Source organism: Amphiura filiformis, chromosome 10 (genome assembly GCF_039555335.1).
Source record: "Amphiura filiformis chromosome 10, Afil_fr2py, whole genome shotgun sequence".
In the NCBI taxonomy this organism is placed as follows: domain Eukaryota; kingdom Metazoa; phylum Echinodermata; class Ophiuroidea; order Amphilepidida; family Amphiuridae; genus Amphiura; species Amphiura filiformis.
In genome coordinates this window covers 63,392,173-63,536,351 of record NC_092637.1, presented here as the reverse complement: position 1 = coordinate 63,536,351, position 144,179 = coordinate 63,392,173, and the positions used below count along the sequence as shown (strand labels likewise).

Here is a 144,179-nt window from a genome sequence, read left to right as displayed (position 1 = left end):
AGAGCATGTCAAAAACAGTGAGGGCGCTGTTTAGCGGCTCCTACCGGGAAAACGAGGTGGAAGACTACCCATACATTGAAACATATGTTAAACTTTCATCGATTTGCAATCGACTGGTTATCATTAAATTTCTCAGAAAGCGCCGAAAAGGCTTCAAAACGAGCAAACAAAACTGGTGTTTTTACACGCATTTCAATGGGAAGATTATTTAGTGGTGTGCGCCCTGGTCATGGTGCTGTTTAAGCGCCTATATCTCGAAAATTAATCACAAAACTACCCGTACATTGAAACATATATTAAATTTTCATCGATTTGCAATCGATTGGTAGTATTTTTATAGTCAATTTGTTGCCGAAAAGGCCTAAAATCGCGCACGGAAAAGGTGTGTTTTCACGTGTGTTTCAATGGGACGCTGTATTGGTGGTGTGCGCCCTGACTGTGCGTAGCCAGTGGCACAGTCCGTCGTATAAACAGTCTCCTACCCAGATGTACACTTCATCGCCGTACATCCTATGATATGGACGTCTATTACAAAATTGACGCTATTTGCGTGAGCAACATTGCTGTGTTAAAGAGATTGTGCATGTACAATTATCCTGAGATAAACATGTTATCCCGGATAACATAATTATCTCGGGATAATTATCCGGGATAATCTGATTATCCCGGGATAACATGATTATCTCGGATAATTATCCCGGATAACCTGATTATCCTGAGATAACATGATTATCTCGGATAATTATCCCGGGATAATCTGACTATCCCTGGATAACATGATTATCTCGGGATAATTATCCCGGGATAAACTGATTATCCCGGGATAACCTGATTATCTCGGGATAATTATCCCGAGATAACCTGATTATCCCGGGATAACCTGATCATCTCAGGATAATTATCCTGAGATAACCTGATTATCCTGGATAACCTGATTCGCACTACTATGCTTCCGTAGAATTTGTTATTTTTGTTTTGAAAATTTTATTTTTTTTATTTTATTTTTTTTTTTTTGAAAATTTTTGTTTGTCTTGAATTTTTTTTTTTTGAAAATTTTTTTTGTAATTTTTTTGGGGGTCTATTTCTAATTTTTTTTTTTTTTTTTTTTTTTTTTTTTTTTAATTTTTTTTTAATTTTTTTTTTTTTTTTTTTTTTTTTTTTTTGGAATTTTTTTTTTTTTTTCTTTTTGATTTTTTTTTTTTTTTTTGGCATCGATGGGACACCGTACGTTTGAGAGTGTGGATCTCCTGATAACTTCAACAAAAACATCCGCTTACTGACAGTTTACCGTCCACATCGCTCAAATGTTAATCCAATATCAATGAAGCAATTCTTCAGTGACTTTTCCTTACTACTGGAGGACTTATCTGTGTATCCAGGAAAGTTCGCTGTCGTCGGTGACTTTAACATCCACGTTGACGATTTAAATGATACTGATGCTTCTACTATGCTTAACATTTTGGCGTCAACGGATCTTGTGCAACACGTTAAAGAAAGCACTCACAAGCATGGTCATACGCTTGACCTAATTATTTCGCGACAGTGCGATGATTTAGTCAGTGATCCTATTACCGTGATTCGTGGTCTTAGATCTGACCATTATGCTGTCTGCTGTGCCATAAATGTTTCAAGACCTCAGCTTAGTAAACTTGTCATTAGATCTCGTAAGCTTCGCGATATTAACAGAGATGATATGCAAAATGATATCAAATCATCTTGTTTGTTTGATGATGCTGAAGATCGTGATCCTTCTACTCTTGTTAAGAAGTATAACTCCGTGCTGCGTGTAGCATTAGATAAACATGCTCCTGAGTGTGAGCGAGAAATATCCCTCCGTCCTCACGCGCCTTGGTACGACGAAAGTCTCCGTGGGTCAAAAAGAGAGAAACGTCGTCTGGAGAGGAAATGGATCAAGTCTGGTCTTACTATCGATAAAGACATGTTCCATTCCTTCTGCTCTGACTATCGCACTTCGCTTGAGTCTGCAAAAAGAGTTTACTACAACACCAAGCTCACGAGTTGCAATCAGCGTGAACTTTTCCGCACTGTTGACAAACTCGCCACTGCCAGGGTTCGAATTCGTTTAAAAATTTTGTGTAGCAGTTTTTGGCTAATTCATCATAATCAGGATACTTCCATATACTAAAGCACTATAACAAGTGCTATACAAATGCAAAATTGGGTAGCAGTTACTTCAAAATGTGGAGCAAACTGCTATGCGATACAGCCAAATTCAAACCCTGGCCACTGCTAAGCCAGCCAAAATGCTACCAGATTCTTGCTCTCTAGAGTCTAGACGATCTCACAACGCAATTCCAAGATTTCTTTGATTCCAAGGTGGACAACATTCGCTCGCAGCTTGTCAGCACTGATCCTGGAACATTGTCTGTCGATATATCTGATTCCTGCAAAACTGAGCTTGTAAAGTTTTGTAAGGTTACTGATGACGAAGTTCGCAAGATCATCATGCAGTCTTCAAAAACATCTTGCGCCCTTGATCCCATTCCGACATGGCTACTTGCAGAGATGCTTGATTCGCTCTTACCTGCCATCACCGAAATTATAAATGAGTCGTTCTCTCGTGACGAAATCCCTGCTGAGCTGAAATCTGCGCTGATCTCGCCTCTGATCAAAAAGCCTACGCTAGATCGGAACGTGTTGACGAACTATCGTCCAATATCCAACTTGCCTTTTTTGCATAAGATCTTGGAACGCGCTGCTGTTTTTCAACTTCAACAATATCTATCTGACAATGACTTGCACGCAAAAGCTCAATCTGCGTATCGACAGTTCCACAGCAACGAGACAGCTCTTATCCGGGTCACAAATGACATCCTCCGTGCCGTAGATCAACATAGTGAAGTCATCTTGGTGCTGTTGGATCTGTCGGCGGCTTTTGATACGATAGATCATCATGCACTCCTTCGTCGTTTACAGAATCGCTTCGGTATCTGTGGCCTGGCACTGAAGTGGCTTCAATCCTACTTTCATGAGCGTCGACAGTCAGTTCTGATTGATGGCACCCAATCTAACCCCAGACCCGTGACGCGTGGCGCACCACAAGGATCGGTGTTTGGCCCTCTTGCATTTACAATGTACATATCACCTATAGAGGAAATTGTCAACGCCCATAACCTTCAATGCATGATCTATGCTGACGACACACAAGTATATATCACCTTTAATCCTTGTGAATCGGACACTGTCATACCCATCGTCGAACGCTGTGTTAAGGATGTTAAGTGCTGGATGGTGAAAAACATGCTCATGCTAAATGACAGCAAAACTGAGATTCTTCACCTCAATTCTCGTTTTGTTCCGTCTGCACCGATTTCATCTCTTCATATTGGCGACGTCGACGTTTCAACATCATCTTCTGCACGGAACCTCGGCGTTGTTATCGACACCAACATGACCATGTCTAAGCATGTCAACAGCATTTGCAAGAGTGCGTCGTTCGCGTTGTACAAAATTGGAAGATTGCGGAGCTTTCTCGATCAGCCATCCACTGAGAAGTTGCTACACGCATTCATCACATCGCGGTTAGATAATTGTTATACGGTCTTCCCATTTCAGAAGTTGATAAATTACAGAGGATTCAAAACGCTGCGGCCTGGTTGGTTACTCGAGTAAAAGGTCGATGTCACATGAAACCTGTGTTGCGCCAACTCCACTGGCTGCCTGTCAAGAAGAGAATCATATTCAAAATTCTTCTCATTACCTTCAAGGCTATTCATGGGTTAGCACCTGATTACATCAAGGAAATCATTGTCATTCGAAAGCCAACTCGCCTTCTTCGCTCATCATCTGAATTGCTTCTGCAGCCTCCGCCAACTATCGCGCTCAAGACTGCTTCATACGGTTATCGCTCATTCTCTTCAGCCGCACCATCTCTTTGGAATCAACTACCATCATTCATTCGCAGTTCGCAATCTGTCGACCAATTCAAGACCAGCTTGAAAACCCATCTGTTCACGCTTCCTGATTAATGTATATTATTCCATGATATCATTTATTTTGTTATTATATTGTGTTGAATTGACCCTGCCCATTTTTCCATCATAGGGAGTAAGTTGCTGTTGCATTTACTGAGAGTGATGGTGCTGGTAACCTCTCCTCTCCAGGGTCTCACCGGTGCCGGTCACTTACTTTTGTTCCGTCGTGCAATTTTAACCCAGCTCAAATTGTTAGGAGTAGGTTGCTGTTGCGCCTACTAACCATTTCCATCCTAGGGAGCAAGTTGCTGTTGCACCTGCTGAGAGTGAATGTGCTGGTAACCTCTCCTCTCCTGGGTCGCCAATTTTTAATTCTTGTTATTATTGTGCCGGTCACAGATCACTTTGTTTTTGCTCTTTTATATTGTATAATCTGCATTTACTGTATGTTGTTTGCTGATATATTATAAAATTATTTTATAAGAAAATGTGCCTTGTTATGACTTGGTTGGGTTATGCAGATCTCCGTTTCTTTTGTTTTGTTCTGTGCCTGAGTCCGTTTAGGGCCGGTTGCGGAGCGCTGCATGATCTGATTCTTGGAATCATTTTTGCTTTTGAATGTCATTTTTAGCATGTTTAAAATAATAATTTTCCGTTGCTTTAGTTCACTGTGTTTGACATGCATTATTTGTTTTGGTTCTTTAATGCCTCTTCTTGTATCAGTACTTGATTGGACTTGCATAGTAGCTCAGGGTGGTGGAGTGTTCTGCGTTTTGCCGGTACCTTGCGTCCGCTCTGTTTCCTCCCGGCTTGGTTCCCCACTTTGAGTTGCTGTGTGATTCCAATCTTGTACAACCATGTAATCGTTTACCTTGCAATAGTGTGCATGTGTAATAGTATGTTATGTTATTATGCTTTTAGATCTGTATTATAATATTTATTGTACTTGTTAGCTGATATAATATTTATATTTTTAATTATTGTGCCTTGGATCAAACTCGTATAAAATCTGATGGTTTTGCCATTAAGCCGCTCTGTATTTTTCTCATGGTTGGATTATGCAGTTCTCCGTTTCCCTTTGTTTGTATTCTCTTCTGTGCCCCCGGCTGCGGAGCACTGCATGATCTGACTCTTGGAATCATTTTGTTTTTGATTTGATTCTTGTTATTAACTTATTTAATTTTGTTGTTGTTGACATTATTATTTGTGCTTGATTGGAGTTGCATAGTGACTCAGGGTGGTGGATTGGTCTGCGTTATGCCGGCTCCTTGTTTTGTTTTCTTATCCCGGCTCGGCTCCCCACCTAAGAGTTGCTGTGTGCTTCCAATCTTGTGCAATGTACCCGGTCATTTTCTTGCAATATTGTGTATGTGTAATAGTATGTTTAAGTTAGGCTATATATTGTTTTTAAATTTTTTTTCCTAGGTTTTATGTTTTGTAAAGCGCCCAGAGGCTATTTGCGTTGGGCGCTATATTAAATCTCTCATTATTATTATTATTATTATTATTATTATCTTTTTATGACTTTTGACCTAGAGTTGTTCATGCGACATTTGTACCACCAGCCTATGGTTCATAGTGGTGACGACATTGTAGGGCTACTATGTAATTTACGGAGCAGCAGCATTTTGAAAAGGGAAAGAAAGAAGAAGAATCGGACAGAAAGAGAAGACCTAGCTTAGCTAGGTACATACACAGATATCCTTGGAAGGCTCTGTAAAGATTGTTTACCTATCTTTACCAAACCTGGCAAGGACATACCTATTCTTACTATAATGTATACTTTAAAGTACACATGATGAGGAATGATCAGCCCAATTATTATTTTACATGGCTTTGCATTCCTTTTTTAAACAATTCATACCATTCCATGCATTAAAACACAACACATCCACATCCCCAGTGACTGCCCTGCCCAGAGAAAAAAGGATAGATAGCTGTTGGATCAGAACAGGATTGGTGGATTTTCCATGGTGGGATTAGAGGTATAATGAATGTAAATGGTCTACTACAGTAGACTATTCATGGGTGGTCATATGGCCCCCCCTAGTCAATTATAGTGAAAATTACGTTTTTGGTCATTGTCCGTAAGTGGAAGAACTTTGACCGCAAATGATCACGTGACATTTGTGTCACCACCCAATGGTCCTAGTGCTCAACTATGGTCAACATGGCAAAAAGCATATGGCTACGATGTCCGATTTAAGGTATTTGGTTACATGCCGGAAATGACCCTAAATGACCTTTGACCCCAATTCTGTGTACAACTTTTAGACACTAGCTATAGACGATGCATGTGTGCAAGTGATGTCACGGTGCTATGTAGTATGGGGAAGGGGTAGCATTTTAAGTGAAAAACACGTTTTGGGCTATAATGACCTTGACATGACATTTGCGCCCGACATTTTCACGTGGCATTTGTGGCACCCCCAATGGTCATGATAGCCAAATTTCGTCAAAATTGACAAATGCATATTGCTACGATGGCTCATTATATGATTGGTAGAAGAAAGAAAGAAAGAAAGAAAGAAAGAAAGAAAGAAAGAAAGAAAGAAAGAAAGAAAGAAAGAAAGAAAGAAAGAAAGAAAGAAAGAAAGAAAGAAAGAAAGAAAGAAAGAAAGAAAGAAAGAAAGAAAGAATCAGAATCTAAGAAAAAAGAGACCCTTAGCCAAATGCCATTTGGCTAAGGTAAAAAAGGTGATAAAGATGATGACGATGATGATGCAGAGATGCCAACATTAACATCCAGAAAATAGAGAGGATTCAAACAAAAAATAGGGAGACTTTCAAAATTACATGCAACTTCAAGGGCACAACATTTGCCAGAAATAGAGAGTGCCAAATTTGGGTGTCAAAATTGATAAAAATGTGTACAATAATAGGGAGCCTCCCTCTAAAATGTATTTGAATACATTGCAATTCATTTACACATCTTTATGCTTCACACAGCCTTGTGACATTTCTATAGTCCTGAGTTTACATGGGGTGTGCCACAAACACACACACACAAATACCCCCACATGACTGTTGTCTGATACATGTAGTTTTTACCTTCAGGAGTTGCATGTAGCTGCTCATGGGTATGAGTCTTTGATGTATTGTGTGTACCATGTGTACGGTTGGTTGATTGGTTGACCTGGGGTGAGTCTTTGGAATGTCAACTGGTAGGGTGGGTGTGTATAGGGAGAGCGGTGTGTGGTGTGGTGTAGTGAGTGACCTTTGACCAATGACCTTCTCTTTTTGCAATGTTATCATCAAAATGACTTAAAATTATGTGGAAACTTTGATATTGTCTTTTTTGCAGCAAATTTGTATTGTAAATTTTCAAATTAGAAACAAAATATAAGATTTTGCTCCATTATTTGGAATGACCCATTTTTTCAAAATTGTATACAAAATGACCCCCTTCTTTCAAAATTTTATACCCAATTACCCTAGCTTTTTCATTTTGTTATAACCAATGACCCATTTTTATACAAATTCCTACTAAGCAATGCCAGAAGGCAGATACATGTCACATTCAAGTTGAATGACCCCCCCCCCCCACCTCCGGTCATGGACTCTGACCGAGTGGGTCTTATTTTTGTTGGACTCGGACTTGGCTCGGACTCGGCACCCCCGGACTTGGACTCGAGTCCGGACTCGGACACAAAAGGACTCGGACTTGGCTCGGACTCGGATACAAATGGACTCGGCTCGGCTCGGACTCGGACAAGCTGGACTCGGGTACAAGACCATTTAAGGTTTGCAAATTGGGATCCCAAAAATGTGGCATGTGCACGGGGAGGGGGGGGAAATTTTGTGGCGGGCCGAGAGGGGGGGGGGCAAGCGATTTTTGGCGAGCCGTTTGGAAATTTAGCCCCCCCGGCTCATAATTATTGCACAGCCCCTTACATTATTTATAAAGCTATATCGATGTAGGCAACATCACCATGGTAGGACCCACCCAAATTAAGCGTGAATTCCGAACTACTCCGCAAGGCGGAAAAAACATTTTTTGTTTGCTGGGTAATGGTCATGATCAAAAGAGAAAGCGAATTACTTACCTTGTGCCTTCACCATTGAAGATCCGCACACCAGGAGCAGCAAGCACAGGGACATGTATACCACCGTCTGCGCCATGATTGGAAGATATTTCTATATGCTTAAGTTACCTATGTATGTGGAAAATAAAACCAAGCGATGGTTAATATCAGGACCTACGTTTTCATAATGATATTAGAGATATTGCGAAATTTACGTGAAACGTGATACGGGAACGGCAATCGCATGTCACACCAGTCGAAAGTAAGTAAGAATGCCCTCTAGAGTGTGAAATCCATTGTGAATTGGTCAACCGGAGAATTGGCCGTGAGCATGGTAAGGCGGTCACGTTGCGGTTGTTAACAAAATAATGATGTTGCAAGATGACAAAAAAAGGCATTACAAAATGCAGAAAAATGTTATGTTTGTCATGGTATGAAGCGATTCAAAGTAGCCAAATTGAACAAGTAGAATCCGATATGTAATAAAATCTATTTTGGGGGTTACAAATTGACCTAGTATAGATGAGAAGAAGTGAATAGATTTAGAAAATTTTCGACGCGAAATCGAACGGGCAGATTTCCTATTCATTTGTGTATGGAGAATGCCGTCCAAAAACACCTTGCGAAATGGAGCTTTAGGCAAGATCGTGTCGTCTTACGACATCACGCGGTATGAATTATCTGATTTTGGACGGGCAATAGCAGTTCATGTAAAGTTATTTACCACCATTGCTATTTCAATGCGTTAAACAGCTGTTCGAGTGTTTTTCTTATGGATACTATCCAGCGAACACCAAAATGTTTTAAGACATGATAAAGCATGATTGTGTTTTTGGTTTTAGTTAAAACATTTTGATAGCATATCAAGGTAGGGTTATAAAAAAAAAGTCATGAAAACGCTTTTTTAAACGTTTTATACTAAAAAAAATTAGGGCCTACAACAACATTTTAAACCAACATTTGAAATGATATAGTAAAATATTATTGGCAAACACTAGGCAAATTAAATTATCTATTTTCATTTAGATTTAAAAAGTAAACAAGGTATTATTTATATGACAATGGGTTTAATTTCTTGCATTTTTCAAATAATATACATAATGGCGACTTCCAAAGCTTTAAGGGCCATCCAACACCAAACTATGTTTAAGGTTATTTAGACAAATAGCATACACGTGTGAACAATAGCCATATAGCCCGCAAAACTCAAATATCGCTATTCTGGACTGAATGCCTGGCGCAATAGATACAGTCAGGAAAGTGGTTTCGATCCGCATCTTCTCTGGTTTGATGTACCCAAGGCGATTGAATGGGTGCTTCCTATCGCTTTAGATATATTTGAATACATGAATACAAAAGCCACCTAAGTCCATGCGAAGTTATTTTGAAAGAAAAACCTGTGTATCATTTTAATTCCTTCAGTTAGATTTACCTGGTCAATATGGTAAGTTTTACGTGCAAATGAGTGGATTAACCTGTATTAGGTATGACGATTAGCATTTCAGGGACTTCGTGGGGTTCATTTTAAATTTTGGACTTAGGTGGTTTTTGAATCATATACAAAGACAACAATGTTAGAATGAGATTACCACTAGTAAGATAATACAAAATAAAGCACACAGGTATGTATAATGTTGATAAGCATATTCTGCCATGTAATATAAACCACACACTTTCCTTTATTAAACCCATTTTTTGTTCAGAAGTCATTATCCAGCAATGAATGTGTTACAAGTGGACTTTTATACATACTGGATTTCAATCAATGTGTTACAAGACTCAAATCATGGAATTGGGTGATTCTTTCATACATGCTATTTTTCACATGCCCAATAGACACAGAGGATGAATTTGAGTTGTTCTTTCATGCATATAACAGGCCTATGTATAGCAACAATTTCCCATGCTTAACTCAATTTGGCCAAAGTATGGACTTAGGTGGCTTTTGTATTCATATATTCATTTGTCTCAGCATAGCGCCACCATGAGCTTATTGCAGTTGTGTATGTAGTCCCCAGCCAGATTGTATGCGGCTATCAAGAGCATACCAGGAACGACGAGCGTTAGGACCGACAAAAACAGGCTCTGTGTGAGACTAGTTTGGATGCGAATGGCACTATGACGTTCCACCGCACAATGTCGTAATACGTAAGCCATATGCCCGGGCCATATGGCGTTAGAAGTGAACGTCTCTTCGCAATCTCTATATTATGTTTAAATGCTTCAAGATTTTTTTTAAGTTAAAAGTTTTTTCCGACCTCTAAAAAGCGATTTATATTAAAGGAAATCCAGATATCCTTGGATTGTCTGGTCTGGTTTATTGAAAATCATTTAGGGACGCACCATTCGATATTATCGAATGTGGATGGGGGGGGAGGGGAGGCTAGGGAGTTTTTGAGACGAATAAAAAATGCCTCACTGATGAGTAAAAAAATGTCTCTATATGGGTATACATTAAAATTGAACAAAAAGACAACTCGTCGCCGAAGGCGGTTAAAAAAGAATTTGACCCCAAAGGCAGCGATTTTTTTTTTTTAAATCCGCAGCCTTCGGCGACAAAAAAAAATCTACCCCGTAATATCATATGGTGCGTCTCTAAACACATAAATTTATTATTATTATTATTATTATCATTATTATGTCTTTTCACTCATTACATAATACAAGTATAATACATGTTATAAAGATATAAATAATAATACAAAATAAACTATATAAATGCACAATACAACAATGAGTGAAGAAAGTACAGTTGATGCCCATTCATGTTATGGGGAGCATTTTACACCACCAGCTTGGGCAAGTAATGACTAATTTAGCGCTGTGAAGCCAAATAAACTTATTATTTCAGTCTTGAAAAAAATGCAGGCAGAGGTGGGAATCGATCTCGGAACCTCCCGGTTACAAAGCACTGTACAAGACCACTAAGCCAACTAAATATCTATGAATGGCCAAGTGGTCCAAAAAACGCGTAAGATTAACATTGAAGGTTACACGTGTAAGATTGCATCTTACACGTGTAAGATTGCATCTTATACGCGTAAGATTGCATCTTATACGTGTAAGAATGAAGCGGGATATTTAAATTGACGAATCACAGAGTAAGAAATTACAAACAACCAATCATCTCACGCGTAACAAACTTCAACCAATAATAAGTAAAGACGTTTTGTGATTTGTAACACCCACGACTTCTTATACGTGTAAGATTTGGATTTTAGCGATGGACGATATGTGATATTATGGGGGCACACCACTAAATAATTGTCCCATTGAAATACACGTGAAAACACAAGAAAGTAAATTCGTTTTTCTACCCTTAGTTCCGAAAATTAGAAAATGTCGTATGGATTTTCTTAAAGTATAAAGTCTGAAATTTGATAAAAAATTATTTTTTTTGTGACCAAGCCAGTCGACCTTTTGAGCTACGGGCACCTGAACAGCGCCCTCACGAATTTCAGCCGACATTTTCGCCTCCTTACCAGTTCCGGCCTTGATATTATTCCGACAGCCTGTCACTAATTCACAATCGATTTGAAACATTTTTGGAACAGATTTTTAATGTTGAGGTCTTACTCTATTCTTTTCATAAAAACAAGCACGATTCACTTAAATTTAGTACCCTCGAGAGGCTCATACATTTCGCTCAGGCGCTATTTTTAACCGGAACTATACAAGGTTACACCAAATGCGGAAGGATTTAGTGGTGTGCCCCCTTATTAGCGGCGTACCGATGATAAGGAGAGCTCGTCACCAAAATCATAAACGAGGCATTTTCTTAATTTGTATGAGTGCTACAATGTCCAATATTTTATGACGAATCTCTGTCAGGAATGTTCCTACTGTTGGTCCGTTGATCCCGTTTTATCTCACTTTTTGGCTACTTTTTCAGTTATCTGGGTCAATTAATACTCATATCAATTTCAAGAGGTGATGGTAAAATAATCACGTTTGCGAAAACTACTGCGGTGCAGATCGATATCGAGGCTGAGATTATTCGACACTCGTCGTACCTTTCAAATCGGAATACCGTCCATCCCTAATAGGCAATTCTTACGCGTATAAGAAATGCTATGGTGAGATTTCATTGGTCGAAGATGAATACGCGTAAGATGGTAGGTTGTTTGGGGTTTAAATATGGATTCTTTATATATGATTCGTCAATTTAAGCACCCGCTAGATTCTAAGACGTATAAGATGCGATCTTACACGCATAAGATGGAATCTTACACGTGTAAGATGCCATCTTACACGTGTAAGATGCCATCTTACACGTGTAAGGTTACACGTATAATCTTACACGTTTTTTGGTCCACTTGGCCATTCATAAATATCTGTTGTGAGACGTGTAACATTAATCCTTGATATTGCTTTATGGAACAAATCTCGGAATTAAATCAGTAATAAAAGAAGTAGATTCTTATTTAGGGCTCAAATTGGAGAAAAGGGGAAATATTTGTCCCTGCGCTAAAGAAAATATAAGTTAGAAAATTATCAAATAAATTTAAAATAAAAATTGAGATTTTTAAACAAAATGTTACGGCTCTATTGGAAAAAAAGATTTATATCAAAATAACTTGTCTATTTTATATTTATTTATTTCACGAGGCGGCATTGTCAGGCATTGTCACAGACGAACACTGTATAGGCTAAAAACTCGATCCTCATCACTAGATGCTGTTATAGCTCAGTGGTAGAGCATCAAGACTGGTAATGTCAAGATCGTTGGTGCGATTACTCCTGTCAGCAATGTTTATTTTTGTGATTTTAATGCTACGCTACAATTTGTTCAAATTGTTCTCGTTTATTTATTTATTTATTTATTTTTAAATGTATTAATTACTTACTTAATTTATTTATTTATTTATGTAAATAATTATATATTTATTTTATTTAATCAATCACCCACACCTCTTTGGAAAGAGGAGCTCTTGGTCGATCATTTCATTTATTTATTGTTTGATACGTCTATTGATCGAAATAGAATATCATATAATTATTCATATTCATTGTTTGTTTGTTTGATTGATTGATTGATTGATTGATTCATTGATTGATAAATTAACTGAATGATTGATTTGTTGAGCCGCTGCAAGTGAGTGTGCGAAATGTTAGAGGTGAGTTACTTGAACAAGCCTTTAATAGTTATAATTTAAGAAAATAAATAAATAAAAAAAAATGAAAATAAATAAATAAATAAATAAATAAATAAATAAATAAATAAATAAATAAATCGCTTTCCCCCTCTCAGCCTGCCAAAAATATTGTGACCACCCCCCTGTTGGACATTCAAATTATTGGGATCCCAAATGATAGATCAGGTTTGTAGATACAGGCCTACAGTAAGAACACTTTTTTTTTAAACTAAACAGATATTTTACTCATTATTGACCATGGTAGGCGAAACCGTCAATAGTGGTTAAAGAATTAATTTTTGTTCAAAATAAAATTTCCATATCATAAGCGTTTCCGGGCGCGTACTGTCATCCTCCCTCGGGGGGACTCACGTACAAAATCGTTAGACATGGGTCTACTGAAGAAAAATCCTTAGACATATGTCTCCCTTTTAGATTTTCCGTGCTATGCCGGAAAACTTTTACTATTTTCAAGCTCGAATCCTTAGATATGGGTCCTTACTTTCCTGACAATCCTTAGATATGAGTACCTATTTTTGGTAAAATCATGACCCTTAGAAATGGTTATGGGTTCGGAAGCTCGGGCCGCACATCCCCGTCGAAACAAGATATTCCTGAAAAAAATTGGTGTCAGTTCCAATTTACAATGTAATTATTATTTGAATGTAATGTTAAAGATGGAATTGCATGAGATAGGCAAATGTGGTGACTCATTTGCATATCTTGCGACAAAAATTGCATCGGATCTTACGACTGCCGCTTACCACAACCTCATCAAGTTACATCCCTATACGCCTCATCAGTTCTTCGAAATGGCAAAAAAAAAGTTAAATATGCAAATTAGCTACCTAATTTGCGCCAAAAATTGCATCAAGTCTTAGGGCAGCCACTTACCACCACCCTACCAAGTTACACCCCAATACACCTCACCAGCTCCGAGAAACTACCGCTTACCACAACCTCATCAAGTCAAGTTACATCCCTATACGCCTCACCGGTTCTTCGAAATGGCAAAAAAAAGTTAAATATGCAAATTAGCTACCTAATTTGCATATTTTGCGCCAAAAATTGCATCAAGTCTTAGGGCAGCCACTTACCACCAGAAAATGATCCAATTACGTGAATTAAGTACCAAAGTACCAAATTGGAATAACTCAAAACAATAAGTACCAGTAACTTAATATGAACGTGTTACATCAACTTACATGTTGAGTTACAATAACTCAAGTAATTGGTTCTTTGAACCTTGTTTATTTTTCTAAGTTCCCTGAACTTGAATTCAGAAGTTGGCATTACTTAAAAGTTGACGCAACGACTTACATCAACTTTTTAAGTAATGCCAACATGCCCAACAAAGTTGATTAGTTGACGGAACCTTTTGAGCTTTTTCAGCATTTTTTAAGTTCGGATAACTAACATGAATTTTGTTTTGGCAACTTTTACACTATTTTTGAGTTGTCCAAACTTACTCCTTTTGAATTGCGCCAACAAGGCGAACAAGTCATTTCTATGAGTGTAGACTGGCAGCGAGTCTAAAATTGACCAAGGCCATATTGGCGTAGATCGGGGGGGATGGGTTGATAAATTCCCCAAACATTTTGCAAGGGGATGGTCCAATGTTGACACCTGTACGGTGGATTTCTGACCAAAATATCCTCATATTTGGCCATTTGGCTCCAAAAGTGCAAATTTATCACACTTTCACACCATATTTCATCAGTTTAAAACGTTTCAATATGTCAAAATTTTCCCATTTGCGCATTTGTACCATAAACTTACTGTTGCAAAAGGTGCTGGATTCACTCAGTACTTCAAGAAATTTTCCACCCCCCCCCCCCTGGAAAAAAGAAATCTAAGCCACTTACCAATGACTACGTTGTATCCTTATTATAAGATTGACAGATAATACCATTCATTTTGTCTGAGGTAATATTTCACTCACCTTTAGTTTTTCACCATGCCACAATATGATCAGTCCATGGGATATTTAGGCCAAAATTATCCAAGATGCTGTTTTGGGCGTGGGTGAGAACGTACTGTGCACTACTATACAATAATCATCCAAGTCGTCTAACAATTATCTGTATGCTTCAGTGAGCATGGTGAGTGACCGACAAAACGTCCAGGACAAAGGGGCGAGGACAAGCAAACAATTCGACAAAGCAAAAATTGTTTTTCTACGAAATGGGCTATTCCCTTTGAAATTCACACACCCCCTCTGGAAGATTTTGGAATTCCACCCACAATCATCAGTTTTGGGAATTTCAGATCCAACCGTTTTTCATCTGAAATGCGGGAAAGGTGTGGAAGATTTTGGAATTCCAACCAAACTCAACAGTTTGAGTCGTTCCAGATATAACCATTCACCCAAAATCGCACATGTGGCTGTGTCCGGGGGCTGTGTAGTGAGCGCCCCGCCCCCTATTATTGTCTTCCTATTATAGTGGAACCAATGTTTTCAGCATCCTTACACCTCATCGATGATAAATCTATATAGTATAGAATTGGTTCCATTTTTATGCCCCTATGCTTTCCACAAGAGGTCGAAGGTCAACGGGATAATGTACCTCAAATTGTTCCTCTCATTGCTGGGGATAAAAATGTCACTATTGCACTCTAGGGTGCTTAGTTCAGAAGTTATAGAGTAAAATAATTAGAATAATTAGATCAATGCCAAATCCTCCATCGTGCACAGAAGTCAAATTTTTAAAATGTATCAATTCAATCTTAACTCGGCAAACGATTATAGAAAAATACAGTGGCGGTGGAAGCATTACAATTTACATGTAGTGAGTCGGGTAGACTTATTTAGTCCACTTGCCCATTGTGCATGTCTGGCTATTGCTGAAGTCATAAAGCTCTGATTTGTATTAAAGGAAGGTGACCTGATATATTTGGAAAATCAAATTCTTTAAAACTTACGTATAATATAAAATGTCATCCCTTTCAAGCACTCATGCAAAAAGAACATGTAAATGTTTTTTTGTAAATGTGACTAATTCCTAATGGAATTACCTACATTTAGGGACGCACCATTAGATTATCGGGGGGGGGCATGGGAGTTTGGGTCAGGCAGAATTTGACAGATTTGACAAAGACAGCAAAAAAAAATCGCCGATAATCATGATAATCATATAATATATTGATTTCAAGTGAAAGGGCCTATTTTTCTCATAAACATTATTGTGAATTAGAAGCTCCAACTCAGTATACTTCCGAAAATATTATCAAAAAACTGCCCAATTAGTCTCAAATGTGGTATACCATATTTGAGACTAATTCGGCAGTTTTGTGATGATTTCTTCGGAAATATACCGATATGGAACGCCGACTTTCAATATGTTTATGAGAAAAATAAGAGCTTTCATCTGATACCAAATCAGCATTTTGATGAGGTAAAGTGGGGGATGAGATTGTCAATCAGGTTACCCACCTTTAACGCACAATTGATAGATTTTCACATCTGATCTTTTCAGTCAACAAACTCCCTCTGCTTTTAATAGCTTCTCAAGTTTCAAGTACTCGGACTTTCGCGCTCAATAAACTGGTAGTTTAGTATTGAAGTGAGCCATTATATCAGTGATTATATTATGCCATTAAAATATGTTGCGTTCAAATTTATTATTTCATGTTATTATTAAACACCATATTATTTGCACTTATTTTATGTACAGTTATCTTTGTAAATAGTTTATACGTATCCCATATTGTTTGTATTTAACGCACCGCCGGGTAGGCGTGTGCCACTGTTATCATGGTTATGAAAGTGTATGTTCAAATAAATAAATAAAATTAATTAATTAATATAAGCCTACGTAGGGGCCTATACTTTATTGTTACTGGAGTAATTATATACATTTTTATAACCATTTGCTAGTAGTAGTATTTTGATGTAATACACATCGATATAGTTCAACTGAATGCGTTCATCATAATAAATAACATATTTTTATAATAATCAAATTCGACTATGGCATAAGTCTGGTGGTCGGGGGACGGACACATTTTATTCCGGTTTTTAGGACTTATTTGCACGCGAAAAATTTCAATTTTAGGCTATTTTAACCCCAACTGAAGGTGTGGTTTTCCATTTTATGGGACCAGTGAGCAAGCGCAAAATTGTTTGCAATTTTACCCTATTTTGGCCAAAAAGTTTGACCTTTCGTATTGAAGATATGGTCGAATCCAACGAAAAGTGTACACGGCATGTTCAGGGCCATAACTTAAAAGTATTAATCAATTGGCCTTTATTTTTGTATTGTGTTTATTCGCCTTGATCATACGCTTGGCGCCATATATAATAAGACCCCCTTCTGTGGACAAAAACGACTTTTCTCATTGTCTCATGATCGAGACAACACAGTGGTGGACCCTAGTATAAAGCTAATTATAGTTGCCCTCAAATGAAAGGCCACAAGACGTTACTGACTCCAAGATGGACTTCACAAGTCTGCAATGACGGTTTTAAGCGATTTGTGTGCAATTAAGCAAATTAAAGTCACTTTAGTGCCCTTGTTTCTTACTTCAATCCTCTTTCAACCACTGTGAACCGACATTAAATATACATGATAGGGTCTCAAGTATCAATAAATGCACATAAAGAAAATAATTCATTCAAAGTGCTTTATAAAATGAAGATTTGATTGCGATATCCACCAAAAGTCTAATTCTTACTACAAATACTGAAATGTTACTTACGAATACAGCATAATACATGACATGTGTAATGAAGTGTCCCTACCGATGGAAATTAATTATCAAAACCTTTAAGCAGTACCCCAGGACACTATTATTACCCATATACGGATTCATTCAACAATTATTTATTATGTAAAATTGCTGATTAACTACTTGTATATCAAAATGAAGTGGTCAAAATCTTGCTAAAAGCATCAAAAATTTTTGATCTAAGGTAATAGCATTTATTCATTTGGACGTATCATCTGATAGAGATCTAAAAACTACCATTTTATTAATTCATTACCATAATAGCAAAATTTAAACCTCTAAACTCAATATAGATATTGTTAAATGGCTCATGTTACCTACGAATACCCGGGTTTCTTCACCTTTTCATTGTGTAAAGCGTTAGGTGTATGCGTATAATTCTTTATATTCTTGAAAACATATATCATACTCGTTCTTATACAATGTGTAAATTGATTCATACTCATTTGATAAATAAAATACAGAAACTGACCTAAACTTCATTTTCAAAAATAAACTAGCATAAATTGACTAAGATCATAATGATCGCGTTATAAAAATAAAAACAAATATTTTCTGGTTGAGCTAGCATTTTCCTGACACCCTGTGGTCTACATTACATGAAAAAAGCGTTAATGGGAATATTCCATTTGTTTTAGGTTGATTAGTATTGCGATAGTGAAAGCATCCTAGTGATATTCGTAGGTAACATTGGGTTTTGATATCACATTTACTATCACACGTCCTGGATTTATTTTTCGAGATTAGTAATGGCACTTTTGGTTTCTATAAGGCCAATATGCCATCAATCAATGGGCAAAAGGAAAAAATTGTGGAGACATTTTTATTTCGGACTTTTATTTTTGGCCCGTGGACACTTTTGGTTGGATTCGACCATATACATTTTCCCCCAAAATACCTATATTTTGTTGGTGACCCATTCCATGTCAACTCCAGGGATGTGCACCGCAGCACCTCTTCAATTTTTTTTCTTTTTTCTGTGTGGTGGTAGAAATTGATGAGAAAGTAAAATCCCGAAAATTTGAGCTTCATACTCCATTTCGTTTTCCGTGGCATCAATTTGAAATTTAGGGGGTTAGCGTAAAAATGTGTCGCATGGCGAAAAGACGACGTTTTTTGAAAAGTATGTATCCTGGGGTACTTATTTGTGTAGAATTCAAATCTGGCATCAGAAAACATGTACCTCCTTTACTTTACAAGATATAGGGCCCTCAAAATGCAACTTCGTCCATCCAGTACCAACTTGGGGGGTCAAACTCAAAAAGTAAAAATAATTTTATTGTCCATTTTTTTTGCCAGTCAGAGCCCTTTGGTAGGACAATACTCTTATCCAATATTGAGCCTATTAGAATACTTTTAGCTGAGATATTACCCATGCAAAACCCCAATTGTACATTTTTGTACATTTTGACCCCCCTGAAAACCAATGTCAGACATTTTGCCCCACCATCAACTTCAGGTATGTTGAAGATATGTCCTGGACAACATTTCTGAGAGATATTGGCTTGGGGTCTTGATGGCTTCAACACATCACTTAGGTTTGCCTACTCCATAGAGTTGTACACATTTATGATTTCGCATGTATAATGACTTTATGTACAACTCTATGGAGAATGCAAACCTAACTAATGTGTTGAAGCCATCGAGACCCCAAGCCAATATCTCTCAGAAATGTTGTCCAAGGACACATCCCTGGAGTTGACATGGAATGGGTCTGGTGTTTTGGGGGGGATCCATATCTTCATTTTTTTCAATTGATCGTCGGCTTTTCATCGCTACATATATTTCATCAGGTCTATAAAGTTTACTTCGATGAATTTTTAATCATTTGCCATAAAATGTGTATTACATAGTGAATTTCAAAAAATCAAAATTATTTGATATCAGAAGGACATTCTTCGTATTCAGAATGCAATGCGATATGTCTGATGTGCTCTCATGTGCCACAAAAATACTGTCCAAACGCTCATATCCCATCCCTTAAAAGACATTAACTGATGAAGAAAAAATATCTTGAGTTCCATCGTTGTTATTTGAACATTGCAATACAAGGACTAATGCACGTTACGATAAGCAATTGCGGGGATTATTACATTTTATTGAAATCATTATCATGATTATAGCAGCTTAAGGGCTGGGGTAGCGACGTTGGTCAGGGTAGCCCCTGTCGAAAAGTAAAGATGCCCTACACGCATTATCATGTGTGATAACTGCCATGGGTCAGTACATGTCATGTATACTCTTTTTTTACTAACTTTTATATCTGGTCAGATTTTTGGGGCAAATTAGTGAAAAATCGGTTTTTTGCACATTTTTCATCAAAGAGAAATGTCAGAAACAATCGCTGTTGGACAGTTATTATACATACATACACACAAAATTTCAGTATGGTTTTAGCACCTGCGAGTTTTCCATTTAAATATTACACTCGAATTTGTCTTCCCATTTTGCTGTTTTCTGTCGGTTTTATGTATGTTTTCGCATTAAGAATCGTTTTTCACAATGACATGCTCAAAATTTTGGTCTGACCGTCGGCATTTCTTACAAACATTATGCGCATTACAACCGAATTTTATTCAAGTCACTCTATGTGTATATTTTGGTTGCTACCGAAGTTTGCAAGTGATATAAACACAGTGAGACACATGTAAAAAAGCGAGAAAATTGTTTCTCGTAAATTGGCAGTCTAGATGTTTCGTGAAAAACGTCGGTTTCTGGGGTAATTCTGATATTTATACTCACATTGTTTTTCCTCAGAGTGCCTGCAGTTTAGATATTCCATTTTCTTCTGAAATAGACTATTTTTATAGTCTATTTTGAGTCCAATTCTGGTAGAAAGTCGAGCTAGCTCGTATAATTAATATGGTTTTAAATGGCACGCCATTTTATTTATTCGTCCTTGACCCATGATGACACGTGATCTATTTTGAGGCAGAAAGTAATTCCTTATGACAATTCTACTTCAACTGTGCATAGTAAACCTAATTTTTATTGTTGCTTTTTGCAATATTTGCAAGAATTTAGAAAAAAGACATTTTCAGCCATTTTAAAGCCCAAAAATATAAATATTTATCAGTATCATTACGTACGATCTCAGGTCACGTCCTATTAACGTCCTATTGCGCTTAGCGTGCACAAGTAATATGAATGAGACTACATAGTGGGAATTTCCCCACAGAGGTCAAACATGCGAAGAAAAGTTAGATCACTCAGCTCACATCATGATCATGCACTATTATGGCAATTCTTTCCTACTTTTCTGACTGTTTGCTGCTCAAATTTGTTGTCCAGTTATCCGTGAATGTTAGTCCCTATAATCATTCAATGGAATTATTTTGCCTAGCTATAGCATAATGTTCAAACAAGAATCACAAACGTTGCGATCAAAATTCGGCAGTCTTTATCATAGTTATTATAACATGTATAACCACACCAGAGAAGATGTTATAACCATTAAGACACATCGTTCGTACCCCGGCGCACAAAGACAAGGTCAAAAGGATGCAGAAGAAACAAAAACTTCAACCTGAACCAGGTAATGTTTGATTTTAATATAAAGCATGAAAATGAAGCCAGCTATGAATATGTGTACTATTGGGGCTGTGCTGTGTGCAATATGGGGCGGTGGGATTTTTTTTGGAATACCCTACCTACCACTGCAGATTTTCAATGTCATCTTTATGAACGACCCATACACATACACTGTGAATGTAAAAAGATGGTACCAGGGTATTCTAAAAGATGGCCGGGCGGTGCAATAAATTGTGAGCCCCGATTTCCAAACGGTTGCCAAAAATCGCTTGCCCCCCCCCCCGCCCGCCCGCCAAAATATCTTTGCTCCCCCAACTTTACACATGTCAAATTTTTGGGATCCCAATTTGCAAACCTTAAATGGCCTAGATCATGTTGCGAGTGCAGCGTGCTAGAAAATTTGCATATTAAAAGCGTTTGGTACTTTTTTTTCCTAAGCCTTTTAGAGCGCTTTTATTTTAAAGGCGGCCCGGCATGAACATGTGCCAAAAATCGCTTGCCCCTCCCTCTCAGCTGGCCAAAAATCCTTCCCTTCTTGGCTCAGCAAAATTGCCCCCCCTCGGCCTGCCAACAAATCTTTTCCCTTCCCCTTTGCACATGCCACATTTTGGGTTCCCAATTTGCAAACTTTCTCAGATTTATAATTACATGATTAGCGAGCAGGAAATTGTACATTTTAAACGTTTCTGTAGTGTGTTGCTATTTTAGCATGTGTAATTTAAAGGGTGCTCTGTAAATGTATGCCAAAAATTGTACCTCCCCCCATTCCCAGCCAGCCAAAAATTGCTTGCCCTCTCACCTTTTGGCTCGTTAAAAAATCCCTCCCCAAAAAAAAATATATATATACGGTACCCTCCCCTAGGGCTCATAATTATTGCAAAGCCTCTAAGTGAAACTTATGCATTCCCAGGCTAATAATAATATGATAATGGATTTATGGGGAAGATGTTTATTTTGTCAAGACCGTAACCATGATTCTTTGTGGGGGTGCTGATTGGGGCGGCAATTTTGTGGAAGTAGACTTTCTTCCACAAATTTTGACCAAAAAAGCTTTAAAAATCGCTTGCAAATTATTACATTTTGGGGCTTTTTGTATACTTTTGCAAATTGGGGGGGGGCTGCCCCACCCGCACTCCAGTCTAGCATAAAATTGGGCTCTGATAGCTTCATTAGTTTATGATAGAGAACACTAAAATATCAAAACGGTAGGTGGTAAGTGCAGTCATTTTTACTCTGCGTTTCATGGTTTCAACACAGGAGAACTTTTGTGTTTATGTCAGAAATTTAGCAAAATATTGTGAGAATTATTTTACTTGATCTTTTCGAGCAAATGTTGCCTATTTCGAGAAATTCAAAATATTTTGGTTCACTTTTCTCGCTGTAATCAGCATTTCCCACAGATTGAGCAAACTTAGTGGCAAATTGGAGTCATATACCCCTTTGTGCACATTGATTGAAACAAAAAATCACACTCAGCCGAGTTTTTTTTACAGTCGTCAGTCGGTCAGGTTAAGGGGGTACTGCACCCCTGGCCAATTTAGTGCTTATTTTTGCATTTTTCTCAAAAATTATAGCGCATTTGATACAAGTAAGATATGTATATGTTAGGGGCATACAAGGACTACAACTACTGCACTGAAAATTCAGCGACTCAAGGCAAGTAGTTATTGATTTATTGATCAAATAATGGTTTTCCCTCATTTTTGACTGTAACTCCACAACTGTTGTCTGTGCTGAAATAAAATTTCCAGTGCAAGAGTTGCAGTCCTTGCCCCTATAATATACATATTACTTGTCACCAATCAATGCGCTCTAATTTTTGAGAAAATACAAAAAAATAGGCACAAAATTGGGCAGGGGTGTAGTACCCCTTAGACAAACTCACCTATATGTTAATTTCTCGCATCACAAAAATTGCATTTAGGCTAACACATGGAAACCCTTTGTTTGGCAATATAAGCAGTTTGGTCGGGAATTAAAATTTTGAGTTTCATTTTGATAATGCTGGCAATATTTTACACATACACTGAATCGCATTTGTTTTGTATCTCAAATGCAGTTGCTGACATGGACACAAGCAGTGATGAGGATGTACTCCCAAGAAAAAAACATCTACTTGCATATAACGGTTAAGTATTTGTTCAACTGAACAGCCACAGCAGCACTCCAAAGATGTGCTGTCACATATTTGCATTGTCTGCAACAAAGTGAAATACCCTGCCACAAAGGAAGCAGATTGAGATGCCAAGGGGCTCTGACATCTTGTACTTTCATAAGACAGAAATTGACGAAAGCCGTAGATGACAAATCATAGCAAAGACTGAAGGTGCATGCAGCAGCTTACAGGACCGGACAAACTGTGTTGTGCTAGTGGTTTGAAGTATCATGCAACATGCTACAGGGATTTTATCCCATATTAATTACCAACTCAACTTCAACTCCCAGGAATAATGTACATGTAGAGTATACTTTGTAGATACAGCAATCCAGCTGTTTATGTTTGTGAATTCATGTGTTCAAGAGAAAGTCATAAGAGCCTCAAAGACTCAAAAGTTGAATAAACTGTTCAGTAGAGCAGGTAAAAGAGACAGACAGAGAAGATATTTCTTCTTATAAAACAACAATAAAGGCTGCAGCAGACATTTTCAGTTCACAGCTATGCTGTGTAAAACCACATCAGCACAACTGAAGTGAAATGGTGTATATGACACTTTGTTGATGACTGGCTTTATGATGAGTGTCAATAGTTAAGGAATTGCAGATTCTAAGTGAGACAATTCAGTGTTCTTCAAGTGATGTAAACAGACTCGGAGACATTAATTATGTATTATATTTATAGGAAGTTTATTGACATTTGACACACTGCTTTGGATAACCATGAACACATTTCAATTTTGATACTTGGAAGTGTATGATTACAGACATCAAATAAATGTCAGGGCCGTCTATTCTTCTATTATTCACCCCCCCCCCCCACACACACACACCAGGGGAGGAAATAATTTTACCCCTTTGAGGAAGAATTTGGTTTTTTCAAAGAAAAAAAAGCTAGTTTCAAGGAAGATTAAAATAAAATGAATTATTATGTTATGGAGATGGGCTATGTAATTGGATTGGCTGGCAGTGACCGCTCTACAGGGTATGCAAATTATCAAGTGTCATTTAGGAAAGAATTATAATGGGTTTATATCATTTTATACATGTAGCAGTCTGTGGCTTTTACCCATCCCCATCAACAAAAATAATGATTTTGTAGGAAAACCAGGGAATGCTTAAAACAGGACAGTTGGTCAGTAATTTGTCCTCGCCTGGGCAATAGTGATCACTTATAATAATAATAAAGAGCCTACATATACCCCATTGTGGCCTGCAGGGGCATGTACACCATCCGCAATAATAAAAACATGTAAAAAGGGTAGTATTCCGCAGGTACTGAGGCATGTTACATGGGTAGTACGCACAAGGTGCTACAAAATTACGGTTGCATTTGACAAATTTCAATTTGCATAATCAATTAGGGCCACTAATTAGAAAAGTTGATTAGGGTCCTAATTATTTTTATGCAAATTATGGAAATTTGCCAAATACATCCATAGGTTTGTTGCATTTTATGTGCATAGCCCATGTACCAAGTTTCAGTACTACCATACCTCTTATAATTGTATCTGAAAACTTTACTTTGCATAATTCATGCATATATAATGAAAAAATTACCTGACAACACTTCATGCCAAAAATAAAGAAAATTATAAAAAGAAAGTTGTTGCCAATTTGTTGGTTTTGTACCATTTTGACAGACCATATCTTGAGAACCGAATGTCCGATTAAAATCAAAATTTCAGTTTTGTAATCAGGAGAGCATGGACTTTTAAATTAGAAAAAAAATCTATATAATAGTGTTACCTTAGTTAAAACGTATTGAATAAACGTTTTAAGAACATTTTGTGTTTGCTGGGAACACATTGCCCAGAGGTTTTTTTTAAAAGATGTGTCTCAATTTCACTTAATTGTTGACCAAAGTGAGAGTGGTGGACCAAATATTTTCTCCTCCATTTTTTCCCTAGTAAATACTTCTTATTACCACTGACTCGTGCCCCCACCTGCCCCCCCCACTAGCTATGGCTATATAATAACATGGTTCATTGAACTTCATTCTCATATTTGAAGGGTATATTTTTGTTGTCTATCGCTACAAGATGAAAATAATTCTCAGGTATATCAAATCATTTTTAAATGAACATGTACGTTTTCAAGATTTTGTACACATTACACTTTGCACTTACAATTTCAAACGTCCAACTTTAAGAGAGTACTTCACCCCTGCCAAATTTTGTTGCCTATTTTTGCATTTTTACATTAAAAATTATAGCGCGATGGGGACAAGTAAGATATGTATATTATAGGGGCAAGGACTACAACTAATGCACTGGAAATTTTATTTCAGCACCGACAACAGTTGTGGATTTACAGTCAAAAATGAGGGAAAACCAATATTTGATCAATAAATCAATAACTATTTTCCTTGAGTTGCTGAATTTGCAGTGCAGTAGTTGTAGTCCTTGCCCCTATAATATACATATCTTACTTGTCACCAATGCACTATAATTTGTAAGAAAAAAAATGCAAAAATAGGCACAAAATTGGGCAGGGTGTAATACCCCTTAAGGTTGGTCTGAAACCTGGAATTATGGAAACTTTCGGCCTCTAAATTGTTGGTCTAAAGTATATAAAAGTATACATATTTAGAATGGCAAAGACTTGATAAGTTCATCTGTGAGGTCAAATGTGGGCCAAAATGCCATTTTTCGCCCAAAATCCCAAAAATAACAGTTTTTGGCCCACTTCTTTTTCGTAAATAGTAACAAAAAATTCTTGGGCCAAAATTTTGTTTTAAATTATTAATATTTAAAAACTTGAATTCAAAAAAATAACAAAATGGGTCCTAGATATTTTTAAATTTTTATGGCGCTGGATAGTACATTACCCGGGAGATTACCCCACTGATCTCTAACCAATGTCTGTGGTTCACATACATGGATAGGCCTCCCAAAAAGCATTTTTTCAGAAAGAAAAGTTCTGGTAGATTTTTGTTTTGCTATTAAAACCAGCTACATGTGTGTATGACCTATAATATAATAATAAAGGAATCATGGGTTTTCATTTGTGTAGTTTCATTTTTTTTTTCGCCTCCAAAGGCTAGATATTTTTTTTTTCAATTTTAATGTATACTTTTATACAAAGTTGGTTGGGGGAATTTTTTTAAAACTCATCAGTGAGGCAAAATTGTTTTTTTTTCATCTCACTAGCGGGTGAAGTTTTTTTTTTTTCGTCTCACTAGTGGGCTAAGTTTTTTTTTCAAAAACTCCCATGCCCCCTGGAAATCTAATGGTGCGCCCTTACCAACATCGTAACCTTGATATCGCCTTCTTGACTGATCTGTATTCAGGGAATGCTGAATTCCATTACCCCTCAGTGACTCAAGAATGTAGGCCTACTATTTTCCTTCTACCTTCAGTCTTGGAAAATAGTAGACATATACTCTCCAGATCACCTTGGGGTAATAATTTGCACACTTTCTATCATGAGCAGCCAATATTCCCACCATCCACTTGGTCATTGGGCTATTCCAGTTGAAATCCACACTACCCCTGTGGAAGATTTAGCCAAAGTCTTCCACAGATGGAGTATGAGTTTTCGAATAGAATAGACAGTTGGGTAACTTCCATTTGAAATACTCACTCCATCTATGGAAGATATAGACCACTTGACATGTGACGTCATTACCCGGCAGTATGCGCACGCATTATGGCACTTTCCATTGTTCTTTGCCCTGCATTGTGCGTGCACATCGTAGTTTGCTCAGGGCGTGTGTATTTTAAATCTCCCACCACATTTCATATGGTACAAGAAAGCCATTGAACTGTGAAGCGGTTCGTTCGAGCAAATCGAAAGACCAATCCCTCGCCTTTGTTGATAAACATTGATGTCAAGTGGTCTATAGGTAAAGCCATAATGCAGGGTGTGTATGGGTTTCAAAATAATTAACCCTGACCAATTACATTTGAAAAACATACTCCCCCTGTGGAAGGATTGTAACTGGAATAGCCCAATATGAAGATATGACCTTAATCTCCCAGGGAGTGTGAATTTCAATTGTGGTTACCTGAATGGGTGACTCCACTTGAAATCTACATCACCTGTGTCAAAGATTAAGGTCATGTATTCCATAGGGGTGTATGGATTTCAACTGGAATAGCCCATTTGGTGTATAACAATGTGTTTGAATAATAACAATGAAAAACACACTTTATCACAAGTTTGTACTTAATCATTAATATCTTTTATTTGCTAAATAAAGTTATCTCCATTTGTAATAAATGTGTTTGTTGAATATAAATTACTGACATCATTTGCCACTTGTATTGTATTACTAGTATATCATACTGTTATAACATGACAGAGTGCCAAATAACAACTTACTAAATATATAACTATAAAGCGTCCCCATTTGTTGAATTGCTTCCGCGGGAGTGTTTCAGTTAATCGCTTCAATTCGAGATCAAGTTTTTATATTGTTTTATCATGTCAACAGACTCACCACAGGACTAGCGTAGATACCCGCCCCCAACTCAACACAAAAGTTGACAACCATGAGAGTTACCAAATCTTTCAAAGGTCCCCTTTGCAATGATTTTTCATCAAATTACCCCTTTTTCATGCAAAATCGAGGACGAAATATGGCCAAAAACAACCCCTTTTTTTTTTTTTAAATGACTAGAATTTCAAACATCCGCTTTCAATGATTAGAATTTCAAACACCCCTTATCAATGACACTAAATATTGACATAAAATTTCTGGATTTTCTCAATTACTTTTTATCAAAATATCGCGGACAGTGCAAATTAAATACCCCTATTATGCTAATTTCACTGTCAAATTTCAAGAAATTTTGCCAATTTCAAGGTCCTTGCTACTGGTAAAAAAATAACCCCTTTTCCACGCAATTTGGTAACTCTCATGGTTGTCAACTTTTGTGTTGAGTTGGGGGGCCGGGTGTAGATCTCGAAACAATATGAATTTAATACACCCTTGATGCCATTTTCCAAAAAAATGCTATGTCTCGGAGCTTGCAAACATTTCAAAATCCAATGATTTCAGTTCATATGCACTACAAGTTGCCATATTTGGCTGAGAAATAGCACTATTAATCTAGGCTATGGAGCCATTTCAACAACACCTTGCATTCAGTGGGAAAAGGTCATTGAACTTTCAAACTTGATCATAACCCATTTAAGGGGGTACTACACCTCTGTGGTAAATTGTGACTATTTTTGCATTTTTCTCAAAAATTAATAACATATACTGGTAACAAAAGTTATGTATATTATTGGGGCAAGGAATCCAATTACTATACTGAAATTTCAGTGAATCAAGACAAGCGGTTCAGTAAATATGATAGGAAATGAGGTACATCCTAGCGGTACATGTACCTCATTTTCTATCACAAGTATCAAACCGCTTGTCTTGTGTAAGCACCCAAAGAGCTATTTGGTTGAATACAATACTTGCACTTAAAAATTATGAATGATTAGAGTTTTGCCTTTTCACAAAGAAACAAACAACTGAAAAATGCCCATTACGGGCAAAACCTAGGTGGTACTACACCCTTTGATAAATTTGCGATTATTTTTGCATTTTTCTCTATAAGTAATAACACATTGGTAACAATTAAAAGTTATGTATATTATAGGGGCAGGAATCCAGTTACTACACTGTAATTTAAGTGACTCAAGACAAGCGGTATGTTATTGATGATAAGAAAAGAGGTACCGCTAGAATGTACCTCATTTCTTTATATAATGAACCACTTGTCTTCAATCACTGAAATGTCATTGAAGTATTATACATAACTTTTGTTACCAGAGTGTAGTAATTTTTTAAGAAAAATGCAAAATTAGTCACAAAATTTATCAAGGGGCGTAGTACCATACCACCTTAAAGCCTTCAATTTATAATGTACATCAAGGTTTAGGTGTAAGTAACATTAAAGGAGGCTGGTCAAATTTCATCGCATGATATTTCTACCATGGATGAATGATCTTGAAGTTAATACTACTGCCTCTACCTCTTGGGACAGAATATTCCTTTGTTGCTACATCATAACACAAAAATACTTTTTTTATCTTGAGACGACATTCTAGAAACAGTTTTTTTAATTTTTTTGATATCGGCCTTATTAACAAAAAAAAAATAACTTAATAAATTTCACATATGCCAATATGCACAAAATGATGCATAAAATCAGAGTCTCCGGCAATCATAGCATTGTGCCTTTTATGTTAGAAAAATAATTATGAAGCATGAATCGCATGGTTTATTTAAAACAAACTCATATTGACTATAAAAAACGAATAAAAACAGTCGGCTCTCAACACGCGATATTCAAAATTCCTGCGCTGAATCTGTCTAAGTGCAATGACATAATGGTTATTTGTACCAGTACTCAATTGTCATTACACTCGACAATTTCAGCGCCCAGGAATTTTGAATGTCGCCGCTGAGAGACGGTGTTTTTTAATCGCTTTATAGTCACGATGAGTTTGTTTTAAATAAAACCATGTGATTCGTGCTTGATAGTTATTTTTTTACATATAAGGCATAATGTTGTGATTGCCAGAGACTTCCTTTAAAGATACTACAATGTAGGCCTAGTTCACCTGTCAATCAAACTCAGAAACAGTTTGTTTGTATACATTTTTTCTTGATGATTGAAATTTCTAACCCATCGGGAAACAGCATGCCCTATGGTTAGTTTTTACCTTTAAACATACAAACTCTCTAAAAAGTTAGGTCTTAGTAATAGGAAACTAATGCTAGAAAACAATTCCAAGAAAAGTTGCCCTTTTCCTTCCTAAAGTTCATTGGCCATTGTCTCTGATTGTGTGCTTTTAAAGTTAAACATATCACAGGCCGTGGTGAGGATTGACATGATCGTCAGATGCAAAATAGTTCACTCATTTCTGACTATCATTATGAATGCATGTTTTTGAAGCTCCTAAAAAATTGGTTAATGCAAACCATGCAATACAAACAAAATGCCCTTTTAATATGATACATGCAGAGAGCAGCATGCACTTTGCTCAGTGTGCTACACTATATATGCAGTATGCTCTGTGTGATACAAAAATACACAATTACTTTACTATCAACAATAGCATTGACATAACTACACAAAAGATACAGAAAAGGGATATACAGGGTGTAACAAAAAAGTTTACCATCAACTTTTGCTTGTAAAGTTGACCAGGTGCATATAGCCAGGATATGTGGCTGCTAAGGGGCTGTTATTTTCTTCGGGCAGGGAGGTCACCTATGTTTCAGATGGACATTTTATTTTTAAAAAGACCATATATATACAATACATAAAAAATATTTCAGTATAGCCCCTCACGAAAACTAGTGCATTGCATTTGTGCTTGCTCAATTAGCATTTTGTGCAAATTTTAGTACACAATTTGTTACCGTTTTTTTTTATGGACCTTTTCATTTTACATGTAAAGTCTATGGAGATTAATATTAGAGAAGGCTGTTAATTATGGATGCTATAGCCTCATTTTAGGCTATTTTAAGAACTTACAAGTTCATAAAAAATGGCAACAAATTGTGTAATAAAATAGAAAATGCCACTTGAGCAAGTCCAATTAAAAATACGTCTGGAGTGGGGCTATAGCTAAAACAAAAAATGTCCTACACCTTAGGCCAAGTAAAAAAATAAACATATTTCACGTCCAGGTTTTTGAAAAAAAGGAGGAAGAGGGGCCTTTTTATTTTGTATTTTTTATCGCAAAATCAGTGTAAATACCCATAATTAGAGCTGTTTTAGCGTATACAATAATGCCTGGAAAAAGGAGGAGGCCTCTTTTTATTTGTTGTTCTGAGAGATAGGCCCCTCTAACTATCACAAAACCTTTAGACTATAGAAAGCATCTCTACTTCCTAGACATATTTTTTGAAAAGTTGTAACTGAATTTCAAAAAATAAAAATATAATTGAAGAAACCTCAAAAAAGGAAGCGGAGGGGACGTGAAACATGTTTATTTTTTTTATTTGGCCTTAGTGGTTATGAAACAAAGGTGAGGGGTCATGAATATGTCAGTGAGCAGAGTCGATTTTTATGAACCCCTTCCATCGTGGGCTGAAAATTTTGTGACCCCCTATCTTTGGCGGAATATTTTGATGACCGCCCTTTTGTACGCATACCAGAGACAAATTTCCAAAAAAGTTAAGAAATGTGTGTTTGATGGAAAGGTGTGCACAGTACAGAAACATTATTTTGTCATTGTAACTAAAGATTGTAAAATTTGTGATGGAAAGTGTAAATGTGCTCGTAGGGCACCCACATTTGTTTTAAGTCACACGCCCTTTCACTCGTTTTCAGAGAAGAACGGCAGCCCTTGCTCAGATTGACGCTAATGCCCTGTTATTCTGTTAATGAGCGACATATACAAGGAGCTTTGTTTGTGCAGACCAATGTCTAAGGCGCGAATCGGCCAATCAAATTATCACGTCTGTAGTTATGTTTGTCAGACGATTGAATCAGCCAATCAGAACCAGTGCCGTAACTACCGGGGGCAGAGGGGGCAACGTGCTCAGGCGCTACCCTTAAGGGGGCACCAAATTGACCAATTCAGCATCGATTCCGCGCCCTCCAAGCGATGAAAGTCAAAATTTTCAGCACAAAATCTATTGAAAGAACATTTTAAGACCGATATTCAACTTCTAGAAACCAAGATTAATTAGTGGTAGGCCTTATTTGTCCAAAATTAGTGCGCGTCCAGCAAGCAAATGTTAAAAAAATTTCCCACGCCTAAGATATTCTGGGGGTGTAGGGGCGCAAATTTTTTTTCTTGCCCCAGGCGCTACCAAACCTAGTTACGCCACTGATCAGAACCCTACTACCGTGTTTACACTGTGCCCACTCTCAAAATGTAAACAAGTGCCATTCTTCTTTGAAGGAAACTGTAGTAATTATAACCTCCTTTTTGGTGTAAAAAATTATGACCCTCACTATTTTTGGTATACAATTTGTATGACCCCTAGTATATTCATGACCCCATTCTGAAGAAAATGACAGCCCCCTAAATGCACAAAAAATTGTCTTTTATGCAAAGGTCATTCAGCACTTTTGAGCCAACCTGAAGCATTCATCCTTGTTCACCTTAACTGATATTGGAGGTCAAGCTTCACCTCGATCAGCTTACTTTTTGCTCACAAATTTGAAGTCAACTTTCACTATATAAAGTGTTCTGTTGGGCCAAGCTTCACCATGCATCCAAAAGGATTTTCATTGTCTCACCATTTATGCGTTCAATTTGTCACCATCATGCATCGGTTCACGATAATAATGCCTGAAAGCGAAAGCCAAGTTTAACCTTAATCATACGAATGCTTTTATTAGTTCAAGCTTCACCCAGAAGTTCATTTTGATAAGTCTAAACTTAATCATCGTAAAGCGGTATCCAAGAAGAAGAAGAAAATAGTGAAGCTTGACGTGGCTTGAGGAGGGTACTGAGTTCCAAGATTCACAATGATGCCCACATTAATGTCTTCTGGATCTTCTTATTGTGGGATAGCAACCCCTGTAAACATGGTAAATGTATTCCTTATTTTTAAGATGCTCGCTTGGCTTCTGTAACAGTATCCACATCAAGTTGTGAAGCAAGTGTGTATGCTGTGGATAGAAAAAAATACGATTATTATTGACATATCTCTGTTGAAATGTTCTCATTCCTAAAACACTATTACAATGTACCAAATCATTGTATATATTATCTTCAATTAATTGTCACCATAATTAGTTCCCTTCACCTAATAAACAAGAAATCAAGGGCTCAGGGACATAACATCTTAACTCAAAATTGCTAGTTTGAGTGCACTGTGTAAATACAAACCATGATGTAGATCTATATGATTTTGTGTACATTAAAATTTTCATATTAAAATCTCATTTTCATCACAACGATACTGTGGCGTATATTGGGGTGCCACCAGTGTTCAAATATGCCTCAAAAGTTACAGGCCAGCCAGGCTTGACCTTTTAAAAAGTTACCGCCAGCCAACTAGATGCCAGTCAGAAAATTTCCGCCAGGCCAAAAAGTTACATGCCAATGGCCGACTGACCGCCATATTTTGTATGTTGGGTGCCACCCCAGTCCCAACCTTTCCCTGGTTCTGGAGTACGGTGCATCTCATGCCCTCTTGTCAAGCAAATTTCTTGTCCCTAGTCTCAAAACATGCCATTGGTCAATATATTACTGCATACCAAATTTAAAATTATTCCAAAATCATAATAGGGGGCTCCGTGATGCTGAAATTGTTGGTCAATGACCATACCCTAATGTTAATGTTAGAAATTATTGCTGCCTTATGCATTTTAGTTCATGCAGTTAGGACTATTAATGAATAAAGATGTTAAAAAAGCATACTTGTCTCAAAATTAAACATAAGGGAGCTATCTACAAAGACCAAGTTTATGTAAACACAAATGGCTGCCTTGTGCTGTCTTTACTGTGTAATTGTGAAATTGCTAAAATATTCATAACTTTCCTATTTGACCTGTTAGGCAGATAATACTAAAGACTTGAGATCACACACTTGCATCTAGACCTTGCTCAATTTGATGAGACAACACACACAGGCCTGATGAGCTCAAGGGTAGCCTTGTTCAAGGCCTTCTAAGATTTCCTCCCTGCTTGAACTATTTTTGGGCTCATGAAGTCAGTGAGGGCCACAGATTACAGCTATTAATGACCGTGCGTATGCTGAAAAATTGAACTTGGGCTCAGTCTACGAACCGCCAAACAGCCTTGTCTCGCCATACAAGCTCGCAGGCACAACCCGAGTTTGATTGTTCAACTTAAAACACATGATTATAAGCAGCCACAGTCTGTGATGGTCATATCATGGACACTGATGGACAGGGTTGTAGCTAGGATATTTTCAGTGCTGGGTGGCATTTGATGAAAATCTTGCATATTTATTTATTTCTTTATTTCTTTATTTATTTATTTATTTATTTATTTCTTATTTAACCTGGGGTGACCAATCAATGCACTGGCATTGTTCTCCCTTGGTTCCCAGGTGGAAATTGTTTGCCAAAATAGACCAAATTCTTAACTAATTCAATAAAATGCTGCAATTTTGGCCTCTGAGTGGTGGGCTCCAATGCTAAAATTGGAGCCGCGTGATAGGCTCCAAAACCGATTGGTGGGCTCTACCGCCCCCCACCGCCCACTGTAGCTACATCCCTGATCATGGACTTGCCAAGCCCAAAAGTTGTGATAGGATTCAAGTGCTGGTCATGAGGGAGGAAACTTAGAGGGCTAGCCAGAGGGCTGAGGTTCTTCAAATCTTGAGATTGGATATCTTCGATTGGCACTCGCAGGAAATCAGAGCTGGGTTTTACTCCATGCTCAACGCTCATTGATATTGAGGGCATTAATGTCATTGAGTGATGCTTTGGTACATGTATGCTTCAGAGTCTCAACATTCTGGGGGAAAGGAAATCAGGACCATATTGTTTATGTGTTAAGATTGTGAGTGATCCAAGGATCATGCACATTGCACAGCTAGATCAGCAAGGGCTGCAGATGGAGTCATTTCTGTAGACACTGATGAGGGTTTCCCAAATCCAGTTCCAATAAGGCATATATGTGTCATGATTATTTACGTCATTCTGCTTCATACTTTGCCTTTCATCTGGCCTAGCATCTACAATGCTCTAGAATTGTAAACTTCTGAGTTTGCTCACCACTACCTATCCACAACTTCACGATATAAACCACCTCTGCTGAGAACTCCCATCTGAAGATTTGAAGAACCTCAGCCTCCATTCTTTTAACATATTGGGTGCTGTGACTGCTGTCTCATCAAATTGAGCAAGGTCTATAAATGTGCAAATGTGCGATCACTCTTCTGTAGTAGTATCAGCCTAACAGGTCAAAGTTGGCACAAAAACAGTAACGTTATGTATTCACAATTACACAGTAAAGACAGCAAATGGCAGCCAATTTTGTTTACATAAACTTGGCCTTGTTATTTTTTGAGTAAGACTGTTATTTTGATCATCTTTTATTCATTGATAGTAGTAAGGACTAAGTTACTAGTACAGCAGTCATTTGTAATGTACACAATGCATGAATAAATAGCTGCCTTATGCATATGGTATGGCTATTGACCCCAAAACGACTTTGGAATCATTTTAAATTTGCAATGGGGACAAGAAATTTGTGTGACATGAGGTGATGGGGGGCACGAGATGTACCCTATTCTGGAGCCACTGATTTTGTTTCTAGATATTTGTGTAACTGCATTTCACAAAATGACCAAGTGATAATTTTGACAAGTTGGTACTTTCACAGCTTTGGGGCACATCCATTTTGTATCCTTGCCCTTGGCGCACAACCCCCTAGCTACACCAGGCAACATGAAAAGAAACATATATACGGGAATAGCTGTTCTTACCAACAATGGCTGGTGTGTGTCATTCATGGTCTTGTTTGATCACATCTAATCCTGTTCTGCCCCACTGTAAAAATCATCCATCAATCTTCTACATAGTTTTGCAAATGTCTTCTCCATATCCAGTGTACTTGGAAACACAAACACTGCCATGCCTGGAGTAAGCTCCACCATCTGGAAGTAGTAAAACAGTTCAGTATAATTATAACACTTACTGGCAAAGTTCATGGAGATTGAATGAAAGTTAAAAATTTGCTCAAATTTATTTAGCTGTCAACGCCACACAAGTAGCCTACAGGTACTGTATTCACCATAATTAGTTCCTTCTCCTAATAACCACCCTTAAAGAAACTTTTGAAAGACAGCTGTACAACTAAATTCATCAAATGTCTAAATAAAAGTATACCTCAGTTCTAAACAGTGGTGGCACTACTAGGGGGCAGGGGGCATTTGCACATAAAAAATAATTTTATTAAAGAACATCCATGGATCACTTTGCAGGGTCTTAGGCAAGATTTGAAGGTTTAGGTGTGTAAATTGAAAAAACTGGGTGTGTAAATTTAAACATTTGTGTACAAAGTATAGGCCATGTGGGCAAAAACTGGACGTGTACAAATTTGGGTGTGTAACATTTGCTGGCTGCCTAAGCCCTACAATCAAAGAAATTAATGTTGGTACACTCGGGCATACTAAATGTAAATCGCCACCCCTCTCCCCAGTTCAATGTTGATGAAAGCACTTTTTCCATTGGGCTCTCCAGTCTCCCCAACATTGATTGAGGGGAATGGGGAGGGAAGAGGAAAGGAGAAGGTATGTACTTCTCATCAAACATAGTTATACTAATTTCACTTAACTCTCAGAGCGGCAATGAAGAGTTCCAACATATTGTCAAGGTGTGATTGTAGCTTGCAAGACTATTTGTGGTACTATTTGTGATTTATCCCTCAGAATGGATAAAATAAAAATCAAATCAAATGCCTTGATCAAACTTCATCCAGCAGGAATATCTCCAATATTCTACATTTCAATTTTTTATTTACGATTTAGCAAAGGAATATACTATAGATAATGCATGATGTATATATCGAATTTGTTATATGATGTATTTTATTGACACGAAATTTGATACAGGTAAAATATGCCCTTCCTGACTGCCATTCTGCCCTTTTTTATGTCCTCTACCAACGGCTAAAATAGTACAAAATATTGCACCAAATGGCGTCATTTGCACCTCAAATTTTTTTAAATCGATAGCTTCACAGGGGGACACCCTCTGGCTCCCCACCCCAGGTGCTAAAGCAGCCATGGAGAGGCACTTTGCTGTTTTCTTTTATTTCATGTGGCACTTCAACATATTTGAGGAAGCCTAATCTACATGATACTTGTTGTGAACGAGCGAGCAGGAAATTGGCAAAGTGTTTCCGTAACTGTTTTCCTTTATAAAGCCATTTTAGAGTGTTTTATTTAAAAGGCGCCTTTACTTGATAACTCTAGCTTCAATTTCAATTTTTTTTGCACACGATATAATACGCATTGGATGCTAGAGTGCATTGCTAAAATGTTTTTTGTTTTGTCTGCGGTGCAATCTTTTGTTATATTTATTCTGTTTAGATGTTGAAATTTGGATGAAAGTTATTTTGATGAGTCAACTACAGTACGGTATCTTTTGAGCAAGATTTGCCTATTTTGAACAGTCTAAAATTTAGCTAAAGTTTAATTTTAGCAACATTTTTGATGCGATTGTCTGTCGTGATCAGCTGTGTAATTTACTATTTTACTTCTGAACTTCCATTGCTTTACACGGTACGTGTCATGCTTCAGCGAATCCGACTAGATTTTGAATGCAATGGTCTCTAGAATGTAGGTATGCTAGGTGAATTCAAATTTGCCATCAAACTGCATCATTTTATATATATCAAATTAAAGCCCTTGAGTAAACAAAGCCAAAACTGAAAACCTTTTTTTCATAGCACTTTCCATAGCAAAGTTACATCTTGTCAAAGATTGACTTTCATCAAACAATGTCAAAAAGATTCAGCTAGCAAAATTCCCCAAAACGGCATTTCGGGGTGTTTCTAGATCTTAGTCTCATTATGATAGCAGCTTTTTTAATGGAACTGCTATCAAAATCCTCTAAAATTCCATGTGCGAGTGACTTATCACCATAAAAAATCATATATTTGGGTCAAGTGAAGTATAGAAAACATATTTATGTAGGTTTCTTTCTTCGGGCACAAGTTTTAAATTTCTATGTAAAAATGCATTGACATTGTCGGCGAATTTGGCTGACTATGGCAAATGTGTTTGCCTGGCATACCTATAGAATGTGAAGCTATCGGTGAACAAATTCTTGGCTATCTCTTCTCGAGCAACTTGGAGCAAGGCACCCATGTGTGCCAAAAATCACTTGCTCCCCCTCGGCTCGGCTTGCCAAAAAATTGCTTGCCCCACCCCTTTCGCTCGATAAAATTTCTTGGCACCCCCCCCCTCCCATTTTACCGCCAGGAATTTTTATAGGGCATTAGGGGGGTGCTTATTTTGTACAAGTGGACTTTTTTCCAGGTGGGGGTGGCAATTTTACATCGCACCCACCCCCACCCCGCAACCCCCCCGGCTCATAATTATTGCACAGCCCCTACGTCAGAAGTAGGTATAGTGCAATAGATAGAACAGTCCCCGGCATGCCCGGGAACAGCCCCGACCGAGAGAATGCTAAATATCTTTATCATGTTTACTTTAAGCTTACCCATGTTGTTTCCCGGGCTAAGTTACTAAACACACGTCACACATATTTTTAGACTGAAGTACTTACTTAATATAGGTGATAGCTGCTAACGACGCCTCTTTCTTTCTCCAGGCATGCCAGGATATCAGTAAAAGTAATATTAGTGGATGAATTATTCACTAGAAAGAATAAGATGACTGGAATTCTTCTTCGCATGTGTGTACATATATATACCAATCCAGCTGATCAGCTGATTCGTTGATTAGTCTCCCACCAGTCGTAAACCAAACTGGTTACGGCATGTATAGCAAGTCAACGCCGCCATAAATCGTTTTAAATTGAAAGAGATGAAATTCCCCTCAAATTCGCATTTTGAAAAGGAAATTTTAACTTTATCTGGCTGACCTGATAGCTTATGATTTTCTTAAACAAAATATGGCAAAAAAAAATTTTTGGAAATTTTTTTTGAGGGGTCTTGGACCACGCCCATTCCACCTCCCTTAAGGCCTTTATTATAGAACCTAATGAATAAACAGAATCAGGGATTATCAGGATTATTACGGTTTATTGCGTTTATTATAGCAGCTTGATCTAGATGAATACATGTAGGCCTAATTATTCGTCCTTCGCATTATAATATTACTCATGAGTTGAGAGATTATAAATAAAGCTGATATTAAGACTATTAAGCAGTATACAGACTTTTTATTGTACGTACAATATTGTATGTACAATATGTACGTTATTTAATCTATTGCCATTCTATTTCCTGTACTGTTTAAGTTCTAACGAATGTTTGATGACGTAAAATCGATAATATATTTCTGCTAGGTATTGTATGTAACATATTATCGATTTTTCGTCATCAAACATTCGTTAGAACTTAAACATTACTGGAAATAGAATGGCAATAGATTAAATAACGTACATATTGTACATACAATATTGTACGTACAATACTCGGAGTCTGAAGCGCGCTTTATGCTAGTCCTAATCACTCAGAACGCTAGTCACCCCCGGGAGTCACCCACTCAAGGTTATCAACTATTTTAAACTGTTGCGATTTGGTAATTCACATCATCTTGCGAATGGTGGTGAGCTTTGGCAAAAGTTGCATTGATCATTTTATAGCGAGCGTGTAGAAGAATTCAAATATCAGAGATATACTTTTGGTATATCCTGTGGTTCTTGAGTTCTGTTGTAAAGAGGGCTGAAACAGCAACACTTTTGTAAAACGTACATAACTCATTAAGAACAATAAATCAAGCAAGTTTTCAAAGTATATGATTTGTAGAATGAACTCTTGCAAAACATCAAAGTGTTATTTTTCAATAATATATTGATGTAGATAATAAAAATTGATTTTTTTTTTGGCTGCTTCGACCAACAATACCTCGTCTACCCTTAAAGGCTGACTCCAGCAATCACAACATTATGCCTTATATGAAAGAAAAATAATTATCAAACACGAATCACGTGGCTTTATTACAAACAAACTCATAGTGACCATAAAACGAATAAAAACATCCATCTCTCAACACGCGATATTCAAAATTGCCGGGCGCTGAAATTGTCGAGTGCAATGACGTCCCAGTAATATAATAAAGGTTGACGACAATTGAGCACAAATAACCATTACGTCATTGAACTTAGACAATTTCGGGGCGGGAATTTTGAATATCGCGTGTTGAGAGCCAACTGTTTTTATTCGTTTTTATGGTCAATATGAGTTTGTTTTGGATAAAACCATGTGATTCGTGCTTGATAATTATTTTTCTAACATATAAGGCATAATGTTATGATTGCCGGAGACTCCCTTTTATAGCGCTATTAGTCTGGTGCCGCTTCGGATGTTTTTGTGTGTTTTCTATAGGCCTATCTCTGCGACCTACCGATTCAGAATCTGGCGGGTGCTACCCTGGCACCAAATGACCCCATAGGGTTATACAGTGGTCAAAAACTGAAAGTATTCAAATATCACTTCAAAGTATGGCAAATTATTCGTCTACGCCCACGGAACACAAATACTGAAACTTGGTACATGGGTAGTTCACATGAAATGCAACAAACCTACGGATGCGTTTGGCAAATTTCCATTTGCATAATTATATAATAGTGGCCCTAATCAACTTGTCTAATTAGTGGCCCTAATTAATTATGCAAATTAAAATTTGCCAAACGATTTTGTAGTATCTTGTGTGTACTACACATGTACCATAATGACCTCAGTACCATATCTGGGTACCATATCTCTTTTAATTGTATCTGAAATCTGGAGTTTTTTGAAAAAAATAATTCGCCCACTATTAAGACGGAAAAATAAACTCACCGTAATGATGAGTACAATTTTTCCCGCCCAACTCTGTATAAAGATATACATTAAAATTGAACCAAGAAAAATGTCACTGCCTTCGGCGGCTAAATATAAAAAAATACCGCCGCTTCGGCGGCAACAAAATAAATTCCACCTGACCCAAACTCCCACCCTCCCCCGAGAATCAAATGGTGTGTCCCTAACATTCGTACTATTGAAGTTCCTGACATTGTGGATACTCCCAGAGTCTTGTTAGATATCGAATAGGTAGTGTGAAGCATTGCTTTTTATTTGAAGTTTGGAATCGGTTTAACCTCGGTGATAACTTTATTCAATGGGTTAAATCCTTTTATAATAAAAGGAAAAATTATGTTATTAATAATGGTTTTCTTAGTAGTGCTATCATAATCATTGACAGGGGCGCAGCCAGAATTTATTATAAGAAAATCATTTTACCTTGACAATCGCGGGGGGTCGTTTAGAACGTTCTGCATGAATCCAATGGGACCAAACTTACGCTAGAGTGAACACAATAATGCGATTGATTTTCTTACACGTAAAAATATGGCCAATTCAGAAAGAAAATCTTGTTTATCGTATAGGGCCTACTATACACAATTACTTTTTGTTGGCCACTGAACTATTTTTTTCACTGACGTAGGCCTATGCATTTTTAAATTATATGCCTAGATACTTTATAACGTGTTCCCATGTTGAAAGTTGACAGATATTTGTTATCTGATTGAAGTTGCTGACTAAAGAGAACTTTTCACTACAGATCATGTTATGTTTGGAATAAACTCCCTCAGGACATCCGTAGAAACTTTTCTTCCATGACCCTTCATACATTTAAAAACTATTTCAGAATTCTAATTAGATACATAAATTATTTGATTTTATCAATTTCCACAAATTTATACAACTTTGTGTCTTTTATCTTTCTATCTGATGTCAAACATGTATACATTGTTATAATAATATTAATATTTAATCATGTAACTATTACCAGACCTGATGTAAAAAATAAACCTCACTGCTGTACAATGTAAATAATGTATATACAGGGTGTCCCAGAATGATCTATACCGGGAAAGATGGAATTTTTTAGGTATGAAGGGCATGTTGAAGGGTCATATTGTTTTGCATTTTAAGTTCTACATATATTTAGCTTTTTCAGATTTTTTAGATTTTAAAAATTGGACGTTTCTAGTAGAAGTTATAGAAGATTGCATAAAAAATGGTGAATTCTAAGTTTTGACAACACAACCTATTTTGAAAATCTGTAACATTACTAACCGTTCAGCACAAAGTTATTTGGAAAAAGTTATGCAGGTATTTTAGTTGTGCCCTGTTCATATTTCCACTAAATAGCCGATATCTATCTATTATTTATGATGTTACGAAGCAATCATTATATGGAATTAAGGATTTGTGGCCCATTCTCTCTTTGGCGGTAGTTTTAAATATAGTTATTGTGGTGTGAGGTCCATGTCATTTGAAATGCTTGCAGAGATCGAACTGGTTGTGGTACAGAAAAGACGGCTCTTCAATTTACTGTACAACAGCGTGGATTTCTTTCAAAAACTTACTGGCAAACCGGCAGCTATGTTGAAATGCAAAGAAGATTCATTAGACGATAGTGTATAACGTAAAGAAGTTTGACGAGCACGGAACTGTCAGGAATCGGCAGAGTGAAGCTTCAGGTGCTCGGAAGACTGTAAGAACTAGAGCGAACATTCGGGCGAACATTGCAGCTTTCCGGCAAGCTTTAAGACGCAACCCCAACAGTAGTTGTCGTCGAAATGCTGTGCCAAACATCCCACGTTCTTCATTTAATCGTATCGTGCCATTTTTCAAAGGTATTCGAGTCGTTTTTCATCGATTTTACATTATTGCATGCCACGCCAAAACAAATAAAGGTAGCGTGCTGAAATTAACAGAAAAAGTAGGAGACATGTCAACATTATAATGCTGGTATCAAAAATAGATACACTGCCCGTCTTCTATTTTTAGTTATTTTTGCAAACACGGTACAAATCATTCTGGGACACCCTGTATTATGTAACTGTTGCTTCCATGCATTGCTTTTAATTTCATATTAACTTCTGTTATATGTAATTGTACAATGTATGTTGTATTGTCACTCAGGGCCCCCTTGGAAATCAGTTACTGAAGGGGCTACCCAGGTTAAAGAAAGATTAAATAAAATAAATATATAAATATGGACCCCGATATAGACGATTGAATGAAGACGATTTATTTGTACTATGATTTCATTTCATATTTATTATACCTCATACATGTCGTACCTAATCATACCATAATGTGCATAGGGAGACAAACATGATAACGTTAATATTCTGGAAAAAGTTTGTAACATTTCATATGCATGCTGTGTCTCTCAATAGCTTCTCGGCCCATCGTTAACCGTAGAACAATCTGTCAGTCAGCATAGATATTGACAAAAATTAAATCCCATCAAATCAATTTAAAGCTGCACCCCTTTTTGAAATACTGCTTCGACTTAAAATGTATGTAGGCCTACTATATAGAGGTGCTTTTTGGACCTTTTTGACCTTTTCCCAACATTTTGGACATTTTTGACAAAAGAAGAAATTTTTCGTTTGCTACGCTCGCAAATGGGTAATTTTTTGGACCTAAAAAGCATAAAAAAACCTGTGTTATTTTTGGCCTTTGGTGATGGGGGGGGGGGGGCTACTGAACGCCCCCTGCATATTTGCTGTCCTAGTGCACGCTAGAATATAACCGTTGCTAGGTCAACTGGCTCACGCTTTCTTTGTTACGAACCACTGATCAAAATGATCACAACACAAAGCCTATGGATCAAAATTCGGAACAGGTGTATGAGCAGTAACCAATGGTTACTAACATGCACTACGACAGCGAACATGTGGGATTTTTTAAGGCTGCCCAGTATCACCATATTTTGTTCATTTTGATGATAATAAATAAATTAAAAAAATTTGTGTGTCCTACAACAAAATCAATAATAGTATCACCTTCACAAATGCCGACATAATTCAAACACTTCAAATATAGCAAAATCAATATCACTTGAATACAAATCCTGAAAATGCCTTCCACCAAACTAATTAGAAGACCTCAAGTTGAAGCTGGCTTTCCCTTTTAAAGGAAACTTTTATTTACTTCATTTAGAATCATAATGGTATAAATAATAGAGTTAAGCGGAACATTTTGTGTCAATGATTATGATAATGCCGCTTCGAATGATTAACCCTATTTTATTTTCCCTGGCTCAAAAATTCATATGGATGAAACAGCTGTGTGACCCTAATTATTTCAGTTTTTGAAAGACCGTTGAAAATGTCTGTTTGGAGATTTGATGCTCCAGATATTACCCTTTCCAATTATTGTCAGTTGATAGTATTAAATTATGGTATATCATACACACTACGGGGTCAAAATTCGAACTCATAAGTGTCATTTTTACCCCGTTACCGGGCCCCGTTACCTGATTCAAATAGGACCCCTATACCGAATAAAATAGGGTCGAATTTTACTCCACAAACATTCTCATCCGGGTTAGAATGACTATTTACCAACTATTTATTATGGGTCCAATTTCTTCTTTTTCTCTCTCTCTCTCTCTTTAATAACCCTTTTGGGCAGTCAAAATGGCCATGTTTAAGGGTCATTTTAAGCTGAAATGGACGTTAAAGAAAATGACCCCTTTTGGGGTAAAAAATGACAGTCACATATGTTAAGACTGCCATATCTGAGTTTACGTCTCTTATCTGGGGTTAAGGCGCCTTATCTTGGGTTTAGATGTCTTATCTGAGGTTTACGACCCTTATCTGGGGTTAACAACCCTTATCTAGAGTTAAGGCACCTTATGTGGGTTTAGATGCTTTTTCTGGGGTTTATGTTCCTTATTTAGGGTTAAGGCGCCTTATTTGGGGTTTAGACTGCTTTATCTGGGGTCTACGTCGCTTATCTGGGGTTACGGCGCATTATCTGGGGTTTATATGCCTTATCTGTGTTTAGACTGCGATATGCTAAGGTTAAGGCATCTTAGCCACAGGTAAGGAACGTAAACCCAGGATAAGGCCGTCTAAACCACTGACAGGTAAGGCGCCTTATCCCTAGATAAGGGATGTAAACCCAAGATAAGGCAGTTTAAACCCGATATAAGGGACATGAACCCCAGATAAGGCGGAAATGACATACTTATGCTTCTGCTCTCATTCAAAAATCACATTTACGCTCTACCAAATGGGGGCCATCTTGGATTTCTGGGCAAAAATTATTTTGTAACGTCAAATTAATGTCAGATTCGGATTTCTTGAGGTCGACTTACCGGAAAAAGTGTCTTTGTACACGATTTTAGGTAATCTGGTTCAAAACTTATTTTTTTCAAGATGGCGCCGGCAGCCACCATCTTGGATTTCTGGGTAAATATGAGTTCGTAATGTCAAAGTAATGTCAAATTTGAAATCCTTGTGGTCGACATATCCAAAAAAGTGTCTTTGTACACAATTTTAGGTCCTCTTGTTCAAAACTTATATAATTTTTCAAGATGGTGCCGGCCACCATCTTGGATTTCTGGTTGAAAATGATACCGTAATGTCAAACTAATGTCAGAATCGGAATCCTTGTACTCGACATATCCGAAAAAGTGTCTTTGTGCATGATTATAGGTGCTCTGGTTCAAAACTTAAATTTTCAAAATGGTGGCGGCGGCCATTTTGGATTTTGGCCTCTAGCGAAAAATGCCGGGATTTTCGTGAGGGACATGGTGTCTATTTTTTTCTAAATGGTCCATAGAAGTCTAATCAATCGTCAAACCTTACTAGCCAGAGAGTGGTCACCAGATTGAACTTTTTCACTTAACTATGGGACTGATTATTCGGACTACGAACGTATTATTCATGCTTGCTCAACTGAGGATAATTTGTAAACCAACAACCCGCATGGGACAATGGGTGGAAGCCGTTTCCAGTCCCTTCAACACAGTCCCTGGCATACCATACATGTATAGGCCTATGTATAGTAAATTTGTCTGCTTTATCTGTTTTGTGCTGTTTAAGCAAATAGTTAAACATAATTTCCATAAAATGTAAGCTTTTACTGTTTAATTTTTGAGCCTAACAAGTGAGGTAAAGCAAAGAAAATTGGAATTTACTACTAGCGCCAATGAATGTTATACGATTGTAAAACGGTACGATCCTCTGGGTGTGTGTGTGGGGGGGGGTGCGTATGTGTGTCCTGCACGCGTATTTTTTCTGCAACTATAACGGGACGCAATACGATACCGGTATGTTATAAGAATCAAACTTACAAGAAAGATGGCTCTTGTGAAATCCTACAATTCTGTCAGAGAAAATATGCATATTTGCATTAAATTTTAATTAATTGACATAATTGATTAATTAATAAATATTTTATTTAATGATTTACCATAATTCCAAACATGTCAAACAATATGTCAAATTAAAGCTAATGAAGTGCTTTATATATTGGTCAGAGCACATTTTGCAGAATGCATTTAGTATTTTAGTTACATGATTCCAAACATTCTATTCCAATTTTTTGCTATACACGCATAGGAGCTGTACTGTTAAAATCCGCACATAATCAATAATTTCACTCCATTGTCAAAGTACTGTGCTCTCTGCATTATGGAGTGACCAGGCCCTAGAGTGTGATGGTTTTGTAGCAGATGACAGTGCGGCTTTCAAGCCTGTCAAGGTCAGTTAGTAGCCACTTGCTGAATGGATGGCCATTATCAGCTATCAAAGAGATGCCTTGTGCAGCTGCCAATCACAGAGGTTTGATAACATTTTGTTAAAAACCCAAAAATGATATAAGGACAAAGCTGTGCATGTTGGTACTTAATTGTTTGGATTCTTATGTTGAAATTCCGTTGTATTAGTATTTTTATGTGTAGTGTATATTGTTCATAAATTATATAGGTTTTTAAATTTTGGGCATTTTTGCTCTGTTGCACTGTACCGTTATGGAATTAGAGCAAATCAATTACCGACACAAGCAGGTATACAGTGTATTATTTTATTTTTATTTCGTATCTAAATAGCGCCACCTATCTTGTCATAAATAGATACATTTTATATCCAAAAAAGCTTTAAAAATGCTGTGAAAGTGAATAATGTTGTAAATAAGGGGAAATTAAAGTTGAAAATGACTCAAAAGCATCTGTATACATTAGTATGATACAGGTTTAAGCTGTTTAAGCCTAAAATTGGGTTGTACATGAAGTTTTGTTTGAAAAACTAATAAATGATCACATCAAACAGCTGTGCGTATTTGTGCTCCATTTGTTAGCATTGCTGTCATATTTTGCTATCTTATATAAGGTCACTAAATTTGCCCCGCCCGTTCAGACAAAATCATTATAAATATGGTTAGTTTGGAGCCACAGCAGCCAATATGTCTATCCCATCATGCTCTGCTGTACCATACTAGAACTGTACACACCATAGATAATGTACACAAAATCCCTCACTTTAACTTTCAATTGAATCAGACAAGACTTTTGTTTGAAAAAATATGACCTTGATAAAGTATTGTGAAACTGTTCATAGCTTTCAATATTTAAGCAGCTTCTACTTATATTTTGCATGTACTTGCTATGGATACATGGAGCAAGCAGATAAGACTGCAATGCATGATGGGATACTCCCTTTAGCTGCTGAGCTGACACATTTTGTTCCCGGGGAGGGCACTCCCATTGACCAGCTATACGGGTATCTGCCGCGGCGACGACCCCCTTTATCAGAGCCGCTAGCCGTTCCTTAGACCCGCTGATTTCATTGATTGCCGCTCTTGAAGCCCCAAATTTTTTCTAGCCGTTCCATAGACTCTCAGATCATAAATCTCCGCTCTCATTGACATCCTGGTTGGCGTGTTTTCTGTCCTACTACTTCAAGCCCAACTGAGCTACTTTTGCGAGCCCAAAAGCTTCAAAGGGAATTTGTCATCAATTTCTTCCCCATTGTAACACATTGTAAAGGGATAAGGTGAATTTTGGGCGGGATTTTGGGCTCCTTTTAGTAGTGGCAACACTGGTTGGCTGTTTATAAACAGTGGTTTGTGATTGTGAGAACCGAGTGCCGAGGCTTTCAGCTGATGAACATTTTGCTGGAAATAAATGATTTTGAGATCTCTTTTGGGAATAAAATTGCCAAATATGAGGAAAAGTACCTCAAATAATTATGTACACGTCCTTGCAGCTGAACATAACAGGGAATTAGAAGGTAATTTACGATCTACTGGTTTGGCTGTCAAATTCTGCATACTTCACTCACTCGATCATTGACATGTATGCATGGCAATTCAATGTAGCCTAAATGTTTTTCGGCACTGAAAAAAATATTTTTATGGGTTTGTTTTTATGGTGGGCTTTTATGTAATGCTGCTGGCTGCTGTTATAATTATCAGTAGGCTATAGGTAGGTCTGCAGGATCTAGTAATTTTGATCCGAATGCTGTTTTGCTTTGCCAAACTTGCTGAGATTCCATCGTACGCAACCCCAGACCAATTTTGCATGAATGGATTTCCTAATTTAATATTAAATTTAATGCACAATTCAAAGTGAAATCGATTACGGCAAAAACGCAACGAAACTGAACCCTGGTTTGGCCTGCATGGTTTAGTTCCTGAGACCCCCCATTTTCAGATTTTGGCTGCTGATCAGTTCCCAAGACCTCCCTTTTTGGGTCAATGAGTTACATAAAAATGACCTTGTGTGGTATTTGGTTCCCAAGAAGTGAGTTTTGCCCGAGGCAATTTGTGCTTAAATGTTGATCCCTCACTACAAGAGTTATTACCGTTGATTTGGTTGAAAAAGGAGGTGAGACATGATCAAATCTCTCCAGGTAACAAAACATAATGGGCATATTCTTACGTGTTAGGCCTATATCTGGCGTGATTTTGCCATATTCTTATGTGTTAGTAGGTCTATATCTGGTGTGATTTTGCCATATTCTTATGTGTTAGTAGGTCTATATCTGGTGTAATTTTGCCATATTCTTACGTGTTAGTAGGTCTATAATGTAATTTTTGCCATATTCTTACGTGTTAGTAGGTCTATAATGTAATTTTTGCCATATTCTTACGTGTTAGTAGGTCTATAATGTAATTTTTGCCATATTCTTACGTGTTAGTAGGCCTATGTCTGGTGTGATACTGCCATATTCTTACGTGTTAGTAGGCCTAATGATCAAGCAAAATCAGTCTGAAGTCGGTCACGTTCAATTTCCAGTGTCTTATTGGATTGTAAAAAGCATTTAAAAAGCTACATTTTGCAGAAAACCCAAGATATGAGCAGGTAGAGTTTCCAAAACAGTAGAAACAAAAGGAAATATGTGACGTGTCATGCCAACAGGAGACACTTTTGGGCAGGATCGTAAATGGAGAAATAGTCAAAAATCTACCCGGTGATAATTTTTTCACAATTTGGGTTTGTTGGGAATTCGTGATGTTATTATTGTTAAAAATAAGGTCCGATAGTTTCAGACCGGAATATAACTGGCATATTGTATTTTTCCTACTCTCAACATTGTCAATAATATTTTTAAAGGCCGATATCTCAATTTCCAATTTTATAATACCATAACTTACGAACTCAATATCTTCGCTTAGGAATGTCCGATTTCATTGAGGAGCAATATATCCCTATATTTAAGATATGTAAAAATCTCAAAATTGATAACCTGCCCAAAAGTGTTTCCTTTTGACATGACACGTCACATATTTCCTTTGTTTGGCTATTATCTCAAAATCAATATTTCCGACTTCCGACTGATTTTGCTTGATCACATTATTATTCCGTATAGTCACCGTGTGAAGTAAAGGGTGATCATGGTGATACATTATTAGAATAAACGAATTGAAATTTTGTTTTTATTATCCTCTAATGTGTGCTAGAGGAGAGGTAGGTCCAATATTTTGAGTCGGGGATGCCACACCTTATCCCCCACCTGATATAGTATAAACCTGCGTCATCATTCCTGTTACGTAATCCCCCTTCAGGTCGACGTAATTAATCGGATTAACTACCATAACAGTAGATGAATACAATTTTGAATATATCGCCCTGCACTACAACGTTCACGCGGTACCTATACATTGAACCATAGATATCAAAGAGCAGGGATAAAGAACTGGGTCGTAATTCTATAGAATATTAATATCATGCTGATCATTCGCACCTATAAGATTAGTATCTTTGAAAAGAGTGGTATTGTATTCAAATGCAGACAGACACAGGTGATGAGTGCAACCTGCTTGTAGTGTAGGGCGATATATTCAAAAACTGTATTCATCTATTGCTATGGTAGTTAATCCGATTATTACGTCACTTCTACGGCGAAATCAAACGAAGTATTATTAAGAGGGGTCTGTTTCTTCTTCTTCTATAGTATAAACCTGGGTCATCATTCCTGTTACGTAATCACCCTCGGGACGTAGCTTCTTCCAGACACTGGCGGTCATCTGAATGTCCAGGGTGTCACCTGAGTTAAGGGTTTCGTATTCAGGACCTGTTGTTATCACGTATGTAGAGCGGTGTCCACCCCACTGTGACTGCTTCTTGACCTTCTCATTGTGAAGCCAAACATCAGCTGTACAGTTTTCGATCTGTCATGGTTGTAATATTATAATAAAACGGAGTGAATGGCTTTTTGATTAAGCAATAATATGTGATTTGTATAAAGAATAGATTCCTATTTAAATGTTAGTTTTTAATTATCACTTTGTCCCCTTTTAATTTTGAGCCAAACAAATAAGCTACAAATTCCAGCGTGTACAGCTGCATGTATTAGCTCGCCGATCGTATTGCATGAACAGCGTCCACAACTTATAAGTTCCCTCCTAGTACCTTTTTAATAAATCGAAAAATATTTTAAGAAATGTAAAAGTGTAAAAAGAATGTAGCCTTATTTGTTTTACAAAATTATAGCGTCACACGTCATTGCGTTCAGTCACAATGGTTCATTATGTAAGAAAAGAGACCGTTTTAAACGTTGTTAAAAGTGGCATCTGAGACCATAGGTTTCGATTCTCAAACAATACCCCGACTGCTATCACATGGACTCGGGTGCAACTTTTAAAACGGTCTTTATTTGTACAAGAGTAACCATTGTGAATGAACGCAAGGAAGTGTGACCCCTGTGGGCACAGGTTTAGGTTAGGATTTCGACGCTGAATCAACGTTGATACAACGCTGAAGTTTCAATCTAACCTGATTTCAACCTAGAGGTTAGTTGAAATCAGGTTGAAATTTCAACCTGATTTCAACTAACCTCTAGGTTGAAATCGGGTTGAAATCAGGTTGAACTCTATCAGGTTGAAGTCCATTAGCAAATACAACGTGATTTCAACGTCAGGTGTGCCCACTGGGACGCTATAAATTGGTCCGCGTGTGTAAAGCAAAAAAGGATAGGCCCCTACACTATAACGTTTTACATTTTCTTAAATATTTTTTGATTTATTTCAAAAAGTATCGGGGGAACTAAGTTGTGGACCCGCTATTAGTAAGCTAAGCTTTACGCATCTGGGACATACATGTATATTCTTATTTATCTTAAAAGACGATTATGCACATAGTTTATGCGTCACTGATTCAATAATACATGTACATATTTAAATGTTACTTTTCACTGATCACATTAGCCGCTTTTAATTAATCAAGGTAAAACTAAGAAAATTGCTATTTCATTATAGCACATACAATGCATGTATTTTATAATAGCTCACCGATTGTATTACATTTATTATTGAGCGGAGCTTCCCGCAGTTGATAAATAAAGACGTAAGACGAATAGCGATAATGCACACAGTTTATAAGTCATTGATTCAATAATACCGTACATTCACACATGAGCTCACGTCACATGCACGAGATGTGTGTTAGCCATCGGTGTTCTCGGCAGTAAAAACTATAAAAAAACAGTACCGTTAAACGTTTTTACGTAGTTGTTAACATCGCACTATATTTGCGTCAAAAGAATAAAAAACAGGTTCCTGCCTTATCCTTTACACCTGTCTTCAGCAGCAAAAATGTTTAATAGCCTCGCCCATAATTGCCGCTTCTACTACCTCAGAACATAATTTCGGTGTATTAGGATATGACATTACCTTTTTTTTATTATTATTATTATTATTATTATTATTATTATTATTATTATTATTATTATTATTATTATCTTAAACATTATAGTACGTTCGTTTTATAAACCGACACGCACAAAAAACAAAACAGTGTACCTCCGGGTATTTATCGACCAAGCTCGACTCGAAGATAGAAAGCTAGAAATAATTAGCGCACGTTTGTCAACACAGCGCTTATGCGCAGAACGCAGGCAAGAACGCACTTTCAAGCTTACCGCTAAATAAGCCAGCGGTACAAAATGTGTACATGTATTATTGAATCAGTGACGTATAAAATGTGTGCATAATCGTTTTACGTCTATACGTCTCAGATGCGTAAAGCTCCGCTCAATAATATACGGTCCGCAACTTAGTTCCCCCTGATACATAATTTTGCTCTTCATGAGTACTAGAGAGACGCAAATTAAAGCCATATTATAACATTTGCTGAGGAAGACGCCCTCACTGAATTTTTAAAATTCCTTTTTTTACACGATTAAAGTGTACTTTATTAAACCAATATACCCTGCAAAAATCAAGACTCTAGGTGCTGTAGTTTTGTCAAAATCCGAGATTTTGAATAAAACGCCGGAACCGGCGCTTTATTATTACGATGGAATTATTAGTCGAACGCATACACGATGTTCATAACACACAGTACGTACACGGCGTGCGGGACGGTGATATACACAACAAAGGGTCGTACCACAACACGACCGAAGGAGTGGTACGTATTGGCGACATGTGCGCTGGTAGTAAATTCCAATTTTCTTTGCTTTGCCGTAGTTGTTCGGCTCAAAAATAAAGGGATATATCTGACAGTAAAAGCTAACATTTTATGACAAAGAAATGCTAATCTATTTTGTTTGAAAATGTTATAATATGGCTTTAATACCTGACACAAAACACCAATCTATTTGAAAATTAGAAAAACCCACAGGAAATTGCGAAAAAGGGCTCGTGCCCACCTTCCTAAACCATCACACCCAAATTAGGCCCGGTGCCACCCTATCATGGTCGATGCCCCACAGATGACACATGCTATGCAAATGCCGGGCGACTCTTAAAGTATGTTAGGTGTCACTCTAATCTCTTTAAATACACATACCTTCAAATTAAAAACTTGTCGGCGAAAGTTAAGCTCGATGGTCCAGTCTGTTAATGTCACATCCACGTCTATGGAGACGTTGAACTCCATGCCGCCAGCATACGCGTCCTCGATTACTGGGTAGACTGGGATTGCTACAATTACCAATAATTAAAAGGGAAAAATCACATGACTATGTAGGTAGGCCTATATGCAAGGTAACGTCGCGTCGGTCGTATATAGTTCAAGCAATATTAAGGGGGTGGTGGTCATATATATGCATAGGAGTGGGCTCCAAACTCTTATAATCGCTATCCGGATTTGAGCTTTGCCAGGGTATTTCTTTATTATTTATAACATTCGGCCGAAGCCTGGTAAATCCCAATAGTGGCCCAATAGGTACGGCACTGATAGATAATCCGTTCTGGACGTGCTACGTACACGCGTGCGTGACGTCAGCTTGAATGTGGTTCATGATTGCCGATTATTTACAGCGTTTGAAGGAACACCTAACGGGCTGTGCAAATTATGAGGCCTGTGGGAGGGTAAAATTGGGGGGGGGGGGAGGGGCAATATGCCCAGCGAGGTCACCTCACACTTCCGGTGTGACGTGCCCAGAACTCCAATACACTTTCGGAAGCGACAGACAAATTGTGTTTGGGCCCCGGTTTAGGCCAATTTGGCTGACTAGCAACTAAGGTTTGCCTCTTGATACCTAATCATTGCATGTCATGATCATCATGATCATGATGTGTAAACCTGTAATTTTGGAACGATTTCTCGTGTGTATGTCCAGTGTGGTCACGTCACTTCCGGTGTGACGTGTCCAGAACATCAATATAATCTTGGAAGACACCGATAAATTCCGGGACGGCCTGCCAATTTTAAGCTTCCTGTAATATCTATTGCACATAACATACGAAGTCACAAACTTACAAACTTCAATATGAACTTCAAATACACCAGACCAGCTGTTAATCATTACCGATCCTTCAGAACGTTTTACTCTTGCAGCTGTTTGATGTAAAATGCGACTTCGCTATCTCCATTTTCCCCATCGAAACCTCAGGTGTTGCTTACCATTTTGACGGAAATGTGGGAAATCGCCAGGCCTTCTTCTGGAAATGCGCAAGGCATTGTGGGAAATTGTCAGATCTGTGCACGTTGTGTAGCCTAAGTTCATTGGCCCCGATCTCGAAACAATAAACATGGCGGATGACTGTGCGTATATAAGCAGTTGAAGGACTGGTGGATCAAGCCTATATAAGTCATCGGTCTGACAAGGTCAGGTCATATCCTCGTCATCAGAGTTGGTAAATACGTCATCTGCTTGATTATTTATAGCTACCTTGAACCGCTGGAATACATGGATTACGCCATTGTCGTAGCCGAGAGAGCAAGCGTGAGGTCTGGACACTTTTCGTGTTCTGGACACAAATTTATCATAAGTATATTGGCGATGTCCAGTATTTATGGACACTTTTTACATACAGGTACGTTTGCTTGTGATTCGATAGCTGTACAAATTGTACAAAATATCAATTTGATACTGACCTAAAATTGTTTACAAAAATATATTGGTCCGCACGTTGTGCATGTATTCAGTTGTTCGACGTTTAGAGGGGCCAAGAAATGTTTGGCCAGCCGAGAGGGGGGAGGGGCAAGCTGTTTTTGGCACACATTCATTAGGCGCCTTTTAAATAAAACGCTCTTAAAAGGTACAGGAACTTGAACAGTACTGAAACGCTTTGATTTTCCTGCTCACTGCGCTCGCTACATATATCTAGACCATTTAAGGTTTGAAAATTGGGATCCCACAAAGGGGGGGGGGGAGGGCCAAACAGTTTTTGGCGGGCCAAGAAGGGGGGGTCGATTTTGGGCGAGCTGTTCAGAAATTTGACCCCTCCACCCGGGCTCATAATTATTGCACAGCCCCTAAATTGACGTCACACGTACACTTACCACGTCCACGGGCGAACATCTAAACTGTGTTTTGACTTTAGTGAAGGAAATTTACCTTTAACGAAGTAGCTCTCTCCCTCATAAGGATCCTGGTCATCAACAGGGGTATTGCGTGCAGTCACTTCTATACTGTTAATGAAACGGACAAACAATCGGATTCATTTGTTAGATGGAGATCATTATCTAAAGCGACATGTGGGTTTCAGTGTTCACTTTAGGAACATTTTCCCGATTTTTGGCCCTAAAATTTCACCTCTTGCGCCCTCTCAAAATAAAAATCCCAGTACCCACGCACTGGTGAATTTGTTTGCTTGTTTGGTTTTTTTAGCGGGGGGGTGAGCAATTGACTTTGCACCGTAAGCCTACCGATGCACTTTTACTATAGGCCTACCTTTTGTAATGAGTCCTTTAAGATCGATATACTTACGTGTAGTTGTCCACACCGTCCTGAAGGACAAGCTCTAGGCTATTTTCGGTTTGCCATGGACGTGTGTAGTTGTGGGTAGATCCCATCACAGTGGATACGTCGTGTACTTGAACATCATCTGCCTCACACCATTGGTATCGCCTGGTGAATCGCGGTTCGCTCCAAGTCAGTAAGTATGAATCGGTGTTACTGCTGTATCGCTGCTTAAGACGAATACCACTAATGCAGGGGTTTGCTATATTTATAATAAAAACGTGTTCAAAGAGGTTAACAGTTGTATGCTGTAGCAGCCTTAGGCACAAGAACCAAATTTGTTCTAGCTTTGGATTGACCTTCGATGCTGCTTCGGGGCTTGTTATTAATGAAATGTGAACATTGTTCTTTCTTTCTTATTAATTATTATTCAGTTTCCTCTTGTAGCAAGCAATCGTTCCTCATTGTGTTTATTTGTTCTTGTGCAGGATGCGTAGCACCATTACCTACTTTAATTAATCAGGATTAATTAGAGAATAAAAGATAGAATTTTGTCTATCCTATATGGTGTCATAATGGATGGGCTGGCCAATATTTTGAGTAGTTACTACGATAAAATATTGCTCAGACAACAACGTGGACACTACCACTGAACAATCCGCGGAGCAGTCATCTATGGCCAAACCGAGTACATGTAGTACGCAGCGGGAACAGTTTGAGACTACAGTTATCATGCTTGTTATGAAATCCCTAGAGAAATTGCTAGCTGGCCAAGATCAATTGAAATCGGATCTAGAGACATTTAAGGAAGTCATCACTACTAAGATCAGTTGACTTCCAAGGAGAGGAAACTAAGGAAAAGTCATACCAACCATATTGGCAAGCTATGGGAGGAGGTGAATAAGTCAGAGAGGTTCTTAAGCATGTTAAGGAGGAACAATTTGCGAGTTGTTGGTTATCCTGAAAGTGAAGGGGAAAATGTGAAAGAAATTATCAAGGACATCACTTCCGGGTATAAACGAGGATGTGTCATTAGCAACCAAGTTTCGCGGGAAAAGCAGTGGACCAGTTCATCTGCGTATCCTTTTGCATTCAAACACTCATAATTTACCAAACATAGACCCTATCACAGCAAAACAATTCTCTGAATGGACACTATCCAATCTTTCATAGCATCTTAATTTAAATTGGGGCAAGTCTTAAGCAAGTGCAAATACAAATATGCATGAAAAACTCAAAAAGCACCTCCTTAACCATAGCACCAATAAAAAAAAAACTGATTAGTGCAAAGTAGAGGCAATTGGCCGACCTAAATATGTATACTTTGATAAGGTTACCCCTAGTTGGTGCATTGTTATGAAAGACGGAATGATATGTTACGAAATTGTCAGTCAAAATGAGTGAAAAATACAAGAATACAGCTTGGACTGCTTCAGACTTGCCCTACTGAAATATAGATAACATTTTTGGAAATATTAGACTTTTTACCATGCTATTACATAGGAACACGTGACAATATTTTTTAGTTTGTCAATATAACGGTATTACACGCAAATCGATAGAGAAAAATTAATTGTGCACATTTCAAATCACATTATTAAGTATTATTGAGTATCGATTCGCGTGTAACACAATTATTTTGACAAACTAAAAAATATTGTCACGTGTTCCTATGTAATAGCATGGTAATATTCGTATTGCGCGGACTTGGATGTCGACCTTTTCCCATGATACATCACGATTACATCGCAAACCGCTGGCGGCGCCCTTATTGTGAATATCGAGAATTATATTTGGTATGAAAGTAGCGTACAACTGAGTAGCTTTACAACAGTATCTTATAAATGTTTTATTCATTGTTCTAATACAGAAAAGCCTTCAGGAACTGCGTGCACATTTTCTCCCATAGACTTTACATGTGAACCGTATCCTAATTCCGTATCCCAATTGCACCATCTTGGGTCTTTGTTTACTTAATTAGTCACAACTTTTTTTTATTTAGAACTTTGAAAGTTGTTTACTTACTACAAATAAGTAATTTTTTACTTCAAGATGAAACAACACCACCATATTGGGTATCCCAGTTCACGACACATGACCGATAGTCAACCATGTCGTAAAAATTGGTTGGATGGGACTCTGAGCGTTATAACTTTAAGGGTAGCTTATTAGTAGAAGACCAGCCTGTAGAGTTCGTGACCAACTCATAGAACAAAGATTTGAAGGTTATTTTTGAGTGACTCTTGGTTGTTTTGATAAAAACGATAGAATAGGAGATCAACATTACAAATCTGTTCAGAAAATGTTCCGAATCGAATGTACATGGGCAATAGGCCCTCGGAACAATATCATGGCCGGAACAAGAGGCGAGAGTGTCGGCTGAAATTCGGGATGGCGCTGTTCAGGAGTTCGTATCTCTCAAGTTTTTCTCAACTTGTCCCAAAAATCAAATTTAAATAAAAGTTTAATCTTTATTTAAGACGTTGATTCGATCAAAATATTAAAAATGTTGTTACATGGGGTAGAAAAACAAACTTACTTTCTTGTATTTTCCCGTGTATTTCAATAGGACGATTATTTAGTGGTGTGCGCCCTCAAGTAATATATTACATTTTTCGTGTGGTCATGAGGACTCCAAAAATGTATAGTTTGTGTTATGTTATGTGTCAGACCTTTCATGAGGGCGCTATGACGAAAAATGTTCACAGGTGAACGACCTTTTTGAATTCTGACCATAGTTAACAACGTCCGATTTCGGTGACTATTTATGTTTTCTTGCATGAGAAATACAACTACGCAACTTAAAAAACTGTACAAGGAACCGATGACCTCCTAATTACAATATGGATGCTTCTGGCAGCCATGTTGCAAAAAGAGGGTCATCGGTTCCTTGTATAGATTTTTAATTTGCTTAGTTGTATTTCTCATGCAAGAAAACATATAATTAGACACCAAAATCACCGAAATCGGACGTTGTTTACTATGGTCAGAATTCAAAAATGTCGTTGAACTGAAGGCCTATAGATAATAACATCAATGTACTTCTCCATCTGACTTATTAGCTCAGTTGGTAGAGCAATTGAAATCGGATCTAGAGACATTTAAGAAAGTCATCACCAGATCACTTGACTAAAGGAAAATACGGACAAATTTTTGGTGTTTATTATCATGTCTTGATCCTGTGCGGTGTGCCTAAAACATGTTTAAAAAAATCAAAGAAGATTGATGTGTACTATTTGTAAAAGGTTTAAACATAAACAATGTAGTGATGTTACTTCTCAGGAATTTCGTAAAAACCTCAATACCAAATACTGGCATTGTTATGTTTGTAATGACCTAATTCTTCTCCCGTTTAAGGGGTGGGGTATGAACGTTTGGACAGTATTTATTGTGGGACATTAGAGCACATCAAATTGTCCATTGGTGTACACATTCGTGAACAAAAACACGCGTAAAAAGGGGTCTTTTTTTACGAACGTGTAACGCCGTTTTTCAACAAAAAGGGGTGTTTTTTGTAACCAGCAAAACGCGTTAAGTGGTTAAATTTTCGGACATTCTAGGAAATAAGAAGTATCAGATTTGAACACTTGTCGATCCCCTCGCAAATTTTCCCAATTAAGAATTAGCATCGTACCAATCGTTATGATAATACAGCGCCCCATCCCGGCCCTCCATGTATGCTATACCCAATACAGTGTATTGATGACCGTCCCCCATACTAGCTATAGCGTTCATTTCTGCATGAAACGAGATGTGAATTTTCCACCCATTGCCTCCACCACATGCTCGATCTTTCTCGATCGTTTTTTTTTTCTCGGTCGACGAAGTAAAAACTTTTTTTAATCTTTCATGAATATCCTCTCATCTAGTTCTCTCATGGTACTTAAAGTTACTGTACTAGCTTTTTTTTATCTATGATACAAATTCCAGGGTATGATTTTTTTTTTCAAAAGAAGGATTGATGATTACTGTGTATGAAAGCCATTTGGTTTGGAAGTTCATAGTTTGATATATTGCTTTCTATTTGAAATAAATTCTTACCTGATGAATTTTAAAAGAATGTGTACATTGTAATTCGTTTTTAGCCATTGTGACCCTCTCCATTAAAGTGTATTGTTGATATTAATAAAGCACCTGCTAAGGGGTCCAATTTTGACCAGAACCTGTTTTAGGGGTACTTTTTGGGGGAAAGCGCGCTAAAAACCTGTTGAGGGGTGATTTTGAAAAACAGGGTAGAACCTGTTTAGGGGGTGTTTTTAAAACCGTTGTTCACGCATGTGTACACCAATATAGCTGAGTGCCCCCCCCCTCCCCCGGGTCGTCAACCTGTATTAGAAGGTGTCAGTTCTGCAGGAAATATTGTAATTGGTATTGTTTACAGGTCACCTGGTCAAGATGTACGTGAATTTAACCAATTTGTAGAAGATTTGTTATCTAAACTAACAAAATATGAAAATAAGTTATTGTATAAGTTATTGATTGCGCAATGGCATCACGTGGAATGCATGCATGCGCAGTGGTTTTCCTTGTAAGATTTTGTAAGATTTATACGTGTTAGGGTTAAAATTACACACTGTGAAAGTAGGGTCTTCACAGATCTGGATCATAACACATTTAGAGGTCACTAGCGATCGCAATCGACCACAGCCCGTTTCTAGTAGTTTTATTTTGCATTGAGTTATACCCAAATGACCCCCTACTTCCCGACGTCCTGTAGGCTCATACCCCGTCACATTTAAATTTGAGTAACCCCGGCGAGCACTTACTGTAGAATACACGAAAGCCGTTTACATTCGTGAATGATTTAATATTACTGTAGTACTGCTGGATGCGTATGGAGCCGACAAGAGTTGAAATAACAGAGACCGAGTTGCCTGAACCTCCCTTGTACAAGTCCTCCGACACGCCGTCAATCCAATAGAGATCCTCGTCTGTATACATTGAAAACAAAATTAATGTAGGTGTGTGGGGTGTGTGGGTGTGTGTGGGTGTGTGTGTGTGTGTGGGGGGGTGATGGTGATAATAATAATAATAATAACACTAATAATAATAATAATAACACTAATAATAATAATAATAATAATAACACTAATAATAATAATCATGCGCGTATGGGGGGGGGGGGCTGTGGGGGCGCCAGTCCCCGGGGTCAAAGCAGGGGCGACCAAATCGAAGGGGCGGCGGAAAGAAGAAGGGGCGGCAAAAATAATTAGTAAAGAAAAAAGGGTGGAAAATGTGAAAAAGTTGTACTATACAGGGTGTCTCAATAAAAATAGGCCCTGTGGATTAGGGGACGTAACTTAAAATTTCGGCAGTATAATCAAAACTATTTTTGTAGATTCAATAACCTTGACGTTTCCTTTTTAAGATGGTGCGCAAATCAGCAAAATCTGTTCACGCGTCACTGAGATAATTGGGATTGTACAAATAGACCCATTTTTGGACCGTTCCAATGGGGCAATACACATAATGTGCTGCAAGGTAGTTTAGAATGGAAGAAAGAAATGAAGTAAACTCTCAGTTTTGCCGAGTACGAGTTAAAAACAGCAACCAACCAATCAATCAATCTCCTAAATAATGTTTTTTCACATCTTTTTCTTTTGGTTAAAAATATATGAAAATATACCTATTACAAATATAGTTCATACATTTCGCAAGTAACAAAAGGGTCATTGGGTCAGTTAAGTTTCATAATGTTCACATACATGACCAGGAAAAAATTATTTTTCAGATAATGAATCGGGAGAATTGCGATCCGCTATAGTTGATGCATTTACATAGCTTTGCATGGTTTAGGATTCATTTAATTCGCAAAGCGTGCTTCCTTAACTGATTTGCACCAGGACCATCACTCAAACATTATATTGGAAAATGATAAAGAAATCACATAAAGTGTGTATTCTTTTTAAAGTATTGGTGCTGCCTTTCAGATAAACAAATCCTGCTTATTTATTGTTAAAATGCGCCATATTCCTGTATAGAGATGTTTTTGCTCAAAAGGGTAAATCCTGTTTAGGCTATTGGGAAAGAAGCCTTTTTCGTGTTTTTCTGGTCATGTATGTGTAGACTGTAAAAACTTAAGTGACCGATTGGCCCTATATTGTTTCTTGAGAAATGTTTTCAATATTGTTGTCCCAAACAGAAAGGTGCGAAAAACATTCTTTGAGAGATTAAATGATTGGTTAATTTTTTTTTAATTAGTACCCAGGAACTTAATCTCTTTTTGTCCATTATAAACTACAATGCTGCACATTAGTAATGTGTATTGCCCCATTGGAACGGTCCAAAAAAGGGTTTATTTGTAAAATCCCAATTATCTCTGTGACGCGTGAACGGATTTTGATGTTTTGTGTACCAATTGAAAGAAGAAACGTCATGGTTTTTGAATCTTTAAAAAAGTTTTGATTTTATGCCGACATTTTTAGTTACGTCCCCAAATCCGCAGGGGCTATTTTTATTGAGACACCCTGTACATCAAAATGTGTTGCTTTTGGGGCAGTATCGCCTATAAATCCTTTTTTTTTTTTTTTTGGCTCTTCACTTTTTCAAACTACCGTAAAAAAAAATTGGGGCTGTTGAGGAAGCGGCGGCAAAATTGGATTTTCTTCAGCCCCCCGGGGAAGGGGCGGCCACGGTACGCCACTGAATAATAATAATAATAGCACTAATAATAATAATAATAATAATAATAATAATAATAATAATAATAATAATAATAATAATAACAACAAAAAACATAGGCTTCATATGGGCAGATGACCAGATGGGAGTTGCCAGTTTAATACCAGCATGTGTACCTTTCTTGCAGTTTGAAAATCACTACGGCGTGATAGGCCTACTGCAATAGCCGAATGCAATGGCAATATGGTGGGCATTTTGCAGGATGTTTCTGTGTAAAGTAGTCAAATATCTTAGATGAATTTATTATCTCATAAAATTATTCTTTTGGGGAGAATTTGGGTGGGGCTTAGCCCCACCAGCCCTTATAGACCAGCCGCCACTGCCGTGGAGCAGTTTCAGACAAAAGCTTGGGATTAATAGGGCAGAGGTTATCTTTTAAATCCTTTCATATCCACTGAAGCATAGCCAAAGACACTCGAGCGAATTGAAAGACTCGGCTCGCGACAAAAGAATCTGGGTGCAAGCATGTATAGAGAAGTCGGTACGAATTTGATATGTGAGGGTTTTATACTGTTTAATAAAAACCGACGAACTTGACAATAATAATAATAATTAATATTGCTTTTATATAATTTCAGGGGAGAACCCATTAGACCATAGTAGTTTATACTCTCCATATTAATTGTTAAATACAAGAAAAACAAAGCCAAATGAAATGAAAAGAGATAAAACCAACTCTCAGCGTGTTTATAGTGAATATACCGCATTTTGAGTATACCGTATCATGTCAGAAATTAATATTTTGTTCTGGGCTGTTTCATGTGATTATTTATCAGTTTTTCAAACAAAACATCATGTACAACCCAATGTTAGGCTTAAGAGCCAGTCTCCCTTATTATGTACCCAAATCAGGGGGGTTGTGATAATGTTGGTACATATTAACACCAACAACACTCATGTAAAATATGAGCGTGCACAGCGCCCTCGTTCAGCTTTTAAAACATTCTTGAAATTTCAGCCTCTCTGAGCCTTACTTGCAAATGGTAAACTTTGGAGGTGCGTAACATCGTGCGCCATCATTATCCCAACCTGCATTTTGCATTTTTTTGAAGTACCAAATGGTTACATTCAAAAACCAAGAAAAAAAGTTGGGATCTTGATGGCGCACAAAAATCAGCAAATCAATGATTTGATGAAAAGCGCCCTCGTGCAAACTTCAAAGCATCATAACGGGCTGCGCCATCAAGATCCCAAGTCCGAACAGGTTTGAAATTAAAGACCTCAATGGTAAGTTTCATTTTTCAGCAACAAGTTTTTGGGATTTCGATGGCGCACGTAGTTAACAGAGATCAAAGGTCAAAAATTCCTATTTTCGCACATTTTTACATGCCTGTATTATTGCGCGCCAACGTCACCCGACTCTCTGAATAGCATTTCATCAAAGAGGTAATTCTCTGCAAGTACTGAAAAAAATAGCTTGGGATCTCTTGATCTTCATATTTTTCTGATTTTTTGAAAATGGACTTGGCCTCATTGTGGAGGTCAATTGCCCTCTTTTTAATGACACATAGCACAATGTGGGCTTTTTACTGCATCACAAAAAGATGCGCCAACAAAATCCCAATTTTATTTTTCATCGTCTAGCTTCTTTGGCAACTGGTACACACAAAAAAAAGTAACAGCTACTTGGGATCAAGTAGGCGCACTAATATAAAAGAGGTCAAAGGTCAAGCTTTGTGCCAAAGTAACGCATTATTGCCTATGTGCAGTACAAAAGTGGAAATTTGGCCCATAATAAAAATGTGCGCCAACATGATCCCATCTTATTTTTTGGATGATTGGCTAAAGGGGCTTATGTATAACTGATTGCAAGTAAAAAAAGTGGGATCATGTGGGCGCACTTATTCAATAGAGGTCAAAGTTCATACTTTGTGCCAAATTGCCATATTTTGCCTATGTACAGCACAAAAGTGGAACTTTGACCGGCAATAAAAATGTGCGCCAACAAGATCCCATCTTACTTTTTGGATGATTAGCTAGAAGGGCTTATATAACTGATAACAAGTTAAAAAAAAAAGTGGGATCATGTGGGCGCACTAATCCAATAGAGGTCAAAGTTCATACTTTGTGCTGCATATGGGCAAAATATGAATTCGGCACAAAGTATGAACTTTGACCTCTATTGATTTAGTGCGCCCACATGATCCCACTTTTTTTTAACTTGTTATCAGTTATATAAGCCCTTCTAGCTAATCATCCAAAAAGTAAGATGGGATCTTGTTGGCGCTATTGTTGTTACTTGCTATTAGTTATACTTAGGCCCCTCTAGCTAATCATCTAAAAAGTAAGATGGGATCTTGTTGGCGCACATTTTTATTGCTGGTCAAACTTCCACTTTTGTGCTGCACATGGGCAAAATATGTCAATTCAGCACAGTATGAACTTTGACCTCTATTGAATTAGTGCCTTCATATGATCCCACTTTTTTCTTAACTTGCTATCAGTTGTACATAAGACCCTCCAGCTAATCATCCAAAAAGTAAGATGGGATCTTGTTGGTGCACATTTTTATTGCTGGTCAAACTTCCACTTCCGTGCTGCACATGGGCAAAATATGTAAATTCAGCAGAGTATGAACTTTGACCTCTATTGAATTAGTGCGCCCACATGATCCCACTTTTTTTACTTGCTTTTAGTTATACATAATCCCCTCTAGCTAAATATCCAAAAAGTAAGATGGGATCTTGTTGGCGCACATTTTTATTGCCGATCAAAGTGCCACTTTTGTGCTGCACGTAGGCAAAATTTGAATTCAGCACAAAGTATGAACTTTGACCTCTATTGAATTAGTGCGCCCACATGATCCCACTTTTTTTTACTTGTTATCAGTTATACATAAGCCCCTTTATCCAATCATCCAAAATGTAAGATGGGATCTTGTTGGCGCACAATTTTATTGCCGGTCAAAGTTTCACTTTTGTGCTGCATAGGCAAAATAATGCCAATTCGGCACAAAGTATGCACTTTGACCTCTATTGCATGGGAAGTGGTATCATGTGGGCGCACTAATTCAATAGAGGTCAAAGTGCATACTTTGTGCCGAATTGGCATTATTTTGCCTATGTGCAGCACAAAAGTGAAACTTTGACCGGCAATAAAAATGTGCGCCAACAAGATCCCATCTTACTTTTGGATGATTAGCTAGAAGGGCTTATATATAACTGATAACAAGTAAAAAAAGTGGGATCATGTGGGCGCATAATCCCCTCTAGCTAAACATCCAAAAAGTAAGATGGGATCTTGTTGGCGCACATTTTTATTGCCGGTCAAAGTGCCACTTAGGCACGTAGGCAAAATTTGAATTCAGCACAAAGTATGAACTTTGACCTCTATTGAATTAGTACGCCCACATGATCCCACTTTTTTTTACTTGTTATCAGTTATACATAAGCCCCTTTACCCAATCATCCAAGAAATAAGATGGGATCATGTTGGCGCACATTTTTATTGCGGGTCAAAGTTCCACTTTTGTGCTGCACATAGGCAAATATGCGTCAATTATTTGGCACAAAGCTTGACCTTTGACCTCTTTTACATTAATGCGCCTACTTGATCCCAAGTAGCTGTTACTTTTTTGTCTACCAGTTGCCAAAGAAGGTAGACGATGAAAAATAAAATTGGGATCTTGTTGGCGCATCTTTATTGTGATGCAGTAAAAAGCCCACATTGTGCGTCATTACGAGGGCAATTTTATTATTGACCTCCACAATGAGGCCAAGTCCATTTTCAAAAAATCAGAAAAATATGAAGATCAAGAGATCCCAAGCTAATTTTTTCAGTACTTGCCGAGAATTACCTCTTCTTTGATATAATGTTATTAATGGCGCGCAATAATACAGGCATGTAAAAATGTGCGAAAATATGAATTTTTGACCTTTGACCTCTGTTAACTACGTGCGCCATCGAAATCCCAAAAACTTTTTGCTGAAAAATGAAACTTACCATTGAGGTCTTTAATTTCAAACTTCTTCGGACTTGGGATCTTGATGGCGCAGCCCGTTATGATGCTTTGAAGTTTGCACGAGGGCGCTTTTCATCAAATCATTGGATTTGCTGATTTTGTGCGCCATCAAGATCCCAACTTTTTTTCTTTCTTTTTGTAATGTAACCATTTCGTCGCCAGAGTGCTACACTATCGTAAGTGACATTTTTGGCCAAAATGAGATTTTGACGATTATGGAAGGCCATATAAAAACACGCATTTTAAACCAGGTTTTACGTTTCAAAATTGCTGAATTATTTTATATTATAAAATATCGTAAGTGCAATGCAATTTTAATTAATGCATGCAACACTATCGTATGTGCCACTTATGATAGTCTTGCACGCTAACTTTGTTTTTTTCATTTGCTGCAAGACCATCGTATGTGCCACATAGGCTACTTTATTGGGCCTAAACAACAAAATCACGGAATGCTACACCATCGTAAGTTCAAAACAGTCTCTAACGCATCACTGGCTGTGACGCTGACGGCTGTATGCGTTGTCATCATGCTGGCTACGTTCATAGCTCCCATGACTGGTAATAGAGACGATAAATCCGGTGTTTTTATTAATTTTTAGATTCAGTAATAAATCTTGAGAGATAACATTACGGCAAAAGGTGTCTTACTATTGCAAAATATTATGTGCCAAAATAAATTAACACTTGTTAAGAAACATAAAATGACAAAATATTGGACATTTGAGCCGATATTACGCATATCCTAATTTAGCAATGAATGCTACACTATCGTATGTGGCACATACGATAGTGTTGCACTCTACACTTATTTCTATTTGAGTGCAACACTATCGTATGTGGCACATACGATAGTATTGCACTCTACACAGATTTCTATTTGAGTGCTACACTATCGTATGTGGCACTTACGACATCTAAATCAGTAAATAATTCATCGCTTTATTAATTTTAACACCATTTTATATAGTTTATATAATTAAAATTAAATTGCTTTACATTCCCATGTCATTTTATGGCTACTTGGAAACAAACAGTGAGGCAAAACACAAATATGCTCTTCCTGTAAAACTGTCCAAACTGCACTTACGATAGTGTAGCACTCTGCCGACGATTTGGTACTTCAAAAAAAAATGCAAAATGCAGGTTGGGATAATGATGGGGCACGAAGTTACGCACCTCCAAAGTTTACCATTTGCACACGGTTGTTTGATGTGATCATTTATATTTAGACTAATTTGAGGCTTAAACAGCTCAAAGCGGTATCATGCTAATGTATAAGATGCTTTTGAGTCATTTTCAACTTTAATTTCCCCTCATTTACAACATTATTCACTTTCAAAGCATTTTTAAAAGCTTTTTCGGATATAAAATGTATCTATTTATGACAAGATTGGTGGCGCTATTTAGTTACTGGAAATTACTCTTTCAAGCTTTTAATACAAATAATTCCTATTATTTTTTGATGAAATATGTTTATAAAATTTCTTAATTGTTTGTTTCACATATTCCATCTATTTTAATGGCAGTGTTGATTACCTACCCCTTACAATCACGAAATATGATTTAGGATAAATAGCGCCACCTATAGTTTGCATTTACTTAATAATGAAGCCAATTTTATATACATCAAACAACCGTGTGCAAGTAAGGCTCAGAGAGGCTGAAATTTCTAGATTTTTTTAAGCTGAACGAGGGCGCTGTGCACGCTCATATTGTACATGTGCGTTGTTGGTGTAAATATGATCATGGCGGTGAACATGTAACTTTTGTTTTGATAACTCTTGGGGTGAGAATCGTTCCGAATGTCATGCGCGCATCCTACGCATCATGAAGAAGCTCCTACTTCCGGTAATACCGTACACAATTTATACTGATGTGTTTACAGTGCAAATATCTCGCGAAAATATCCTTCGGTTGAGAAGGATATCGATGTCCCGCATACCTATACTGCTAGTGTTTACAGTGGGCAAGTATCCGGATAATTTCTGACCGGATAGAAATTATACCACAATGTACCGCACATCTGCTCCCACTATAAACACGCTCAGAGAAACAAAGAATCATGAAAAAAATACACAAACAAATAAAATAAATAAATAAAAAACGATAAAAATAAAATCAACAGAATAGAGAAAAAAGTACCTAAACAAATACAAATTAACAGATTTTAAGCAAAAAGAGATACCATTTCCCCAAATCAGAAAAACAAACATTGACAGACATTCTAAACCAAATCTCTGCATGGGAGACGATCTAAAGTTCCCTCTATCCTGATCTCGATGCTCTGCTAACTTGGCCACTACGTAATAGCTGAATGATTACCGCATTATCAAGAATATCGTTGTTTGACCTTGGTCATAATTGAATGTGTCGATAAGTTTCACGTTTTCACGCGCCCTTAATTTTCAGTGATGATATTGGGCTTTTACAGGGAGGGCGCTCTCTCATTTCTATAAACGCCATAGCGCCATTAGGCGAACGTTTACGGTATGAAGACCTGAGCGCAAGAAGACCGCAAGTCCACTTGGCCCCTCAACATGTATACACTAAAGTTGCGTATAGTTTGGTAATGTTTTATACATGTTCAGGGGCCAAAACAAATCTTTCTTTCATGATGTTTTCACCCTGGAACATGTATTAAACATTATAAAACCCAAAGAAACTATAGGTAACTTTAGTGTATACATGTTGAGGGGCCAAGTGGACTTGCCGTGGACTTGCCGTGGCGTGCCGTGGCCGCCCCAACCCCGGGGGGCTGAAGAAAATTCAATTTTGCCGCCCCTTCCTCAAAAGCCCGAAAAGGTTGACCCAATTTTTTTCTCGGTCGTTTGAAAAAGTCAAGAGCAAAAAAAAAAAACGGTTTCAGGCGCTAGCGCCCTAAAAGCAGCACATTTTTGATGTATAGTACCATTTTTCAAAAAAAAATTATGCTTTATCAAATTTTCACCCCTTTTTTATTTACTAATTCTTCTTGCCGCCCCCTTCGTTTTTGCCGCCCCTGTTTTTGCCGCCCCTTCTTCTTCCGCCGCCCCTTCATTTTGGCCGCCCCCTGCTTTTACCCCGGGGGGCTTGCGCCCCAAAGCCCCCCCCCCCCGAAAAAAAATACGCGCATGAGAACACACAATGTGTTTAGAGGTCAAACACCTAGCGTTCAAAACGTGAACACACCATGCTCATAAATGATACTGTAGTGTTAAAGTTTGGAACAATTGGTGTATGCAATCAGAACACCTATACATGTTCAAAAACTGTTACAATGTTTAGTGTTTAAATTCAGAACACTTTGTTTACAGTATAGGGTTATACAGACTGTTAGCAAACGTTCAAAATTAATTCAAAGCTGCACTTGATGAGAACGGCTATCATGGCAACTTTTTGTTTTGATGATAAAAAATGACGCCCTTTGTTAAAAACGCTAGGTTGAAGCAATAGGACAGTTTCTTTGGCAAAGCTCCCATGTCATTAGGGAAGGGGTATCCGGTTCCGGCGTTTTATTCAAAATCTCGGATTTTGACAAAACTACAGCACCTGAAGTCTTGATTTTTGCAGAGAATCTTTGTTTACTAAAGTACATTACAATCGTGCAAAAACCTGAATTTAATTTTTTTTAGGGCGTTCTCCTCAGCAAATGTTATAATATGGCTTTAATGTCTAGAAAACTTTACAAGTTATAAATTTGCCTCTTTTGGATACAAAATGGTTAACTTTTTGTAGCATAATTGTAGCATTTGGTAAAACAGCATACGGTAAAACAGCCATTTTAAGAAAACGACAACTCCAATTTATATGCAACTTTCATAAATGGAATTCTAGACATGCATTACATACAAATCAGCACCAACTTTAACAGAATTAGGCATTATAATATTGATTTTGTTTTTTGAAAATATTGATTTTCAGACACCCCACCCCCATCCCCTGTCCAAATACTTGTTTTGGCCGGCACCAACTCATTTTTTGGCCGATTTCGGATGAAAATGCTCAGTAGATCATACTGCATCAAATAAGCTGGTTCCCTAAGAAATATGAAACATCACCCTTTTTAAATGCTGTTTAACCTACTTTCAAGAATTATAATAAGTCCCTTTGGTTCAACTGTGTCGCTACCAGAATGTATATCCTCCACGTTGGCTCCATCGTAATCACACCGTTTGATTATGTCTTCATCGGCGGGAGTAGTACCTCCAACTTTGACAAAGTAAATTTTCCTTTGCATAGAAAAATAATGATTATGGTAAGTGTACGAAAGGACAAGAATTTGTTTAAAATGAAGAATAACTAAAACCAAATTGGAGCACAAAAGATTGAAGCATGGAGAAATGAAGAAATGTGACTGGACTGGAGCACATGGTCAGGTAAGTATTTTCCAAAAATTATCACTCAAAATTTTGCATTTCTGATTTCCAAGTTTTAATTTGCAAATAACTATTTTGGGCACCATTATAGGGGTGTGCGTCCGCAATATCCCATTTTATGTTACCTTCTTAACCGATCCACTACAATTGAGTCGGCGCCAAAGCCATCATCAATGTCCACAATATTCTTCACACCAGTGCCATCTAAGCTGGCACAATACACACCACCTGCTGCATTCGTGAAGAAAAGTTTTCTCTCCTCTACGTCAAGAGCTAGGCCTCGAGGATCTATTAAGAATAATGGAAACAATTAGAGGCTCATTCTCCAATAAATAAAGTGTTCAAAACGCCAAATCTGTGTCGCCCGTAGTCTCAAGTCCTATTCAGACTTGTTTCGTCAGAAAGAAATGACTTTTATTGATATAACTTATACTAGTGCTTAGGAGTTCTTTTAAGTACATGTATCTGGAGAAGGAAAGTATAAAACAATAAAGCTGATTATGCATATCCTTTGTTATCCTCAATGTCGCCAGCCAAGGTGCGTTCGGTAATAATGTGTCCCTTCTCGTTAAATTATGTGATGCGGTCAAGCAAAATCAGTCGGAACTCGGAAATATTGATTTTGAGATACATCCAAACAAAGGAGGAAATATTTCCCTTTGTTTCATGTTGTTTTGGACACTCTTTGATAGCTCATATCTTTGAAACTGGTTGTCCAATTTCAATAGGGTTTTCTGCAAATAGCAGCTTTGTAAATGCGTTATACTATTCTATAAGAAACTGAAAATTTAATATTTCCGCGTTCCGACTGATTTTGCTTGATCGCATCACATATAAATGATTATAGGTACATTTCATTAGCTGGTATCATGCCCTAATTATAGAGTATACAACATAACAAAACAGGCTATTAAATTCTTCCAACAGGTCTTTGAGACTATGTCGCCAATATTGTTAACAGATACGTTACCATATTTCTTATGGATGACAAACTGTGATATAAAATTGGATGGTTTGAACCCAATGCACAAATTTATTGGTCGAGCTATGAGTTTTTAAAATATTGGACAAGACGTAGTCGAGTCCAATATTTTAAAACTCATAGCGAGACCAATAAATTTTGCATTGGGTGAAAAAAACCATCCAATTTTATCATTATTATGTTTTCAGAATCTTTATTAAAAATACAAAATTCAAATTTTGTTCGTGATTTTTTTTTTTTGGGGAGTGGTCAAAATCGACTGATCTTACATGCCTAGAGCAAAAAAAAAAAATTGAAAATTTTTTTTTGAAAGTTTCCGTAACACTTACATCAATGGGGATCCATTTCACCAAAATTTATGACGATTCGTAGCGTTTCGTAAGTCTCAAAATCCATCGTAACTATATAACGTATTGTAAAATACATTTCACTAAAATTATTTACTAATCTGCACTTCCCAGAGATTGCCTACCAACACTAGAGGAAAAAAATGGGAAAAAAATCCCTATGTCTCATGAAGTTACGTACTCGTTCCGAGTCGTTCGTAAGTTGCGAAATGATATAATTGAATTATGATGGTTAAAAATATGAAGTAATAAAGCGTTTATAATGATATTTGATAGGCAATAAACTGATAAGAAAGTGTAACTTAAGCTACAAAAAACAGAGTGCAAGCCTGCAGCCAGTGCAAGAACCAAGGCAACAGTGCACTTGGGTGGACTATATTTGCCGATTTCATAAGCTTATCTAAAACCCTACCGTGTCTGTGCTAACATCATTCACACCTTGCAGAGTCTTAAATTAGTTCAAAAAGTGATATTTGGCACTTGGCAGGTATAAATCCTCTGGTTTGGTCAGAAAATTTGATAATTTTTGATGTCCGAGCGTGTGAGATTGCCGAATTCTGCAGCTTTTACGTAGTGGTTTAGCACCGGTTTTTGATATTTTTTTGTACTTTCCACAGATATTTCAACAAACCACATTAATTTCTTCATTTCTTACCAGCTGAAACATGCATTTAGTACATCACAACGTTTATTTTCAAGCCTAGAATCATGAAATTAAACATCTTTTTCCGCGTCCGTAGAAAATCAAATTCTCCCGGTTTGACAGCAAAATAAACAAAATTGAGTTCACGAATGAATAGTCTCATTCAGTGCGTTTATGTTCGCTAGTCTCACATACGGTCGTTGCTGTTTGCAATGCGTTAAAATTGGCGGCAAAATCGGCGATTTTAAAAATCACGGGGGATTGGGATCCAGGTGGCGCTAAAATTGGATTCGAAATGCATCCAATATGCTATTTTCTTGACGTTTTAAACTGTGTGGAGAGGTATAGGAAGCAAGATTCTGAAAACATAATAATGAAAATAATTGGATGAATGTTCTCATATGTGATGAATCAAGTAGACTCCAGAGTTATATTTGTATGTGGTACATAAAACAATGGTTTTAAAGTAAAAATATAATCAGGTCTATTAATGGTAAAAAGTCCTGGCGTTACGTTGATGTCGTAACAGATACGTTCCCTGACAGTTTGTGAATATAAAGTCTGCACAAAAAGTAACTCAGCTGTTATAAATACGCCTATAGATTCAGAACTAATAATTGTTTTCACAATATGTCAACATAGCGAGAAGGATGATTTATTTACACGCATTTTGATACCCCATTCGTCAAATGTCGTTCAAAATTAACAACATAGTGCTTTTACAGAAAAATACCCGAATATAAAAAATGCAGTTTACAGCGATCAATGGTTATAATGCCAGCACTGTATGTATACACGTAAAGCACGCCATTATCTTCGCGCTTACTTCAAATCAATACAAATAACTGCAACTTTTAAATTGGGGTATTTTTCTTTCAAAAGACTGCTGTATTGTCAATATTGAACAAAATTGGACAAATGGGGTATCAAAATACGCGTAAATAAATCATCCTTCTTTTTATGTTGAAATATTGTGAAAACAATTATTAGTTTTGAATCTATAGCCGTATTTATAACAGCTGAGTTACTTTTTGTGCAGACTTTAGTATAAATGCTAAGAGATCAGTTAATTTTAAGCGAAGGGAGAAAAATAAGAATTCCAAACTAAGAGGTATTAAGTGTACATTTCCATAAGGTTTGTTTTAATTTGGGACCTAAAGCCTGTAATAGTCTTTACATGGTATTTTAGTACCAACATCGGGCATTACAATGATGCAAAATGCAGAAATTCGAGAAGAATTGAGGGCGTCGGAGTGGTGCAAATCACATATTATGGCTTCAACACGTTGCAGCTCATTGCCCGTTTAAACCCCATCAAAGTTGGAAGTTTGACATCCGGAAAGTTCGTAGTTTATACTCGGTGAAATGTTCGCACATGCCTGTGTGGTGGATCTTTCAGTCGGTATGAACGAATATACGCTGCCGAAGTGATGTAATAAATCGGATTAACTACCATAGCAATAGATGAATACAATTTTGACTATATCGCCCCGCATTACAACGTTCACGCTGTACCGATGCATTGAACCATAGATGCCAAAGAAAGGCTGATCACTCGCACATGTAAGATTAATATCATTGAAAAGACGGTATTGTATTCAATCTATGTTTGCTGACATACACAGGTGATTAGTGCAATCTGCCTGTAGTGCAGGGCGATCTATTCAAAAATTGTATTCATCTATTGCTATGGTAGTTAGTCCGATTATGACGTCACTTCGACGGCGAATAGGTGAAAACAATGTTGAATATATCGCGCTACACTACAAGCGGGTTGTACTCATCACCTGTGTATGTCTGCAATCACAGATTGAATACAATACCGCTCTTATTTTTTATTTATTTTTTTATTTCTTCTTTAACCTGGGACGTGCAATCAGTGACCAGCACTGTTCTCCCTTGCTGCCCAGGATACAACACAGATAAACAACAAACATGTATTTAAAAGAATTTAAAAATATACATTAAGGCATGGGGTATGAGCGACCTTGAAGTACAGGTATCTGGAGAAGGGAAGTAACGAGTTACCCCCAAATCACAGCGACAGGTAGTGACTGGGCCGCCGAGTGCTAATATATATATATATTTTGGAAGGTTCGTGTTTGTTTTAAATTTTGGGGCGTTTTTCCAAAATTTCATATTTTTAGCGATATTTCAAAAAGGCGACATGCCAAAGACAAATCTTTTTGCACATACTTTGTTATTGCTAAGCTGCATACCTACGTTACAATTCGTTGTGGTGATTTAGTAATATTATAAATTTTGTGACTGCATTTTGGCGTTTTCGATGCGATTTTAGGCTTACCGTGATTTAACGTTGATATCTGGTCTTGCTCCTTTTATAATTTTACTTTGATCGTCGGCTTTTGTAAATAACAGAATGTAGATTGGCTCTGAATAAGTATCGTAGTCCTCTTGGTGGGTTTTTTCATGATAGAATTAGTTTGAATTTGCATGTAACAACCCAAACTCGACCTCTGAATTCGGGGTTGAATATGGTTTTATACTTCCCGCATTCATGATTGCGTCAACGCCTAATAATATACTTCATTGTATAGGTTGACTGTAGCTGGTATACGGCTGGTATACAAAGAATTGGTTACATGTCAATGACCATTAACTTCAGGGATAGACCCTTTGCACGCCTTTCTATCATGCAGTATCTTTACCCACAGACATGTGCCCGTGTCATGTGCCAATATTGCGTAACGTTAAAGGTTAATATATTTTTTTGACATTGAGAGGACTGTGTGCTTCTATGGCCGAGCGGTCTAAGGCGTTGTGGCCCGTTTCTTCGTTGCTGTTCTGATCGTCGCTTGTTCGAAACCGTGCGTCTGTTACTTTTCTTATGCTGCTTTATTTTTCCAGCGTAGGGCCTAGAAAAACTAATTTATAATTTCTTTTTGTATTATTTATTTATTTATTTATTTATTTATTTATTTATTTATTTATTTATTTATTTATTTTTATTTATTTATTTATTTATTTATTTTTCGATTGATTATTTGATGATTGAGTGAGCAGATTTATCGATTGCTACTTTAGTTGTGGGACTTCTATTTGATTTTGAATGACATCGTACATTAGTATTGATTTTTTCCGTTAAACATTATCAAGAATTAATATCACAGTTTTAGTGCAGATAGGAAGTTGGCTTAGTGATACTATCTGTTGATTCAGAAACGGAAGGTGCTGGGTTCGATTCCCACCTATGTCTGTTTTTTTAAAGACTTGGAAAATTATTGCAGTAAGTTTATTTGGGGCTTGATCTCAGTTATTCATTTTCTGATGGCTGTGCCTCTTACAGACACCCTCCCTCTGGAATCCAAACCACGGTTCGCTCATTACACCTCCCTTAAAGTCATAAAATTAATACCATATAAATTATACACATACTAGCTATAAGAAATTAAAATAACATATAATTATTACATTCACAATGTGCTGCATAAAAGAGATATTATTGCAAGTTAGTATTCTTGAAGACATTTGCATTGACAGGAAGGGGATTTTTAATGTTTCGGAGAAGATCATTCCAGGCCCTAGCCCCCCTGAACAGGAAAGTTCTCTTGCCAGGTGCCATTGATCAGCATGATATGGTTCAATACAGAGATACCGCGTGAACGTACCAGTGCAGCGCGGTATAGTTAATCCGATTATTACAGAACTTCGCCAGCGTATTGTTGGCAGTACTTTTTCTTTGCGCCACCGCTGCAGGATATAATTATTTTTGGCTTCAAAATATAAGGTTAAAACTGGTCAAGAACATCCCTTTCTTTGATCCGAATATTTCAGGGAAATCATATCTCCGTAATCGGTGGTGTAATAATGCTGTTGGTCAACTTATGCCTATAGTGTTTCTAGACATTTACAATTTTTTGTTTGCCTTTGTGAAGGTGTTTCTGTAGAACATTACATTACATTACATACAAGGCATTTATAGGGCGCCATTTCATAAAGACCACGGCGCCAAGATGGAACACAAAATATTTGAAAGGCAAAATAAAACAGCAAACTGAAACAAAGCCACCAGATTATTGTGGGAACAGGAAGGTTTTGAGACCTTTCTCAGGTGCGGTGAGAGAAAAACTCTTGTCGAAAGCTGATTGCAGGCCTTTAGGGTTGAATTTTGGTACAGAGAGAGGTGTAGTGTCTGTGCAGAACGCAAGCCGAGACGAGTTTGGTTGTACAATGAAATTGATTCAATGAGATAATTTGGTCCATATCCATACAGGCATTTGAACACATAGAGCATGATCTTATATAAAATTCTCTGCTTCACAGGGAGCCAATGAAGTTCTTGCAAATACTGGCTGGCATGGTCATACTTAGAAGCAGGTCTTAGAAGAAGGTCATACTTAATTTTGCACTCCAGTTCTGCAAGCGTTGTAATTTCATGATGTAAGTTGCATTAGTTCCTGCTAATAGTACATTCCCATAGTCTAGACGTGACAGCACAAGAGATCGAACAACATGGGTGCATGTTTCATTATCAAGAAAACGACGGATCCGAGTAATATTGCGTAAGTGATATGTGATGTTCTTTGACAGTGAAGTTATCTGCGGCAACATACTCATAACATCATCAAAGATAACGCCCAGGTTTCTGACACTAGTAGAGGGGTGGACGATGTCATCTCCAATGTGAAGGCATATATCAGGCATCTGGCGTTTGAAGTGAGGTGATGAAAAGCATGTATACTGCGCACAAAAAGTATTCGAACACTTAACACAAAAACGATATGTTAAAGACACTAAACCTAATTTACCAAATGAAGTAGTCAATATATTGAGCATTTTTGGTTCTTCGTATTTTGATTTCTCATTCGGTACGATGCGACGTACCACTCCTCCCTACGCCATATATAAATTCGACTAGCCCCATTTCCTTTAAGGGATCTAGAATGAGCGTTTATTGCGTTTCGACAGTATTTTTTGTGGGACATGAGAGCACCTCAGACCTATCGAATTGCATTCTGAATACGAAGCATGTCTTTCTGATATCAAATATTCTTAAACACTTGAGAACGTTCCTGCAATCTTATTGGTTCTTACCCAGCTTTACCCGTGTGATATGACACGATATCACACGGGACAGCGCGTGTGCGTCGACGCGATACGCGTACTTGCTATTTGGACCAATCAGAGGCGCACAGCAACAACGGGACTGATCGATTTTAAGCCCTAGGTAATTCCTTGCAAAATGTAGGATTTAATTTGATTAAAATTTGTATGATATTTTTATTTGAATTGAAGTGTTTAAGAATGAGAATAAAGGTATTGTTTTTAGCCGCTGTCGTGCATCTATCGTCTCATATAACACGGGCGACATCATTATTTTTGGCGTAAAACAACTCGGCTTCGCCTCGTTGTTTTACTTAAAATAATGATGTCGCCCGTGTTATATTAGACGATAGATGCACTCCAGGGGCTAAAAACAATACCTTTATTCTCTAATTTTCATTTTTGAAAATCACAATATAATACAAATTTTATGACAAATTATAAAAATTGATATTTTTCAAATTTTTGATATAACAGTCCTCGAAGTAAATTATATAAATCTAACGATATATTCTTAAAGTGTATGTAGCTGGGAGGAAAAGCCGACGGTCAATTGAAAATTTTGACCTTTCATATTGAAGATATGGATTTTTTCCCAAAAAGACCTATTTTGTTATCCATATAAAAAAAAATCCATATATTCAATACGAAAGGTCAAAATGTTCAATTGATCGTCGGCTTTTCATCCCACCTACATACACTCTAAGTATAAATCATCAGATTTATAAAGTTTACTTCGAGTACTGTTAAATATCAAAAATATCAATTTTGAATGATTTGCCATAAAATGTGTATTAAATTGCGAATTTCAAAAAATCAAAATTATTTGATATCAGAAGGACATTCTTCGTATTCAGAATGCAATTCGATATGTCTGATGTTCTCTAATGTCCCAAAATAAATACTGTCCAAACGTTCATACCCCATCCCTTAAATAAAAAGTTTCAAAAATTACACTTGTCAGAGGTGGACCTCGAACCCATGCCGCACATTGCCGCTATCGAAGTAATACCAGGTTGACAGTACCCGCGTGGGCGATAAACCAGTCGCCTATCGATTCTTACGTAGCCACCTTGAAATCGTAAGTTATAGGCCTATACATAATTTCAACATATCGGGTATAGAATTAAATATTAAGGTTACGCTCAATTTTGTCATTTTCGAAAGGCAAATGGGGTGCATGTAGCCCCCTTTAAAATTATCTATTTCTGGAAATAATTATTATGCTTGAATTTTTCACTTAGCACATAAAGAAATGTATTTTTCAAGCATTTGAATTTTTGTTTTGTTCCGATTTTTTGGGAACTCTGATGCACATTACAAACAAATCAATAAAAGAATGCGCATATTCATTCTTGATATTGCTTGTCTCGATTTGTTCCAGTAAGCTTAAATTTTGCCTGAATTTGAAGTAAAATGGCTCCCATCAGTGTCTTTTTGTAACCAGTAATAATAATTCCGTACACGATTTCTTAGACAAAATTCTGACCTACATTATTTCTATATACCCTCTTCTACATGCAGGTGCTATTTAATTTTTATTATGATAGCAGAAAATTGAGATAGTGGCCATTTTTCCGACTCGCTGCTGCCAAATTGTCTATTTTCGCGATAAAAAGATGCAGCGAATTCAATTTTTTTAGAACCATTTCACCTCGTTTCGGCTTGTGCTTTGAAGTACAAACTTCAAAATTGATAGTATATTTCAAGCGGCGTCATACTGTGTTTTTCTTACCTCTGATTGTCGCTGCTCAAGGCCAAAATTCGAAATTTTTTTTTGGACAGAACTGACACTCATTTTTTTTCTAAATCAACACGTTGTTTATGTACGACGGGCTCTATTTGTCCGATTCCTTACGTCACAAAGCGGTGTTGCCGAGTTTGGATTTTAAAATATTTAGGTATTTTCTAGCTTTGGGGGGGTGGTAGTTAGGGCGCGAAAAAAAATCCACATTTTCATGCTTGCTGCGCTTGCAACAAGTAGATATCTAGAAATCCATTTAAGGTATGGAAATTGGGGATCCCAAAAAATTGGCATGTGCAAAGGGGGGGCATTTTTGGCAGGCCAAGGGGGAGGGGGCCACAAAAAAATTTGGCAGTCCAGGGGGGTGGGACAAGCGATTTTTGGCTGGCCGAGACGGGAGGCAAGCGATTTTTAGCGAGTCGCTTGGAAATTTGCTTATAATTAGTAGGCTAATATTGCACAGCCTTGAGTTATAATTCGAGAAAGCAAATTTTGGGCAAGCCGGGCCGGGGGGACTGAATTTTGGCAGGTCGAAAGGGAGGAAGAACGACTTTACCTAGCACACACATTAAAGGGGCATTTCGTGATCCACAGCCTCATACAACCACAATTTCATACGTCCTTTCTCAAAAGTTAAGATTTTTATACCACTCATCCCGCTCTGGCCACATGTTTCGGCTATGTACAAATATTTTCACGCAGATCAATTCGTTGCGCAATGGAAAATATTGCCAAATTTGAATTTCGTTTTGAAGGCCTACTCCCCATTAAAAAAAAAAAAAAAAAACTGAACACTAATTTTTGGGGATTAAAACAATTATCAAGTTCTGTCAAATGAAACATAGGCCTGCCCCAATTCTAATCATTCATTTAGTAGGCTACAAACTGGAGATAAAAGAAAAAGTTCACTATTTTACTAATTTCTTGGAAAAAAAGCGCCAAAACATGCATTTTTGGCATATTTTCTGAAACTGATCGAGTCACAACAATCAAAGACTTGGAACAAGTCTAAGCACTGAAAATCTACCAAAATGTTTCTGTAATTTTTCCTTTTTTGTGTTACACTAGTAGAAAAATTGTAATGAGAATTCTTTCAAAACGATGAGAATTGGACAAAAGTATGAGAATTGAGTATTTCTCATCCAAATGAATGAGAAATACCAATTAGCGTGTCAACCACCCCGGGCAACCACCTGTCACATTGTTTTAAATGAGGAAATTTAAGTTTCAACCGTCATCCTGATGTTCTGTATCTTGTATATAGCTACAATCAAGTGCAAATTTGCTGTGACACATCCACGGTTCAATGACCCCCCCCGCCCCATTATTCAATGTTGTATAACAAACACCGCATTTTTTTAAATGTGCTATATCATGTATATCTTTGCTCCAACATTGGTTGGTGGTGGAGGGAGGGGATTCAAAATAGGCTGGAAATTATACAAATAAAATATCCTATGGCGAACTTCATATGGACGGTTTTATTGAACCGAGGTTGCGAAATATGCATATGCAGTTATTAGGCCTATGAATTTCTATAATAATATATATAAAAACATAACAAAATTGAACATGTTGAAGAAAACCCAAGCATTGATACATGGAAATAGAAATCAATCAATCAATCAAGATTTATTCATTTAATATTTCATATAAAGACATTTTAATAATTATGCAATACAGAAGAAGCGTAAATTGGCAATGTGAAGAAAAAAGAAAACAAAAAGAAAGAAAGAAAGAAAGAAAGAAAGAAAGAAAGAAAGAAAGAAAGAAAGAAAGAAAGAAAGAAAGAAAGAAAGAAAGAAAGAAAGAAAGAAAGAAAGAAAGAAAGAAAGAAAGAAAGAAAGAAAGAAAGAAAGAAAGAAAGAAAGAAAGAAAGAAAGAAAGAAAGAATTGAGATTCACCAAAAGACCCGCTCACCTTCCAATCCACTCATAGATCTTTGGTATAAATATATGCCGATAATGCAGTTGTATAAATTGAATAAATAAGTTGAGATAAAAAAGGTTTTAAACATATCTTATAGAAGAGAAGAGGAAAAGTAATAATAATAAAAAAATAGCACTACAGAAGATTCGAACCCATGACCCTTAATATAACCTACAGTTTACAAGTCAGATGATCTACCGATGCACCACGTGGAACTCTATTAACATTTAATCGATTTGTAATGTATATTAAGTTATTCAATGTACGTATGGCCCGTGGCGTAATACAAAACTGAACTGAAACGTCTCAAATAGTCATAATTGTATCGGTTTACTACGAATATATTTGTTGGCAATGTATTTAGGGTTATGAAAATAAAGTTGGAATTTTGATTCGTGCACTTTCCTCACGGTCGACAAAATTTAAATAAAGAAAATTACATTAATTTCTTTTAACACTGTGTCGACCGTTCGGCCATCAACCTGTTATACTTATTATAAATAACTCTGCACGACTGACAACGGCCCTACTGCAGTGTTGTGGTTTCGTTAATGCCTTGCGATCACGAGGTCTGGAGTTCGAGTCCAATTGTCGCCGATTTTTTTTTCCTGTAAAATTCTGTTCTTTATCCCTTTTTAAAATCTCAGATGACACCTACGACGGCGCAGTTTATCGATTTAAATTTGTTTTTAAAAATTATGATCAATAATGAAATCCGTGAGATTATAAATTAAAATTAGCAAAGTCTCAAGATACTGGTTATGGCTTCCTTAGATTCACCTATTTGGACACAATTAACGCAATGTAGGTGTTTTGCATCAAAACAAAGTAATCATAATAATTCCTTATGAGAAAATTGAAGTTCACATTAATTTCAGTGTCAAACGACCATCTGTGACAGGTTGTTGACAGGTGAATTAGTATTTCTCATTCATTTGGATGAGAAAATTTCAATTCTCATAGTTTTGTCCAATTCTCATCGCTTTGAAAGAATTCTCATTTTACAATTTCCACTAGTGTTACTTTATTATAGTTAAATGTCATCAATTCAAAAGCTAACATTTTCATTTTAAGTATTAATATACCATTGGTAAAATTAATAACGATTAGCCGTTTTTCTATAGGCTATATATAGGCTTACACTGTACGAGGGCTGGTCAATAAGTTCCCGCAACTATGGTGTATCTCCGCTCATGCATGACTTGGATGGCTGTTACTTACGCTAAATTCAAGTTTGTACTTTTGTCTTTCAAAACGAATATGTATTAGCGATGCTGAATGCTTAATTACGTAATGACATTAGCATAAACACAATAGCGTATGGGCACTGCCTGATTTATGGTGAAAAGTAGTCAAGAAAATCTCGCGCCAAATTGAGGTATTGTTACATAATTCCAAATATCTCGAGAATAAAAGTATAGAATCTGGCACGGTTTTTGCAGCTTTATAGACCGGTAACATAGGCATGATGCTGGACTCTTTTTAGACATATACCATTTTTATTAAAGAAAAGAAATCGTGTTGAATATCTCCAATTTTGAGTAGGCTTTATCACCCATTGTTCTTTACATAATAAGAGATAGAAAGATTAATCGATGACAAAATTTAACCAATGGTACCTGGTTTGATTGGGTATCTACTGATTATAAAAAAGGGAGGTCCCAGTGGTGAAACCATAAACATTTCTTTCTTAATGAACCCTTAATTTCAAAAGGTCTTGTTTTTGTAATTATAGTAGCACACCATAGAGAGGCTCTGGATTGAATAAGAAATTTGATTTTCAAAAGGTTTGTCTAATTCTAGCATAAGACCCGGTATAGCAATTCACTCACACAGCTACTGTTCCGCAAACCTTGTATTAGTCATATTTTTAGCGCGTTTTTGATGAATTTTTACTTTTTTCATACATTTTTGGTACTTTCAATCATGCATACCATCAACGCATGCGCATATTTCTATTTTTGTTGCAACAAATTCTATTGTCCTGACTATGATCTCAAATACCATACCAATAATCATATTTGTTTTAGTTTCGTTTTGGAGATAATTTGGATTCTTTCTTCTGCCGTGTGGGCTCTTTTTCGCGTTTTTCACACCATTTTTGCTTGTTGTTATAGGCCTATTTTTGGTGAAGTTCAAAGACGGTCCCTTTCCTCATCTGTTGACGGATACATTTCTTCTTTCGCAATTATCAATTGAATATACTCAGATTACCTCATACCAAAAATAAGGCTTGTAAACTGCTTTGGTCCTTACTTCTGCTTCTTTTTATTACACGTTCCTCAAAGCCAATTCAAATTTCTCGCCAATGTTGACAATTGTCAGTGTACATATAGCAATGACTTTATGCAAATGAGATTACGTAATTAAAGGTACTCTGATACTAATTGTTGTGCGTGTTCAAAGACAAAGGTACAAACTTTATTGATCGTAAGTAACAGTCATCTAAGTCATGCATGAGCGGAGATAAATAATGGTTGCGGGATATTATTGACCAACCCTCGTATATACCATTAAAATGTCTAAAATTGCGGAATTGAACAAGTACTAAATTTCTCATACGTCCAGCATAGCTAAGGGATACTCGGGGGGGGGGGGGGCTAGCTATGCCCATATCCGTAGTGGCGGAACCAGAAATTTTTTTTGGGGCATGTGGAAAAAAGTGAATTTGAGAGGGGGGAAATTCGAAAAATGTTGCACTAAATTGCCTAACAAGTGGGTGGGGAAAGAAAAAATCCCTCCTAGCGCTGCCACTGCATATCCGTCCATGATGCCAGATGACGGAAGGTTTGGCGCTGAAATTCAATTTCAATATCACGAGTTTTTATCAGGGATTTTACCAAGGGAAGGCGATAGGCGCTAGGCGTAGGATTTTGCAAGCGCATGCATGATAACCAGGCAACCCGAGCAAGGAACTGAGGTGTGGCTAAATAAGGGAGTGTTCATTATAAATCTTTTCCATTATTATACACTTTTGACGAGAGCCAGATTATTTGAAGCGTACATCATGTCAGTCACATATTTTCTGTTGAAAGGGAAACGCACTTGTCTCTGATTAATAGCTACTGCGCGCTGCGTGCTGGTCTGTTGTTGTCGATCGAGTGGAAATGGGAAATTTATGAATGAACTTCCGCAACTTTGCAACATTATCACGGTAGCCTCGGACCTACGTGGTACAAGAAAGGTTTACAGAAAAATATAGTAGGCCTATCAAAATGTTATATTTTAAATATTTTCTGGTGGACTCGCGGAGAATATCATGTCATGGAGGTCCCGGGGCTGAGTGGGGGGGAGGTTCTCAAGGTTTTTTGATAGGCCTACCAATGCTTGATTGCGGGAGGTATTTTTTAGCAGGCCCGACCAATTTTTTATAAAAACACCTCGGGACAGGTCTCTTCAAAACATTTCTACGGCGGGGATGGGTCACGCAGACCTTCGCTTTTTTTAAGGGCACTTTTGCACAAATGCGCCCAAACCCACCCATCATAGTCTTTGAAAAGGTAGGCCTACCCCAAAACTGTGGCACATCCACGAACCCGAAGAGACATCCACGAAGAGACCTCCGCGGGTAAAAACACACCTCTAGCGGGACCAGATTTATAATTTAAAATAGGCCTACATTTTGGAAGCCAGTCATCACGACAATTGTACAATTGCGGCCATGGTAGCCCTATATCAAAAACAGGCACTTTTGGGCAGGATATCAATTTTGAGTGCTTAACATTATCTTAAAATAATATGGAGATATTTTGATCCACAACGCCGTTTTCCCCAATGAAATCGGAAATTCCTAAGCGAATATATTGAGTTATGGTTATGGTATGGTCCCGGGGGGGGGGTATGGTATTATCGGCCTTTAAAAATAATGATGTTGAAAAATGTTTGAAAAAATACAAAATAGTTATATTCCGGTCTGAAACTGTCAGACAATATTTTAAACATTATTTACATCACAAATTTGCAATAAACCCAAATTGAGAAAAAAATCACCCGGGTATAGATTTGTTGCTATTTCTTCATTTACGATCTCGCACAAAAGTGTCTTCTTTCGATATATAGGCCCTACCACGCCACAATAATTTGCCTGCTGTACGTGCGGGGCAGAAATCGGCCAGAACTTCAAAATTGAGTGTGAATCTTGTTTTTAGCATGGTATTAACACTTTGATTTTAGGCTTAAAATAACGGCTGTGACTCCGAAAAACTACGATTTTAAACCAAATTTTTACTTTTTCGAGAAAACTATTGACAAATACCCTTCTTAAACCTAATTTTCATGACACTGAGGGTCAATAAAATCATGGCTAAAAATACAACAGAGTCTAAACTAAATGGCTGAAAATGCACCCCAAATCTGCCGCACATCCCCGCGACACATTTCACCTTATAGATTTTGAAAATTGTCGCAATAAAATAGGCCCGAACTTATCCCAAATTATCCCCCGAAAAATATTTTTTTGCAGGTGAGGTTGGAGTCTTATATATATTTATTCTCAGAGAGGATAGGGTTTTTTATAATTTATACACAAATTAATACATAGAACCCCTAAGTTAATTTCGGAAAATAAAAGATTAGATTACCATAAAAACGAAACAGTAATCTTTAGCGGGGTTTTATGTAATTTGTACATAGAATTTTCACCATTTTTCAGTCTTCATTTTCACTAAATTCAAAAACAGTTTTGGCGATTATAAAATTAAAATAAAATTTTCTGTCTCCTAAAGCACATAAACTGTAGCCCGCTTGGGTATCACGAATCGTTATATATGATGCACAGTTAATATTCATAGGTCCCCCTATATTCTTTCATACATAAGATACTCCAGTTTTTACACAAAAATATTACATTGCATGTTGAAAACCGTCCCACTTGGCTATTTCAAAAAGGTAACCAGGCTTAATACAGGGTGTCCCAAAAAAAAGAGGCCCCACATTGCGCCCTCTTTTTCTTCTATTTCTGAAACGTTGATCAAATATATTTTGGTATGTAAAGAAACCCTAAATCGTTAGCTTTAATAAACCAAAACAATTCTTTCAATCGACTCACAATTTTTGAAGATATGCCCTCTTTAAGAAATGTACCCGTTCACTCTGTCCACGGATGAGGTTTGGCTGCATCAAAGATTTAAACGAAACACACGGTTAATGACATGGATAGATAATAGCATTAGTCTTGGGAAAGCATTCACTATAAGCGAGGATCACCAGCTAGCTTCAAACATCTTCGCAACCCCATATTACTGCTGCATTTGCAGGTATCCGGCGCAAAAGGCCTTAAGGATGGTACTCAACGCAATTAATGCAATGAGAACTAGGGCTGAAACCTGTATTCGTCACGGAGGCAACCAGGTAGAGGGCAGAGCAGCACAATAAACTCACTTCAAAAGAACCAAAGACAAACTAAACAGCCCTTTTCAGGACTACCTTTTATTCCAAAAAGAGAAATGACTTATGTTGTCAATAAAAAGAAAGCAAGAAACGAGAAAAACATAAGTAATTGCAAGTATAGCAAAGAAGTCCCATCCCACATCAATTTCGCCCAAATTAATGACACTTAACAAAATCCATAACCCATAAGCCCACCGGTAAAGCCCATTCCTTAAATAAAGTTGTTATTTTATAAAGTTATCATCGAGGAATGTTTTATATTCATGCATGGTATATGCACTTTCCAATCTTTGAAGTAGCCAAACCTCCTCCGTGGACAGAGTGAAAAACGGATACATTTCTTTAAAAGGACATATCTTCAAAAGTTATGCGCCGATAGAAATAATTGTTTTGGTTTATTAAAGCTAACGATTGAAGGTTTCTTTACATACCAAAATATATTTGGTCAACTTTTCAGAAATAGGAGAAAAAGAGGGCGCAATGTGGGGCCTCTTTTTTTTGGGACACCCTGTAGCATGTGCAATAAATTAGCATTAAAATTTATCTCATTCTATAGGGATTCTAGAAACACTTGGCGGATGGCGTCCCCGTATTTCGGACTTGGTAAGACAGATTCGCCGACTGCTTTTGTTATTAAATTGCAAGATCACGGGACGGTCATTATCCCAAATAACCGGTTATATATGAATAGATTATTAAGGTATGAATTTCTGCAGTTGATTCTTGTATTGGACTCTTATTATGAGTTGGAGGGCCAATTTTTGGAACATTTTAAGAAGTGGCGACGTCACAGCATTGTTTTAAGTATTATTTTTTGCCCGGGGGACCCACTCAGATATATATGAGCTACGCATCCGCTTTTAATAAACACGTGGAAAAAGGATCGGACTTTCGCCATCTCACGTCGTTTTGGGAATAAGTGGTAAATTTTGCACTGTTTTGACATTAATGGTGTCTTCAGTCTTCAGTGGGTGGCTTCCTATAACAGTTCGTTGAGCTAAACTGGAAGTGGGTTGTTTGGACCTCATAGTCGGTGCGGTGCTAAAAACATAAATTTGGTGCTGTACATCAGAAAGTGCGAGTAAAAAGTGGGCTGGCTGGTTTAAAGTGTCTTCAGGCCTATGGGCTTGAAAGCACAGATGGAGGGCGCACACACAGCTGATTCGGGGAGATTGTTCCACACACGAATTGTCCTTGGAAAGAATGAATAGTTGTAGACATGTATAGTTGCACTGGGCTGGCGATAACACAGGGGATGGTTATGCCGGATGGAGGATGTGATGCACTGGTAACATGGAGGCAGGCTGATGTTGACAAGTTGGTATTGGATTTTAAAGAACATAACGGATTCGTAGTATAGACGTCTAACTTGAAGGCTGTCCCAACCAAGCTTCTGGATCATTTCTGAGACAGATGAGGTCCTACGGAAATCTTGAAGACAAAGCGCGCAGCCTGGCGCTGGATGCTTTCGAGGCGCTGAACATCTGAGTTGTTGTATGGGTTCCAAGCTTCGCTTCCATATTCCAGTTGCGGTGTAACTAAGGAGTGATAGGCTCTGGCTTTGACTTCACTGCTACATGGCGAAAGTGTTCTTCTAAGCATACCAAGGGTGCGACTTGGAACAACGCTCATCGCCATTTTATAGGCCTATATAGGGATGTTTATGGACCTTCATTTAACATTGCCCAAATTTTTCACCCCAGAGCGTTCTGCAATCCGCCTCATTATGATTTTTATATCTTACACCACAAGACCTTCTGACTTGTATTATCATCGTCGGTGTGCGGCGTCAAAAGCTATTGTTGAGATTAATTTGTAGTCTACGCACTATGTTATGATATATATTGAAATTTCCAACGTAGGTTTTCCAGCAAGGGACGTTTGGTCTAGTGGTTAGCTTTCTCGTCTCTCACGCAGGCGGTCGGTGTTCAATCCCCGACTATGTCAGTAATTTTTTTTAACATCCATTTTAACTCCAAGAGTATTTATTTTTATGTGAAAATGTATACATTGCATTGGGAAATATATTTTGTGCACTTTTTTTTTCTTTAACGGGACCAATAACAGCTAAAAACGCATCTCGGCTCGGGGAAAAAATTGCGTCCAACGTCCAGGCAGTGTTGCCGTCATATTGTCTGTTTTGCTTACGATATTGGCTGTTGCCGCATTGAATGACGTCGGCTACGTCGGCAACCGTCGTCTTGCAAAAATGATGCCTACCAATACCCTTGAACATAGGCGTCTGACTACAGAGCTATGCGCTCTGTAGCCAGGCGCACCTATAGGCCCTAACCCCAATCCACCCCTACTTACCACAGCCCCAAAAACCATTGCACATCTGGGTTCATTGCTTCTCCCGCGGAAACCGGCTGTGTAGCCTCATTCCCAGCGTGTGACGGTGCAAGCAGTGAATCATATACGTGATCTAGAGTGTATGAGCCTATGTTCCGGTTCATGGTGTCGGTCCCTTTCTCCTGATCTATATGGCCTCCCTGACTTTTCTTTTGAACTGGTTTGCTTCCTTGTCAAGTATTGTAGCTCCTTCCAAATCTATGACATGGTTTACGGCAGCGACGTGGTCCGTAATTGCCCGTTGCTGATTTGTTGAATTCTTTTGAGAAAGCCATCATCCAAGATGGCGAAAGCTAAAGATGTGAGTAATTTTCTGGATTTGCTTACCTAATTAAAACTTTGCTTATTCATTATGTTTCTTACAGTTTGTCGCAGGTCCAGAGGACGAGGGTTAAACAAGAACTGTCATTAAAAAAACCAATGCTACGGATGAAGACCATGTTTTATAATTTTGCATTGATAATGCCGAGAATTCTTTGGTTGTTGTGCATTCATGTAATCTACACATGGTCTCCTGACCTCTCTGATTTTTGTCTGAAATCTCACTTTGTTATGTTTTCTGGAGCCCGCTACTCACCTCATCGTATCTCCGTTATCACCTGGATTTATACTGTTGAAAATATGTTTCTTTGTTGTGCTGGATTTTGAGACTTTTTAAGCTTCTTCCACTGTTTTGAATGCAGGATCCAAATTCGGAAGACTTCATCATTCGTACTACAGTAGTAGGCCTTTAAGCTTACCTACACTGGTGATGCTGATCAGCAGACACGCAAGTAGAAATCTGAGTTCTAGTATTTATTTTACCATCCACCTTCAATCCTACTTCAGACATACTGACTTCAGACTCTCACGTTTTTATATTGGTGACTGTTCAGTGATTATCCATTTAGTTTTGCCGCCAAGTGGAAGCCCCCGATGGAAGCCATCTTGTTTTTGTGGATGATGGTTATTTCTATCATCATTTTTAGCTTAAAATTGTATGATACCCCTCCACATGGATCTGTAATATGTCTTATAAACCAAAATACCCATGCGGTGTATGTAACCGTGCTGTTCGCTGGAAAACGCCTGCAGTTGCATGTGATGACTGTGAAGTTTGGTTCCACAAGAATTGTGTCCACATTAGTTCACATGTATTTAATTACCTGTGTACCACCAGTGCAAGTTGGCAATGTCCTGCCTGTGGTATCCCTAAGTTTACATCAAGCTTCTTCGAGTCAATAATTACAAACTCTGATTCGTCACTTTCAACATCAATTAATGAATCGCATGAAAACTCTGATGGCGGATGCAGTATTACCAGCCCAATTGGCTTGCCCTCAGCTTGTTCCCCTGGGGCTTGTTCATCCCCGAATGAGCCCAATCCACCGATTAGAGCCAAACCTTGGCGTCCTTGTTATCAACTGCCGTAGTATTAGAAGCAAACTTGTTGAATTCTGGAACATCGTACACACCGCCAAACCTGGAATTGTTATTCTGACAGAGACTTGGCTGAATCCAAACATTGCCAATCATGAAATCTTTCCCCCTGAATTGGATTATGAGGTGCACCGAAGGGACCGATCCGACAGCTATGGCGGAGTTGCCATAGGTGTTGGCCCTGGTTTAGATGGTAAACTCTTGCTCACAGCTGATGACTGTGAAGCCATCTTTGTTCAGATTGACCTGAATTTCAAACAGAACAGAATAAACAAAAGTGAATCCCTCACTGTCGGCGCTGTCTACCGCCCACTGATAACAAAGAGAGCTACACGACCTGCCTATGTAACTGTATGCAGAAAGTAGTCAATAGCAACAAAAAATCTGTAGTGTGGATAGGAGGAGATCTGAACTTGCCTGACATTGAGTGGTCTAGTTTAACTGTCGTAGGACACCGGTATTCACAAGCAATTAACAACAACATGATTACTACAATGACGACCATCGTGTGTCAACAAGTGCCTACCAATCCAAGGCACAAGTGATCACGAGATTGTTTTTGTTGACACAGATATTAAACCCAAGCGCCGCAAACCTGTGCGTAGGAAGATTTATTTGTGGAACAAGACAGAGATGGATGTAATTCATCATGAAGGTAACAAGATGATGGAGGAGTTTGTTGCAAAATATGACACTTCATCCCCGGTAAGCGACATGAGGGACACCATAGAAACCAAGTTGTCTCAAATACTAGATCTTGCTCCTTCAAAATTCACTTCAAATCGCTTCAACCAACCCTGGGTCACTCGCTAAATCAAACAGCTCAGCAGGCGTAAACAACGTGCCTATAACAAAGCCCGCTCCTGTCGTTGTAAACACAAGCATCGTCTTTGGGCCAGATACAGTGACGTCCCGGGAGTGACGTAAAGAAGAAAATGAAAAAAGCATGCAAGGCGGCGTACAACAGTTACATCAACAACATCATCTCTCCAGACCTCAATGCAAACCCAAAGCGTTTTTGGATTCATGTGTCGAGCAAGCGGTGCGACAACAATGGTGTTGCTCCTCTCCGTCGTCCAATGGGTGCAACATATACAGGTAGCAAAGATAAGGCCAACATCCTTAACGACCAGTTTTGCTCTGTCTTACCAAGAATGAAGATTATTCCGGCATTCCAGACCTTGGCCCTAGCCCATTTCCACCAATCCAACACATTGAGGTGTCAACTACTGGTGTAATCAAGTTGCTGAAAAAGATCAACCCTCATAAAGCCACCGGTCCAGACAACATCCCAGCCCGTCTCTTAAAAGAACTCGCTGATAGCCTCGGACCCATGCTTACCATTCTGTACCAGGCCTCTTTGGATAGTGGAATTCTCCCTGAAGTGTGGAAGTCGGTCTGTCTTCAAAAAGGGTGACCGGAACAAACCATCCAGTTATAGAACAATTTCCCTCACCTCCATCTGCTGTAAGCTCCTCGAGCATGTCATACATAGCTCAGTGATGCGCCATTTCGAGTCGCATAACAACTTGACTGGCCACCAGCATGGTTTCAGGAAGTCCCGCTCATGTGAGTCTCAACTCATCATCACGGTTGACGACCTCGCTCACAACATGGATAAAGGCCTCCAAACTGATCTCATTCTTCTTGATTTCTCCAAGGTGTTTGACAAAGTGCCACACCATCGCCTCCTCCATAAACTCAAGTTCTATGGCATCCATGGTAACCTGCTCATCTGGATCAGCAACTTTCTCCAGGGTAGAGTCCAGAAGGTGGTTTTGGATGGAGAATCTTCAGAGCAAACACCGGTGTCATCGGGAGTGCCCCAAGGAACAGTCCTGGGCCCACTACTTTTCTTGGCGTATATTAACGACATCCCAGACTATATCTCTGTTGACTCCCATTGAGACTGTTTGCTGATGACAGCGTTATCTACCGTGTTATTAACAACACCGATGATGCAACCCAGCTCCAAAACGATCTTAACGCCTTGTAAGAATGGGAAAGGAAATGGCTGATGGAGTTCCACGCCGAGAAATGCCAACTTCTTCGCATTACCAAACGCCGCAAGCCAGTGAATTCCACATATTTTATCCATGACCATCCTCTGCAGGCAGTCCCATCCGCCAAATACCTGGGTGTTGAATTCACTGACAACTTATCCTGGAACAGACAAGCAGACTGCACCAGCAAGAAAGGCATGAAATCCCTTGGTTTCCTACGACGCAACTTGAGCTGCTGTCCCCAGGACGTCAAGACCCGTTGCTACAACACATTTGTCAGACCAGTTGTTGAATAATTATGCCAGCTGTGTATGGAATCCTACCACCAAGAGAAATATCACCCAAGGTTGAGTCTGTGCAACGCAGTGCTGCCCGGGGTGTCATGAACGACTATACTCCCGAGAAAGCAGTGTTACATCCATGCTGGATGACCTCGGATGGGAATTTCTACAACAACGAAGAGCAATCTCCAAAACCACCATGATGTATCGAATCGTCAACCATCTCATTGACATTCCGAACAGCCAGCTAATACCCTCAAACACCACCACTGGGCAACTCTCAGAGGCTCCATGTTCCATTCTCCCGCACCGCTCTACTCCAGGTTCTTTCTTCCCTGACACTATGCGTCTATGGAATGCATTGCCGCAGGAAGTTGTTGAGTCACCAACCCTTGACGTCTTCAAGTCCAGAGTGTGTGGCGTCTCCTTCACCTAACCAGTTCACTTACCAGTCATCTTTTTAAGCTGCACATTCACCTTGTATATAGTTTTGGATCACCACCAGACCTTGTCTGCACTTACTTGAATGCACCCCAACTAATGTGCTAGTATACTCCAGCTGAGGTTTCTGCACAGTATCGGAAGATGATGTCGGAAGATGACTGGTAATTAACGGGGTCGGAAATACCGGTATTTATTATTTTAAAAAAATACCATTAAGGACATAATTATTACATGTAGGAAATACCGTGAATTTTCATGGTGAAAAGCTGAATTTACTTTAAATATTTTATTCAAATTCTCAATATCAATCACATCCACAAAGTTTCATGACAATCAACAATCTAGGCCTATATTCCGTTGATATATGTGATGTGATCAAGCAGAATCAGTCGGAACTCGGAAATATTAAATTTTCAGATTCTTATAGGCTACTAAATAGCATTTACAAAGCTGCTTTTGCAGAAAAACCCATTGAAATTGGACAACCAGTTCCAAAGATATTAGCAATTAAAGTGTTTCCAAAACAACAGGAAACAAAAGGAAATATTCGCTTTGTTTGGCTATATCTCAAAATCAATATTGCCGAGTTCCGACTGATTTTGCTTGATCGCGTCACATATGATGACCTATGACCTTGACAATTTTCCCTGCCCAAGATTGATCAAATCCATCAAGTTTCATGACATTCCAACATAGATTGTGATCACATCCACCACAACGAAAAGCATGACGCGTGTCGTGTGTCGTATTTTACTTTGTAGTCGTGTGCCTTTTGAATTTTGAGATGATTAAGAAAATAGACAACCTACCGGTGATAGATATAATTTGTTCAAATTCCGTTCCGTCAGCTTTCACCTTTCCGATATAATCAGTACCACCATTGTCACTACCATCGTCAGTAAAATATATCTGTGTGTTTAAGGCAAAGAAACGTAAGCAGCAGGTTTGGTGTCGAGGGGTTAGTGTAAGATGGTCAATCTGATCTGTAATAGCTGCCAGATGTCATTATGATTAGATGTATAGGTTATAGAATGCAGCAATTGTCATAAGGCAGCTATTACAGATATGGCTTTCTTTCATTAACCCCTTGATACCTTAATCACAATAAACTTTGTATTCCGTGATTTCAATTATGGGTTAATAAATGCGTATCACACATTAACATCTCAGTACAAGTGCATTATTTTGTACAATTTCTCGAGCAACAAGGGATACTCATTCATTGTCATTTATTAATCTATTTCATACAGGAGAAAAACAAATCCTGTGAGTTTCGCTATTTTTATAACAAAATTGTCACTAAAAATGTTGGAAAATGCAAGCAAATATAAATGCATCCACCCGCAAGAAAAATGAACGCGTCCGAAAGCAGTGCGAGCACTACGCGGAGTGCGCGCCCGTTCAATTATACAATATTTATGCACGGCTAGTAATTTACTAACGTGTGATCTGATTGGTTCTAACTAAATAGGTTAATTAAAGGTTAATGAGTGCGTCTTACTTGTTGAGAGTGAAATTGTACAAAATAATGCACTTGTATTGAGATACGAGCAACAATTAAGTAATTCGCATTTACTAACCTATTTCATACACGAGAAGAAAAGCCGTGATTCTTTGCTAATTTTATAACAAAATTGTCTATAAAAATGGAAAATGCGAGCAAATATAAATGCATCAACCCGCAACAACATGGGGCTCGAAAAACACAAAGCAACTAGAAATTCAATTACAGAACTTAAGTTAAAAAAACGGTAAAAATATCACAGACACAGATGACATTCTAAATGAATCTGTAGATTATTATACTAATCTGTATAAATCAAAAGAAATAGAAGATAAAGATATTGATGCCTACATTAATAAAACTCGTGTAGAAACATTATCTAATGAAGAAACAATCAAATGTGAAGGGTTACTAACAATCGAAGAATGTACAAAAGCAGTACAAACACTTAAACTTAATCGATCACCCGGAATTGACGGATTAACTCCCGAATTTTATAAATGTTTTTGGTCTGATATAAAAGAAATGGTTACGAACTCCCTAAATGAAGGTTTTGAAAGAGGTACATTGTCATTCTCTCAGAGACGAGGGATTATCAACCTACTTTATAAAAAAGGTGATAAAAACAATTTGGATAATTTTCGACCTATAACTTTGTTAAATTATGATTATAAAATATGTACTGCTGTGCTATCAAATCGTGTCCAAAATATTCTTAAAAAGATTATAAGTGAAGAACAATGTGGATATGTTAAGGGTCGTTTCATTGGACAAAACATAAGAATTATTGAGGATGTTATTGAATATTGTAATGGTAAGAATAATGAATGCGCTATATTATTTATTGATTTCCAAAAGGCTTTCGATTCTTTGGAAATAAATTTTCTGTTGAAGTGTCTAAAAAGATTTGGTTTTGGCTCACAATTTTAAAATGGATAAAAACCATTTATGCCAATATAAATAGCTGCATTTCAATGAATGGATTGTTATCAAGATCATTTGAATTAAAAAGAGGTATTCGTCAAGGCTGTCCATTATCGGGCTTATTATTTATTATGGCGGCGGAATTTATGTCAATAAATATTAAAGATAATGTAGATATTAAGGGTGTCTCTTTCAAAGAGGAACCAGACCTACAAATTAAAATTGTTCAACTAGCAGATGACACCACTGTATTTGTAAATGACATGGATTCTGTTAAAAAAAGTTATGGAAGAAATTGAGAAGTTCAGTTTTCTTTCAGGAATAAGTATAAACAAACAAAAAACTGAGGGAATGTGGCTGGGAATAAATAAACCCTCAAATTTAATTCCAGATTTTAAATGGACCGAAGGTCCAGTGAAATGTCTTGGTTTATATTTTGAGAAGGATAAGAAGATTACCGAGGACCTTAACTGGAAACCTAAATTGACCCAATTGCAAAAAACCTTAATTAGCTGGAAAGCGAGAAAACTAACATATTATAATAAAATAACGATTATCAAAACGCTGGGTATCTCACAAATACTTTATAATGCCAGTAATCTAAATGTACCCGAGTATGTTGTTAAGAACGTAAACAGACAAATTTTTAATTTCCTTTGGGGTTCAGAAAGAGAAAAGGTTAAAAGAAAAACAATAACAGGTTATATGGAATATGGTGGTTTGAAGATGATAAACTTAGAGCATCAAATAGCTGCTTTAAAAATAAAATGGATTGCTAGACTGTTAGATGGAAATAACAATACTGCTATATGGAAGAAAATATCACAACATTGGTTCAAACAGCTAGGTGGCTTGTCTTTAATACTCGAGCTTAATTGTAATGCGAAAGACATAAAAGAAATTGTGTATGACAAAATGCCTCTGTTCTATAAAGAGGTTTTAAAAGCTTGGTATACACTGCAAAACAGAAAAAGGAAAAACATTTCTGTAAACAATAATACTGTATTATGGGGCAATACAAATATAAGACATAAAAATATTCATATTCATATTCATATTCATTTATTTCCATAAAAACTGACATTCACAAAAACAATCAAATTAAAAATTTACAGAAAACAACACATTATGGAGGAAGAGGCTAGAAGGCCAATAAGGCCAGATATATCGCCTCCCCCTAGAAATTATAAAGTTACAAATAACATTTATACAAAAAAATCAATCAAACATCACATAAAAAAGGAATCACTAACCAAAAGACAAGACAAGGACGGTGCTCAAAGATAATATATTAAGTATATTTTGAGATTAACATTTCTTTTAATTGATAACGGAAATGTTTAATAGATCTGGAGTTTTTCACAAAAATACCTAGTGAATTCCAAAGGATGGGGCCTTTAGTACGGATTGCGTGATCAGAAAAAACTTTTTTGTTTTTAGTCAAATTTAAGTCGTTTACATGTCTTGTCTTGTAGTTATGTACATCAGAGCGTTTGGAAAAATAATTATTAAATATAAGAGGGAGTTCATTAATAGAATACTTGTACATGAATGTACCCAAATCTAGTGTGTACATATCTTCGATAGTTAAGATGTTATAGTTGCAAACAACGGTCCTGTATGTTCTCTGTAGTGACTGTTTGCTATCGTTCTTATAGCCCACTTTTGAAGTTTCATTAATTTACTTAAGTAAGTTTTACAGGTATCCCCCCATACAAGTATTCCATAATTAAGATAGGGCATTATCAAAGTACAATAAAGGGTATGTAAAATACGTTCTGGTACATAATGTTTTAGTTTGGTCATGACACCAACATTTCTTGACACTGTTTTTGAAATACAATCTATGTGGCTTTTCCAAGTGAGACATTCATCTATTAACACACCAAGAAACTTGGTTTGTTGTACTCTTTCTAAGGTAGTGTAGTTAAGTATGATTCTCAGATCATTAATTTGTGTCATATTTGGCGTTCCTAGTATCATGTAGTTTGTTTTACTGGCATTAACAGACAATTTATTTGCTCTGAACCAATTGCTCACTTCCTCTAGTTCTTTGTTTATAAGATTGACTTGCTTTTCTATGTTTTCATGTGAATATACAATTGTTGTATCATCTGCAAAGAGGATGAAATCAAGTATATTAGATGTATTAGTTATATCATTTATATATAGTATAAATAAAAGAGGGCCGAGAATAGATCCTTGCGGAACTCCGCAAATTACATTTTTCAATTCTGATGAATGGCAATTATAAGATACATATTGTTTCCTGTTACTTAAATAACTTCTGAACCAGTCTAAGACAATGCCACGAAGGCCATAGTGTTCTAGTTTGTGAACGAGAATATTGTGATCAATTGTATCAAATGCTTTAGACAAGTCCAAAAATATTCCAACAGTCGTCTCGTTTCTCTCAACCGCGAAATTTATTTTATCTACCATTTGTTCAATAGCCATAGAGGTTGAGTGCTTTGGTCTAAAACCAAATTGTTTAGTGTTAAGGATTCCTTGAGTATCAATATAATCCATACATCTGTTAAAAACTAATCTTTCAAGAATTTTGGAAAAACATGGTAGGAGAGAAACGGGACGATAATTTGAGAAAACTTCAACATCTTGTTTTTTGAAAAGTGGTATGACCTTAGCTACTTTCATTTTATCTGGAACAATTCCGGTAGAAATAGATAAATTAAATATCATATTAAGAGGTTTGGCAATTTCTCGACTAACTTTTTTTTTGTTTAGATTGCCAATATTGTCGTGACCACCACTCTTATTTAACTTTAACTTATCTATAATTTTGATTATATCAAGTTCAACAATTGGTTTCAGGTACATACTCCCAGATATGGTATCATTTAGATAATCAAAATAATGTTTCCCTTTGTGTTGAATGGTTGAGGCAAGATTAGGACCTATATTTACAAAAAAATCATTAAATTTATTTGAGATATCTTGAGGATTGTTGATAGTATTGCCACCTTCATCTTTAAATTTACTTTGAGTCGATTGTTTTTTGCTTCGTCCAATAACATCATTGATTGTTTTCCATGTTTGTTTCATATTGCATTTAGCATGCTCAAACTTAGAGAAAAAATATTTTCGTTTCGATTTTCGAAGAAGCATTTGTAACTTATTTTTATATGTCTTAAATAATTGACAATTTCTAGCATTAGGTGATTTAATATATTGTTTATACAGTAAATTCTTTTTATTAATACTCTTAAGTAAACCTTTGGTGATCCATGGTGCTATTGGTTCTTTTCTTCTATTACCCGTACATTTTTTTAATGGGATACAATCATCATATAAAGTATTAAAAGTATCAATAAATGTATTATAATCATCATTTGCATTATTATTGTCAAGAGTTTCGTCCCATTTAACCTCTGACAGTCGTTTTTAAACTTAGATACATTAACATCACTATGAATTCTTGTGTAAGTTGCCTTATTCGTTTTTTTTCATTTCGTTTATGTATTTCAAGATTGGTTGACAAAGTAGTTGGAAAATGGTCACTTATGTCTGTAATCAAAATTGTCGATTTGATTATATTTTCATTGGTTGTTAGAATATTGTCAATAATTGTAGCTGATGTTGGCGTAATTCTAGTTGGTTTATAAATTGTAGGCGTCAATGAACATGAGTAAAGAAGTTCAAGATAATCATGAGTGGGTCTGTGACTATCTACCTTTAGTAAATCAATGTTGAAATCACCCATTATATAAATCTGTTTTCTGTCTGATGTTAATTTTTTTTAAAGAGGGTCAAAATCCGTCATAAAGTCATTTATTGAATTGTGAGCCCTGTATAACACACCGACTACAGCATTTTTAGAAGAATTACATTCAATTTCTATAAAACACGACTCATAATTAGAGTGGGCATGACAAAGGTCTGGCCTAAGTTTATACTCAACTTTATCAGAGATATAAAGGCACACGCCTCCTTTACCTCGTCCAATCCTGTTCATATATTCTAAATTGTAGCCAGGAAGATTATACATATTCGGAGGTGTGTCTTTCAAATGTGTTTCGGAAATACCAATAACATCGAAATCTTGATCTAGCGTATTAATACATTGTTTAAATTTAGCGAAATTTTGGATAAGCTTCGAATATTAACATTTAACATGTTAAAGTTTCCACTACTTGCTTTCGGATCTGAACAGAACTGTGTAGGGGTAAGATATGAACAATCGTGTATATCGTCGTTTACAGTATTTACTACATCACTATAGATCTTGCTCGAATTACAATCAAATGTTAATGGATTAAATACCATGTCATTATATTTTTCTAGGTCTGTATCTGTTAAATTAACGTGGTATGCTTGGTTTAAGTTGTCAGCTTCTGCTTCGATATCAGAATTATCGCTATTATCAATGGGTTCAATGCATTTCGAGCAGATCCAATCCTTTGGATTTAGACATTTTAATTGTTTAGGCTTTAATAAGGTACATTTTTATGAACGTAACCGTTACAAATTTTACATGATATATCCTTGTGACATTGTTTTACAATTTTTGAGCACTTAACACATACATCCTTAATATTAACAGACATAACAGAAAGAAAACACCAACAATATATAACTCTTACCAATTTCTAATACAAAAATGTTAAAAGATAAAAAATAATTGCAATTAAAGTTCTTTGTTAATTGCAAACAAATCAAATAAGGTAGAAACCATCTGGGTCCCTGAAAAACAAACAGAAAATAAAACAGCAAAATATTGAAATCGAACATAAATAAATTTGTTGTATACTTTATAAGTATCATTTTCAAATTTTCAAAGAGCTTTTTAAGACTTTTGACTTATATACAGTATTTCCTTCATTTACTTTACCTGGTTGGTTTCTTTTTTTTTTTTTTTTTTTTTTTATTTATTTGACATGGTTATTTCATGATTATTGCCAAAATAAGAACATCTCCATATTGCATAATTATAGACACCTCACTTGTATTTTGTAATATATTTTGTTTTTTGGTGTTTTTTTTTTTTTTTTGCTATATCTCTCTAAAAATAAATAGTTTTTTTGAACACATTTTTACAAGGTATTTATTTATAAGGTAATTTCTTTGATGCATAAACTTTTTCTGACACTAGTCTGTTGTAGTTCTCCGGGGTAGTCCCTTGTACATAATATGAGTTCAGTTCAGTTAATTTGAATCCTTGTAAGTTTTCCAGTCCAAATCTGGTCTATTTCGAGGTTTGTACTGCAATGACACCTTTGTTCCAACCACAACAATCTTTGTAGATTGATGCTGCTCCTTCCTTATGTTATAAGCAATGGAAGCAAGTCTGCCACGTTCTCTTTTCATTTCTGGTGGCAAATCGTCAAGTACACGAAGTTTGCAACCCCGTTTCATATTGTTCAGGTTACCAAAGAATGCTCTATCGGAATCAAATCCAAAGCGCACTATCACTGGTCGCGGTGGTAGATTCCCATCACTATCGCATCTAGCATGACGTGATTGGGGAAGACGGTGGCAAGAAGTCATAACTACACCTCTTTCTAACTGTTCCTCTGAACATGAATAGTTGTGATGCCACACATCCAGCATTACCATTTTTGTGTCTTCATTTTTTTCTTCTTCTACGCCATAGACCAGTAAATTTCTTTTCCTGTCATGTATCTCAAGGAGCAACAGTTTCTCCTCTAGTAATTGAACCTTTTTGTCCATTTCAGCTTTTAATTCTGGAACTTTCTTCTGCTCAATATCGTCAAGCCTCTGTGCGTGGAAACTTGTTGCCTGTTCTACATCGTTAAGAGTAGACCGTACCGTTGTCAACTCATCCTTGATTTGTTTAATATCTTGTTGGTTTTCAGTCAATTTTGAGAGTATGTCATTCTTCATATCCAACATTTCTTTCCTCATATCTAGCATAAATTGTTTCAGATCAGAGTTACTCACGTCAGAGTCGCCGGCAATACTACTGTTTCTAACTTGTTGTGTCACTTTATCATCCGACCGTGTGTCATCCGACATGTTTTCACTATGTGTATTGTCTATCGGTAGATGTAGATCGAAGTCCGAATCGATGTATCGATCTCCTTTGTGGTAGCACTAGCTGACTGACTGTGAATTTTTGGTATCAGTCAGTGTAGGTCCGTTTCACAACAATAATATTAGGTTCAAACTCACGGATGTCATCATATAAGTTGATATAAATTGTAGATATACCTTTAGACGGGTTCTTGAAACAATAAATTTCAGGTTCAAGCAGAATATTTGCTGCGTAGGAGTATGAAATTGTAAATTTTAGCCGATTTCTCGGAGACCCAAATGATTCACGTCTTCACACTCAGAGCGCCATCAATAAAGTTCTTTTCTTCAAGGAATGGATTGATGCAGGTATAATACGCATGAAAGACATTGTTACAAATAATAGGTTTTTAAATTTAAATGAACTATCTCAAATTATCAAAAATCCACTGAATATTTTCTTATTTCACAAATTAATTCACGCGATTCCGGAAAACTGGAAAAAAGGGGTCAGGAGTAATTCTATGTCCTCCTGTAAAGAAAAATCGTTCACTATTTTTGAATTTCAGAATAAGCAATTTAAACACATATCCATTCTTGAAACGAAAGAAATTTATAGTATGTTAAATACTGATCTGGAGAAACCTGTGTGTATTAAGTATTGGGAAAAACGTGTCGTGTATGAAAATGTGTGGGAAAAGGTATTTCAATTTAAAATTCGAAACAGAATTGAAAATAGATCGGGGCAATTCCAATTTAATGTGTTATACAATCTTATTCCATGTAAAAGGAATTTGTATTTATGGAAACTTAGTAATTCAGATACATGTGATTTTTGTAATAGTACAGATAATTTGGAACATTTCTTTATGTGTTCAAATAACAACGTATTCTGGATTAAATTTTCAAACTTTATTTGTCAAATGGAAAATTGCAACTTGTTTAAAATAAACCTGGAAAACATTTTATGTGGGTGGGATATTGAAAATCATGAAAAACATTTAGCTAATATTTTAATTGTTTTGGGGTGTTTTGCTATTTACAAATCTAGAATAATATACAATGACACTGGAAAATCCGTACCGATATTGATGTTATTTATTCAGGAAATAAAAAGAATTGATCAAATAATGTTGAATACAAAACGAAAACTGAGGATAAATATAGATAAAGAAAAATGGAATTATAGCAAAATATATTGGAATATTAAATGATGACACTATATTTAAAAAAATAGTACAAAGAAAGAAATAGAGAAAGAAAGAATATAGAATTTCAGTAATAAAGGCGGAAGCTAGACAATTTATTTGTCAAAGATAAAAAAAAAACCCGCAAGGAAAATGAATCAATCCTACGCGATGCGAAAGCACTATGCGGAGTGCTCGCCCGTGCAATTATACAATATTTATGCGCGGCTAGTAATTTACTAACGTCTGATCTGATTGGTTCTCACTAAATAGGAGTGTATGAAATGAACATAATATACTGCGCATAAAAAGTATCCGAACACTGAAAACAAAAGCAATATCATAAAGACACTCAACTGAGGAAATTCCCTTGAACAATAAGAGGGAGGATATAATTTTTCCAAAATTCAGAGCGCTGAGTAAGCAGGGGGTCCCATTTATTTGGCGAATCAGTGACCCCTTTGGCAACTTCAGCATTTAACACTTAAGCATTTTGCGCTTCCATTGGCTTTCACGATTAAGTTTTGATTTCAAGGCATGAAGAACGCTTTCGTCAGCATTCATCATACATCTTGCAAAAGAAAGAGTATGGGATTCCGTATAAACATCGAAGAGCCTATGAATGGCAAGGCCACCGGGACTATCAATAATGGCAGGTGTTCATGCGCTTATTTGGGGGAGGGGCTTTGGGGACGCCAGCCCCCTGGGATAAAAGCAGGGCGGCCAAAATGAAGGGGCGGCGGAAGAATAAGGGGCGGCAAAAACAGGGGCGGCAAAAACGAAGGGGCGGCAAAAAGAATTAGTAAATAAAAAAGGGCGGAATACATCAAAATGTGCTGCTTTTAGGGCGCTAGGGCCCGAAACCCTTTTTTTTTGCTCTTCACTTTTTCAAACGACCGAGAAAAAAATTGGGTCAACCTTTTCGAGCTGTTGAGGAAGATGTGGCAAAATTGAATTTTCTTCAGCCCCCCGGGGTTGGGGCGACCACGGTAATGTTTGTAATATAACACCAAATGTTAATTTATGAACATTAGTGTTAGAACCATTAACATGAATTATGTGTTTATTAAGTGTTGCTCTAATAAACACAATATGGTGTTTAAATAAAAACACTTGTTTTTGCAGTGTAGCGCAGAGATGGAATGGAATACTGAATGTAAACTTTGATCCCTAACGAACCATATTTTGTACTTTGTTCTCAAAATTACAAAAATGACTTGGGCCGGCAATAAGCGTAGCAGGCTGACGATCTACGAGAAGTAATCATTATATGGATAGTTGTGTTCTGCGTATTTTGATACCTCATTGGGCACGATCCGACTTTTTTTTCCAAGTTATACCGAATTGAATGGAAAAAGAGCATTTCAAAAGTGACAAATTTGGGCTATTTGCTCCTTCTGGGTGATTACCTGATATTCTAACAGGCTCATTATAGCGTGACAGATCAACACCCACTCGCCGTGCTCATAATTAGCGTGTTTTGAGGGGAAAAATCTATAAATTGCGTCACTTTAGAGATGCTCTCTTTTTTATGTTCAAATTGGTATAAATTGGGAGAATAAAATCGCATCGTGGCGAATTAATGAGGTATCAAAATTCTCAATTTATACGACTACTTTATTTAGTAAATTAGCGTTAGTATCTGTAAGCTATTGCTTTTGTTTTAAGGAAGGGGTATGAACGTTTGGACAGTATTTATTGTGGGACATTAGAGCACATCAGACATATCGAATTGCATTCTGAATACGAAGAATGGCCTTCTGATATCAAATAATTTTGATTTTTTTACATTCGCAATGTAATACACATTTTATGGCAAATCATTAAAAATTGATAGTTTTGATATTTAACAGTACTATAAATCTGATGATTTATACTTAAAGTGTATGTAGGTGGGATGAAAAGCCGACGATCAATTGAAAATTTTGACCTTTCGTATTGAAGATATGGATTTTTTCCCAAAACACCAAAAAAAAAAAAAAAAAAAAAAAAAAGGTCTTTTGGGGAAAAAAATCCATATCTTCAATATAAAAGGTAAAAATTGTCAATTGATCGGCTTTTCCTCCCAGCTACATACACTTTAAGAATATATCATTATATTTATAAAATTTATTTCGAGGACTATTATATATTATAACGCCGGTCGTGCGGGGCTCACAACTGGGTTACGGGAATTATTAATTGCAAAGTACAATTAATATAGACAAAAATACACGCAAGTATTTTACGTTAATACCCAAGCTCCTTTTAATGTTGTAACTCTTAAGTTTCGGCACGCAGGCCTATGCAGTACGTTTTCTCTATATAAGTATTACTGATATTCACCTGAATATCATGAATCGGTAAAGCTATCGAGAGCTACTCTCTCGATCAAGACCAACGGCACAGAGAACCTATTCTTGAGAGGGCACTCTATTCACATGGTTTCTTTTCAACGCTAAAAGATCACGAATTTTGGTGGTTTGCAAATGAAAAGTGTCCGCACTATCGATTGATTACGTAACTGTTATGAATAATTTATCAGGTTTTTCAATGCAATCGCCTCGACCCATTAATACATATTATCTGTATTATCAAAGTACTTGGAATAGCAATACGGTGAGTTCACTGAACTACGCCCTAATACTGATGGAGTTTTAATGGCGTTAATCCTCTCCATACACAGTTGAACAAATACAATAGATGAAGGTCAACACGAATGACCTCCTATGTGACATGTTATATGTGATGAACAAAAACCTGAATATCATAAAGATCAGTATTCGTTTGTGCATATGAACTGCACGTTTACGTTGCTAAATATTATTCATTATATATTATGACATATATTGGTATTATGACAATACGGTATATACATTGTATATAAAACGACTAATAGATCCTGCTATCATGGCGTCAGGTCAATGTTCATCATATCCCGTATGTTTCTTAAAATTCACTCATATTTGAGACAAATTGCTGTGCACATTTTATAAGTGCACAGGTAGATCCGTGTTGTTTTTTATTTTCATTTCTTTTTAATGAAAGAATTAAGGTTTTCCACTGCACGGGGGCCACAAGGGTGATACTAATTTTAATGCTATATTTTCAAAACGAATACGTGTTCCCGGTTGGCTCTATAGCGATTTCACAGAAAAGGTATTTCTAGTACAATGCAGCGTCGGACTCTAGCTGACAGCGTAGCCTAAGTCATTATAGACTCCAATAATGGCTCTCCATACACAAATGAACAAACACAAGGAGGGTAGTCTCTCCGTGGCCAGCTTGATTTCGATGGAGCGAAACCAAATTGGCTGCGGAGGAGACGGGTAATTATGCCATGCAAATGAGCTGAGTGTCGTAGCCCTGCCAACGGTCTGACTGACTTTCCCTGGGTTTGGGACCTCTATTTATGTGTTTTTGGAGTCTGCCACGTCAGCAGAAATATTGGTTACGAAACCATTACTCAGCAGAAATTAGGGTTATGAAATTTGATGACGTAGCTGATAAATTAAATACGTTCAAAACAATTTAATACATCTTCATAATTAATATTCACATGTCATTTAGTGAAAGGGAGAACTTGTTTACCAAATCGTGAATATTCGTCCTTCACAACAAGTTATATAAACTCATGAATAAGCCGATTCCTGATATCACAAGTGGATAATCTTATTAACTGCAATCATCATTAGTAAGCTCAACACCCATTAACAATAGTCTTTGTTGTCCCATTATTACAGAACACGGAAACTCTGGTAGAAATATGCAGCTATTGTTAGGTGTTTTTAACCACAAAAAGGGCAGAATTGTGAACATCTATTTCCGTGAGAAAATACATGATCTAAATGAAAATAACTTGGGACTGGAGAATTGGTTGGCCTAAATTTATATTAATAGTTAGTGATAAAATTTATCGGACTGGCCGTGAACTTCCCGTTACAATATCAACAATTTGAAAAATATCAAATTTTATTAATTTGTCATAAAATTTGTATTATATCGTGAATTTCAAAAAATGAAAATTATTTGATATCAGAAAGACATGCGTCGTATTCAGAATGCAATTCGATACGTCTGAGGTGCTCTCATGTCCCACAAAAATACTGTCGAAACGCCATAAACGCTCATTCTAGATCCCTTAAGTGTTCGGATACTTTTTGTGCTCAGTATACTATGTCAGCGAAGAAGTACTTAAAGTCCAAATTAATTTGGCATTTGATATGGGGAAAATTCACCTGGGAACCAAGGGAGAACAGTGACAGTGCATTGATTGGTCACCTCAGGTTAAATAAGAAATAACAAGGTTGTTTGATGTATATAGAATTGGTTTCATTATTAACTAAATACAAACTATAGATGGCGCTATTTATCCTGAATCATATTTCTTTATTTGCAAGGGGCATGTGATTAATATTGCCATTAAAACAGCTGGAATAGGTGAAACAAGCAACAATGAAATTTTATAAACACATTTTAGCAAACAATAAAAGGAGTTGTTTGTATTAAAAGCTTAAAAGAGTAATTTCCAGAACTAAATAGCGCCACCAATTTTGTCATTAATAGATACATTTTATATCCGAAAAAGCTATAAAAATGCTATAAAAGTGAATAATTTTGTAAAAGAGGGAAAATTAAAGTTGAGAATGACTCAAAAGCATCTGTATACATTAGCATGATATCACATTTAGCTGTTCAGGCCTAAAATTTAGTTGTACATGATGTTTTGTTTGAAAAACTAATAAATGATCCCATCAAACAACCGTGATAAATAAATGAATAAATAAATATGTGTTTAGAAATCGATCTATGAATACAACTGTCACATGACCAGGGACAGGCGATTTGCGCGGAACTTTTTTTCCGCGCAATTCCGCGCAATTTGCAATTTTTTTTCCGCGCAAATCGCCTGTCCCTGCACATGACCAGTCCAGCGGGTCAGTTGCCTGATGAAGTGTGATGGTGTCACACGCAACGTAGCATTGCTAGAAATAGAAAATCCAGTATTTTGATTCAATTCCAAATTTCATATTAATGCTCAAATAATGTCGAAGGTTTAGAGCGAGAAGCTATCATATTGGAGATAGGGCCTTCTTGCACTTGTGTGCATTTACAGAAATTATACAAAAATGTTAAGGGATCTAGAATGAGCGTTTATGGCGTTTCGACAGTATTTTTTGTGGGACATGAGAGCACCTCAGACGTATCGAATTGCATTCTGAATACGAAGCATGTCTTTCTGATATCAAATAATTTTCATTTTTGAATTCACGATATAATACAAATTTTATGACAAATTATTAAAATATGATATTTTTCAAATTTTTGATATATAACAGTCCTCGAAATAAATTTTATAAATCTAATGATATATTCTTAAAGTGTATGTAGCTGGGAGGAAAAGCCGACGATCAATTGAAAATTTTGACCTTTTATATTGAAGATATGGATTTTTTTCCCAAAAAGACCTATTATTTTTTGGTGTTTTGGGAAAAAAATCCATATCTTCAATGCGAAAGGTCAAAATTTTCAATTGATCGTCGGCTTTTCATCCCACCTACATACACTTTAAGTATAAATCATCAGATTTATAAAGTTTACTTCAAGTACTGTTAAATATCAAAAATATCAATTTTAATGATTTGTCATAAAATGTGTATTACATTGCGAATTTCAAAAAATCAAAATTATTTGATATCAGAAGGACATTTTTCGTATTCAGAATGCGATTCGATATGTCTGATGTGCTCTAATGTCCCACAATAAATACTGTCCAAACGTTCATACCCCTTCCCTTAATGTAAACGTTAAATACTTCTTTTAAGAACCAAATAACTCTTTGGAGCTAATAAAAAACCCTTTTATATAGAACCAGTTTTGGGTGAGCGTTCCACACATTTAACATTTGCTTTAAAGAGAGCCTTTTTTTGGGGGGGGGGGTGGTAGTGAGGATCTGCCCTATTCGGTTTTAGCTGTGCTCTAAAACCACCCTATATTTTTCACCTAACATAAAAGAAGAAATTGACTCCGCTTTTCTAAGCCATTTACTACACTTTACATAAAATCACTCAATGTCGGGTAAAAAGGGGACAAACCAACAAATTGAGTGAATAGAACTCAATGTTGATTAATTTTACTCAAATTGAGTAAACATTTACTCAATATTGAGTTCCATTTGACTCATTTCATTTCTCTTTTCTCTTTTTACTCAATATTGAGTAATTTTTACTATTTCTTTTTAATTAGAGTGAAAGGCTTTCTGGTCACTGGCAACTGGAGCTGGTTTGCCTGGTTTTCTGTGTATTAAACATATCAGTAATCAAAAGCCTCTCAACAAACAAGTCATCATCCTTGTGCAGTTCACATCGGTCTAATATTAATAATGCCATTCTTTATTTTGTCAGAGCAAGTCACGTACATGTACCCCTGTCGCTTGCACTGACTGATTTAGCTCTAACCAATAATAACTTGGGTTTAATAACAAGTTAGGAATTGAGGTGTGCTAAATCACACTTGGACAGGCGTTTTAACTCGCACGCCTTGAAAATCAATCACTGATATGGCTTACTTTTTCATCCACCGGATCATAGTCCACCGCCCCAGGATTGTAGATGGTGCTTGAAAATGGGATCTCCGTGCTCTCATTAACAACAATGTTTGCCATCGGAAACACGTAGATCTTCGGTGGTGATGAATCGGTCAAAATCCCAATGTCGGCTGAGGAAAAAAGGAAAGTGTTGTTATATCTTACTATAATTTGCGATCAGTCCCAAGTTCGTTTTTTTCTTAAAATGTTTGTCGATAAGGCTTTTTCAGTGGCTTTTCAGGGCCTTTGTTCGAAGCATCATGAATTCAACAACTCTTCCTATACCTTTGTACAGGAGCCAACCGTTGTTAAACCGTGATGAACCCACACTTTTACTGTAGCGTATACGCGATTGCGAGCGAGACTACGCGTTACGCGAGAGCGCGTAAAATTCGTCATGCCTGGAACCTTTGTGCGTATGCCAGCTTACAAGTTGAATTCAGTATTTTTCAGGTAGCGGCTAAACATTGCCGTTTTATTCTGTAGTTTTATTGCTGATATCAAAAGAGAAATCATCGAAGTTTTTGTAAGGCTGAGTGGCAATGATGAACTGACATTCCTCGTAAAATAATCGTGAATTATACGATATTTAGCTTCTTTTCGTTGTTGAAAGCTGCCCTCGCGAAGTAAACCACGCAGACGACGCGGCCGCATCGTTGTTAAACGGTGATGAACAACGGTGAAACATGATTGAATCCCTAAATTCACACTGGAGATAGCTTATAAAAACGGGGGTGCATTAAACTATATTCGGGGAAATCGATCAAGAATTGGCTTCTAAATCTGTAAAAAACAGAAAAAGATTGGGTATGAGATTGTCTCGCAAAATCTCGCAAATGTAAAATCTCGCAGTTACTAGGCAAATCCCAAAGATGTTTTACTAAATGAGCTAATCTGTATTAACCGATGCCGCAAACGTAACCGCATAGAAGAACTCCTGGAAACGGCAGCTTTAATTAGCATGAGGCCGCATTGATATGTAAATAGCGTATTGTTATTTAAATTTGTGCCCAGACGTATTGAGGGTGACAGTGATGTTGGCCAGACGGAGAATGCCTGGATCCCGGGGCCTGGATATGCCTGTTGCATCAGATTCTTGGAATTGTCAGAATTCCGGAATTCTGACAATTCCAAGATTCTGACGCAGCCTGTCAAAAACTTGGAATTGTCAGATTTCTAGAATCTCGACAGTTCAGGTTTCTGACGCAGCCTGTCAAATACTTGGAATTGTCAGAATTCTAGAATTACGACAGCGCCCTCTGTCGTAATTCTGGAATTTCGACAATTCCAAGTTTTTGACAGGCTGCGTCAGAAACTTGGAACTGTCGGAATTCTGGAATTTCGACAGAGGGCGCTGTCAAAATCTTGAATGGTGCCTATTCGTGTCATTTGACACGAAATAGGAACGAAATGACCTCCGTGCTGTTTGTGTAAATGCCCGGTAGAAAGACGCTGATTGGTCCATGCTGCCAGACCGTGCTTGTCAATATATAAAATTGATGTAGGATAAGTTCGTCTAATTATAGAAGTACGCAAATAAATCTTGCAAAGACAGATGTAAGGAATTTTGAAAATTTGTCAAAAATTGGGAACAATTTCTGAATAGGCCTACTATTAAAATAAACGATTAAAAAGAATGGGCCTAATATACTATCACTTTCGTTCTTTTATTCACGCACTGTGCTTCTTATCTAATTCTAAAATTGCAGAAATATGACAAAATTCTCACTGTCAAAAATAAGGAACTTTAAAAATTCCAGAATAGTGACAATGCTCCATTGTCAAATATTAGGAATCTTATTAAAATTCCAGAATAATGTGACAATATGCTCACTATCAAATATTAGGACTTCAAAACAATTCCGGGATTCTGACAATATTCACACTGTCAAATATTAGGAATTTTTAAAATTCAAGAATTAGTTGACAATTTAGGCCTACTTACTGTCAAATAGGCCTATTAGGAATCATAAATTCCAGAATTATGACAATAAGCCCACTGTCAAATATAAGGAAAAAACAATTCCGGGATTCTGACAATATTCTGACTGTCAAATATTAGGAATTTTAAAAATTCCAGAATTTTGGCAATGTTTTTACTACTGTCAAATATTATGAATCATAAATTCCAGAATTGTGACAATATGCTCACTGTCAAATATTAGGAATTAAAACAATTCCGGGATTCTGTCAATATTCTCACTATCAAATATATATAATATTAGGAATTTTAAAAATTCCAGAATTTTTACAATGTTCTTATATACTGTCAAATATTGGGAATTGTATTGAAATTTCCAAAATTGTGACAATATTCTCCGGGAATATTCTCAGTGTCAAATATTAGGAACTTTAAAATTGAAAACACTCAAATAAATAAAGAAATAATTTATTAAATAGAAAACCTAAATAAATAAATAAATAAATAAATAAATAAGTAAATTAAATAAATAAATACGATTTTTGTGAGCAAAGTACTTGTATGTACTAGGTATTTATTTATGAGCAACGGAAATTTAAAAAAAAGAAAGAAAGGGATTTATTTATTTATTTATTTATTTATTTATTTATTTATTTATTTATTTATTTATTTATTTATTTATTTATTTATTTGTATTAGTAGGAATTAGTAACATGCTTGGAATTTTGACAATAAAAACTGTAAAATTCCTGAAATTTGATAGATAACTTTTACAACAACATTAAGGGGGATCGATCTTTTGTGCGTGCGTAATTATAGAGGGCCAGGGGATTCACTCTATCATTAAAAAAAATATTTGAAGGAGTCAAAGAGCCCTAGGAATAAAAAATGTAGCGTAATTCACGCCAGATACAATTTCTTTATACGACAAAAATTAATTTTTGTAATCGATCAAAAAACGAACGTTTTATATCAATTTTAAATTTAGCCTGAATCCGTAAATATGGTACCTCTCGCCCTTTTTTGAGTCAAGGCTTTTACCATTATGCAGCGAACCATTGTTGAAGCTATTTCACATACATGTACAAAACATTCTAGAGAAAGAATGGGGACATATAGTGTTGAAATATCGTTTGTTATGATAATGTCATGAAGTCGTAAATTTTAAGGTCAAATTCCTAAAACCAAAACAAAACATTGCGACGCAGATTATTCCCGACTTACGCAATTTCATCATCACATCAGTGTCTTTATTATTTGTTTGAAACCTTTCCCAAACGTTCGTGCTATTTATGCATGAAATGGCTAATCTATCTTTAGAAAACGCGTCTTTTTTTAGTAAACAAAAGGCTAAAGATGGCATTATGAGATTTATCTTTTATCATTACACTCCATCGCTCAACTGCCACGGTGGCCGAGCGGTAAAGCGCTAGACGCGTAATCGAAGGAAGTTTAGAATCGCTGGTTCGAGTCCCAACGAAGCCTGTGGAAACTTTTTTTTCTTCAAAATTCATGATCGCATTCCGAAATGAGTCACTTGTCGGTAAATCATGTATCGTATCCTTAAGATATTTCTGCAGCGCGTCACCACCACTGGGTGTGGCTTGGAAGTTAGACGTTATAACGTATTATGTGAGGGATTTCAATGCACTTAGGCTATGGCTGATATTATCGATAAAGTGATTTCAAGAGATTTAAAGGGGTATTCTGCATGGTGACTAAAACATCAGAAGCATTGTAAAACATATTCAACATAGGCCCTAGGCCTACGTTCATATAATAATATAATAGGTGTACGGCCTATGGTACAGAATTTAAACAATGGACGAAATCATTTCTTGTTTTATTTTTTTTCATTATTATTTTATTCAAGTTCATTCATTCATCAATATTAAAATTATATTAACAACATACAAAAGACAATTGACTAAATTCCAATATAGGCCTACTCCCCCTACCCTCTACATTATTAAACTGTAGGCCGCAGCGGCCCAGGCCTAGGCTCATAGGCCTACCCGTTTCAACATGTTCCGTACGGCACTTTGGGGCACCTGATTGCTGGGAAGGCCACCCTCTCCCACCCCACCATCCTGCAACCCTTCTAAGGGCTGTCCAAATCCAAGTAGTTCAGTGCGCCTCTATGCAAAATCGGGGTTTTTCCCGGGGTTTTCCCCTTCAGAATATCGCTTTAAACTTTCATTAAGAAAATAACATGAACCCGACGTTACAAAATAATTCCAACTTTTTGACAGCTGTCGGAATTCCAGAATTCTGACACCCGTCAGATTTCTAGAATCCCGACAGTTCCAAAGATCTGACACACCATTGCTGAGTGAAGGCTGATAATAAGCTAGTATATTTCGTGTACCAGTTGGTTATAACAAAAAATTAGTATCATCTATATAAATAAAAGGAAGATTGCCCATCTTGTGCACGAGTGTTCTCCGAATTGCTTAGACTTTCGGCTTTGATTTATTGGTGTATTGATCGGGTACATATTGCCATTTTTCCATCGGACATTCGTTTTTGCAAAAATTGGTGGTAACTAAGAGAATAACATAAACATGATAAAAAACTGTAGTGTTGCTATGCAAAATCGATCGCAGTGGCATTGTGGGTAATAAGGACAGTGTGAACCGCGTAATAATATTTCCATTACAAAACCATACGCAGAGCAACATTGCCCCGTTTTCTGCCAACTGCGAGGTGGCCAAGAAATGATTCAGACTATCTAGATGCACAACAGCGCATAATTTAATAATGATCTTACGAGCTTTTCGTCCCTACGCAGATCTACGCGCCCCATTTACCGCCACTGCATCAAGGTTGGCAGCCAAGAAATTAAGGCTACGACGCGTGAATCAGGTCTTTGCGTCATCACTAAGGTAACGTAGGAAACAGTGGTCTGGTAGTCTAGAGTGGTGATAGTGCCTGCGTGGAGACCCGGGGTGCAGACAGTCAGTGTACAATTTCATTATTTATTCTAGGCCTATGAATCGTCCGGAGATTGAGGAATATATACGGGAAATGCATTGCACTTTATTTGGTTGAAAACGGTCAACAAATATGGTTAAAACCGGGATTTTTTATTGTCAAAACTCAGTGGTAGCGCGTACCGTAACTAACTGGCAGCGCGTTGGTGTTAGTGCGTTGACGTACAAGGGATGTGACTCGCACGCACGGGGCGCATATGCATAGGCCAACTTTCCGTGCCAGAGAAATAGAAAAGAAAAGAAAGTAGGACAAAACTGAAAAGGTAGGCCTACTATGGATGGGTTATGGGTACAGGGTTGTGGATTAGAGTAAATAAATAAATAAATCTATATAAATAAAAGGAAGACGCATATGCATAGGCCAACTTTCCGTGCCAGAAAAGAAAAGAAAGTAGGACAAAAAGGGGTACTGGGTTTGGTTAAGAGATTACCAAAATGATAAAAATCGTAAGGATACGGGAGGAAGGAAGGAACCTAAAAAATGAAAGAATAAATAAATAAATAAATAATTCATGAAAAAAGGAAGCTAAAATAATGAGAACATAATTAAATACAAACGGGACATCACAAGCTATAACTTAATAAGCAGGAACAAGTCTGAAATCTTAAAATGTTGCCATGTGATTTCCCGAACACACGATATGTCAACATGTGACCACTATTCAGATTTACCGTAAATATTTGGAGTATTGTTGCACGGCTTGCACATACACTATGGCTCGTTTCATATTTTCTGTTTCGGGAGGTCTATTGTTCAGAAACGAAAACGCAAGGGATTAAGTAGGATGGTGTGTAAGTTGACTTCATTGTTACGTCTGGGGCATCATGCTTCTCATTTGAAGAGGTAATAATAGGTGCTGTCAATCACACTTATGTCTGTCAATAAAGGTTGGATAAGTCAATTATATGCAACACTGGCGTCTCAAGTGGGCAATCTTACTCATGTCAGTCATTTAACTAGGCAGGCAAGGCCTACATCATGTCCAAACAAAAATTTGGTGTCATTATGGTCCATATTACTATGACATTTAAAAAAAGGACCCCTGCCTCTTCTCCTCTCGGAATAAACGGAATAAACTCCTCCCTGCTCTGCTCGCCCCATCTCGCCCCTCCTGCCCCTCCCTCCCCTCCCTCCCTCCCTCCCTCCCTCTCCTCTCCTCTCCTCTCCTCTCCTCTCCTCTCCTCTCCTCTCCTCTCCTCTCCTCTCCTCTCCTCTCCTCTCCTCTCCTCTCCTCTCCTCTCAATTCCAATGAAAGAAATCCTATTAGTTTCACTTCAACGCACTTCTCTAGTGTTGGATATTACCAAGTTTTAACGTATTTGGGACGAAAATAATTCCCCGTTTAATCGCTACATAATCATAATATGACCGATTTTTGCGCGATGGCACGAACAAGTATACGTAATTCTTGGCAACACTGATTACTATTGATTAATTTATATTAATCGTGTTAATGTATATTTCTACGTTGGGCTATTTTCACAGTCTACTCCCGCTTAGGCTGGAGTACCTATACACCCAACGCAAGTCAATTGAAGCCGTACAATTTATCGCGAATTTACGACCGTAAAATTTAGACACTTCTTTTGTCTAGATTAGCATCAACCCTCTCATCTCACTTTTTTTCATGGCAGAAATTAACATAACTCCCGAAACCGAAACAGAAGTGATCTTCGTTCAACTTTTCTGTAGTCAACAAAAGACTAGAATAAAAGGATTGTTCACACGTACCATGCTAACACTTCAAAATAACAATGAGATCCGAAACCGAAACCGGAAACAGAAACAGAAACAGAAAAGATAAAACGAGGGTATGGATTTCTTTACCTCCGTATAAAATCAATCATTCATGCTGGGAGCCAAGTAACATTCTGTCTGCTTAGTGCAGATTGGTATTTTATTTTACTTGAGATAATAATAGAAATACATAAGACGAATAAGACGCCATGATGGAAGGTCAGGTCGGGTATCAAAGGTTATTGTAACTTCAAATACTACTTGTATTTCACACCTTGCCTCTGTCACATATTTCCTTCATATTATTGACAGCAAGTCCTAATTTTGACTTTGCTATTGCAAAATGTCATTTAATATCAAATTAGTAGACTTTCTTTGAAAAAAACATATCACTGGTGCCTGATGGGAATACCCGTCCGCCATTTCATTAAACTGGATCGTTTTCGCCTGGTTTGTGCCCAGATGTATTGGGGGCGCGCTATACTCTCATTGAACAGGTAAAGTTCGTAGAACTAACAACGTTGTTATTTGCCAATATCAATTAACATGATCCAAGGGGTCGAACATGAATTCATAACGGATCGATAACTGGCCTCACTTTCTAGCTAGTAAACCAGCGGAATTTTTCATAGGTTTTGCGTTGCTAATAGAACAACCGTGAATTTAGTGTCACCCCCTTGGTAACCGTCTGGGCTAGAACATGCATGTAAAGAATCAATAAAAATTCCTTTAAAAAAGGGGCGCCCAATGTGAGCTTGGTCGTGATGTGGTGAATTCCATGGTGTTTATATTTGATATTATTATCTGTTCCAAACCCGGTGACACCTCATTATAGAAATGAGACCTGTCGATAGGTTGTAAAGGCCGACATACACGAGGCAATTTTCCAAGCAATTGCCTGTTGCACAGACCTTGTAAAAAGATTGCTCCGTGTATTTTGGATTTGCAAGGAATTATTCCCCGTGCATCAGGCAAATTAATCCCCCAAGCAACAGGCAAAAAGGTAGAGACATGCTCTACTTTCAAGGTTGTTGCATGCAATCTAACCTCCTCCAGCCAATCAGCTGAGTGAACACCGGCTGGTCACTGCATTCATTTGGGAATGTGTAGGGACCAGCTTGATTCACCATCCACAACATGATAATGTACATTATACACTTAGCCTATGTGGTTGTTGGTGGTGGTGTTTAGCCCTTTTAATCTTAGTTTTCCTTAGCCTTTTCTTTATGGAAAATTGTATAGATATTCAGGAGAGGATGGCAATCTTTTGCTTTCAGGACAACACAGCCATTTTGATATGATTACGAAAATCATTAACCACTACTTATGTTTTGAGTATATCCCCAAACCTATGATCACGCTCAAGGAATTGCAAGGCCCAGCATTTCTTCGTGTATTTTGATCAATTGCTCAGCTTCATGGTCAGTGAGCACATAATCTCACCCACTAAGTAATGGGCCTTGCAATTGAAATTGCCTCGTGTACGCCCACCTTAAGAGGGGGATTGCCTTTTCCTTGATAAAATCAATATAACTTTCCAGGCACGAATGGGGCCATATATAAGAAAGTTTTGTTACTTTGCAACGCAATATATCATTCACCAATCAGTGAATAAAAGACAAATATAGGCCTAATACGTATATACCAAGTATATTGAGGTATATTAAGGCATATATGCCTATAGCAAATTTCCTCCAACCTTGACTAAGCCTACATAGTTATTGTTATTTTAACTACCTATTAATGAAGGTTTTTTTCTATTATTTATATAGCCAATTTATTAAAGTGTTATTTAGTATGCCAAATATGAAATGTTTATCACCTATGTCACGAGCAAGTCATGATTTGCCCTAAACATGCTCTAACATGCTTCTATATTACCCCTGGCAATATGCATGAGGTGTCACTATTGTCTGTCCAAATAACTTAGACACCCGGTTTTTAGGATATATTTCGATAAGTTTTTACTTTGGCAAAAAGTCATGAAAGAAAAGTTGCTAAACACGGTCAGACCTAACAGAAATTATTAGTAAAGCGATGAAAAAATATTCTTCCTTGTCTACTTTTATTCAATTTTGACCGATTTACAGCAAGATATCTGGGTCCAGCCGAATATTCCTAATGACTTGAAACTTTTGATGGGATAATCTATTTACAGTAAGGGGTGTTTGAACATTGTAATCATGCATATTGATCAGTGATGCCACCCTTTTTGATCCTTTTACTAATTCACAATAATGGCGGTCTTTTGGTTTCTGATAAAGATCCGTTAAAAATTGGGCAGCAGCTTAGCAAAAATCTCGAAAGCTGTAACAAATGGCTCATAGATAATAAACTATCTCTCCACATGGGTAAAACAGAACTCATTCTTTTTGGAACAAAACGTAAATTGAAGAATTGGCAAAATTATACCATTGAGTGTGAAGGGCAAACAATTCATGCTACTCCCTCAGTCAAATACTTAGGTCTTACTATTGACCAGTGCTTGAATGGTGACGAAATGGGTCTTGGTGTCATAAAAAAAGTAAATTCTAGACTCAAATTTCTTTACAGACAGGCAAAGTTTCTTGATCAGAATATCAAGAAAATTTTATGCTCTGCTCTTGTACTTTGTTTGTTCGATTATTCTATTTCTTCTTGGCAGATGAGTAAAAGCCTACAAATTGCTCAAAACAAAGTTATCAGATTTATTTTAAATAAGAATTGCATGTATCATATTACAGAAGATGATTTTAAAGATCTTAATTTCCTTAACATACAAAATAGGGCAAAACAACTCAGGTTGAACCATGTTTTTGATATTTTTAATGAAGTTGGCCCAGACTATCTTAGTTCAAATTTTACCAGAGTTTCAAACGTGCACCAATACAGTACTAGAAACAGTGCTCAAAATTTTCGTGTTCCAAAATCCACTACCATCACTTCTGGCTCTTTTTATTATAATGCCATTCAGGATTGGGCCAACTTACCAAATGCAATCAAATCAATTTCTAATAAACCAAGTTTCAAAAAGTCTGTAAAAACTCATCTTTTTAACCAAATTTAGTTTCTAATGATTTTAATCATGTTTAAATACTTTTTTTTTTACTTTTAATATTCACTTGTATATATATATTTATTTGTATGTTTTTGTATGTATTTATGCCTTTTGCCCTTGGTATAAAGGACCCCTTCGGAAATAAGCCTTTGGGCTTAAAGGGCTATCCTGTGATATCTCCTTGCTTTGTTTTTTATGTGTATTATACTAGTATGTTATTTATCTTAATGCATTTTATATCTATTTACCTTGTATTGTTTTATGTGCAATATGGAGATACCGAACAAAATCAAATCAAATCAAATCAAATAGGTTGATGACAATATTTGATTGAATGGACTGCACTGTGCCATGATTTCGGTGAAGGACACCGGTTCAAATCCTTTGTTTGGAGCCAATCAATAATTTCATGCACAACCTCTATAACTCAAAAGATGTCAGTTGGTGCATTTTAACAAATGATAGGGCAAGTTACTATGTACACCACATTTCGCCATAATACATTCTAGAAACGCTTGCTGTTAGAATAAGAAAAATTTTAATGCTAATTTATTGCACATTCTAGGGAAGCGTGGTTACCTTTTTAAAATAACCGAGTGAGAGGGTTTTCAAGAAAATATTTTTCCTGTCAAAACTGAAGCATCCTCTCTGTATAAAAGAAAATATGAATATTAACTGCACATCATATATAACGATTCGTGATACCCAATTGTGGCACATTTGATGTCGTTTAAGAAGCAGAGAATTTTATTTCAATTTTATATACGCCAAAATATTTTTTAATTGAGCAAGAATAAGGATAGAAAAAACGTTGAAAATCCTATGTGAATATTACATTAGACCCGGCAAAAGATTACTGTTTCGTTTTTATGGTAATCTAATCTTTTATTTCCTGAAAAACATTTGGGGTCTAAAATGGATTTTTTATGTAATTGATATGTAATTGATAAAAACATCGAACGTGTATACAAGAAAATGGTAGGTTTCCTCTATAGTATTTTACTGACCATGGAAATGTACTGAGACACAAGCACGTGTCAAAATCGATATAATGTATTGTCCATACAGACGCCCAGTTATCATGTTTATTATTGGATTTTTTTTTGTATAAAACACGCAGTTAACAATAAATGAGCGCTAATAATACACATAAATGTTTTTAGGCAAATAAAATTCCAAAATATGGTACGTTTTCTGCCTTTGCTTGTCACGTGGTAGGCCTATGTTAAAGTTGCGATTATATCTTCAAATAAGTTTCAAATGAATTCCAAGAAGACAAGTGGCCGAGTGGTCTAAGGCGCTGGGTTCATAGTGTATCCAAAGCAGTCCACCGCCGTGAGTTCGAACCCCGCCTCCGCCGAACTTTAATGAAGTAAAATTAAAATTAAAATTTTACTTTTAAAAAATTTCATATTGGGGAAATGTGACTGGCAGAATTTATGTATGGCGTGGAGTGGTGTGGTTACTATGCGTCTGGAGTGTATTGTGAATTATACTCCTCACCAATAACATCAGAACATTCATAGGGCATACAATTTGTATTTTCTTGGAATTGGGCCAAGACAAAAGCATGCACAGAACAAGATTCAAATACCGCGCCGAATTGTTGGAATTGGTTGAGGGACAGCTGGGATCATTGAGTTAATACACTAAGAATAAATATGCCAATTAGAAACACTGTCTGCATTTTATGAACTGAATTCTATTTTTCATTTTTATATAATGTTTTGGTGAGGAGTATAATTAATTTACTGTTCATCCATTCACTATCCAAAATCATAATACCTACAAATCTGTATGATGAGACCTTCCAAAATAGTGGTACCCAACTTCTACCGGATTATTTTTAAAGTGTTGAGACAGACCTTCTAATTTCAATAGAATTTCTGGTAAACTCTCACTCAATGCTTTGGAAACACAAAAATCCCATTAGGTCTCAGCGAATGTTAACACTTTTCTTTCATGACTTTCTTTGAAAGTGGATATTTTTTCAAATAAGTAACAAACCTGGGTGTCTAAGTTAATTGGACAGACAATAGATTTACAATAGATAACAGAATGATTTTTTTTTCGAAGGGAAGAGGGAAGATGATTAGGCCTAAATGCAAAAGATATGTGTTTGAGTGGGGGAGGTGTATGACAGGACCGTTCATTGAAATAAATTGTATTGAAATGTATGGTATGAAGCTTCCGTGTCAATTTGTGATCATGTGGGGTGGGGAGTTTTGTATTTATTGTAGTGAGGATATTGCATTGGATATTGAATATTGTTGAATTCGTTAAAGCAGGGGAAAGTTATGATTGATAGTATAGAAGACAAGAATAATTATTTTGCTTTTACAAAGTACCTTTCATTAATTTAAACAGATGTATTATTGCACTGACAATGTTTATAAAAAAATACATTTATACTATTAGCAACCCCAAAAATCTCCGCAAAACGAAACTATGAAAACACACCAAGCGCCTGTCTATCCTCGCTGGCACCAACAGCCAAAGCTGCACAGCACCATCGAATTTGGTGTTTTTATGAACCCATTAATTTTGTATTTTAAACAAAGGATAACGGGCTTATACGCACAAGATTTCATCCCGTGCATATTAGTAAACAATAATAAAATCAAAACTAAGCTGGGCATACTTTAAGCAAAACAATTGCGAAGTAGATCTAGCAAGAGTGAAATTAGAAGCTTTTACAAAGTCATGCCAAATAAGGGGGCCGCTGTAGCGGGCGCCCCAAAAAAGGTACGGCAAGAATTTTTCGCATCACGTAGGTCGAAGTTCACTTTCCAATTGCAATCTGTAGTTAATGATAACGAAAACGACTGGTAAGCAAGTCCACTAAATTACCTCAAAATCTGAAGGAAAAAAATGGCGGACAAATCGTCAGACCTTTCCTGAATTAATACAGCATATTTAGCCATCATCAACATGGGGTCATCGCCATGAACATTTTCTTTATATAAAAAACTAACACCTCCGCTATATGGTATTTCATGATATAACATTAAGGGGTGGGGTATGAACGTTTGGACAGTATTTATTTTGGGACATTAGAGCACATCAGACATATCGAATTGCATTCTGAATACGAAGAATGTCATTCTGATATCAAATAATTTTGATTTTTGAAATTCGCAATTTAATACACATTTTATGGCAAATCATTAAAATTGATATTTTTGATATTTAACAGTACTTGAAGTAAACTTTATAAATCTGATTATTTATACTTAAAGTGTATGTAGGTGGGATGAAAAGCCGACGATCAGTTGAAAATTTTGACCTTTCGTATTGAAGATATGGAATTTTTTCCCCAAAAAGACCTAATTTGTTTTGGTGTTTTGGGGGAAAAATTCCATATCTTCAATATGAAAGGTCAAAATTTTCAATTGACCGTCGGCTTTTCCTCCCTGCTACATACACTTTAAGAATATATCATTAGATTTATATAATTTACTTCGAGGACTGTTATATATCAAAAATCTGAAAAATATCAAATTTTTATATTTTGTCATAAATTTGTATTATATTGTGATTTTCAAAAAATGAAAATTATTTGATATCAGAAAGACATGCCTCGTATTCAGAATGCAATTCGATAGGTCTGAGGTGCTCTCATGTTCCACAAAAAATACTGTCGAAACGCAATAAACGCTCATTTTAGATCCCTTAATGGAAAGATAAGTGCAAATGTTTTTCGTATTTCGAATCGCACGAGTGACAAGCTCTATGACGTCATGATGTAAACAACATCCGAGTCATTAATAATTAATTAGGTAAACCCAAATATGGAAACCTCCAAAACGGGTACGGGGTTATGGTTTAGGGTACACGATTGGATGGGATTAAGGGATTACGAAGGCGATAAAAATCGTAAGGGTACGGGAGGAAGGAAGGAAGCTAAAATAACGATGAAAGAAAGAAAAGAAAATGTAGGCCTACCTAATCGCCATAGTTTAGGCCCTATATATCATCATGGCGATTGAGTCCTGGTTCTCTGAATTTAATTTTGTGGTATTAACTTATCATGCTTATTTGGTGTGCGGGGGGGGTGTGAGAGGAACAGTAAAATAGCAATTCGGTATGGGTGAAATTATAGCCATAGTATTTACTCTGTTCATAGTCATTAATAACAATATCAAAGAACAGGGGCCCTTTGACAGATCCCTGGGGTACATGTAGTAAAAGCATTTTTAGGAAATGGGATTACCTTAAGGGGTTGTTTTGAATGACAGGTGAGTCAGGGGTCAAAAACAAAATTGTTACCTTTTTGACCTCAGCACATGTGTATGTATGATGTGCCATACAAAAATTAACAAAACAATACCTTAAAGTATCATTTTTTAATGTTTTTTGCGATAAACAGTATATTTTACCATGTTTACAAGCTACAACTATTTGTACCGTAGGCGTGTCTGTTGCCAGGTCATTAACAGACAGTCAGACCTTGAATAATAAATTTTGTGGCTTTACATAATGCATTGCTTAAAGCAATTATAGTAGCCTTGGCCCAAGGCTTTGGTTCTATAAGTCACATGTGGGAAAGCATACAATATAGGCCTATTCAACAATTGCTTTATATGCCCCCCCCACCCCGTTGTGTTGTCTCATATCCCTCCTCATATTCAGCTTGCAATAAATATAAATGTGCTGATATTAACTCATGGTGGTTTCTTTAATGTTTACATGTAAATGGCTAGCATTGCACCTGGCACCATTTTCCATACTGTTAGATTACATACATGTAGGACCAAAAATTGTGTACTCACAAGAAACTGACCAAATCATAGATCCAAACTCAATATCCTACAATTGGTCTTAGATTACATGCACGTAGAGTGTAGCACCAAAATAGTGTCCTCGTAAATTATACCTGTTATGTCTTGTTTGGAAGATTTTGAAGTTAATAATTTTGGTATATAGGCCTACATGAATTTAATTTTGAATTTTTGATGATTCATTGACACTACTTCATAAAGTACCATGTTAACTGTAAAAGTAGGGCCTATGTTAAATACAAAATAATAGGCCTATGATATCTTGATAATGATAATGATAATATGTCGCACACCTCTTATAACTGTAATTTGGGCATAGGCCTATACGCCGTAGAAGTGACGTAGTTAATCGGATTAACTACCATAGCAATAGATGAATACAATTTTGGCAATATCGCCCGCACTACAACGTTCATGCGGTACCGATGCATTGAACCATAGATGTCAAAGAAATGCTAATCACTTGCACCTGTAAGATTAGTCTCTTTGAAAAGAGCGGTATTGTATTCAATCTATTATTTGATTGAAGACAGGTGATGAGTGCATCCTGCTGCAGTGCAGCGCGGTATATTCAAAAATTGTATTCATCTATTGCTATGGTAGTTAATCCGATTATGACGTCACTTCTACAGCGTATACAGCCTACATGAATTTTCTCTGAAAATTAATTTTACTGTTCTAACCATGTCAAAAGACTTGGTCAAGTCTAAAGCAACGGGTATACAATATAATGTCACTCATGTCAACCTCATCATCGATATAAAATTTTGACATCGTATGTAGGGATAACCATCAAAATTTCATGTTGCCCCTATTGCTACAAAAGATTGTTTTCTGGATAGAACTCATCAACAGAAGTATTTTGGTGGTTAAATGGTCAAAATCGGTCAAAAACTTTTCGAATTATGAATTTTTCAAAGTTTCCCATTCTGACCGGTCATTGGAACGAAATAAAATGACAAGGTCCAAAAATAGCAATTGGGAGCAAAATTGGCATAAGCATATATTTACCTTTATATATTTCTTTATTTTAACATATATTCAAACATGAAACAAGCATATTGTGAAAGTATCAAAGGGGTTTCTTATGAAATGGCACTTTACTAGTCAATGGCATAAATTATTTTTTCAAACCGAGGCATTGAAATCATGCATTTAGAGAACATTTGCCAAAAATCATCCAAGATGGCCGATATGGCACAAAATCAAAATTGCACTAAGTCCAGGTGAACTTTTTTTTTCACAACCAAAAATGTCAATGTTATTGGGTTTAATATGTCCAATTATGTAAACAAAATCTTAAGTGTCATTGAAGGTCATTTAGGGATTCAATCATGTTTCACCGTTGTTCATCACCGTTTAACAACGATGCGGCCGCGTCGTCTGCGTGGTTTACTTCGCGAGGGCAGCTTTAGCTGCCCGAGCGAAGTAAACCACGCAGACGCGCTGGACGCGAGTTGTTAAACGGTGATGAACAACGGTGAAACATGATTGAATCCTTTCAACAACGAAAAGAAGCTAAAGATCGTATAATTCACGATTATTTCACGAGGAAATGTCAGTTAATCATTGTCACTAAGCCTTACAAAAACTTCGATGATTTCTCTGTTAATATCATCAATAAAACTACAGAATAAAACGGCAAAATTTAGCCGCTATCTGAAAATACTGAATTCAACTTGTAAGCTTGCATACGCACAAAGGTTCCAGGCATGACGAATTTTACGCGCTCTCGCGTAACGCGTAGTCTCGCTCGCGTTCGCGTATACGCTACAGTAAAAGTGTGGATTCATCACGGATTAACAACGGTTGGCTCCTGTACAAAGGTATAGGAGGAGTTGTTGAATGACTCATTCACAACAATAGAGGTTATCCACTTCACTCATTATGCTCATGTGTGACTTCTAACAAAAGGTGCTGGTTCCCGTAGTATTCTTCATTCAAACCAATTCAATGCATGACCTCGGAGTCACCTGCATGACTTTCGCAGGCTATTTTGAAACAGTTATGGTTGCACATTCAGGTACTTCTTTTGAAAGTTCTAAACAAGGTATAGCCAGCAGCAAGTTGTAGATGGTATAGGCCTAAATATAGGAAAACGTTTAGGGTTGAAATCAGGTGAAAAATACATCGAATGAGCACGAAACTTCACATTTATGTTCAGAAAGGTGTCTTCTTAGCATGATTCGAAAGGAGTATGGAAATTCCAAAGGGAAGCTGGTGATTTAATTTGTAACTCGAGATCTACTTGTTCATTTTTTTTTCCTTTTTACAGAGGGTATGATAGAGGTATTACTGGCAACTCTGCCAAATTACAGCTCAGTAGGCCACGTTTTTCACCTGAAATTATTGACATGAATATTTTGTGCCATTCTTGAGCAGTGCTGAACTTAGCCACTGGCAATTAAACGCACTGTGGCGATGGAACAATTTTGACTCGCACTTACAGGAAAATGAAATAAGTTGTGTTGCTGTAATTTGCAAGTTACAAAATATAATTGGTATTCACTTCCCCAATTTGTACAGAAAAATATTGAAAAATAAAAGAATGAGATCAATTTAGAAATGTATGTGCAAGCAGTGCACAGTTGAGCTCCCTGCATGTCTATGGGAGCGTTCTAATCATGTTGATGGTTCATTGGTCATCCCTAGTATAAGGTACCACGGGCAATTCGAATGATAATACAGATGAAAACAGGTGATAGGTATGAATGGTAGTTAGTGGTTTTGGAATCGAACTACACACCTGTGCCTCTATCACCTTAAAGCTGTCCCATATCTCATCCCTGAATAAACCAACCGAGCTTAACCGTAAAGGTATAACAATTAATATTGTTACGCTTTATAGAAATCAGTTCCAATGTCTAAATTGGACACACCTCAGTGATCCGAATACATTAATGTCCTTATTTGTGGAATATAGTATTGGCGAGTTGTGATTTACTTTGCAGAGTTTTTAAAGTACGTTTTAAAATACTGCAGCATTCTCTGTGTGGTAGCATGTAGGCCTATAGTGTGGCGTAACATGTGATGGTGTGTAGGGCGGGTTGCTTGTTTTAGGGTGCGCTTATCTTTTAATATGCCCATTTGTGGCATATTAAAAATTGATCTATTTTTGTGAAACAAAAGAGAATTATCAGGTTATGTACCAATTCTAGCTGGCTGGCCCATACATCACCTTTATTTTGTCAGCTAAATACTTTGAATATTTTTGATATTCATAAACTTATCAAAGCTTTATCTTAATACTAATAACGGCGTGTCCGTCCGTCCGTCCCTCTGTCCGGGCGCTATCGCGTAAGCGTCCGCGCGGTTCGCGTTCACGCGGTGCACTATCGCGTCCGTCCGTCCCTCTGTCCGCGCGCTATCGCGTACGCGTCCGCGCGGTTCGCGTTCACGTGGTGCACTATCGCGTGCTCGCGGTGCGCTATCGCGGAGTATCAACGGGAGTGTGCGCGGGGTACAGTGCGCGCATCGGAAAAGCATTACAGTGTGACTAACGGGTGCATCTCATCGGACTAATAATTATAGGCCTTATTTTCAACACATAGGGCCTATTTCAATACCGAACACGTGCGCACAACAAACACGTGCATATAGGCCTATTTCAGCAGAACATGACTATTTCCGGAATCCTCCAGAATGGTTATCATAAAAATTATCCATTGTGGTAAGGCCTATAACCGTTTTTGCGTTCACGTTTCTCGCAATTGATTTCATTACTTTAGTAACGGCCTATATCCACGTCCAGATACTAATTTCGGTTTATCTAAATGTGGTAACAGGGCAGGGCTTGGAAGAGGCGAATGATGGGTTTCCAGGTTATGGGTATAGGCCTACCGAACTACCGAAGTATTAAGCACCACACCTATAAAACAAACAGAGTTGATTAAGTTAAGTTGGGTCTTGATCATTGAGAGACGCATTTCATAGTAGTTTAAAAAGTCAGGGCAGGTATATGGGTAACGGGTTTGGGTAATTAGAAATAGGCCTATCAGGAGAAGCGCCCGATCCGAGAACCGCGAAATCTAGTTTATGTATAATTTAAGTATTAACATGCCTTGTAATTTTGCCAATTATTTTGTTAAAAATATGGCCATCCACAGTTATTCAACACGCTCATCCAATTTGTTTCGCCCTGCAATATTCAATTATGATTTGGCCAGAAATACCATTAGAAGGCAGGACCCATTGCTCTGGAAGTCTATCCCCGATGATATTAAAATCGCCTTGTCTCCTAATTCATTCAAACGCAGCTATAAAGATTATCTGATTTCTTTATACTCATAAATTTATTGCTTCAAAAATACCCTGTATCATATTCTATTTTGTACTGTATAAAGTTAATACATTTTTTTTTTTTTTTTCTTTTGTTTATATGCTATTGCCATTGCCAACGTCATTGTCTGTCCGCACCAGTCCTGTCAGTCTGCGTTTGCACTCCGTCCTTGTCTGTTGTCTGTAGGCGTCTTTTGTTTCTGCACTGAGGGCAATCATGTCTTACGAGCTTTGCTCTTGTGATTGTCCTACCATCCTTTAATTGATATTTTGTTATTGTATATAATATGATGATGGTGAAATAAACTTGAACTTGAACTTGAACTTGATCCGTTGTCCTATACAAAACAATTTGGTTTTGAAATATTGTACACATTTCACGTTAAAACGTCATCAATTATGCCTGCCGAAAAATGTACATTTTCCTAATTTTTGCCCTTGCCTTGTGGTATTATTTTCTTAGGGTGATTGAGGTAAAATGTTTGACTTAATGAAACATTTATGTAATATGAAGGTATATGCTGAAATGTATCTTTTTATTGTTTTTCTTTCTTTCTTTTTGTTCACAATTAATGATAATTAAGACACAAATATATCCTAAACCTAACCCCAACCATAACCCTAAACGTCGCCTTAACCTGTAACCTAAGTTTTAATCCTAAACCTAAACCTAGCCCCAAACCTTATCTAACCCCTGACTCTCTGAATCCTAATTCTGACTTCCAACTCCTCACCTATGCACACATTCCACCTCGCAACCCTTAATACTCACACACGCACATCCCACACACCCCCTACAGCACCCACATCAATAAATCCACACTCCATCGACTTCAAACACACCCTACCCCCAGGCTACCCCGAAATACCCCATTCTGATCTAACTCTAATTCTACTAATAACTCGACACTAAATTCTACTAATAACTCATCACTAAATTACTCTAAAAATAATTATACATGTTGGAATATAGAAATATTGGTTGTCGTTTTTTCCGAATGATGTTCAGCCTACTTTATCGAATGGTTTATAGTCCAATGCTCGAAGCGATTTTTATGAAAAAAACGCTAGCTCCAGATCACAATAAGGCTATTGAACAGTGTATAGAATAAGCCGGTCCCTGTAAATTTTAGTCGTTAGCCGAAGCGATCAATGTTTAGAAGGCTTTTAGAACATATTTTGGCAGTAGAAAAATGATCTTGGCAGTATCGCGGCCAGAGACTAAGTTCGGTTTTATATATTAAGCGTATATTGACAACCTACATTGAGACCCCTTGAAATGATGACAAATATATCGACACTGAATCCAGAGCTGCTCAGAGTGACACATGTTTTTAGTTATGAAGTATTGCAATGGACTTTTACCAGGAAAATATAGATTTATACTAATTCAAGACACCAATCGGAAGAAACATAGTAACCACTGTGCAACGCTTGTGTTTGGCCTTCTTATGTGTGAAATTTCGAGGAAAGGCGGTGAGTAAAATATATTAAATTCAATGAATTTATGCTAAAAAAATTCCATAACATCAATTCTGTAGATATGACATATAAAGGCAAAACTCAGCACTAAAGTGGACGTTTTGAATAGGATGCATGTACTAAATACACATAAATTTGGGTTTCTTCGCTATCGGAATGGGTGTAGAAGTCTTTTTCGTTAAAAAAGTGGGACATTTTTAAAATTTTGATGGACAAAATAGCAATAAGAAATATGCGTTTCCAAGCTTGCAAAATCACGATGAATTGTGTGCACAAACGATACCAATTAAGGCACATGCCTTTCCCTCAAGTTGAAAGTAAGTACCGTAATTATTTATATAGAGTGTCCAACATATTAAGGCGAACTTCTGGCGAAATCGACGAAAAGCAAATTCATGAAATCTTCGTTGCCACTAGAAAGTGCGTGAGCAATAATGTAACATCAAATATACACGCCTATTTACATAATTTCCTAAGACCTTACACAAGTGATCAGGCTCAAATATAAAACTAGAGAGTTTGGTCATTGATATGCACCATCAATTTTGAACCTATGATCAATATTGCTAGGCAAAAAATCACAGCAAACATGGCAAATTTCTCTCATTTCGGAGATATTTGAAACAAGACTGCTCGACCCCTTAATAATTTACATAATGGTGACAGTATTTTGGCATTTGTTTGGTAGTGACGTAGACACCTTTACACGCGTGTATAGACCTTCTCAAACCCCATTCTGAGATTACTGATCGAAAATTACTCGGCAATGAGATCACGTGGACTTTCAACAACCAATCATATACATGCGTTTAGGCCCTGCACAGTGTCATCATCCCTATATCTTCGTGTCAAAAATTACCGTGATAGTACGGCGAATCCTCTCGTTTTTCAATAGCTACGCATGGCGATTTTGTTCGAGATAGATAGGCCGAGCGACTCAGGCTAAGCATACCATTTACACCATACGACTATCATATGAGATACCACCAAGTTTCTATTCTACACATTATTACGATTTGTACATGCTCTAGTACCCCATATGATGTTGCTATTACAAGAAAATTCGATTTGTTTTCAGGTAAAACCCAGATTTTGTTTTTAATACACTACCTTGAAATTAAATACACTAATTAGCGGCCATTGCTGTTTAATGTGGATACATTTTACTGCATTTTATAAGTAAAGATTTTTAAATCGTAAATAAAAATTGTGATATATTTAATTTTGAGAATTTACAATTATATAAAGGAACACATTTAGCCCATTCACCAGGTGCTTGTATAGAATATTCAATCCATACTGCAGTTACTGTCCGTTTTCCTATACACAATACACAGTGCTCTCACCATTGACGCGTGACCTCTACAAATGATGTATGTTGGAAGAATGGGCACTTGACTAGTTAACATCACTGTGTGAAAAATAACCAGCCAATATTTAAACTATTCTCCAAACTTCTAGCAAATATATTTCTCTAACATGACCTAAAATTACAGCTAGGTTAGATGTTCAGAAGGGGTCGCACTTTCGTAGAATATGAGTGAGGGCAAAGCATAGCTAGCTCATAGCTAGCCAACTCCCCGTGTTAATTGAATGGAGATTTGACCGAAAATATTGAGCTATATTGGTAACGGACCGCTCCGTTCTGAAGGATGCCACAAAAAAACGGTACAAGCTACATTTACACTATTCTCTGAAATTCTAGAAAATATAGTTTTGTAACATGTCCTAAATTTTTAGCTAATTTAGGTGTTTGGAGAGGGTCGCACTTTTGTGTTTTAGGAAGGATATGTAAACGACAAATAACACCAAAAATTATTTCCAAACTGTGTTAAGTCAACAATCATTATGTTGCTCATTTTCAAGAATGCTGGTTAACAAAAAGCAGGCCATTGTCTCATTTCGTGAACAAAAAGCAGGCCATTGTCTCATTTCGTGAACAAAGGTGCACATACCATTGTTTCCTTCCGTTTCCTTTATAATCGGTTACCCAACTGAAGCTATAATACCAGCTTTATTGCGATATCGCACGTGTAAAACAGACACATGTGCACAACCAGAGAAGATCCGATTTAATCAGTTGAGCTGTTTCAATGAGTGTTATCTTGGTTTAATAGCTTTTAATGGGGTTTAAGTCCTGCAAAGGTCGAGGTGAATTCTACTGTAGACATGACTGCATCATGCACCGTGTCTATAACACAATGAATATGTAAACTTTCTTTATCTGTGTCAATAATAGAGTATTGATTTCAATAGAATTGAATACATTTTGAGTTTGTACTTTACCAATGAACAATCTAGCTATCGATTTCTAGCCAATCAGATAGGACTCATTTTCTTGCGTTCGGTGAAATACCAATCGCCCGTCGCTCACCAACGGAGTATGGAGCTGTATGGAAAAAATATTTATAATATAGGGTGTTGATACTGTGCCCTGTATCCATAGGCTGTTCCCTTGTGTCGTGTGCCCTTGTGGCGTTGTGGCCTTGTGACCTGGCTTTGTACCGCCCTGTACCCATTGCATGTTCACGGTGGCGTGTGCACGCATGTGTGCACCGAGGATTTTAGTAACCTTCACCCCTCATGGGGACATAACACCAAAAAAACAAGTATTTGCATTGTATTTGGTATGGTGGAAGAAACGGAAACAAAAGGTAGGGACCCCGGGGGTAGGGATTAATTCTGCATACCTAATACTATTTATATACTGCGCCAATAAAGTATCCTTACACTCGGAAAAATACTCACAATTTCCAAACTGAACCATATTGGAATACATTTGTTTTTTAATAGATGCGCTATTTCATCCTGCACATTATGACACCACATTGAATCCAATGTGACTTCAAGAAGTAAAGTTACAAGCATTTGATTAGACGAAGGTCCCGTTTCAAAAGTGACAAACTGGCCTATTCTAAACTCCACAGACCTCAAATCTGGTTTGAGAGTGGTGAATGGCTCATTTATGCGTTTGGCCTTAATTTAAAACAAAAGGAACAAAAGAAAACGGAAACAAAAGAACTGACAAATAAAATGAAAGTTTTGAAAAGTACAGAGAAGTAAAAACTGAAATAAAAACTGCTTCAAATAACCCTTCATTGAAGAAACTGTGTTGTCTCTTTATTGCGCTTGTTGGAATCTTTTTGCGCCTTGTATTATAGGCCAGTCTGTCACTTTTAAAACTGGACCTTCGTCTATTCAATTGCTTGTAACTTTACTTCTTGAGGTCACATTGGATTCAATGTGGTGTCATAATGTGCAGGATTAGATAGTGCATCTATTAAAAAATTTACCCCAATATTGTTCAGTTTTGAAATTGTGATTTTTTTTCAAGTGTAAGGATACTTTATTGGCGCAGTATATTAGAAAAGAAACGTTGATGAGAATGCTAATAACATAATAAAGCAAACAACGAAAATTTGTAAGAGCAACACTTTTTATTCAAAGCTAAATGATGAGCCCAACTACTGAAGATGAGCAGGATGCCGCCATGGCATTTCTTTTGAATTGAACTCCAGACGAGCTCTCGCTGGTGTTTGTGAATGTAATCTTTATTTTTGGGGTCCCACAGCAGCGGATAACCCCTCACCTCCTCAATCAAATCAGATTCAGTCATATCTATCAGCACATGTGCAGTGGGTACAACCAAAACAAATGTTCATTATCTGTGTGGCGCGTCACAAGGGAACACAGAACTAGGGCACACGCCACAACGGAACAGCCTATGGATACAGGGCCTTACACGCGTGTATAGACCTTCTCAAACCCCATTCGGAGATTACTGATGGAAAATATTTACTCGGAAATGAGATAACGTGGACTTTCAACAACCAATCACGTAGGAGCTCGACAGGCTAGAAATCTCCTCAATGTTGAGTGATGGTTGAGGAAGTACATTTCGAGTTATTTCTCCAGGATGGCGAACACTGAGTGCCGTATTTTTTTTTCATTTTCCTGCAAAATTACAGCTTATTTATAGCCAATGTTAACATGGGTCTCCAGGTAAAATATTTTCCTAACAATATGAACTAACATCTCAGCTGCTTGATATTTCACAATACGATATCAATGGAAATAAATAATGTTCGTCATTTTTCGTCATTTAAATTTGTTTAAGAGCAAGGGCGCGCCGCACACCTCTAAATCACTTCGCAAGCGATGTAACGATGTGGTTGAGTTCCTGTAAAAACAAAAGCTTTTTTGAGGTATTTGGGGCCTCGCTGTGGACTTATGATAAAAAAGAGAAGCACGTTATGGCTTAAAAGTTTGAGATCTAGGGCCTATACATTAACTTGGATCGCTAAAAAGTTCAGGGATTTTACAATTCTTGAAGAAAAAAAAAGACAGAGGCCCTCAGATTGAAAAAAAAACCGGGGCGGAAATGGTGATGCCACTGTTTGAACGCCCATATCTCGAAAATTAATCAGAAGCCTAATTAAATGATCATTGATTTGCAATCGATTAGTCGTGTTTTTATATTCAACTAGATTTCGCGGTTCTCAGGTTGGGCGGTTCTCGTGATAGGCCTATCTCTAATTCAGTGGCGTAACCAGCGGGGGGGGCAGGAGGCTGGAGCCCCCCCATTTTGAACCCTTGCCCCCTGTTTGCCCCCCCCCCAAATGAAAAAGTTAAAGTAGGCCTACTTCTGAGAGTTATTAATTAACCTCATATCTGGTCATTTTAACCTTAAAAACACACATTTTTGCGCGCTTCGCGCGCATTTATTCCACTTTTTTACCATATGTCACCAGTTTAGCTTCAATATGCCAAAAATTTTCGCGCGCTACGCGCGCATTTGTACCATACACTTCATTTGTCGCCAAAAGGTGCTGGATTCCTGCCCCTCATTTATTATGTTTGCCCCCGCTTGCCCCCCCAAATGAAAATGTCTAGTTACGCCACTGCTCTAATTACCCAACACCCGTTACCTATAATACTTGTCCTGACCGTTCAAACTACTATACGATATACGTCTCTCAATGATTAAGACACTTTTTTGGGTTTTTTTTGGTTTGTTCGGGTTTTGACAACCCTGGATAACCCAAGAAAGCCTCTATTGAAGCTTATTTCCATTGGGGTCCATTTGAACACCGGGACGGGTTAGGGAACAGTCAGGGGTTAACACCCTACTTTCTTCGAAACTGGCTGCGAGATACATGTACAGGTATGGCTCTCTGTACACGGGACCGACGGCTTAACGTCCCCTCCGAAGGACGGAGTACTTTCATGATTCATTTACCCAATTCTAAATGAACCATGGGAGAGCGGAAGTCTGAATTTAATCTACAGAAGTTGCCAATTAATTTCAGACTTTTTTTTCCAAGTCAATATCCCAGCAAATCGCCACCGCCGGGAATCGAACCCGGGACCTCATGCACTAAAGGCAAGTACCCTAACCATTGCGCCACGCTCTCCCTCTTATCAACTCTGTTTTGTAGCTGTGACGCTTACTTCGGAACCTATAATCTGAAAACCCATCGTTTGCCTCTTCCAAACTCTGTCCTGCAACCACATCGGAGGACCCAAAAATATCCCGAATTTTAGTAGTGTCTGGATGTAGGCCGTCAATTCAATCGGGAGAAATGTGAACGCAAACGGGTTACATAGGCCTTACCATAACTGATGATTTTTATGTTATAATCATGTCTTTCAAAATAGGCCTATTGGTCCGATGAGATGCACCTGTTAGTCACTGTAATGCTTTCCGATGCTCGCACTGCGCCCGTCGGTACTCCGCGCACTACGCGATAGCGCACCGCGTACACGCGATACGCACCGCGAGCTCGCGTTATACGCACCGCGAGCACGCGTTAGCGAGCCACGCGCACGCGATAGCGCGCGGACAGAGGACGGACACGCCATAATTAGTATTAAGATTTGACGCGCTTTCCCGTATGTTTCAATGGGACGCTTAATTGGTGGTATGCGCCCGTAATGACAAATAAGCATCACCTCTTCCACAGGTCAATCTCCTACACAAGACATACCACCATTGCGCATTGCGTATGTGACTGACTTCGTCCTCGGAAAAAGTACCTCTCTCATCCACAATAATTGTTCGTGGTACATCGTGGTTATGATGACTGTTACTCATTGGGATTCCGCACTGTACATGATACTGGTCGTACTTTTTTCTGCGTACACGCACGTTTGGTGAATTATTTCATGCTTCGGGTTTAATCGTAATGAATCGTTCAAAGTCGGTTTGAAAAGATCTTTATCTCTGTTTCGTTTTGTTTTTAATTAATTTGTTAAGTGTATATATTCATATATTTTGATGTGTAAATTGTATTTTGTAAAGCCGGCGCTTTTCAGCCTATGCTGCCTGCCGGCTATTTGTATACCGTGAATGAATGAATGAATGAATGAATGAATGAATGAATGAATGAATGAATGAATGAATGAATGAATGAATGAATGAATGAATGAATAAAAATAAATAAATAAATAAATAAATAAATAAATAAATAAATAAATAAATAAATAAATAAATAAATAAATAAATAAATAAATAAATAAATAAATAAATAAATAAATAAATATTACACTTATTTCAATACAGCATGTATTGGACTGACTCGCTACACTGTGTTTCACGTTGCTAAACGATCATCAGGCGAATGACTACATGTACGGTGGTTTTTTCTTCTTCCTGGCAGTGTTGCCATGTCGACATTTACTTATGAATTCAGTCCGTTTGTTTAACGATCTGTTTGGATCGGCTTTTTTTATTTTTGAGGATTGCCAATTTCTCTTCGAGGCATAGATTACATGTACCCGTTTTGCGCCTAAAAGTATTGCCTTTGAGGATGGTTTCCCAGGATATGTCATATTTAACATTTTTGTCTTTCAGACTCCAAATGTATTTGGCTAATTCGGTTTCGTTCTTGTATTTTTTGTGGGTAAACGACTTAACGTGGTTATTATATCTTTCCTTGAATTTGCCACCAGCAAGGCCTACATAGGTTTTACAACCCTTACTGGAGCTGACGTTAGCTTGATACACTACTGCTTCTGACAAGCATTTCCCTATTAAGGGGCAATTTCCTTTATATTTGCGAGTACAGTTGCACTGTTTTTGGGGGGTTTTCTTCATTTTGCGTTTTATTTTTGAGTTTTGCGCTTTGATAATTGCACCAACATTTTTCATGCAGCTATAGCTTATTTTTACGCTGTTGCGGTTGAAAATTCTGTTCAGTTTGGACCCTTTGGGGAAATGCTTGTCTACAAGCTTTAAGAATTTCTGACCAATATTCGTTTTTACACTTCTACTATACGGAGGATTATACCAAGTGCTTTTTCTTTTTCTGTTACGCCGCATTTCAGTAAACTTTATAATTAAGAGATTAACATTCAGAATCCAACCAACCCCTACCATAAAAATATCTCTGAATATTCCATCAGTAACATCAGTGATTCTTGTAAATAAATAAATAAATAAATAAATAAATAAATAAATAAATAAATAAATAAATAAATAAATAAATAAATAAATAAATAAATAAATAAATAAATAAATAAATAAAAATCTAAGTGATGGCGCGAGCGATTTAAGGGTACAAACCACAAAATCGTCCGCCATAGACTTTACGTACAAAATAGGGGTTACTTTTAAGGTTATGTCGAGTTACCTTGGACTTTAAAATAGGAGAGTTATATATTCTTAATTGGAAACGAAATATGCATAGGGCTATTAGATATCTAAAATGAAATCGCATTTACCGTCTACGTTTTGAGAAAATTAATTCTGCTTGAACAGATTGCAATTGCGCAGCTTTACGTACTTTCATATTGATGTGACCTCTGTGACCTGGTGTGTTCATGCGCAGATCAACAACTCTTCCAATACCTTTGTACAGGAACCAACCATTGTTAATACGTGATGAATCCACACTTTGACAGTAGCGTATACGCGAACGCACGTTAATGGAAGCACGTATATACGCGTATACGTGATACACGTTAGCCCGTAAAACGTGGAACTTGTGTACTCGCTACATGTTGTTTTCAGGAAGCGGCTAAACATTAGGCCTATACCTCTTTATTCTGCAGTTCTGTTGCTGCTATCATATCAACAGAAAAAGTCATCAATCTTCTTGTAATGTTGAGTGCCCAGGTTGGGTGGCAATGACTATAAAACTGGACATTCCTCATGATAAAACCATGTGAATTGCACGATCTTTAGCTTGTTTTCGTTGTTGAAAGGGATTCAATCATGTTTCACCGTTGTTCATCACCGATTAACAACTCGCGTCCGGCGCGTCTGCGTGGTTTACTCCACTCGGGTGAACATGGTGAAACATGATTGAATCCCAAATTGAATTATATTTAGATGTAGTAATATTCAATATCTTTTCTCAAATCGGGCAAGAACACATCGAGGCGGTCTCCTAAAACACGATTTTAAACACTAAATTCGATAATATTGTACCGATTGTTGCAATTCTCAATCTCATGTAGATTTGTCGCTAAAGGCGTGATAAACTTTTAGCGAAATCGCTTCAAATACAGATTTGTTGCACTCAATTCGTACGGATTTTAGAGGGAATGCAAAAGCTTAATCTGTAATCTGAAATTAATGGGAATGTGAAATGTTACATGGCGACATTTCATAAAAAAAGGGGGCGAGGAATTTTTGAACGGAAGCGAAGGAGGGAATGCGAATTTGTCGAAAATAATCGGGCAAACACGTAAATTTGATTTCCTACTTGCTAGCAAGCACAGTCTGAAATACGACCTAACATTAGGTTTCACTGCCTGAACAGAATTGATCATGTCTCAACTCCTTTTTCAAATCGACGGTAATAACTCTTGTAGAGAGGGATTAACACTCAACCACAAATTGCCTCAGGCAAAACTCACTTCCTGTGAACGAAATACCACACAAGGTCATTTCTATGTTACTCATTGACCCATGTGTGTCATATACTGCCTCTACCTATAATGACAGTCTGTTGATCTGGGCAATTCATTGACAGATTCTACCTCAGGAGGGAATTCAATTTTTGATCATTATTCTCTTCAGGTAGTGAAGCGTAATGAAATATTGCATTAGAAACATTGTTATGCTTCAACTAACAGAGGTACGGAAATCTTGTACATGTACAACCATAATAAAAATGATCTGATTTCAGAATGTGATTTCTTACGTTTGACTTTAGCCGTCACCATTGAATGTCCCAACACCAGGAGTAGTAAACACAGGGACATGCATATAACCGACTGGCCCATGATTACGTGGCTGCATGTGCTGAGTTACCTGTGTGAATAATAAAACAAAGAACTGGTTAAGGGGCTGTCATTTTCTTCCGGAAAAGGTGGGGTCAAATAGGCCTATGTAGGGGTCGTGTTTTAATATCGGTGAAACATCATTTATTGTTTTGCTTTTGTTTCCTACTTTGTATTGATTATATCCTATTTCATTTACACTGTAAATCTCTTGCTGTAACCCTTTTTTTAAACATGTTAGGCGTTTATCCAAACCTTTGTTATTATCTACATGTACCTTTTTCAGAAAAAGATTTCATATTTTGACACCTATTTTCTTACACATCACAAATCCAAAATAAAATTGGTAGTTTCTTAAGGGGCTGTTCGAAAATAATGAGGAGGGTAAAATTAATTTTCAAACGGCCTGCCAAGAACTTCGCTTGCCTGCCCCTCGGCCGGCCAAAAATTACTTGCCCCCCCCTCGGCCTGCCAAAAAATCTTTTCCTCCCCCCCTCCTTTGCACGTGCAATATTTGTGGGATCGGATCCCAATTTGCAGACATAAAATGGTCTATAGGCCCCTATATTGCGAGCGCAAAAGCGTTTTAGAACTGTTTTCCCAAGCTTTTTAGAGTGTTTTATTTAAAAGGCGCCCCATGAATGTATGCCAAAAACCGCTTTCCTCCCTCTCTGCTTGCCAAAAATGCCCCCCCCCCCTCTATTTTACCCTCGGGGGGGGAGGGAGTCAGAACTCTTGCCCCCCTGTTTATATAATAGGCCTATATGTAATAAAATTCCCTTTAAAAGGGAAAGCCAGCCTCAATGTAGAAAAGGTCTTGTAATTTGTTTTGGTCAATGTGAAAGGCATTTTAGGATCACGCTTACATCCATGTTACATGACAGTCCACCAAACCATCAACGATGAGAACATGTACACTGAAACAGCAGAAAACATTAATTCCTAATCTCATGTCAACTCTTTAATTCATTACTCCAAATTGTTCTGGTCTGTTTTTTGTTTTTGTTGTTGTTGTTGTTGGTTTTTTTTGGGTTGTTTTTTTTTGTTTTTTTGTTTTTTTTGTTTTGTTTTTTGTCTTTTTATCTTTTTACGTACGTTATCTCAATTTCCAATTTTGTAATACCAGAACTTACGAACTCAATATCTTGGCTTAGGAATGTCCAATTTCACTGCTTTCGATATACCACGTCACAAATTACACTGCCGGTTTGAGTTAACTTACATGTACATTTTATTTTAAAATAACTTGATATTAATTCGCAATGTATAGTTTAAGCCTACTATATTATAAAAGATAGTGGCCAGCACATTTATAAAGGACTGATTACTCACTACAATCTTCACTCTTAAACTGTGTTTTTCTGAATGTGCTGATCATGTTGATTGCTAGTCGGAAACTCCTGCGAAGCTATGGACATGGCATCTTACCTACTCCATTCTATAACATTAACAGTCTGCCTAGTGCCTTGTGTGTTTTCTCTTCAATCATTTTGTTGAATGTAATTTTATGAATCAAATAAAAAGATGACTTCACATAAGTTATGTGTCATTTTATTTATAATAAAGAAGTTATTAAATTAATAAAGTAAGACAATTTATTTAAAGTGCATGTCAAATGGGGTACATTGTTCAATACTATAGGCCTAAATTATTTAATTATTTAGATTTTTGTGTGACAAATCCAATAAAATATACTCACTGACTTGAGCTTTCGCCATCCAGGCTGATGGCTTGATCACAAGTGATCTGGTCCACTGCATTTCCCGCGGTGTTTGGATGCACTCTCACTCCTCGGGATCAAAGTTTGTTTTAGCAGTGGATCATATACGTGACTCAGAGAAAAAGAGCCGTCATCGCGATTGATTGCATTAGCCCGATGCATCTGTTTACGGATATAGGCCTAAATGCATAAATTATGCCCATATTATAGCTAGGCCCTAAAAACTTTATTTTGCATCGGATTTTTCCCGTTGAAAAGACAAAACTGATGTTTATGATAGCAACCATTTCATCAATAACATTTTGAGTCATTTGTATCCATAAAACGACACAGGATATGATAGATAACTACTTTCTCATCAATATGGTCCATATGATCACAGATTGTTGAGAATCTGTGATATGATGAAGATTTTGATTCTATAGATCTGTTATCAACATGATATCACGCTGTTCAGTGGTCAAGGAGTAAGGACCCCCGGTCAAGGACACTGATATGACATCATAGGTGATGTAATTTTCTTCTGCTGACCATATGATGCTGTATATTAACTATTATTGTTACATTTAGGCCTATACCTAGAACTTTTAAAGTCATAATTTGTTCAAACATAACTTTGGTAATACTCACTCGTTTTCATTCGTTGAAACGGCAAAACATACTTACTTTTCCTTACAAATCGAATAACAATAATTTTAAAATTCCACCTCAAAAAGTAAAATAAAATAATTCTTACCAATACCAATAAAGTTAATCTCTTGAGCATACAAACCCAATCTCAGAAATAGATACCAGCCCCGCGTATGGTCTGGCGACAATAATAGTTCTAGAGCATATCATCATGATCAACGCAAGATAATTATATCACCAATGACGTCAAATCAGTTCCCTGGTCATGTAGGGCCTACGGTATCCTTGACCACTGAGACCACTGAGCACAGCATGATATGTTTGGTTGCATGTGAGTTCATTGATCATGTTGATAACAGAATGTTGTAGAATCAAAATCTTCATCATATGGACCGTATTGAAGTCAAAGTAATTATCTATCCTATTCTAGTCTGTATCGTTTTATGGATAAAAATGACTCAAAATGTTATGGATGAAATAATTGCCATCTTAAGAGCTCTTGAACATAATTTTTTAGAAGTGGCGCTATACCTCAAAAAATAGATTTTTCTGATATTTTGTGCAATGATGCATGTTAGGGTGTTGACTACTTGTGTGACTAAAAAAAATTCAAAAATCGGCTCGTTGCCATGGAAACGGCCAAAACCCAGATTCTGTCATTTTGGGCCAAATTGGCAGTGAAATTAGTGAAAAGACATGTTATTTCAAGTGTTCGCTGTATCTAAGCCATATATTGCTGGTACATCACATTAAGTTCTTGTGAAAGGACATCTATTCATCTGATGATCAGCATATTTAGAGGTCAATAAGTTATTCTTAAGGGTACGTGCAGAGCCCATCTGTCAGGTGTATTTTCACTTTTTCATTAAATGTCATTTTAGCACCTAAAATATCATCATGAAAATCAACAACCCGGTGTTCCCAGGATTTTGTCCATTCTAGTGTGGGTAGTACAAGCTAGGTACTTTGCATTTTAATAAAAATCAGCTTGGGCAAATGTTACTTCTAAATACAGTGTTGCCAGAAAAACCGGTATTTTTGCAAATTTACATTTTGTCAAATTACGCCTTTTTGTCACAATTTTGTGCATTTTGACAAATATTTTCCTTCAAGGTGAATCCAAACAACACTTTTTCGTCTTTGTAAATATCTAAACACTGATAATTCAAAATTAGTGTTGCCAGAATTCTTGATAAAACACCCAATATTAGCATTTTAGTGATTTTGTGTTGATGACTTGGTTAGGAAATGCTTATTTCTAATTTTCATACATCGAATGTACATAGTATAGATTGTTATATGAATGTTTAAACACCTGAGCACAAAGTAAGTGTTGCCAGAATTCTTGATAAAACACCCAAAATCATATATATATATTTATATGTGCCATGATCCAACATCAAATCTTTTTACTATCATCAATATTAATAATAATATCAATGTACGCCTATTAACATCATTATCAATACTAATCAAAACTATTAATATCGATATAAATAATAATCAAAAGTATTAACATCAATTTGGTTTACTATCATCAATAATATTAATAATATCAAATATATTAACATCATTATCAACAATCATCAAAAATATTAACATTAACCCTAGAACTACTGAGCCATATTTTGTAACACGGACTGCGAAGGGGGGTTACAACCCCCTAATTTCCAATTATAAATGTCATATACCGTTATATTCGGAATCAATGTATAGCTATGGGTCTCCTCTACCCCAGTGATACCAATAAGTACAAACATTCCTCTCATATAATGTCGCTGTGACGTCATAATGTGAGGGCGCCCATGCAAATTTGGAAAATTTCAGCTATTTACAAAAGTATTGGCAAAATTGATTTTCGGCTAAAATTCTACAAAAATGCAATTTGACCGAATTTTCTCCTCAAACTAACAAGTAAAAAGTCAATAGCTTATAATAATTTTACATGAGCGAAATGAAAATAATATTTTACTGTAGAAACCATTGGTGGCCCTCACCAACACCCCCTCTATGGTCATCTTTGACAGCCGGTCCTACCCCCAGTTAAGGTGCTGGTAAACATTTTTACACTAAAATGAGCGCAAAGGATGGATCTATGATTAGTTTAGGTCGGGGCGTAAATGCGTGCATATTTTTATGACGGATAAGAAATCTTGGGGTGGTACTTCGTAGTTCTAGGGTTAATATCAATAATAATCAAAATATTCGCATCAATATATCACTAATATTTAAAAATATTAATACCAATATCAATAACACTAATAAACAAAACTATCAATATCAAATAATAATCAAAAATATTAACATCAATATCAATAATAAGCAAAATATTAATATTAATATCAATAATAAGCAAAATATTAATATCAATAATAATCAAAAATATTAATATCAATATCAACAATATCAAAATCTTAATATTTTAAAATTGATATTAGTATTACTATTTTGATTATTATTGATATTGATATTAATATTTTGATTATTATTCATATTCATATTAATATTTTTGATTATTGATATCGATATTAATATTTTTGATTTTTTATTGATATTGATGTTAATATATTTGATCATTATTGATTTGATATTAATATTTCTCATTATTATTGATATAGATATTAATATTTTGATTATTATTGATATGGATATTAATATTTTTGATTATTATTGATATTGATATTAATATTCTTGATTATTATTGATATTGATATTGATATTTTGATTATTTTGATATTAATATTAATATTTTGATAATTATTGATATTGATGTTAATATTTTTGATTATTATTGATATTATTGATGTCAATGTTTTTGTTTATTTTTGATATTGATGAGAATATTTTCGTTTATTATTGATAACGATATATATATATTTTTTAATTATTACTGAAATTGATATCATTATTTTTGATTATAATTATTATTGATATTAATATTTTTGATTATTATTGATATTGATATATATTTTTGATTATTATTCATATTAATAGTTTTGATTATTATTCATTTTCAAATTAATATTTTTGATTATTATTGATATTGATATCGATATTAATAGTTTTGATTATTATTGATATTGATATTAA

At 36.9% G+C, this 144,179-nt stretch overlaps 3 protein-coding genes and 1 long non-coding RNA gene across 4 annotated transcripts in view; all 4 read right to left on the bottom strand.

Annotated features, from left to right (window-relative positions):
- LOC140162032 (uncharacterized) overlaps window positions 1-15,126 on the bottom strand; it is a 24,401-nt gene extending 9,275 nt beyond the window's left edge. Inside the window, exons 1-2 of the mRNA XM_072185322.1 lie at window positions 15,038-15,126; window positions 7,982-8,089 (exon numbers count right to left, since the gene is read on the bottom strand). Of these exons, the coding sequence (XP_072041423.1) occupies window positions 7,982-8,057 (76 nt within the window). The 5' untranslated portion in view covers window positions 8,058-8,089; window positions 15,038-15,126. The remainder of the gene's footprint in view (window positions 1-7,981; window positions 8,090-15,037) is intronic.
- Window positions 15,127-32,240: 17,114 nt separating this feature from the next.
- On the bottom strand, window positions 32,241-38,851 carry LOC140163148 (uncharacterized). The gene is made up of 3 exons (XR_011860411.1): window positions 38,688-38,851; window positions 35,879-36,049; window positions 32,241-33,086 (listed from the first exon to the last, which is right to left on the bottom strand). It is a non-coding gene; the product is annotated as an uncharacterized lncRNA (long non-coding RNA).
- A 9,787-nt stretch (window positions 38,852-48,638) lies between these two features.
- On the bottom strand, window positions 48,639-56,389 carry LOC140162031 (uncharacterized). Its single transcript, XM_072185321.1, has 5 exons — window positions 56,383-56,389; window positions 55,542-55,776; window positions 55,170-55,243; window positions 53,174-53,307; window positions 48,639-50,553 (listed from the first exon to the last, which is right to left on the bottom strand). The coding sequence occupies exons 1-5, from the start codon at window positions 56,387-56,389 to the stop codon at window positions 50,305-50,307; spliced, it is 699 nt and encodes a 232-aa protein (XP_072041422.1). The 3' UTR covers window positions 48,639-50,304.
- A 14,246-nt stretch (window positions 56,390-70,635) lies between these two features.
- LOC140162030 (uncharacterized) lies at window positions 70,636-138,742 on the bottom strand. Its single transcript, XM_072185320.1, has 4 exons — window positions 138,661-138,742; window positions 109,264-109,412; window positions 93,920-94,019; window positions 70,636-70,802 (listed from the first exon to the last, which is right to left on the bottom strand). Exons 1-4 carry the CDS (start codon window positions 138,740-138,742, stop codon window positions 70,636-70,638), a joined length of 498 nt encoding a protein of 165 aa, XP_072041421.1.
- Window positions 138,743-144,179: the final 5,437 nt, after the last annotated feature.

Coding starts and splice junctions, on each gene's coding strand:
- LOC140162031 (XM_072185321.1), bottom strand. Junction 55,244..55,541: donor GACGGTGTGGACAACTACAC/GTAAGTATATCG, acceptor TTTCATTAACAG/TATAGAAGTGACTGCACGCA. Junction 53,308..55,169: donor AGAGAGCTACTTCGTTAAAG/GTAAATTTCCTT, acceptor TGGTAATTGTAG/CAATCCCAGTCTACCCAGTA.
- LOC140162030 (XM_072185320.1), bottom strand. CDS start 138,742: ATGGGCCAGTCGGTTATATGCATGTCCCTGTGTTTACTACTCCTGGTG. Junction 94,020..109,263: donor ATGATCCGGTGGATGAAAAA/GTAAGCCATATC, acceptor TTAAACACACAG/ATATATTTTACTGACGATGG. Junction 70,803..93,919: donor ACAAATTATATCTATCACCG/GTAGGTTGTCTA, acceptor TATTCTTAATAG/ATCCTCGAGGCCTAGCTCTT.